The sequence below is a fragment of the Abramis brama genome, assembly GCF_963993115.1.
Source record: "Abramis brama genome assembly, chromosome: 6".
NCBI lineage: Eukaryota > Metazoa > Chordata > Actinopteri > Cypriniformes > Leuciscidae > Abramis > Abramis brama.
Genome location: NC_139968.1, coordinates 35,273,403 through 35,388,931, shown reverse-complemented (window position 1 = coordinate 35,388,931; position 115,529 = coordinate 35,273,403). Strand labels below are relative to the sequence as shown.

Sequence of the window (115,529 nt, the reverse complement as noted above, 5' to 3'; positions counted from 1 at the left end):
TATAACCTTATCCCTAAAACCAAGTCTTGACCCTCAAACAGGCCTTTAAAGGGGTCTCAGAAAGTGAGGACCAGACAAAATGTCCTCACTTTACTCTCTTTGTCTTCACTCCAATGGTCTAAAACTCAAACGGGTCCTCACAAAGATATTGTACAAGTATACACACACACAGGCTATAATATGACTGCTTTATAGTTGATCTGCCACGTGATGGCGCTGTTTTAGACACTTCTGATGCTTTGAAACTTTTCCTAAAACTTTCAGCGCTTTAAAAGGCTTTGTTTCTCTATTCCTAATCGGAAGTTAAGTAAACTTAAAGTCAGACTGTTAAGTAAAGTATTGATGATCATGGACTTGATTTTGATTAATGACGCTCTAAGACTTTACTATTGAGACATTGTTTTTCAGAGGTGACTCACTCTTCCCCTATCATGTGTTCTGGTATTTTATTGTATGCATCTCATAAAGGGGAGAGTTATTTTGTTTTCTTTTGAAGTACAGCGCCTGACGTTATCCTTCAGATTTGGCTTTAATTTATTTTCCTTATAAGCTCTCAATGTAATGCTGTGGGTAGAGAGCTAATTAAATAGGGAGCTAGTTTAGTTTATTATAGCAGTAGATTAACGTTATCTGTGTAAACATGTCTGTGTATGTATGTATGGGTTTTGTGTGTATATGTTATTTTTATTTTTATATGATCCCAGCAAACTTCTTGCCTAATCAACTTATCAAACTAATCAAATCAAATACGATACTATTATTTTATGGCCTTTGATGAATTGAATTATGATGGAGAGGATGTAAAACATTGTACTGATATAGATAATAATTTAAATTGCAGATATTACACTCCCGAACAATTAAAAAGCTTAAATAATACAAACAGTTGTTCATTTCTGCACCTTAACATTAGAAGCTTGGGTAAACACCATGAAGAATTAGTTACTTTACTTTCTAACTCTGACTGTAGCTTTGATGTTATTGGTTGCAGTGAAACCTGGCTTAATGATAGGACCTTTACTGATATTCTCAACCTAGATGGATATAAGCTCATTACCAAGAATAGGCTTGGCCGTACTGGTGGTGGTGTTTGTTTATATGTTCACTCTAGATATCATATTAATGTTTGTGATGATGTTGTCTTAGATGACAATCATTCTGATTCACTTTTTATTGAGATAAACCTCCCTAATGCAAAAAAAATTATAGTAGGAGTGATTTATCGCCCTCCTGACTCTGACCTTGATGTTTTCGAGGGTAAACTGGAGGACATTTTATTTTCCATAAACAAGAAAAACAAAGATTGTGTCATACTTGGGGACTTCAATATTGATGTCTCCAAAGATGACGTTGTAAAAAGAAACTTTGTTAATACTTTGCACTCATTTTCTTTTTTTTTGTACTATAAATCAATTTACCAGAGTAACGCGTTCTACTAGGACAGTTATTGACAATATCATCACAAACATTCGAAATACTAGACTAGAATCTGGAGTTGTGTTATCTGACATTACTGACCATTTTCCGATTGTATTGTTTCTAGATCTTGCAAATAAGAACGAATTACCACGGAAAAAAACAAAAATTAAAGTAATAAATGAGAGAACCCTGAAACTACTGAGTGAAAACTTACAGGCTAAAACATGGAAAGCAGTCTATGACAGCAACAATGCTGATATTGCGTATGATAACTTAATAAAGGAGATTACAAGCTCTATTGGTTGTACTATTCCTGAAAAGAACGCCAGACACCGCGCAACTGGTCTCAACCCTTGGCTTACAAAGGGTATCTTAAAATCTATTACCCATAAAAATAAGCTTTATAAACGGTTCTTAAAATGTCCAAGTGCTACGAACAAGGACACATATACTACTTACAGGAATAAACTTACTAACATAATAAGGAAAAGTAAAAGTAACCACTATACATACCTCCTAAAAGCGGCACATGGTGACTCTAAGAAGTCTTGGAAAGTACTAAATGAAGTTCTTAACAAGAGCAAAAACAACGCTGTGTTTCCAGATTCTGTGGGCATACACTTAAATTTGGGTAATAAATATACGCATGACATTGATTTAGCAAATAATTTTAATAACTATTTTAACTCTATTGGGGAAAAACTTTCTAACAAAATAGTTCAACCTCTGGGTATCACTTTTGACCACTACTTGCGGGGCTCCTATGTAAATTCTTTTTTTATGAAACCAACTAATTGCGATGAAGTCTATAAAATAATTACAAATTTACGTAGCACGTACACTGCTGGTGAGGATGAAATTTGTAGTAAAGTTCTGAAAGCTATAGCATATAATATCATGGAGCCATTGACTTATTGTATTAATCTCTCTCTGTTCTCTGGAATTGTACCAAAAAGGACAAAAATTGCCAGAATTATACCAGTGTTTAAATCTGGAGATAAAAATGATATGTGCAATTATCGTCCGATATCAATCTTGCCCACAATCTCAAAAGTTTTAGAGAGAGTAGTGTACAATAGGCTATATGGCTACCTTGATAAATTTAATATTATTTCTTCTTCTCAATATGGTTTTAGAAAAAAAAGAAGCACATGTATGGCGGTACTCGATTTGATTGAAAAGATCAATGATGCCATCGATAAAGGTGATACCGCTACTGGTATTTTTTTAGATTTATCTAAGGCGTTTGATACTATTGATTTTAATATCCTCTTGAATAAATTAAACCATTATGGAGTTCGAGGAATAGGCCTTAGCTGGTTTACAAGTTACCTACTTGATAGAAAGCACTATGTAAGTATCAATGACCAAATTTCAATAAGTAAACCCATTAAATGTGGAGTCCCTCAGGGATCCATTTTGGGCCCTCTTCTTTTTTTAATATATATAAATGATTTTGAAAATTCAACAATGGCTTTACACAGGGTCTTATTTGCTGACGATACAAACCTATTTATGGCTCATAAGAGTCCAGATGTGATGGAAGAAACAATAAATAGAGAGCTAAGAAATGTTGCTATCTGGTTTCGGTGTAATAAATTATCTCTTAACATAAACAAGACAAACTACATTGTGTTTCATTCCAAAAAGAATCAATTGGCTAATAAGCATGTTTGTCTTAAAATGAATGAACAAATTATTGAAAGAGTAAACACCACTAAATTTCTTGGAGTCTTTATTGATGAATGTCTACAATTTAAATATCATATTGATCAGTTAGTAAACAAATTATCAAAATATGTTGGACTATTTTTCAAAGTAAGACATTTTCTCCCACAGTCAGCACTTGTCATCTTATATAAAACTTTGTTTGAGTCACATTTAAATTATTGTAACGTTATATGGTGTAACACTTTTACTAGTTACTTGATAAAAATACAGTCTTTACAGAAAAAAATTATTAGGGTATTAACGTGGTCTGAGCAAAATACCCCTTCGCGTCCTTTGTTTTATCGCCTTGGTTTATTAAGACTTACAGAATATAATGCTTTTCATAATGCCTGTACGATATTTCAGGTTGTCCATAAGCTAAATTACCGATTGTGTGAACTCGTCCCAATCAGTCGACCCCAGCATACACATCATACAAGGGAAAAACATTTAATTACTGGAAAAATAAGACGATTGAAATGTACGAGCCTGAGTGTAGTCTGTAGAGGTCCGCAGATTTGGAACGAGCTTGAGGAAAATCTTAAACTTTTGCATTCTATCTCTGCTTTTAAGAAACATCTTAAGGTAAAAATGCTATTAACATACACCATTTGAATACTTTAGTATTATACTTGTGCTGGGATTGTCTGTTTGTTGTGTCTTGTTGTATTTATTATATTATTTATTTGTGTCTATGGATTTAGTCTATTTATTTTATCTATTTTTTTTTGTATGTTATTTATTTGTTGTATGTTGGTATTGGGCCCCCTATTAAAAGCTTTTAATAGCTTGTTTGGGGTTCCCCCTTTTCACACAATAATCATCCTATAACTATAACTACTGCAATTTTGTATTTGTCTTTAATATGACGTGTGTGAAATAAAAAAATGAAAAAAAAAAAAAAAAAAAAAAGTGTGTGGTTGTTAGTTTGTGTCTGTCAATAAAATGTGTGAAGGGCATATTTTTCCCATTACTGTTTAGATGAAACTAGTTTGACTTACGCTTTACACAAAACAGTTTTAGCCTACTACATAAATTAGGCCTATACTGAAAATCAATGCTGTTTGACTGAATGACTGAACATAACATTCATTCCAAGGCAAAAAACAAAACAGTTTACAGATCTTGTAACAGCACATTTTGTCAAAATGTTGTTGTTGCTGTAAGACTGTTCTCAGACATTTGGGTTTGGTGATGTTAGCATTGTTACAGTTTTGTCTTTGTGTGCAAGTTTCTGCCATTATGTGACTGATTAAACTGGCTCAATATTAAAAGGTTAATTCACCTAAAAATGAAAATTATGTCATAATTTACCCTCATGTAATTCCAAACCAGTAAGACTTCATTATTAGAGAGCAAGAATATCCTTTGACTGATATTTACACTTTTTTTTTTTCTTTTAGTTTATATCATTTGCTTCAATATCTCCGTCTGGTTGGTTTTCTTAGGAAATGCATCAGAGCACTGTCAACTCAACAGAAAACAATGATCACAGGAAAACAGACTAATGTGTTAATAACATAAGACTTGTCAAAAGTACCATTTGTTATGAAATTCAGTGGTTCGGAACGACTATCAAACTGCCAACATCACGTGATTTCAGTAAACGAGGCTTCGTCACGTCAGAACTGTTTCGACATTTCAATGGTTCGTCGCTAGGGGGCGATGATCTCTGTGCAACCCATGAGTGTCTCGATGTAATTCGTATGTTTGTTGATATTTGATGACACATTTTTATAATAAAAATTGAGAGTTGTAATCATTGGTCTCTTGTTCTGCAAGCTCTCAATACAACGAACAAAACAAGCCCTTCATTTTAATAAAATATTACATATATTAAGCCTACAGACATTTAAAATGTTTAATGGTATTAGATGATTAGTTAATTGCCTTTAATATAGCACTATAATGAACTAAATAAGACATCTAAGTGATCACTGCGCTGCCCCATGATGCCTGTTTATAATAATAATAACTAACTCAATTAAAAAGACAGACTTCTTTGGTTTATTAGAACATGCTATTTGAATACATATATTCACAGAGAGTTACTGCAGTGATAGTAATTCACACCAGCAGAACACAACAAGAAAGTACGATGCAAATGTTTGTTCTACAGATCATAAAGATTGTAGGTAGAAAAATATGTCTGATTCATAATGTAACATGAAAACAAATAGCAGAAGAACATCATTGATTTACACATTCACTCATCAGACAAACAGCTACACACGTCTCGTGGGTAATTTTGAACAATAGTGTACATCATTCCACCCTCATCCAGATTCATATCATAAATTAACTATGCATTGCTAAACCATACTGAAACCATGCAATCATATTTCCCCTCATATTTAGCCTACAACTGATATGGTTCCTACTATAAAATCACGATTTAATGAGATCTTCTTTAAAGAGTTTAAGAGTTTTATTTGAGTGGTGTCTCGTATAATAGTTACAGTTGCTGGTGAAAGTTTAGTGCATCAGTGAAAAAAATGTCCATATTTATGGAAATCATTTATAACTCAATGTTATAGTTGAGTCCACAGTTATTTCTGAAAACACACCAAAATATTTTAGAGACACGCAGAATCCATCCGCTATGAGTGAATCACATTGTTTGTTCATGTTATTTATCACATACAGTAAACACAGAAAGACTCATTCATAAAAAAATAATGCTATTGTTCCATTAAAGAAGAGTTTTATGTCTTTCTCAACTTCGATCTGATTTATGGTAAAAAATTACGTTTCTTAAAACATTTACCTGACAATATAAAAATATCACGAGACAACTCTACTGATATGCTATTTACATTACAATGAGCAGATGAAAGATAAATACAAAAAATAAAAAGTAATAAAGTAAGGGCAATCATCTCCATCAAACAGTGATAATATTCTACAAGACAAACACAAAATACAATATTTTAACAAACAATCCCAGCTGAACTGACAAAGACACAAGATGTAAACATTCCTGCTGATAAACATCACATCTAGTATTTCAAGTCAAGTATATTTGTATAGCGCTTTTCACAATACATATTGTATCAAAGCAGCTGCACAGTATTAAATTAAAATAATACAACAAGGTTTGTTTCTAGTGGAATTTATTGATTGATAAAATAAAATTAAATATCCCCAAAATATCCCCAACTGAGCAAGCCAAAGGCAACAGTGGCAAGGAACCGAAAAAACTCCATCAAGTGACCTAATGGAGAAAAAAAAAAACCTTGGGAGAACCCAGGCTCAGTCGGGGGCCAGTTCTCCTCTGGCATTTATGAACTAGAGGCCGGACTGTAGTTTGAACTGTAAGATTAAAAATATTATATGAATGCCTGGCCGAAAAGATGCGTCTTTAATCTAGTTTTAAACTGGGAGAGCGAGTCTGAGCAACGAACAGTATCAGGAAGGCTATTCCAGAGTTTTGGAGCTAAATGTGAAAATGCTCTCCCTCCTTTGGTTGATCTGGATATCCTAGGTATGACCAAAAGCCTCGAATTTATTGATCTTAAAGAGCGCGATGGATTATAGGGCGATAGAAGATCCGTTAAATAGACTATTTCACAGGTTTAACGCCATAGTAAAAAAATGAATGCAGCCTGTATCATGTATGGGTCCAGTTACAGGTATTGAAAACATTAAATGCTCCCAGTAAAGTGTTTCAACATAAGATAAGTCGATGAATTTCTAAGCTTATTAAGGCAGGTTTTGGTTCCAGAGCCGCTACATGCTCTATTAATGCTATTCAGAGTTGGTCAACCATTGTTTTCTGATCAAGGTGCATAACCCAGGGTTAGAGTTAGTGGTTAAAATAGAAACATTAACAATATAAGGATACAAGACATTTCCAGTTACAGCAACAATTCCAGTAAAAACACTTACAGTATCAAAAATGCAGACTGTTAAGAGCACTTGTGGTTATACAATTTATTTTCTTACTTTGAATTTTTGTCTTGTTTTCCACAACTAATATTTAAAAGTTGTATAAGGGTCATGGTCTATTCGAGCAGGTTTCATTTGTTCTAGTTTTCCCGCTTGTTTGATTACAGTGTTTGTTGCCTTGGTTACTGGTTTGAGTCACACCTGTTTCTCTGATTATCTCCCTGTGTCCTTATATGGAGTGTTTATTTACACTAAGTGCAAACAGCCCGTCTTACTGGCGGAGAGTATTTACACTAACTCCGCCCACCACTGTCTGGTTGGGCCAGAGAAAAGCCCAAAAAACGGCTGTAACCTGTCAGAAGCAGTGGCGTAGCTAAGGCATGTTGTAAATACTTTTTGAAGCGATCGACCCGAGTTCGAATCCGCCTTTAGCTGCCTTTTTGCCTCTACTTGCTTTTCCGATCACATATCAGATTGGAAAGGTGTTTGTTTTCAATAAATATTAAGAAAATATGTGTAAAAAAGTTATTTTATAATAAAGTGTTTATCAGGTAGGTGTACGGAGGGCTTCATTGTCCCAATAAGGCAACATTTATTTAATAAATATAATAACTTACACTCAATGTGTTATTATTGCAGACTGTTTTATAATGTACTAAACAACAGAGGAGCAAACAGTATCTAACTTCTAAAAAATCTAAATTAAGTGTGTTAATCCTTAAAATAAGGGGAAATATCTGTCAGATCTGTTCTTCTTGAATTAAGTTTCAGACCCTACTGGGAGACTCACTTAATTTAACATTTTTTTTTTCTTTCAGAAAACAAGTTCAATAAAGACTTTTATCCAAAGTAATTTTGCTTCTTAAAGGTGCATTAAAGCTCCAGTATGTAACTTTTGTATGTGACCACAAGAGGGCGCAGTTTCCAACAATAACAAAGGCGAAGCTTGATGACGCTATGAAGGAGGTGACGATGGGAGATGTCGTTTTTAATGCGTTTTCACCATAGCAATGTATCTAAATGGAATTAATGAATCATGATCACGGATGAGGTAATTTATTCGTTTTTGTATTACCTGTATGTCTGATCGTATTATTTTATGTCATCATAATTAATGAACTGCAAGGAACGTGAAATGTTATGCTATATTATCCCGTTACAACATACAGCTATTTGTCAAATGATTTGTTTGGTTTATGTTGTGCAGTTTTACGTTTTTATGGTTAATGCTGTGTTGTTTAACGTGTTCAAACCAATATCTAAAAGTAAATTTGAACGAACATTTGCAAATGACTAAATATATTTTTTAACAACATATCCGATTGTATTTAATTGTACTGCCATAATCTCGGTCACCACACGTGATAAAAAGCCTTACCAAAGTACAAAGAGCAATATAACTTTGTTTATAAGTGCTATTATTGACAGTTGCATGTCTTACCTGTCTATCAATACACTCGCGAGAGCAGAGTCTCTGTCAAGTCCAAGATAGTCGCGCAGCTCTCTCCATCTCGAAAACGCCTGCCGATATTTATCCGGGTTTTATCCCTCCGTTTGTCACACAGTCCGTGACTCCGCATGTATCCGAATATGGACGCTTTCGTTTTGTTGGCACTTCAATACTCACCAAAGAGTAATCGTGATCCATAACAGCTATAACCATACAGTCTATGGCAATAACGCTATAACCACCACTTCCGCATTTGACCGTGATATTCCGGTGTGGTGGGTCATATTTTTTATTTTATTCTTTTTTCTTCTTTGTCAGACGTCTTTATTGTTTATTGTGATAAGAAAAAAAAACTCAATAAAGTTGTTGTAAAAAAATAAAATAAAAATCCGGTGTGGTGGAATATCCTATCACATGGTCCACCGGAAAAAAAGGATAGAGCGGACATTGCGTCACTGAGGCGCGACATTTCTTTTCCGGGACGGCCAGTTATTTAAAATCGGAATTTCTCTGAAATAAAAAATCTTTGGAGACTTTTGAGATATTGTAAGTACACAACTGGAGGAAATATATCACACTGTCCAAGTTATTTTCGGAAATTTTATTACAAAATTCCTACATATTGGAGCTTTAAGCAAGTCTCTGAGTTTTTGCAGAACTATGCCCCCTCTGGCGGCAAGCGAAACTGCAACCAGAGGTGTGCACGCTCACGGACAAAAGTTTTCTTTTTTTTATCTTACGTGGAGTTTGCGTTGGTGTTAGAAATGAACAATAAGCAGGTCTCTTACAATCCATCTTCTACGGAGAATGCCGGCGAATACACAAACCTGTCAGGCATAGCTATGTGAGCGTGCCGTGAACACGCATGACGTCACGCCCAGTCTAAAATTCCGGCCCGAATCCCTCTTATTCATTTTACTTTACAGGATTATAGAGACAATCTCAGTGATCAGAGAAGGGCTCATTCAGCCCATCAGGCAATTGTTTAAGCATGTATGGGTTAGAAAACGGGTATTTTTAACATGAAAAGTTGCTTAATGCACCTTTAAAGGATAACTCTCGCCAAAATACAACCTAGGGTCTTTTTGTTAATCTACCCGAGGCGAACATTCGTTTAAAAGCGAATGGAAACGACTGACCGTATTTTCTTTTTCAGTCAAATTGCTTTTTGAATGGGAGTGATTGGGGCATTTCTATGATAGCATCAAAAATCACTATTTTTCAAACACTAAGGCAGCTCAACACAACATGAAACTGTGCTTGAAGTATCACCAGAGGTTCTTCACATGAACTCCAGCATTGAGAACATTGTTTGTGTACATACACAGAGTTTACTAAAAAGAAAGGTTTTGATCAACTCACTGAAGCTGTGACCGCCGGCATTTTGACAGTCAAAAATAGTCGATCTCCGAATGTGAATGAATTGACTCTGAATTTTAGTATCGTTTCTTATATGAGGATCCTTTTTCAAATATAAGGTCAATATTGATTTTCACTAACGAGAAAACAACAAATTATCCATGAATTTATATGGAACTAAGTTTTACTCTCCTCCCTGTTACGTTGCATTCGGAGATCGACTATTTTTGACTATGTGTGTTAAAATTAGTAAATCCTGACAGAAGTTTTTTACAGCCAAAAGAGGGTTTGCGCTGACACAAACTGTTAGTTAATCTGGCCCTAAATGTGTTAGTTTATCATTTAAATCATTAAAATTTTCACTGGTAACAACTAGTGAAATCTAGGAATCGTAACAATTACGCTGTGAGCGATGAGAGTTTCACCTGATCCTCTTCTCTCCATCATTTCCTGATTCTCTTCAGTGTGCGCCTCTCAATGAAAGTATCTGATTGAGTCTGACTCTGATTTAAGGACGTGTCCTCCTCCTCAAGGGAATGTCATGCGGATCACATGGTGAGTTATCACACGTCATCATCCTGTAAGAAAACACAGATTCACAGAAGGTTAAAGTGATGAGAAGGATTGATGTTTCACTTACACAAACAATACAGACTTAGAATTGTGTTATTTTCTGTTGTTCAAAAAGAGGATTACAGTTCCTAAATATGTATCACCGTCTTAAACTGCATTACATCTTTTGCACCACAGTAATATAAACTTGAATGATAGTGATTTCAGTAATCACATCTAAATTGCTTAAACTGTTGTATTGGTGTTTTCTAATAATACGCTTGCTATCTCGCTTTGACTGCCTCACCGGTGAATATCTGCTTCTGTAGTGTTAAATAGAAAGGATAATAACTAAGTAAATCTCATATATATTGCTAAATCAGCTGTATGGAATACTTACATTCTGTGCTGCTGGTGTATAGGTCCTGCGGTGACGATAGTAAATCACAGCAGCAGCAGTTACTCCTGCAAACACCAGCAGAACAGCAACAACTATTCCTGCTACAGCTCCTGAAGACAGACCTGAACCTGGAACAGCTACAGAGAAACAGACATTATTACGAGAGAGTGAGAGTGAATCTAGTATGATTGATGGATATTTACACCTTTCTACTTGGGTCATGAGTTATTTAACTGATTAATGTCTTCATCTGTTGTCTTTAGCAACAGCAGTTAAAACAGCATCAGCACTGAGAGATCAACAGGAAACACTGTTCACAGGAAAACTGCATTTTTCATGTTAATAACATTAGCTAAAGTGCCACTGAGTCAAAGCTCACTTTTTTAAACAGTCCAGTGCCCATTTATTGGGTTGATTTAAAATGCATTTAATGGCTGAATTATACACTCACCAATGACAGTAAGATTGAATCTCTTCACTCTAGTGATGCTGAAGCTGCTGTTGATGATGTTGATCTGTAGTTTATATTCTCCAGAGTCTGTGTTTCTGGTGTTTGTGATGGTCAGAGATCCAGTCTGATGATCCAGCTTCAGTCTGTCTCTGAATCTCTCTTTACACTGAACATCTGTACAGATCTTACTCTGATCTCCAGTGATTTCAGCGATGAGAGTGTTGTTAAAATACCACTTCATCACATCACTTGTGTTTTTTACTACACCAGGATCAAAAGTAAAAGAGTCTCCCTCCTTCACTGTCTTTCTCTTCACTTCATCTCGTTCGGCAGCAGAAACACCTGAAACACAAACCAACAGAAGCTGGAGGATCTTTTGCTGAAAACAAAAACTACACAACATGAGAGAACTGTGAACATGACCTCTCTTGACTTTCGAGTTAAAAAAAAAAAAAAAAATTAAACGCTGTCGATTCACTAGTTCACACTTACAAATAAGTCAGATAGAATAAATGCGTATTTGGCGTGCTGTCCGAGGAGAGGGCTCCGGGCTCGGTATTCGGCCCGAACCCAGAGTACTCCCCCCGTATTCCTGGCTGTAAAAGATTGAGCCAAGAGTGAGGAGTCGGGGTGGTGGAGGGATGCTGGAAAACTGTCAAGGAATATTAGGTGAGTTGACAGAGTGGATATATATATATACTTCTTGTCATGCTGATTAGGGTAGACATAATTGTTTGATGACGAGTAGATTGGATTGATTATTTGAACGTGCTCCTCCCGAACTTTGTTTATAAAACATCATTTAATTAACTGTTGAAGCAGCTTTCCAATATAGATGATTTAGTTTTAAATTGAAAGGAACTGGTTAATGACGACAAGTGAGATAATTATATAAACTGCACAGTAAAGAGATGTGAATTAATGTGATTTAATTAATTAATGTGAATTAATATACAAGTAAAAAACTGAATATTATTGTAAAAAAAAATAAAAAATACAAAAAACATTGACAATGTGCTTTAAACATTTATAAACTGCATTCAAACATTCACTAATGACTCACCAGTGACAGTAACATTGAAGATATTTCCACTGCTGCTGCTGCTGCTGATGATCTTCAGTTCATAAAGTCCAGAGTGTTTTGTGTTGATATTTCTGATGGTCAGAGATCCAGTCTGATGATCCAGCTTCAGTCTGTCTCTGAATCTCTCAGTGCCTTCATTACACTGAACATCTGTACAGTTATAACTGAGATCTCCACTGATTTGAGCGATGCAAATGTCATAATACCATTTAATATATTCTTGTTGGTTTGTTTGAACACCAGTGTTTAGAGTGACTGAATCTACCTCCATCGCTGACACTGACACTTCATCATCAACACCAGACACACCTGGAGAAGAAACATAAACCAAACAAAAAATACATAATAGTGCTGTGAAAATGTTTTTCAACGTTAATAGAAATATGTCTGAATATGAAACACATGATTAGCCTGGGTTTCCCCATACTGCCTTGCTCGCAGCGCGATTTTATTCACGCTGCTAGGCAATCTGGACACCATGGACCAGATTTTCCCCTGAAAAAGGGAACCAATCACAGAACGGGGAGGGAGCAGCAAGACGATGACGACACCGAAGCAGTTTGTTTATATCTATGGATCCAACATGGCATCAGACTCGACGTTACCTTCTACCCTCATGTTTATCTTGCACAAACGGTAATATTCGCTAAACGCCATCGTGTACAAATGAATCTTTGACCCATCGTCTTTTTCCTCGTCGAATTTCTGTCACTCTACATAGCCTACGTCATCTGGTATAATTGAAGCGATTGGCTATGAGCTACATACAGGCGCATTTGATAGACATTCATAGCGCCCAATAAACGGCTCTGGGCATTCGTAAACCACACCTTAAATACGAGAAAATGAACACGTGGTTCCCAGACCAAGTCTCAAATGAGACTGGTGCTGCGTTCCAGTCCAAAATTGTTATGCCCTTCACTCGCTAACTTCCCTCTAAAAACAAAACAAAGACAAAACATCCCATGTTACGGTAGTGACTGCACATTTTTGGTAGTGACAGTAATGTTTTGGTAGTGACCACAATACTTAGTTTGCCATGGCTGAATCAGACTGTCCACATTTTATGTTAATATAAATAAATAACTATGATGCACATATGCAGTCAGTACATATAGCAGACACACATCTGACAGTAAATATCTTATAAGAACACCTAGAGCTATTCTATACTTTGGGTCTTGAGGTGCAAGTGAGAAGAGGTATGCTCATAGATTTTTCTTCCCAAAAAAACAACAACTTACAATGTAGACTCAGAACCACTTTGTTTTATTTTCACATTTTCAACATTTTGTTTATGAGTCATTCAGATAAATCTCCAGAACCACTGAACTCTGTGTGTGTGTGTGTGTGTGTGTGTTTACATAAAACATTAATTTCAGAATAATTTTCCTCATTCAGATAAATCTCCAGAACCACTGAACTGTGTGTGTGTGTGTGTGTGTGTGTGTGTGTGTGTGTGTGTGTACTGGTGTCTGATCACCCTCACTGGAAGTGCTAGGTGGTGTGGAAGCCCTGCAAAATGTCTCCATCTCTTTTTGTCTTTTCACCATCATCCTGTGTCTTTTCTGTCTTTTCCTCCATGCTTTTCTGACATGTCTTTGCTCCCTGTCAGATAATTCACTGATACTCTTCAACTTTCCTTCTTCCCTTCATTTCTTATTTCTTTCGTTTTCTTTCCTAAGTATTCCTCGTACTTCACTGGGTCTTCCCTCAACCTTTGTTTGTATTTCCTCTGTCTCTCTGTTGTAGTTTTTCTATTTTTTTTAGGCATGTTGGTGTTTTATGTCATTCTCCCTGTCAAGTTAATCATAGAAATTAACATTACTGACAACAACCTTATACCTAAGCTAGTATCATGGACTGCAACCTTAAGTAATTGTAACCTCATCACATTACAGAATTTTAACAGAATATTGCATACTAAAACACTACTAAAACATACTACAGTAGTAATTATTTGCATAACTGTACTAAAATGTAGTTTATTCCTCCAAATAAAGGATTATGTGTTCCCTTTTGTCACTACCAAAACAATGTCACAACCGAAACTTCAAGAAAATGTTTCGGTTGTGACTGTTTTGGTAGTGACAATTTTAGATACTTTTGAGCCTAGCTCGAAGATGCTAATCAGCAAATGGTTAGCAATCACTGGTCAGAACAGTTGAAGACATATAACAACTAAATTTTATGGAATAACATCCAAAAAAGTTTCTCAATAGCAGAAAAAATGAGTTTGGTAGTGACATTCCTTAAAGTTACACACAGATTTTTAGACTTTAGAACACATTTACCTCAAAATGATGGGATCAATCTACTCACCATATAGCACATGAGAGAGAGGGACACAGGAATATTTCCTGATCAAAAATGTAGGGGTGTGGTTAAAATCAGTCTCAGCCAATGGACTACAACATTCACTGTTTTGGTAGTGACATGAAAATGCAGGACATCTTTTTTTTAGATAAAGTTTCATGATTTAAAAATAAAATATAAAATAAATATTTTTTTTTAACTTCATTTTTTTTTTAAAAACAAAAAAAATTTCGATATCATTTTCACAAGTTGAAATTTAGGGGTTAGGGTTTGGGACAGCCACCTCCTAATTGAAAGTAGCCCATAAATTATGATTTTATATATATAAAGCTTACTTATATCTTAAATATTATTGTGGGTTTCAATGGATAATTAAAGGATCTTAGTAAACATCTAAGATTTTAATAATGAAATGCTTTTCAAATGTGTTTTTTGGATGAGGGACAGCAGTTTGCACCAATTCTGTAGAATGGCCCATATACATTGTTGGTGATTTGAAGTGCAACCAAATTAGTTGCGTTATATCTGTTATTTACCTTTATTTCTATTTTGAGTTTGACTTCTCGAGTTACCGGTGATGTTTGGCGATGATCTACACTGTCAGTCCGCTGCAGCCGCATCCTGGCGTGACGAAAATTAGAGTCCGGCAGGAACAGAGAATTTAAGAGTTATTGGTTACGCCCGGACATACCATTCGCTGGGGGTTGCCCATGGGTGGAATAAAAGTTGATTAATTGATTTATTTAGTTGTACATTTATGGTATTTAATTACATTTTACTTTCCTCTATCTGTATTGAATATATCTCTCTGTTTGATTCGATTTTGATTTTCTTAAGGTTATATGTTGAATGTACAGCTGAATTGTTTTCCCTCTTAATTTGGGCCCATCTTTCCTTTATTGGATGTTGCTTTGTTCATTTGAGCAGGTCGAAATATATCAAACAATATTCAGATTACTAATCTGTATATTGTTTGAGATTACATAATAAAGGTTTGAGTGTATGGTTTGTTTGGGTTCCTGAAGATGTTGGTGTGAAAGGAAATGAAGAAGTGGATATGTTGGCTAAACAATCTCTTAAATCACCAACAATAGATTTTCAGATTGCATTAAGTAAAACGTCTCCGGTTACTATCGTAACCTCGGTTCCCTGAGAGGCGGGAACGAGACATTATGTCACTGACATATATGGGAACTCCTTCCTTCTCCATTTCACTGAAATCTTATAGGCTAACGCCAGCTGGAGACAGCTGGCCAATTGACGCGAACATGCAAATGCTGACCGACCGCGGGCAGTATAAATAGCGTGGGGCGCGACAATTACGTCAGAATCAAGACTGAACACTAGCACAGCTGATCAAACGGCGAGCACAGCGGCTGATGTAATGTCTCGTTCCCGCCTCTCAGGGAACCGAGGTTACGATAGTAACCGGAGACGTTCCCTTTCAAGGCGGTCACTTCGACATTACGTCACTGACGTATATGGGAACTGTATAGAATCCCGCCGTGAGCGCAGTGAAGATAAGCCCTGAACGGGGTAAAGCCACACTCCCACGAGAGACAACAGTTCTAAGCCAGCAGCACCGCCAGGAGCACTCGAACTGATAGGCAAAACTAGACCAAGAAACATCTGATCCGACCTTACCAAGTTGTATATCCAATGCAATGAAGCGAAGGCTGCACTGGACAGGGCAGCACAACACCATAAGCACTCAAACACAAGAGTTAACACAGTGTCGACGGCAATAGCGGTGACAGCTGCATAACCTATAGCCATACACAGAGTAACAGTATATAGAAAACTACTGTCACGGTTGATAATTCATCGTTTCCTCTGTGTCTCGTGTAACTGTTTGTTTACATGTCTGTGAGTTTGCGTGAGTGGGCGTTGTCCCGCTCGCGTGTTTGTTCAGTGCTCCAGCTGTCTGCAATCATCTCATTCCCCACCTCAGCTGTTTCCCATTACCATTCTCTACATATACTCACTCATCTCTCCATTCCAGTGTCCATCCGTTGTTTGCAGTCCTTCATGTGTGTTCGTGTCGTATTCCGGGTTGTCGTCGTCTTCAGCGGATGTTCCTGTTGTTTCACCGCACCCGAGCACCGATCACCGAGGACCGAGCACCGAGCACCAGACCATCGAAGTCCCTGTGTGACCGAGCCTGAGCGTCTTCCCCTGAGAGTACCCGTCAGTAGAGTGGAAAGAGAAGCGATTTCGCGAGCGCACCCGGAGAAGGAACTTCCTCATTGACTTTGAGTGATATTCATGTTTTGAGTGTTGAGTCCTAATAAACACTTGTTCACCTGCTATTGCTTCCAGTGATTTATCATGACAACTACTGCGTAATGCGGAAACAGCCGTGAAACCTTAAGTATAAGGTTATACAAACAGTTATACAAACAGTTTCTTATAAGCATAACACAGAGTTAGCAGCAATGGTAACTCTGCATAATGCAGACCACTGCACAGCTGGTGGTAACAGTTCATGAGTACACTTAATAAAACTCACCGAACCCACGACGCTATAGGCAGTGCACCAAACTTGAAACCCTGGCGAATGTGTTCTGAGAAGACAGCCAGCATACCTAAATCCCGTAGGCATTAAGCCAACATTGAAAGCGTCGAATTTAGGAGAAAGTCTCAGTATAAAACAGCACGTCCCTAGTACCATCCACCAAGCACACAAACAGCTAGTCAGACTGCTGCCTAGTGATCCACGTACATCCGCAAAGCCCTTACAGGGCCAACAGCACTCTGAGCATCGGCATCATGCGAGGCTGACGGCTCAGCAGATAAGGCGGGCAGGGATCAAACTGTGCTCTGAACGGTGTAAGCGACTTCGGAACGCAGAGTGACGCTGCAGTCACCAGGTCCGAGACAATGCAACATCATTCACTTAGAATGAGCGTAGGTCTCCAAAGTGCTTCGCTGGGGCGAGAGCAGGTGGAAGGCCATATTCAAGGAAGCTCTCAGCACTTATTAGTGTGAAGTGTCTCGCTCAACTATGGACCCAGCAGCGGACACACAAGAAGGTTCCACAGCTTGGGGCTGGGGTGCCAATCGTGCCGATCACCTGTAGAAGCAGGACCTTCCTGAGGGGGATTGTCATGGGGGAGCCCCATAACTCTCAGGTCCATGAACCGGGGATGAAAGGCCAGTAAGGGGGTCACAAGGAAACTGACACTCCCTAGTAGAACATAGCCGATGTTCTATAGCCGATGTACGGAAGTTCAAATTAACACATAACTGAATGTACATAAACACAGTGCTAGTGGCCGTAGCGACAACAACTGTGAATATACGCAGTTAGATAATAGCCCCATAATAGCATAGAACCTCAGAAGTACACAAACACAGTCGTAGCCGTAGCTAGAACTGTGAGTATACGAGTTAGTACAGAATAGTCAGTTGCACTGAAGGCAACGGGGCAACATAACAGCGTAGCACATGTACGTAACAGCATCGGTCGCTGTAGCGCCAACTTAACGCAGTAGCTCAGTATAGGCACTGAAGGATACGGGGCAACACCGCAGCATGAACACATCCATGTGCAATTAAATGCAGCGCAGGTCGCCGTATATCGACAGAGACTGTGAATATGCACAGTTCGACTGGGATAGCTAGTTGCACTAAGATACAGGGCAACATGACAGCATAACACAAGTGCGCAAGAATAGCGCATCCATGTATGTACATAAATCCAGCGTAGTCGCCGTAGCGACAGAAACTGTGTAGAGACAGAACTGAGATGCACAGTTAGATCAGGATGGCTAGCTGCACTGAAGGAAACAGGGCAGCATTACAGCATAACGCATCCATGTATGTACATACATCCAGAAATTGTGAATATGTACGGTTAGATAAGACAGCTAGTTTTGCACTGAAGGAAACAGGGCAACAAAATAGCAAAAACACATCCTTGTACGTACATAAGTGCAGTGTAGTCGCCGTAGCGACAGAACTGTGAATATGCACAGTTAGATAGGACAGCTGGTTGTTGCACTGAAGGATAGAGGGCAACATAACAGCATAACACATCAGTGTGCACTTTTAAAACATCTGTGTGTATAATGCAGCGCAAGTCGTCGAAGCGACTGAAACTGCATGAATATGCGCAGTTCAAACGCAATGGTCGGTTACGTTGAAGGGCAACATAACAGCATAACGCTTCAGTGTGTACACAGATGCAGCGCAAGTCGCCGTAGCGACAAACTGTGACTATGCACAGCGACAACGACTGTGAATACATAGTAACCAGAATAGCCGGTTGCACTGAGGATACAGGGCAATATATAACGGCATAAGTCATAGACACATATCAATGTACATAACACAGCGTCAGTGGCATTGCACAGCAACTGTGAATACACAGCAATCAGAATAGCCATTTGCACTGAAGGATACAGGGCAATATACAATGGCATAGATCATAGCACATAACAGAGTGCGGTGTGTACGTAACGCAGCACCAGTTGCATAGCGCAACAACTGTGAATACGTAGTAGTCAGAATAGCCATTTGCACTGAAGGATACAGGGCAATATACAACGGCAAAATTCATAACACATGTCAGTGTGTAGTGTGTACGTAAACACAGCGTCAGTTGCATCACGCAACAACTGTGAATACGCACTGCGTAGTAATCAGAATAGCCATTGCACTGAAGGATACAGGGCAATATACAACGGCAACATTATATAGTGGCATAAATCCTAACACATAACAGTGTGTAGTGTGTACGTAACACAGTGTCAGTTGCATCACACAACAACTGTGATTACGTAGTAATCAGAATAGCCAGTTGCACTGAAGGATACAGGGCAATATCGTGGCATAAGTATAACACACACATAGTGTACATAGACACAGCGTCTGTGGCATCGCACAGCAACTGTGAATACATAGTTGAATCAGAATGGCCAGTTGCACTGAAGGATACAGGGCAATATATAACGGCACAAATATAGCACATATTAGTGTGCAGTGTGTACATAAACACAGCGTCAGTGGCGTAGCGACAACAACTGTGAATACGCACTGCGTAGTAATCAGAATAGCCATTGCACTGAAGGATACAGGGCAATATACAACGGCACAAATCATAGCACATATCAGTGTGTAGTGTGTCCATAAACACAGCGTGATTTGCATCGCGCAACAACTGTGAATACGCACTGCGTAGTAATCAGAATAGCCATTGCACTGAAGGATACAGGGCAATATACAACGGCAAAATTATAACACATCAGTGTGTAGTGTGTACATAAACACAGCGTCAGTTGCATCACGCAACAACTGTGAATACGCACTGCGTAGTAATCAGAATAGCCATTGCACTGAAGGATACAGGGCAATATACAACGGCAACATTATATAGTGGCATAAATCCTAACACATAACAGTGTGTAGTGTGTACGTAACACAGTGTCAGTTGCATCACACAACAACTGTGATTACGTAGTAATCAGAATAGCCAGTTGCACTGAAGGATACAGGGCAATATCGTGGCATAAGTATAACACACACATAGTGTACATAGACACAGCGTCTGTGGCATCGCACAGCAACTGTGAATACATAGTTGAATCAGAATGGCCAGTTGCACTGAAGGATACAGGGCAATATATAACGGCACAAATATAGCACATATTAGTGTGCAGTGTGTACATAAACACAGCGTCAGTGGCGTAGCGACAACAACTGTGAATACGCACTGCGTAGTAATCAGAATAGCCATTGCACTGAAGGATACAGGGCAATATACAACGGCACAAATCATAGCACATATCAGTGTGTAGTGTGTCCATAAACACAGCGTGAGTTGCATCGCGCAACAACTGTGAATACGCACTGCGTAGTAATCAGAATAGCCATTGCACTGAAGGATACAGGGCAATATACAACGGCAAAATTATAACACATCAGTGTGTAGTGTGTACATAAACACAGAGTCATTTGCGTTGCACAACAACTGTGAACATGCGGTAATCAGAATAGCCATTTGCACTGAAGGATACAGGGCAATATATAACGGCACAAATCATAACACATTAGTGTGCAGTGTGTACATAAACACAGCGTCAGTGGCGTAGCGACAACAACTGTGAATACGTAGTTGAATGGCCAGTTGCACTTAAGGATACAGTGCAATATATAACGGCACAAATCATAACACATATCAGTGTGCAGTGTGTACATAAACACAGCGTCAGTTGCATCGCGCAACAACAGTGAATACGCACTGCGTAGTAATCAGAATAGCCATTGCACTGAAGGATACAGGGCAATATACAACGGCAAAATTATAACACATATCAGTGTGCAGTGTGTACATAAACACAGCGTCAGTGGCGTAGCGACAACAACTGTGAATACGTAGTTGAATGGCCAGTTGCACTGAAGGATACAGTGCAATATATAACGGCACAAATCATAACACATATATCAGTGTGCGGTGTGTCCATAAACACAGCGTCAGTTGCATCGCGCAACAACAGTGAATACGCACTGCGTAGTAATCAGAATAGCCATTGCACTGAAGGATACAGGGCAATATACAACGGCAAAATTATAACACATATCAGTGTGCAGTGTGTACATAAACACAGCGTCAGTGGCGTAGCGACGACAACTGTGAATACGTAGTTGCATGGCCAGTTGCACTGAAAGATACAGGGCAGCCTGACAACATAAGCTGTAAGGGACCGTTCGGTATTTATGGAAGGGGCCACCGGAGGAAAATAGGGGAGGGTCATGTCTTTTTATTCTTTGTTGAGGGGAGGGTCATCCAACTTTTTTTAGTCTAGGGGGGAGGGTCACCCAACTTTTATATTCATTAAAACAGCAACATTTCAAAGTGGCTTGTTTGATGCTATTTTTTTCCATTTATTCCATGTTGATCTCGCGTTATCAGCCCCCCTTCGATATCAGATGGGTCTGACCCAACAAAAATCCAGTTTGGCGCTGTTTGACAGTGCGCGTGCACTTCAGTTCGCGCTTAGAAAAAGTGCATCATGTCAGAACAGAATGCCAAAGAAATGTTTACCCGGCAAAGCTTTAAAGCACGAGCAAATAATGAACTTTTGTTAAGTGCACAGTGTCCTGTGAGTGTAACTCTACCGCTGCATTAACATGTGATGTGAACGTACGTCGAGTTTTACAGTATTGAGACTGAGGCGCCAGAACTAATACAATGTGCACTGTAGCGCGATACTACCATATTTTAGTCTCCATTCTTATTTTGTTTCCACGATGTGTAAGATGTAGGGCTACCACATCTTTAAATTACTATTAGTATTATTTAAGTTAACATAAAATACATAGACCTACACCACAAAAACTAGTTGAGGATAAATTCGTTAAAATTGGGCGATTCCAGTGTTATGGACGTGATATTTGCAGTCAAAACTTAAAATAAAAATTCTCAGAAAATGCATTTAATACCAATATTTTGAAACGTCTGAAAGGAGTCAAGACATTAGAAAAATATCAGTCTACTACACATGCGTTTTATATTTAATATGAGTGAAATACACATGTGGCAAAATATTTTTTAGTAATTCTATAAATTACACTATGCAAACCAAAGATGAACCCACCGGATGAATAAAGATCGGCCTCCACAGAACATAAAATATTATATTATTTTTATTTTATTTTTCGCGTTCGCATTTATGTGAAAAAAATAAAAATAATGTTACGGACGTGACAGTTCTCCATTACGGGCATGACTGCTCTGAAGCGACTTTAAAAATTTCTCAGAGACCTCAAAAAGAAAGCACAAAGCCTTTCTTTAAAGTGAATTTCGTTTTTTTATTAATTTTATCTTAATTTTAATCAATGTTTCATCTGGATTTAATAAATAAGAAGTAGTCTAAATATAGTAGAAAATAGATAATCATGACGAGGCGCGGGCGAGTGAACTGGACTCTTGTCTCATAAATGAACCGAAACTCAGCGTAAGGTAGGCTATGCTACTTGCCTCACAGACCTGAGAAATATATAGAAAGCTTGAAATGTCTACTTTTACACAGAACAATTCAAAATGAAGGAAAACAGACATGCTTTCTGCTTATGAAATGTGCATTTCTCTCTGGCGCATTCTGAGAAGATCGCGACGCATCGTCAACTTCATCTTTGCAGTCGACACAGAAAACACTTGTTTATTAATAAACAATTAAAATGTCTCCTAGCTATATTTGACATATTAATAATCATTACTTTTGCCGGTTCTTTGTGACAGCTTTTATGCTTTGTTGGCAGCGCCACCCACATGTTGATCAAGTCACACCGCATCAGCACCGAAAACATGATTTTTTTCAAATCTAAAATCAAAAATCGTGATACGAACCGAATCGTAGGTTTGGTCTATCGTTACAGCCCTAGTAAGATGAGAAAGCAAGAGTTTATGGTTTAAAAAACAAACAAACAATGGCTATCTGAACATCTTTGCCAAGCGCAAACCAGTACAGAAGTAGGCTAATCAATAAATTATCGGGGAGGGTCATGCCTTTTTTCACAATCATTTTGGAGGGTCATAGAAAAAATTATTGCTGGCGAAGGGAGGGTCATGTCTTTTTTGACAACAAATCTCAAAACTCCTCCGGTGGCCCCTTAAATAAATAACGAACAGTCCCTAAGCACATCAATATGTAATGTTACGTAGGCCCAGCGTCAACAGCATAAGCGGTAACGACTGCGCAACCCCGTAGTCAAGACTGACTAGAAGGGGGGGTAAACACTCACCGGATTGCGGCTGTGCACTTCCCATTGTCAGAGCGGGGCGTCTAGAGACTCATAACATCCACACTTCCCTTTTAGACTCGGCCATGCCTTTGCCTCGTCTCTCTAGACGTGCGTCTTGCGCACGACTACCACTTTTAGGACGTTGTGGAAGACGGAGTCTTTCGTGAAGTAGCCTGTTCTTTAGAAGTTTTGGTGGAAGTCCGGCCGCAGCGGGACTTGAACACCGTCGTTTCCCTAGACTGGCTAGGAAGACTTGAGTTGCTATAGAAACAGTGTTTGGGTGCAGGCGAGCGGGTTGTACAACGCGCTCGTTGGCTGCTGCTGAGGTACCGGGCTAAAGTATCGTCTTTGGGCGGGAGAGGGCCCACCAGCGGCCTGCTGGCGGCAGTGGGCCTCATCCCCGCTGATGCCCGGGTTTATTCCCCTGAGGGCGCGCACTGTCCGGCACGTGCCTGTCGTCCTTGAGTGCGGCCTCGGTTGATCCTTGTTAGGGTAGAGCGAGTCAAAGGACCCGCACATATCTGGCATGTAGTAGCAGCCATCGGATGCGGGGAGGGTACATGGTGAGTAACCTCTATTGCAACTTCCACGATGACTTCAGATAAGACTTCTAGCGTGAAGAAAAAGAGTCTGACGTAATTGTCGCGGCCACGCTATTTATACTGCCCGCGGTCGGTCAGCATTTGCATGTTCGCGTCAATTGGCCAGCTGTCTCCAGCTGGCGTTAGCCTACAGATTTCAGTGAAATGGAGAAGGAAGGAGTTCCCATATACGTCAGTGACGTAATGTCGAAGTGACCGCCTTGAAAGGGAACCCGTGTATAGCCTACGTTTGGTTATTTAAGAAATGCATAAATAATAAAGATAAAGCAAGATGCGCTGTTGATATGTGTGTGATATATGATTTATTTAAACTGCAAAGGTAAAGCCTAATTAAAATGATTGTGACAGATCAGATGTGATTATGAAGGGGGAGGAGAATGTATAACTTTACGTGCGGCTTCTCGACAAGAAATACTTCTGCATAAGAGACACCTGTGTGTCCTCGCTCATGACTCCTCTGGAAAGCTTCCTCACTCCTCACGGTGCAGTTAGATAATGGAGAGGTCCTTCAAGATGTCTGTGCTGATGTGCTCGATCGGTTTCCGGCTCACAGACTGGAGGACAGAGAAGCGAGGAAACGAGAAAGCATACATTTATAGCCTACTCATAAAATTAATAGTATTGAGATTGAGAAGCACCCGTTATCCAGTTTCATCGATCGGGACCGTGGTAGGCTCTGTTCTCACACTAACACTTTCCGATGCACATGGTTAGGTGCACGGCTCGGTGCAACAATAACACGGAAGAAATATTGTAATGCAAGTTCTTACCATTCTCGGGTACAAGCAAGATTAACGACAGCAAATTAACGAAAAGCTTCATTTTGAATGCAGATTCAAAAAAAAAAAAAAAAAAAAAAAATTGTATGCAGTTTCTGATACATAAGTCTCAGAATAGTATAATCTGTCCTTCTGCTTTAATGGCGACACAGTTCTTTCAGTAGCCCTTCTTTTCCTTCTTTGGGGTTTACGGCAGCCGGCAACATAAGTCACATTGCTGCCATCTAGAGCACTATCCTGCTCTACAGTGCAGTGTCTATTAAAAAATTAAAATAAAAACACAGCGTTTTCCCCTCTTGCTCAAACCTTCTTCTAAAACACTTTTCAGAGATACTTTTTTCCAAGACAATTTCTCGCAATTCTCTGAGTAGATCTTGTCTTTGGTGGTCATAAATTCTACAAGAAATCAAAACATGGTGCACTGTCTCAGGTTCCAGGTATGAACACAAGCCACTCTGGTGTTTTACTAAAATAAATAAAGTGCTATTCAGAAGCGTGTGACCAATCCTCATTCTAGAAATAATAATCTGATTCCTTACATTTAATCCCCCCTCTTTTACAATTATTAACTGAGTCATAATAACTGTCAGTTTTACATAACAAAGCAGTAAATGAACCAAGAACACTCGAACTACCTTAAACATAAACACACATAACTTTACTAACACAAAAACACAACCATCTTGCTTTAATAACGGATAAATCAACTCCCAACAAACAATTACCCATAATGCACCTTGCTGCTAGCGCAGACTATACCAGGTCATTACAATTTAAATGAGAACAGGTTTCAGTCTTATGGTTTCAGTAGCCTAGTTGAAGTGTCTTCCTAAACGCAATGCGAATACTAAGTAATTTTTATAATAAAAGAATAATAAACTATTTTGAAATGCAAAATACACTGATATATAGGCCTACCAGCGCAAATGGACTGTAATATAAAGACACATAAAATATAATTAAGCTACAGTATTTTTTTAATTATTCAATGTCATCAGCTAAATTTAGAGACCATGTGGTTTTTCACACTTTTTAGGGACTCTGTTGTTTCTATTTTCAGAAAAGATTAATTAACTATTTTGAAAGGTAAATAACAGAAATATCAGACATCAGAAAATAACTGTACAAATATAAAAACTATAATTACATTATTCTGTAATTATTGCATCAATTTGCATGTCATCCTTTGAATGCATTATTAAATCAATTGAATATTTTCTTTATTATTATTATTATTATTATTACAAATTTCAACATCACAAGGTAATTAGAGAGTATGTCAGCTCCAGCTTGGATCCAGCCTCTTATGAAGACTTCAGATGAGCCCACACCTGGATAGATGAAACCTACCCCTGCAAGGACTCCACAACATCAAACATGTATGATTATACAAAATAATCATGTTATCATTGCTTTAAAATACACACTAATTTAGCTTAAATGCATATATGACATTACTATAATTTGTGCTATCTTACAACTGTACTTTATGATATCTTATAAAATGCTATTATGGTTTTGTAACATAGAAACATGCATTTTCTGTAAAGCTGCTTAGAAATTATGTGTATTTGAGAAAAGTATTATACAGATGTGTGGTCACAAATACCAATATATACAAATGGTTACTGTAACATTTTGAAGTTATGGACCCAATCTGACAATACCGCAAGAAGAGCCATCACATTGTTGGCCCATTTGGGGGCGTTTCATTGGTGCTTTACACCCAGTGTGCTTGACTATCATCACACACAATTTCAGATATTTTTACTGTAGCATATTGAAGTTAAGGCCCATGAAGTTGACAAACATAACAGTGCTGTTAGAATAGCCATTTCATTGTTGGCCCAGTTGGAGGCGCTATATCTCAGCTGACTTTGAGGGAGCGTGCCCAGTGTGCTTGACTGTCACTATGCTCCATTTCAGACATTTTTACAGTAGCATTTTTAATTTTTTTATAATTTTTTTTTATTTTGTTGCTGTGTATTAGTTTAATTTAGTGCTTCACAAATAGCATAACATCCAGAAACTCAACTAAACGTTCTATTTTTATCTTACATGAAATAGGGCAGGTTTTTTTTTTTTTTTTTTTTTTTTTTTTTTGCATATTTCATTAGTTAAATATATTTTGAAGTACAGTATATAAAACTTAAACGAGACAATTACAAAATACAAAATTAAAAAATCAGAGAACTCTTTCAAGTCAGTGGTGATAATGTGGCACTTTGGTGCTAATTTCCTTAATTATCTGGCAAACCCTATTTAACAGGCAGCAAACTTTCCAATTTTAACTGACTTTGCAAGATGGCAAGCCACTCTAAGGTGAATGAACCCTGCGACACCAGGTTGTCCTGATGAAGGCCAAAGGGATGACCATTTCAGCTATTGCAACAGAAATTGGTCGTTCCAAATCAGTGATTTCTAGAATATTGAAACTTTACAAAAGACACTCATTCATTCAAGTCCCCCAAAAAGGCTGGTCGTCCACATAAGACAAATGCACGAGAGGACAGGACAATGCAGAGACTTTCAATGGGGAATCGGTTCAACACTGCAGCTGGAATTGCTCGCCAGTTCAGAGCTGAACACTGTAAGGATCCGTCTCGGCATACATGGACACCTTTTGCTTCAATCGGAATGAAATCAATACGATTGATGAATCCGAACACGGTGTTTATGTGATGCCCCAATTGTTGGTTCTTCACAATTGATGAATATAATATTATCGCTGTATGTGAAAATACATTGAGTGGATGGTGGTTCTGCCAGACCAGTGGAGGGCGCTATGTGAGTGCAGTATGTTGCGACGGGTCTGCTGCGTTGCTCGTTATAATCATAGACAGTAAAAGAAATGGACACAGCGACCCCATTGGAACTCAATTGAGACAAGTGAAGCCCATTTTTAGCGATTTTTTAGCACTTCCTTTCCTGACGCGCAGACTCAAACCGAGCAAAGCGTTACACGGACCACGTGAGCAACCCGTCTGTCTTCTAGTAGCTGTGCCAAGAGAAATCTGAATCATTCCCTTCCGAATCTTGCAGAGACGGAGAGTGTGAGTAGGAGCTGTCCATGAGCTTGGAGCAGGAGCAACTTTTGCTAGGTATTCTGATTAATTATATTGTCATTTTGCCTCCACGTCCCCCCGATTGCCCGCGAGCGTCTCCTCCCGTCCATACGGTAATCTCTCTACTGTGCGACAGAGAGTCGCGTGGTTATGACGCAATCGTTAGCCTACTTTGACAAAAACTGCTTCTACGGGGCCATAACTTAAGCTACAAGGTAATGGAGCCTTTTATACATTGTCGTGTTTCTTTAGAAATAAATAATGGACAAATGGAGTCTTTAAACGCCTCAGATGTAAAGTTATTCGCTGTCAAAGTGACGCCAAAATGAATGGGAGCCAATGGGATGCTAACTGCAGGTGAAGTTCTGCTACAAGATGGCGGCACGCGGCCGACTTCAACTTCCGGTCGACTTCCTTCCCCCCTGGTTATAATCCAGCAAGACAGGTGTCGTGCCGAATTTTGACCCCCGCCGAATTATTAGTCTACCCCCCTAGTATTGGTAGGTTAAGGATTAGTTGTGGGGGAGGGGATAGGATTAGGGGTGGGGTTAGGATTAGGCAATCAGTTACTGACTTCTACGAGGGGGGTAATAATTTGGCAGGGGGTCGAAATTTGGCACAACACCGGAGCTCATCACACGCACATTGTTGTCCTGTGTTTCTTCCACCATTCCACAGATTGCTGGGAACGCATAACTGTCAGCTGATACTGAGATCCTGTACCCGCTACATTTACATGAACGATAAATAAAGTAATCGGGTTGATGTGCGCATTTACATTTAGTCACAAGTCTCAAATCAGAATAGATTTTTTGACATGCGCACACTGCACAAATATAAAGAGTGTCCCGCTGTTTGCGCATAACTATTCTCCTCTATTGGTTCTTTATTTGTTTTAAACAGCAGACGTAATATTAATCTGTCTCTAGTCATGATTTGGAGATAATGAGCATTAACCGTTTTGCCGTGCTGCTTATCACGCAGGTAAAATGCCCAAAACCAGTCATCTGTGGATGAGGACAAGGACTGAAGCAAGGACTGGTGAGACGTTGTCCTGCATCACTTCACAGACGCTGAGTGAAATGAGGAATTTAGAATGACTGAAGACATATTAATATGACACTTTATGCAACAGGAAGAACCATAGATATCATATATAAAGGCTAGATGTCTCGTGCGCACTGCTGGCCAATGGAGGTCGACGTCCGCACGTGGCGGCCATCTTGCCACAGTGTACTCGCTCACTACTTCAATGGTGCATGTACTTTTAAATAACCATAACTTGCTCATTTTTCTACCGATTTTCAAACGGTTTGGTTTGTTATAAACGTCAGAGATGTAGTTATGACACTGCATACATACACTGCATACATATGAAAAATTATAACATACATGTTCAAGCATTCGGAATTATAGCCACGTTAATAACGTTTGTAAGAAACCAAACCGTTTGTAAATCCGTCAAGATTTCAGCGAGATAAGAGGATTTGTGTGCATGTTGATCATTCACCTTAATGCACAGAGTATGGAGCTATTCTTGTGCCAATAAAAATGAACGTAGTATTTCAAGAAACTAATGAAAATATAAATTGAAACTAAATAAATTATCTCTAAAACTGAAAAAGAATAAATCGCAGGCAAATTTTTTGACTTCGTTTTTAGTACACTGCATGTTTGGCTAACTATTTCTCATATTTCAATCGCTGATCTGAATTTACAAATGCGCTTCCAGAGTTTTCATTTACGCTTCTGAAGTTTTCGTTCGCCGTTCTGACACATTTCTCTCGTGGGGGCGGGGCTAGTAGCAGTGTGTTCTCATTGGTTACTGAGCTTTTGATTGATCGCTTCGTGACCTGGAAGTGAAGACGTCATTGGTGTGTTTATGTGTGGATGTGAGCGTCTGTAATCGCAGCTTTCTATTTCATTTTAGTGATATTAAGTTATGTTTGTTTTTTAATTTTATCTGTATTTACCTGCTGCTACTACTTAGTCGACAGAAGCTTTTAGGAGCACAAGAGATCTATTCAGTCTATTCAGGTGTAATTGCACATTAAAGTACTGTCTGTATATAATACTTAAAATATTGTAGTGTCCAATGTTTTCGGAAAATATTTGTTTATTCCTGATGATTATTTTGCATTTTAGGCTCTGATTAGGTTAAGCTGTTACAATTTAAAGAGAATACTAACAAACGTGTGTGATATATTCAGCCGTCAAGAAAGTCAAACTTCAACCAGGTAATCAAGGTTGGCAGCCATGGCCATCACACTACTCATCGTTAGCATGATATACGTTAACACAATCAAAATTAATGATCACTTAAATAAGAGGAATTTAAACAATATGAAAATTACAGTCGTGGCCTGCTGATGATACAGACCTCAAAGGGCATTGCATTACATATGTCACACAAAGAATGTTCTTGTTGCCAGTTTTTTTAAATTGATAATTGTATTTAGTTATTTCATTTAATTAACACTATCTGCTAACATTTAAAATTGTAAATATATTTTAACAATCATCAACCGTTTCAATCGTGACTTATACAACCAGTTAATGTAATTGAAAATATGAATTCAAATAAATTTACATTCTTTATTGTCACTAAAGCATATACACAAGTATCAGAGTGAAGGTCTTGGATGCAATTATCTTGTGACAGGAAAGACCAGAATCCACAAAACATTAACTGCATAATATACATGTAATGCACAGTATTCTCATGATATACATTACTATACAAAATGCACAATTACAAATACAGAATACATTTTAAAAAATTCATATACATTTTAAATGTTGCAATGATTCTTTGAGCAGTTCCTGTTGCAGAACAAGTAACAAAGCAGTGACTGGACACAAGCAGTACGAGGATAGTCCACCCAAAACATGAGCATTCTCCCATCCCAGATGTATATGACTTTCTTCTTGACATAAACATAGACAAAGATATTTAAGGAAATAATCCATCTCTGTGAGTCCATAATACAAGTGGATTGTAACCCATGTACGTAAGATTTTTAATAGTTAAAACAGTTTATTAGTATTTCTTTTATCTAGCCTATTGTTTGACTTCAGAAGGCATTGACTCATCCACTGAGGTCGCATGGATTACCGTCACGCTCACTGTGTGTGGTTTAAAGCGTCTTTAGGACTCGCAGAGATGGATTACTTTCCTTACAATCTTAATTCGTGTTTATCAGTAGAAAGAAAGTAAAATGCATCTGGGACAGCATGAGGGTGAGTAAAATAAGAGAGAATTGAATTTTTGGGTGAACTATCCCCTCAACATTCATATGCTATTGGTATGCTAATCCAAGATCAGCATAGATTAATAAGAATAAAGTGAAACCTCTTGTGTACTTGTGAACTGTGTTTTAATCTAGAGGAAATTGAAATATTTGCTAGTTTATATTAAAATAAATCAGGTGTCTGAAGATCAAGATCCCAAAGGTGATGTGTCTGAACAGAGTAAGATTATTGTCTGATAGGGACAGTGGATCTCTGGTACTATCACTCCATCCTCTGTCAGCATCAGAATTTTGTTTATGGAAAAGTTGCTCCACTCCCTGGAAAATGAGAGAGGAAATGTATTATAATCTAACAATACAAACTGCTTTGAACTCCCCATACAGTAACATGTTGCAGACTTAAAATATTTATTATATTTATATTTAAGGGATTTTACAGTACTAAATATTTACCTCGGAGTCAAGCAGCATTTATCATCTGTAATACTGTTGTGTAACCAGTAGATGGCTGTATTGCCCTATATATAAACATATGGATGTGTATTCCCTTGTTGCTGGATGTTTTCAGTCATAATTACTTGCATGTATTAAGTTTTTAATTTGGACATATATTTATTATTAAAGACTATTAAAGATTTAACATTTGTCAAAGAAATGTTCATTTGAAGTGCACTTTTTTCATTATTATTAGTCAAATATGGACACAGAAAAAGCAATTTGTTACTCATACTAGATACATATAATAGCTTTATCAGTCATCTTTATCACACAAAAGTAATCAGAATAAATATTGCAAACAGGGCGATACTTCAAAATAATTGAGTGTTTACATATTACGAACAGAGACGTGGTCTGTGGTCAAGTCGTGTCTCTCCTCTTTCAAAAACTTTGCATCGCAAATTAATCAGCAATTGAGAAATTCAGGTTTAAATAGCTCTATTGGCATGGTAAAAAAGGCTTTACATTGCCAAAGTTGAATCAGGCAGTGATTGACAGCGCTATCGTCCTATGGCATCGGTCATTGACTGACACAGTACAGATACTGTACAGTACTCTAGCTCAATGTTGTTTGGGGTGGCTGTGGGGAAATATGATCTAATCGAAGACTGTAACCGAATGTAGACAAGTCATGTAATGATTGGGCTAACAGTTAAATCAAGACAACACAGCTGTATAATGTTATGGGCTCTCACTGAGCTCTAAAATGCCTCTCCACCTGAAAAAAGCCAGTACTGGATTATAAATAGTATTAGTATAGTATAAAAAAAAATAAAAAAAATCAGACTTACCACGAGTAGGCTAACGTTATCCAGTATCCTCCTGATATAGCGACGATGACTAATGATAAATATCATTCGTCTGTACTATTCCTTCTATAAGAGATCATCTCAACAATATAGTGTAGTAGCAAATAAATACAGATATAAACATATCACTAAAATGAAATAGAAAGCTGCGATTACAGACGCTCACATCCACACATAAACACTGACGTCTTCACTTCCAGGTCACGAAGCTGTCAATCAAAAGCTCAGTAACCAATGAGAACACACTGCTACTAGCCCCGCCCCCACGAGAGAAATGTGTCAGAACGGCGAACGAAAACTCTGGGAGCGTAAACGAAAACTTCAGAAGCGTAAATGAAAACTCTGGAAGCGCATTTGTAAGTTCAGATCAGCGATTGAAATATGAGAAATAGTTAGCAAAACATGCAGTGTATTAAAAACGAAGTCAAAAAAATTGCCTGCGATTTATTCTTTTTCAGTTTTAGAGATAATTTATTTAGTTTCAATTTATATTTTCATTAAAAGCTACGTTAATTTTTATTGGCACAAGAATAGCTCCATAACAGAGCACTGTCACAAGTTGGCCGAACGATGATGCCGGAAGTGACTGCGCCATAAGACATCTAGCGTTTATATATGATATCTATGGGAAGAACAGCTCGTTCCGCGCATCATACGTCATTACGCTATTTAACATCATTGCTCATGCGCAGTCCTTTCAGTTTTGGTTTTCAATCCGATCAAGTGTTTACATGTTCTCTCGATTGGATTACAAAAGGAATAAACCACCCCTTTCAATCCGATCGAAATTTCATTTGGATCGCGCTTAATCGGATCGATTAAGGTGTTTACATTAAGGTTTTTTTAGTCCGATTGAGCCGTCAATCCGATTATGAGTGTCCATGTAAACGCAGCTGGTGTCTCGTCGTTTAAGAGCATTCGGACTGAAAGCTCACTCTGCAGTGACCAAGCTTCTCATCAGCAGAAAGAATCAAAAGCCTAGACTAACCTTTGCGGAGGAGCATGTCGTGTGGACAGAGGAGAACTGGTCAAAAGTTCACTTTAGTGATGAAAGTAAGTTTAATTTATTTGGGTCCGATGAGAAACATTATGTTCGGCGTCAAACTGGGGAAAGATTGAACCCAAAGTGAGTAACAAAGTCAGTCAGAGGTGGAGGAGGAAGTGTCATGGTTTGGGGGATGTTTACTGCAGCAGGAGCTGGGCCTATTATACAGCTATAGCAGGGTGAATGGAAATGTTTATCAGAACCTCCTTCGGCAACATGTGGTTCCTTCCCTGCAAGTATATCCCAATCAGCCCGCAATTTTCATGCAAGACAATGCCCCCTGTCACACTGCGAAACGGGTAAAGCAGTTACTTGAAGCTGAGAACACACAAGCACTAAATTCCCAGTGTCACCTAAATGTCTGTCCACCAGCAGGTCAAACCTCATTTCTGTAAAAAACAACCACAGTCTCTTTCAGTTTGACTCAGATGATGAACTTCAGTCAAACTGTGAGATGCCAGATGGTTTTATCTTTTACTCTAGTTTTTCAATTCACTCAAATTTAGAGTAGCCTAAATATACAAATCTGGAGCTAAGCTGCATTTTACCATGAAACGTAGGTTATCCACAATATTTTACTTTAATCCATTTAAAACAGTCGGGTAACTGCGCTCTCAGGAGGAAAGTGTTCACTGGGGCGGTGCCCTTTTGAAGGAGCTAATATGTGCCGTTTAGACACTAAATGAAAAACCACAACAAATTCCTTGTGTGTGTTTGCGCACACTTGGTGAATGAAGCTCATTCTGATTCTGATTCTAATATGAACCTTTATGGGGTAAAAAGATACAGATTTTTATTGACTTGATTAAAATATAAAATATTAATACATTAAGAACAATAGAAGTCTTAACAAGGGCCAGATGTCCTATAACTTTGTGCAAATGCAGCGAGTGAGGAGTGTTAAACAGTGGGAGGATTCACACACCAGTTCTGCTGTCACATCACATGTTGAACAACTGAAGAAAATGTCTCGCATGTTTGTTTTCTGTTTGTGCAGCTGGAGTCTGATTGGTAAGTTATAAAGAAAATGTGTAAGGTTTTTTTTTTTTTTTTTTCGTTTTTTTTTTAGGAAAAGCATGTCTGCTGATACACAACCTTATAGTGCAGACTAGATAGTGATCTAAATCTCATCTATTATAAAAAAATCATTAAAATATCCAGCACAATTAACACTGTACTTTCAATCATGTATTTATTTTCAATATGTTATGTAACTTTAAACACTAGATAACTGTAAAATAAATTAAAGATTGGTGATGCACCATAATGCTTCAATCCATAGATTATATCAAGATGTATCTAATAATTCTGATGCAGCAAACTTTAAACTTTGAAGTAACCAGACTTACATGTAAACCATCATTTTGATCCTGATCTTACTGTACATTTAAGATAAATTAAATTAAAATAAATTAAACTCAACTATAAGACTGTAACGGTTGTAGCTGTTTTTTGGAAGTCTGTTTGCTTTGAGTTCATATTTTAGGGTTTATGCATTTATGTTTTAATGTATTAAATAGCCTGGAATATTTAGTATGAAAATCCAAAGAATTACCGCTTGTTGGGTTGTGTTCAAAATCTTTCTTTTTAGTAAACTCTGGGTACACAAACAATGTTTTCAATGCTCAAGTTCATGTGTAGAGCTCCTGGTGATACTTTGTAAGTTTCATGTTGTGTTGAGTCTTCTTGGTGTTTTAAAAATAGCGATTTTTGATGCTATCATAGAAATGCCCCATTCATTCGCATTCAAAAAGCAATTTGACCGAAAACGAAAATACGTCAGTCTTAAAAGTGGCGTTTCCATTCGCTTTTAAACGAATGTTCGCCTCGGGTAGATTCACAAAAAGACCCTAGGTTGCATTTTGGCGAGAGTTATCCTTTAAAATTGACATTTGTGTTTTCTCTGCTTTATTCTGAACGTTTCTCTGTACAGTAGCGGTTTAAAGACATTTTACATTGTGTTTCTGCTGATGCTCTGGATGTTCTCAACTTCAGCTGACTTTGTAAAACCATCATGAGCCTTAATCTCTAAAATCTGTTTGTTCTCCAGGTGTGTTTGGTGATTCAGTGTCAGTGATGGAGGGAGATTCTGTTACTCTAAACTCTGATGCTACTGAAATACATGAAGGGGACGACATACTGTGGAAATTTGGAGCTGACAACTCTCTCATAGCTAAAATTAAAAAGAAGAAGCAAATCTTCTCCACATGGGATGATGTTCCTGATGGGAGATTTAGAGACAGACTGAAGCTGGACGATCAAACTGGATCTCTGACCATCACAAATACCTCAACTGAACATGCTGGAGTTTATCAACTACTAATAAGTGGAGGGGAACTGACATCAAAAACATTCAGTGTTTCTGTCTATGGTGAGTAGAGACGTCATTTGCCCAAATGTTCATATTCTTGTTGTTACTGCAACTATTTACATTATAAAATTATTTCAGTGTGTGGGATGACAAACACACTCATAAACTTTATTAGATTGATTTATCCATATTCCTTATTATTCTCTCATGTTTTCCAGCTCGTCTGCCTGTTCCTGTCATCAGTAACTCTTCACAATGTTCTTCATCATCATCATCATCATCATGTTCACTGGTGTGTTCATCAGTGGTGAATGTGAGTGATGCGACTCTCTCCTGGTACAAAGGAATCAGTGTATTGTCCAGCATCAGTGTGTGTGATCTCAGCATCAGTCTCTCTCTACCTCTGGAGGTGGAATATCAGGATAAAAACACCTACAGCTGTGTGCTGAACAATCCCATCAGCAACCAGACCACACATCTGGACATCAACACACTCTGTCACACATGTGCAGGTACCACAGCACTGATGATATATGTGTGTATTTACTGACCTGATCTCTGTCTTCTGTTGTAGATCAGACACATTCACTCACATTAATGTCTCTCTTTTCCTCACCTCCTCCTCCTCCAGTCTCAGTGTCTCTGATAGTGTTGATCTCTGCTGGATCTCTGATGATTGTTGCAGGATTTTGGATCTTCTGGATCTGCAGGAAATGTAGAAAAATTGACAAAGAAGGCAAGTGTTACATACAGCTTTTAAACAAACAAATAATAAATAGAAAATATGCTCTAAAATTGTAGCCAAATAATAGTCCTATTTTATCATTTAATTAAAATTATTCTCATAATGTTGTCGTTAACATCCTTTGAAACCAAACTAGCGTGTAGTTATTGTGTTTGACAATTTCTGTCAAACACAATAGCACTCATATCAGAATTCATGTCTATTTCTAAATAATGACACAGAATGTCGCTCTTTACTCGTCTCTCTTGCACAAAAAACAGACTCTGTATTTCTCAAACAGCATCAACACTGGAAATGCAAAAACAGAAATGTTTATTTTTCAATAAAAAAAGCTGTCTCCATTTTATGAACAGTCTTACATGTGCAAAGATGCAGCTGGTGCTCAAATTAAAATCTATATTAATGATGACTTTTTTTGTGCTTGTTGAGCCTAAAAGCTGAATAAATGTATGTGTGATTTATGTTTCTCTCTAAATTTAATGATAAATACTCTTTTAGGAACTTTTTGTCTGTGAAAAAGTTATAGGTCTAATGCAAATTAAATTTGTTAATGACATTTTTAAAAACTGCTGTTAATTTAGAAAGCCCTAATAATGACATATATGTTGTGAAGAACCAGATCTAGTTTTAATCTTGCTGTTTTAATGCATTTATTATTGTTCATACAGTTGAGACTTGTTCAGATGAGATCACTTACGCTGAGACGACATTCTACAAAAGAAACGCACAGAAAACGGTGAGACAATTTATTGTTAATTTGTTGAGTATTTTTATAATTTCAGATCCTGATCAGTGTGTGCTTGTGTTTTTGTCTGTATAATATGGAATCCCATTTCCACCACATAAAGAAAAATTATGAGATTTAAAAGTCAAAATTATCACTTAAAAAGTACAAAAATATCACAAAGATGAAATTACGAGATTTCAATGTCGAAATTCTGACTTAAAATGGAATGGAATGACATAATTTAGAATTTTTAATCTCATAATTTGACTTTTATCAGAGCATGATTTTTTTTCTTATGTGGAGGAAATGGGCTTTCATAGTATAATGATCTTTCACATAAACCTCACACTGTTGCAATGCTGCACATATCTTGTCTTTGGTCTGGGCTTCTGTTATGTATGGTCGTTTTATCCATTACAAGTCTTTAATGGATAATCCACAACATGAAACTCAATGAAAGCAGGCAAGGTAACAACTGTTCACTGACGAGATGGGAAACAACTTAAATGAAACACGAGGACTTAAATACAAGAAGCAAACAAAGGGAACTACTTTGGACACAGTTGGACAGAATGACTGATCAAATGAGAAAACATGGTAACAAATGATGAACTCAGACAAGTGGAAAAAGGGCAATGACTGAAAACTCTAAACTGAAAATAACTGTGACAGATCTATATGGAGTGGTTGCTGGTGAACAACGTATCGTAGTTCATCATCGGTCCTGAGGAGGACATAACCAGCTCCACTTCTGAGTCAGTGTCCATCCTGACACACTCTCATGGGATGAACACGACGTCTGAGCCCACCGCAGATGAAGAGCCGGCGCAAGATGAAATGACTGAGCCTGATTATGAGTCTGACCAGGTGTGTGATCACCAGTAAGAGTGGAGTCCGGGGGGATTGGAGCCTCGCTGACATTCCCTTCACAGAGGGTGAGTCAGGGACCTCAGAGAAATGGATTTAGGAAGAGAATTATTCCATGCCCGCACTGATCCCACCCAACTCTGAATGCCTACCTTTATCTTTGCTGGTCCCACCCAGCCTCCATCTCCTGCTTCCTCTTCTGGAATCGCCTCATTACTCTGCCCAATCTCCGCTGCCCCCCATCAGCCTCTCTGCTCCAGGATATAAGAGATCCACTCCGCCTATAAGAGATCCACTCCGCTCCGCCTCCAGCCACTGATCCCGTTGCTCCGCCTCGGGTCATTGCCCTGACTTCTCTGCCTTTGCTCCTCCCTCGGCCCCTCGGCTCCACCAGGTACAAGTCTGTGCGGGACTGTTTTTCCCGTCCTGCTCCCTGATAGGTTCTCTTCCGCTGTTCACCCGCTATCCACTTAGAATAAATTTCCCCTAAAGAAAGAGTGATTTGGTATAACAAATATATAATGTTGGCTATGCAAGAATTGTATTTGTTATTTGTCTTATCATGATACTGTCAACAACAATCATGTCACCAAGAAAAATAGGCTACATTAAATACGACATCTGTCACTCAAAATTATAAGCCAAAAAATATGAATAAACGAAAACTGTTGGCTAACTAGCTATACAGCAAAATATCCATGCAAGAACAGAATATTGCTGACTGACGACCGTCGGTCAGATTTGAGATTATATTTGTCTCAAATCGTTGTTAATGTATATACTGACTTTACCCTGTGATGCAAGATACATTTAGTTTTATATTCATTTATAGAAATCAGCTGCGTGGATGAAAACTGCTGATGTTATCGAATTTTCAGGTGAAATTCTCAATTCATTCAGTTAACGGACGCCACGAGGTAAAGTGTTCCCCGACTGCAGACTCAGTAACTATTGTATTTAATTGTACAGTACAATCATAACATAGTACAGACATGATCTTAATTTCATAATGCCCTTAAACATATCAACATTGCTGGCCATAAACTGAGAAAGTGCGCGTCCGGTGTGCGATACCTTGAGTTGTCCTAGGCTTCTCGTCCGGTGTGCGACTGCCTTCAGTGGTCGCCATGGTCCTCCCTCCATCGCCGACGCTGTGGGTTTTCATCCCGGCGAGACTCTCGGGCTCCTCCTCCTCTGGGCTTCTCCCTGGCTCCTCCCACCATCTGCACCTCACTAGTTCCTGTCCTCCAGCTCAGCCTCATCCCTCATTGGAACTGTTGGCTCGAGGTCACTCCTTTCCGGGAAGGGGCGTACTGTCACAGTTATGTTCAGTTTGAGTATGTTTGCTGTCTTTGTTTCCATGGTTACTCATTTGATAACTCATTCTGTTCATCTGTTCCCTCATTAGTTTCCTTTGTTACTTTCCTTTATTTAAGTCTCTCTTTTGCATTTGAGTTCATCCGGTCTCGTCTATGGGGCGTAAGAAATATGTTTATGTGTGGTGGTGATTTACCAGCCTTTATCCTTGTTTGCCTTTTGGAATAGCTATTAAAGTAGTGGTTCTCAACGGGGACGGTACCGCCCCCCAGGGGGCGTTCAGAGAACAACGGGGGGGCGTTGGAAGCAAGATTTTTGAAGTGTTAATGGGGGGGCGTTCACGAGTTTAAATATTGAAACGCAAATTTTTGTTAATTTACTTTCATTAATTTTAAGCATTTAGTAATTTATTTGTAATAAACACTTTAAGTGGGCTATTTAAAAAGTGTTATGACTATGTATATGTTAAATTATGTTGTAAAACATATGCGCAGAGTGTGATGTCATATGACGCGTGTGTGCGTGAAAGAATACATGAATACGCCAACAGCGCAAAAAAATATATATATATATTACAAAAAAAGTCCACTGTCAGTGTTGTAGGTAGGCACTAGGCAGGTTTTTTTGTGTTCATTTCTATTGCATTACAATTGAAAGCAGTATCAATAATGTCAAAAATATGATGTGCAGTCAAGTTCGGGTGTGTGTATATGCTGTTTAAATGAGTGTTCTCACCGATAAGCTTGTTGTGATTCTTCTTCCAGTTTAATGCGACATGTAGCCTAAGCTATGTATCGGTACTGCAACGACTCTATTATTTTTCCAGTCATAGACCAGCGCTCAAGCACTGACTAGAATCCAGCGCTGACAGCAATCAGCATTCACATGCTCAAAAATGTGTTTTGCGCTGACAATGACCGTCCTTTATTTTTCAGTTCATTTGTTTTACAATATATGGCTATTACTGTCATGGGATTAATATAACTATTATAATGTAGTAGTGTAATGTAGACAGACACAACTAAAAGAGGTTTGAATTTTTCTTTGTTTAATTTACACACTGAATATGGGTTGGAGCTTTTCATTTTGAACTCTCAAAGTGCACCAGACTGATTGATTTTAACTTTAAAATGCACCCCCCGTGGAAGGCCTGAGGTCCACCCACCACAGATTTACCAAAAATCCTGTGAGAAACACTGGTATTGCTATGCCAATGCAGTTTATAGCTTTTTTTTTTTTTTTTTTGGATTAATCACTGTGGAGAATAGTTTGATGATTGTATTACTAAATGACAATTTTGTACTTATTTAATCTGTTAACTCTCACTTGTTCCTGCTCGCTCATTAGTTTGGGGTCAGGGACCTGGATATTGGATAGGGGGCACTGGCCCAAAAAGGTTGAGAACCACTGTATTAAAGACTTGATTTGTTTTTATTCACCTTTGTCATCATGTGCCTGTGCTAGCAGGAACGTGACACACACACACACAACAGAACCTTCAGATGTTTATGAAAGCCTTCACATTTATTATTATTATTATCATCATCATTATGATTATATCTTGTGTTATGCAGTTTTTTACAGAAAGTTGAAGAGGAGGATCGTGTGGTTTATGCACCAATCGCTATGAGAAGATGATCACAAGATGAGTACAAGACCCAGATTGTGATCATTTCACTAAGAACATCCTGCAACGACTCTCAATGGTTGAGTTTGGGGTTTTTGAGAATCACCACATGTTTCATTAGGAAATCACAGCAGGATCATCCTGAAGGGGTTTAAAGTGTGATATTAACAATGGACTAATTAAATGCTCTCCTAAAATCTTAAAAAGTATTTATCTTAATTATAATACAGGGACTTTAAACTAATCATGTAAATCCTGTGACCCATGGGAGTATTTGTATGTGTTACTCTTCAGGTCAAATGTGTAAAACGTAGATGCAAACTACTCGTCAAAAGGAGTCAAAGTGAACCCTGGATGTGGTCTCATTTATTCATTATTACACTTCTGCACAGATGTATGTGGTTTGATCTGTTGGGTAGACAAACAGCTTCTGCATGGGCATGTGTCTCCTGCTGGAGGTCTGTGTTTGATGGCAGTTTGTGAGAGCATCTCTGAGGTGTGAATAGCGCGTTTGTGTGTCTGAGGTGTCAGTCTTCTGTGAAAAGCATGTCGTTGCAGGTGTTTCTTCCATTCCTGCTCACATGACGCCATTGACTTTTGCTCAACAGAGAAACTATGAACTATCAATGATGATGTCTGACAAACAATGATACTACTGTGAGAAATGAAAATATCACATACTTTGAGTCGGAAATAACTACTGAAACTACACAGAAAAAAAGGTACAAAAGCTGTTAATTGGGGGGTGCTTTCAAAAGGTACCTTATTTACTCCTTAAAGGAACAGTTCACTTAAAAATGAAAATTCTGTCATCATTTACTCACCCTCAAGTTGTTTAGGACCTTTATGAACAGTCTTCTGCTGAACGCAAAAGATATTTTGAAGAATGTTGGTAATCAAACAGTTGATGAGCCCCATTGACTTCCATAGTATTTTTTACCCTACTATGGAAGTCAATGGAGCTCATAAACTGTCTTACTGACAGTCTTCAAAATATCTTCTTTTGTGTTCAGCAGAAGACAGAAACTCATACAGGTCTGAAACAACTTGAGGGTGAGTAAATGATGACAGAATTCATTTTTAAGTGAACTGTTCCTTTAAGGGTACATATTAGTATCTAATTGGTTGAAAAGGTACCACCACATCGACCACTTGTACCTTTATTTCTGAGAGTGCAGTTTCAGAAGTTATTTCTAGATCTAGCATCAGTTCTATGCAGAACTATTCTTGATAACCTTTTTACCTTATAGTTGTGGCAGTTTGCTCTCTTAAGCGCAACACAATACCAATTATGGCACAAAATAGACTACGCCACCCCGGAAAATGGGCCGGGGACCCGTTTGTACATCAAGTGCAAAGCACACAGATACGCGGTGACTGGGTCAGATAACAGACAACAAGGAAACGTTTCAAATTGTTTATTAAATACAGATAAGAAAAGTACCAAAATACACAATACAAACACACATTAGAATAAATACGCCAACTATAACACTTATCCGTTTCAGAATTGGGGATTCAGTTCGTCCACCCAGTAAACACTGCAACTAGTGCTCTCACCACACAGCACCCAATCACCCCCTGTGAACACAGCAAGCGATAAGCACACCACCACACCAGAGGACGTGGGCGTTGAACTGGCACCCCAACTCTGGGTAAAAGAAAAAAAGAGTACAAATTGAGACATAAGCAACCATACACACACACACACACACACAACGCACTTTCCACGTAATAGTCTTTTGGTTGAACCCTTATCACATGTGGACGGATGGAATCAGTTGTTTACAAAGAAGATAAAAGCAACCACTCACTGGCCAACGCTCATTAATAGCTTTCCAACACTGCGTCGCCTGATGATTACAGCATTTTAAAAATATACCATTCTCAGGATTTAGAAATACATGTAAGACATTCAAAAACAGACAATAACAATTTGACAAACGTAAATACTTTAAATGACAATGTTTCTGCTAAAAGAGCAAGTAGAAATGACAACCCAGTTATTCGCCGCTGTACTCCAGCCCAGAGATCAGCACTGAATTTGCTAGGTTTGGAAAGCGTCACTACGGCCGAAAATGCGCTATTGTTCCGGCCGTCTCAAGACAGATGAGGGATAAGAGAAAATGTTAGTCAGATGATCACAGCAAATGCGCTGTTCCAGTAATAGTCACTGAGAAATGGTCGAGGAGTTTCCAGCAAGGGGAGACACAATCCAATCGGTCGTCACTAAGCCCAGCTACCCCCACCAAGCCTGCTGCAACACCTTCCTCGTATCACTATCAAAAATACAACGCACAACGTTTGTAAATTTGAGTTTATGATCTCATTAACCGGACATTCAAATAGGTATGACTTACCGCTTGTTGGTGACTCGCACCACCCAGTGTACTCCGTAGAGTGCAAATTACCGGCTCGCCATGACGGGCGTTAAGCGACGCGTCTGATACTCCGCAGTCGCACTGTAAATTAAATGGGTCTTAACTTATCCTTCCCAACGCACATTAAAAATTAAGCAGCTACCAGTAATTCTTACCTCCCAATCCTAAACACTGCGCGCCCAAATGACGTCACGTCCAGAACCCAGAATGACGCGCTCCCTTAGACGCCATTCTCATCCCTTTTATATCCGCCAAATATACTGAACCCGCCCCTAATCCCTATCATGGTGGATCGCATCACCACATAGTGGTCATATCCTGGTTTTTTTGCCGTAAAAAAAAGCTAATTTTTTCTTCTCCCAGTGTCTGGGTCATGTTAAGAATAAATGCAATGTATGATTTTGTTAATTATTTGTTGTTTTTTCATAAATTTTGATAAGAAACTAACTTAATGCTTCTAACAATCTTGATATTTTTTATTTATTATAGCATAACATAATGAGATCAAGATCATAATCAGATAGAAAATCTCACCTTAAGTTTCCTTGATAGTGGTAAAGTCCAGATGCAGTGATGAGGACAGCTCAAGATATCCACTCCTGCTCCAGTTCTGTAGGATGATGACGAGTCAGGGAACAAAACACAGGTGTGGGTGAAGGAGTGTTGATCCTATTAACAATAGGCTTTATACATTATATATATAATGTATGTTTTGTTTAACATATTTGATAATATGCCTTATTAGCTAATATGTAGTTCTGGTGGATGTGAGTAGGCTACCTGTTTAGTGGCCTACCTAGGGTGCTCTGAGTGGTTGTTTACTAGTCAAAGTGCCCACATCTCTGTGCTTTTCTCAGTGTCTGTGATCTTCTGGTTTGATGTCTCGGTTCCCTCCTTCAATGTGCGTCTGAGGGACTTTTCACCTGATTCATCATCTTCATTCAGGTGAACATCTTAAGTCTGGTCACTTAAAATAATTGCACATCTCAACAACAACACACATTATTTTAGGAATCATTCATGTCCAGAGCACAGGACTGAAATTGTTTCACTGATGAGGTAAGAAAATGGATCCCGCTCAAATAACTACGCAGCTAATATTAACCACGATGTCACTAAGATAACGTCACGTGATCATCGCAGCATCCAGGGAGATGTAGCATACACAAAAACATTCATTTTTGATCAAATAAAAGCGCAGTTCTTACTTTGGATTGTTGACAATGAATAACTTCTTAGCTGCCATGTTCTTCCAAATGTAAATAATATCCTGCATCAAACGTGTTCCCATCTTATGCTACATCCTCTCTGCATTTATATCCCAAAGATCCTCAGAAATACAAATATAACAATACTTACTTGACCACTAGAGGGATTGATCACATTCCCACCCAGAATAAATGTGGTATCATACTAGCCTACTGTTTTTATAAACTGTATTAATAATGTTCACTTCTTGAAAGATCTTCAAAGAGTGTAAAATAAATTCTAAAATAATTTTTTGTTATTTCTTTTTTAAGTAATGTCACTATAATAACTGTTGCTGTTTCCCATGCTATTTATTATTACTAGCCTATTTGTAAGAACCACATCTCACACTTATCACCTTATTTTTAGATAAGAGTGGGCACGGCCATTTGTAATTTTAATGTGTCTGACTTCCAAGTTATTTTTAACTGTATAAAACAGCTTGTTATGCTGCTCGATATTGAAAACTGATACATATATGTTAATGTATTGTCTTAATTATAAACAAGCTGGTTTACTTTGATATTCTTCAGGGTAGCTGCTAATAAATAGTGGCTAATAAAGTCTCGCACATTCACAGAAAACACCTTACTTCCATGCTGAACAATGAGATGGATACATTGTCTGATATTTTATTAATACATAAAGTGTGTGTATACAACAAGCAGAATGCATACTGTATTAGACCACCGTCTAGTGTCCAAACTAGGAATTCACCATTAAAAGGATGTTCATAAGATGTTTTAATGCCATTTATCACATGAACATACATATATCTTTCAAGCTATATATTCAATAGGCAAACAATGAAACCAAAAAGTGTTAATAAAACAACAAAACAGAACTTTTTATATTTAAAAAAAGGATTGTAATTATTTAATAATACAATAATGTATTCCTATAACTGTTATTTTAAAGGATTTTAACATAAATCAAACAAATCATAAATCAGATTTAACAAGATATATGAGATCTTGTAAAATGTATGTAATACTTACATTCTGTTTTGCTTTACTATATCCATTGCGATTTCTCCTGTGTTCCACCACACCAGCAGAATCTGAATCTCCCATCAGGAACATCATCATATGTGGAGAAGATTTGCTTCTTTTTGATTTTAGCTATGAGAGACGTTTCAGCTTCAAATGTCCACTGTATATCATGATATTTATGTATTTCAGTAAGATCAATTTTATGCCACCTGATGTTTTTAAATCCTTAAAGTATCTATTTTCAGAATCTGCCAGGTACCAAGCTGAAATAATGTCCCAAAGGCTTCATTTTTAACTCTTTGCTGCACCCGACCGGAACCCGAAAAATCTAAAAATGATGTAGAAAGTGGCATAACATTTGAAGTAGACAACACACAGACAAAAGAACACATTTTCCCATACAATTCTGACCCCAGGAATTTAATGGAATGGTTATTTTTGACATTTGACAACATATCAACCCTATATCTGGACAAAAAATAGCAAAAAATGGCCAAAGATGTGTAGAGGATCAACTATATTTTCGTTTCCTCAAGTGCATAGGGTGATTTTTTTTCACAATCTGTTATTTCTTTATCATTCAAGTGTCTATTTTAAGATTAAATTGGGTACCAAGCTGAAATAATGTTCAAAATGCTTTATTTTTAACCATTTGCACCTGACCAGCAGCCATATCACCCTGTAGCCCAAGACTGGTTGCCCACTGAAGCTAAGCAGGGCTGAGCCTGGTTAGTACCTGGATGGGAGACCTCCTGAGAAAACCAGGTTGCTGCTGGAAGAGGTGTTAGTGAGGCCAGCAGGGGGTGCTCACCCTGTGGTCTGTGTGGGTCCTAACGCCCCAGTGTAGTGACAGGGACACTATACTGTCAAAAGAGCACCGTCCTTCGGATGAGACGTTAAACCGAGGTCCTGACTCTCTGTGGTCATTAAAAATCCCATGGCATTTCTCGTAAAGAGTAGGGGTGTAATTCCACCATTGGCCCTTACCAATCATGGCCTCCTAATAATCCCCTTCCATTGAAGTGGCTCTATCACTCTCTCTCCTCTCCACCTATATCCGTTGTGTGGTGAGCGCACTGGCGCCGTTGTACTGTGGCTGCTGTCGCATCATCCAAGTGGATGCTGCACACTGGTGGTGGTTGAGGAGAGATCCCCTGATATGATTGTAAAGCGCTTTGGGTGTACAGTAGTACATATGAAAGCGCTATATAAATGCCCAATTCTATTCTATTCTATTCAAACCCGAAAAATCTAAATATGATATAAACTGGCATGACTTTTGATGTAAACAACTCACAGAGACAAATGGACACATTTTTCTTTACAATTCTGACCCAGGGAAATTGTTATTTGTTATATTTTACAACATCTTGACCATCTATGGTCAAAAACAGCAAAAAAAGCTCATTTGACAATGTTTTTACTAATAGCAGCCTGAAATGGGGTTTATTTTAACCTTTTACTGCACCTATCCTGAACCTGAAGAAATTGAAAATACCTTTACTTTTGAAGTAAACAAAACAAAGTAAATTAACTTTAAAAATAAATAAATAAATAAAGTACAGAAAAAAATCCAAAAAGGTCCAAAAAGTTGACTAACTGCTAACTGAAATTTTGGAACAATTTCAGTAAGTATTTGAAACTATAATTAAGATATACCTTTGTAGTCATAAGTAATTTTTCAACAGTTTTTACTATAATCACAGGCTTTCGGAAAGCGAGAAGCTATCATATCTACACAGTATCCGAGATATCCGAGCAGCCAGTTCACCGCATGATGGATATTTGTGAACAGATTCCATTAACATTAGAGGACTTGCCTTTGGATACAATTGGCTATCACCAATACTGCTATAAAAACTTTACAGGGAAAATAAATAGTTTACAAATGTCAAAGGCTTCTACATCTGGAGAATCATCATCATTGAAAATCATCATCATCCAATTGGAGCATCTATCACTGATACATTACTTGCACAAACAATAGATCTTCTGTGAACTCCTTTGTGCGAAATCAGGAAGTCACATGCGTCAAGACCAAATAAATGGTTCACAGGTCTGTTCTGAGAGGGTTACAGACAGCAGATATTCAGAGATGTATTCATGAAGGGCTAAATAATTATTCTCCTAACTTTACCGATCATCAAATATGTATGAATGAGTTCAGCATTTCTGTTTCGACATTTTAATGGTTCGTCGCTATGGGGCGATGATCTCTGTGCAACCCATGAGTGTCTCGATATAATTTGTATGTTTGTTGATATTTGATGACACATTTTTATAATAAAAATTAAGAGTTGTAATCATTGGTCTCTTGTTCTGCAAGCTCTCAATACAACAAACAAAAACAAGCCCTTCAATTTAATAAAATATTACATATATTAGGCCTACAGACATTTTAAATGTTTAATGGTATTAGAGGATTGCCTTTAATACATTACACCTTCAATAAAACGTTTATAATGGGTTTGTAGAAGGTGTTTTTATGCATGTTTGGTCTGAGTTTTCGCTGCATTTACAGTTCTGACCAGCAGGGGTCGCCAGCGTGTGGAGATTCGAACACAGTGAATCATTTTTCGAAGCAATTGTTCAGTTGATTCAGTTTCAAAAAGCTTCGTTTCTCCCAGCACTTAAATAAGACATCTAACTGATCACTGCGCTGCCTCATGATGCCTGTTTATAATAATAATAACTAACTCAATTAAAGACAGACTTCTTTGGTTTATTAGAACATACATATTTTAATACATATTTTCACAGAGAGTTACTGCAGTGATAGTAATTCACACCAGCAGAACACAACAAGAAAGTACGATGCAAATGTTTTTCTACAGATCATAAAGATTGTAGGTAGAAAAATATGTCTGATTCATAATGTAACATGAAAACAAATAGCAGAAGAACATCATTGATTTACACATTCACTCATCAGACAAACAGCTACACACGTCTCGTGGGTAATTTTGAACAATAGTGTACATCATTCCACCCTCATCCAGATTCATATATCATAAATTAATTATGCATTGCTAAACCATACAGAAACTGGTATCCTACTATAAAATCACGATTTAATGAGATCTTCTTTAAACAGTTTAAGAATCTTTTTTGAGTGGTGTCTCGTATAATAGTTTCAATTGCTGGTGAAAGTTTAGTGCATCAGTGAAAAAAATTCCATATTTATGGAAATCATTTATAACTCAGTGATTCAATGTTATAGTTGAGTCCATGGTTATTTCTGAAAACACACACAAAAATATTTTAGAGACACAGAATTCATCCGCTATGAGGAATCAGGTTGTTTGTTCATGTTATTTATCACATACAGTAAACACACAAAGACTCATTCATAAAAAATTAATGCTATTGTTCTATTAAAGAAAAGTTTTATGTCTTTGTCTCAACTTCGATCTGATTTATAGTAAAAAATTACGTTTCTTAAAACGTACATTTTTATATTGTCTTACCTGACAATATAAAAATATCCAGAGACAACTCTACTGATATGCTATTTACATATTTACAATGAGCAGATGAAATACAAATACAAAAAAAAGTAACAAGAGTGGTGCCAAAAGAAAGAACTAAGAAAACCATAAGATGACAAGCTGAAGTTACTAATAAAGTCAATAAAGTAATAAAGTAAGGGCAATCATCTCCATCAAACAGTGATAATATTCTACAAGACAAACACAAAATACAATATTTTAACAAACAATCCCAGCTGAACTGAAAAAGACACAAGATGGAAAAAACAGACAAATAACACACAGGTCACAGATAAAAACACAGGTCTTCATCTCCCCACATACATAAAAAAAAAAAAAATCATTTTCTTAGCGCATTGTGCTGTAACATTCCTTCTGACAAACATAACATCTAGTATTTATCAGGTTTAATGCCATAGTAAAAACTTTTAATGCAGCCTGTATCATATACGGGTCAAGTTACAGGCACTGAACAGAATGAAAGTGCTTCACCACAAGTCGATGAATTTCTAAGCTTATTAAGGCAGGTTTTGTCTCCAGAACCGCTGCTGGACATGCTCTATTAATGCTTTTCAGACTCAGAGTTGGTCAACCATTGTTTTCTGATCAAAGTGGATAACCCAGGGTTAGTGTAAGTGGTTAAAATAGAAACAATAACAATATAAGGGCGCAAGACATTTCCAGTTACAGCAACAATTCCAGTAAAAACACCTACAGTGTCAAAAATGCAGACTGTTAAGAGCACTTGTGGTTATACAATGTATTTTCTTACTTTGAATTTTTGTCTTGTTTTCCACAATATCTAAAAGTTGTGAAAGGGTCATGTTCTGTTCGAGCAGTTGCCTCAAGTGTTTGTTGCCTTGGTTACTGATTTGAGTCACACCTGTTTCTCTGATTATCTCCCTGTGTCCTTATATGGAGTGTTTATTTACACTAAGTGCAAATAGATCGCCTTACTGGCGGAGAGTATTTACACTAACTCCGCCCACCAGTGTCTGGTTGGGCCAGAGAAAAGCCCAAAAATGGCTGTGTAACCTGTCAGCAGCAGTGGCGTAGTAAGGCACGTTGTAAATACTTTTTGATGCGATCGACCAGAGTTCGAATCCGCCTTTAGCCGAACTTGTTCTACTTCCTTTTCCGATCACATATCAGATTGAAAAACTATTTGTTTTCAATAAATATTAAGAAAATATGTGTAAAAAAGTTTAATTCCTACCGGTTACTTTATAATAAAGTGTTTATCGGGTAGGTGTACGGAGGGCTTCATTTTCCCAATAAGGCGGCATTTATTTAATAAATATAATAATTTACACTCAGTATGTAATTATTGCATACTGTTTTAAAATGTACAAAAATACAGAGGAGCAAACAGTATCTAACTCCTAAAAATTCTAAATTAAGTGTGTTTATGCTTAAAATAAGGGAAAATATATGTGTAATCTGTTAGAAAAATAAACTTTTCTTCCTGAATTAAGTTTATTTTCTGACCCTACTTGGAAACTCACTTAATTTGTATGATTTTTTCTTTCTTTCACAAAACAAGACCTTTATCTAAAGTAATTTTGCTTAATTAAATGTATCTTGATTTAATGGAAAACAAGACAAACATAATATATATATATATATATATATATATATATATATATATATATATATATATATATATATATAGTTTTTTTTTAATTTATTTTTTATCTTGTGAGTTATTTGTGGAAATGCAGTTTCAGTCTGGATCACTAGCTGCTTTAAACCTCTATAGGGTATATTAAAAAATATCAAGTACTTGCTGGTCTTGATAGTAAATGCTGGTTTTGATAGTAACATGTTAGTTATTTTATTGCTCATATAGTACATAATGCTAAGGGACAGATTTACTAAACAGGGCAAATTAGCGTTTGAGTGCAATTCCAAAGATGCGCCGACGGGAGTGAAAAGCTCTGCGTGTCATACTGACGACACACAGATTAAACAACACAGACCCAGTCAGATAATTTCCATAAAGATCAACACAATCTACCAGCTAGCGTCTGGTTTAAGACGTGCTTTTTTGGGAGGTTAATAATAGCCGCGTTTCCACTGAAATTACCCGGAACAATTTGTCCCAGGAACTTTTTTCCCAGGAACTTTTGTTGCCCCAGACCGGTGGCTTTCTGCGTTTACACCGCGGTCTAAAGTACCGGGAAGGTAAACTGCGCGCAACTGCTACTCCCTGACTGCGACGGACAGTAATCAGTTTTGAGCACTATATAATAAGTATGGAGGAGATTCAAACTGTGCTGCAGTTATGTATTGGTTTACTAACGAGGTAATTAACAAAACAAAATAGACGAGCACTGATACTAAAGCTCGTATGCGTATAAAATTAGACAACATATGTTATCAGTTATTGTGAGATGCCTGGGACGAATGTGCAAATATGCTTGAACCCCGTCTATCAATCATAAATAGTGACAGTCTTGTAAATAGTTGTTTGTTACTAACCTCAAAGCGCTATTTCAATCCTGTTATAGTACATTTGTAACATGGTTTGGAGTGCCTTGCAATAGATGACAATGTGTAAACATAAAAGCTGTGGCAGAAAAGAGACGAGCACTGATAAAGCGTGTTCAGTAAGCTCGTAATGCTAACGTTAGATATACAATTTGTATGTTATCAGCTATTGCGGACATTGACTGTGAGATGGCTGGGACGAATGCGCAGAAAGTTTCCTCTTCCACAAATACCCTTAATAAAGCCTGAAACTCGTCGCCACTCCACCAGTTTTTTTTATTAAATTTCATATTTGCAGACAGACAACTCTTACTGCATGAAGCCACGACAGGAACCGCAATAGATTTTTTAAAAAGGGAGTTTAAAAATAAATAAAATGCTGCGTGTGGTCATCCAACCAAAATGCGACGTGAACACAACCAATCAGCTTGTGCAGCGCACAAGTCCCACCCCTGAAAGTTCCTGGACTTTGAAAAAGTACTACCTCATGAGCAGGGACTATCGGAGGGGGAAATATTTACCCGGAACTTCATTTAGACCCTGATTCCTGTGGTGTAAACACATCGAGTACCAGCCCAAAGTTCCTAGTTCCTGGGGAAAGTTCTTGCGGTGGAAACGCGGCTAATGGTGCACATACCAGTACACTGACGAGCGCAAACCTTAGTAAATCACCTTAAGTGATTCATTTAAATATTGGCCCTAAATGTGCTAATTTAACATTTAAATCATTCAAAGTTTGACTGGTGTTGGTACCGAGTAGTGAAAGCTTGGAATCATGACAATTACTCGTGAGCGATGAGAGTTTCACCTGATCCTCTTCTCTCCATCATTTCCTAATTCTCTTCAGTGTGCCTTTCCATGAAAGGATCAAATTGAGTCTGATTTAAGGACGTGTCCTCCTCCTCAAAGGACTGTCATTCGGATCACATGGTGAGTTATCACAAGTCATCATTCTCCTGTAAGAAAACACAGATTCACAGAAGGTTAAAGTGATGAGAAGTATTGATGTTTCAGTTACACAAACAATACAGACTTGGAATTGTGTTTTTTCTTTTGTTCATAAAGAGGATTTCAGTTCCTAAATATTTATCACCGTCTTAAACTGCATTACATCTTTTTTACCACAGTAATAGAAACTTGAAGTATAATGAGTTCAATATCACATCTAAATACCTGTGAATATCTGCTTCTGTAGTGTTAAATAGAAAGGATAATAACTAAGTAAATCTCATATATCTTGTTAAATCAGCTGTATGTAATACTTACTCTCTTTGCTGCTGGTGTATAGGTCCTGCGGTGACGGTAGTAAATCACACCAGCAGCAGTTACAGCTGCAAACACCAGTAGAACACCAACAACTATTCCTGCTACAGCTCCTGAAGACAGACCTGAACCTGGAACATCTACAGAGAAACAGACATTAATATAGCTGCAAGCAGCAATACGGGGCCAAGCCCTTCAAGGCACAGCAAGCAAAAGCCGCTGTAGCGCAATGCGGAGCCAGAAGAGCAAAAACATCAGAAATGAAATGTACATGTAAATGTACATCAAGCACAGCAAGTACGGTAAGCACAGCAGCACAGCAAGCATTTAAGCACCAACAGCAGTGCGGAGCCAGAAGAACAAAAAGAGCAGAAATTGAATATCCATGTAAATGTAGGCTATATCAAGCACAGCGAGCATTTAAGCACCAACAGCAGTGCAGAGCCAGAATGAATTGAAATGACAACTTTATACCCAATTTTAAAGTTGCCCCACACAGGATTCATGACACGTGGTTTAGCAACTTGCGCCACTCAGACGACAAAAGCTGCAGAGGAGAGGCTTCGGAGTAAGATTAAGCACAAAAAATCATGTTAACCAGATTAGCATGCTAAAATAGCTTAATGCTAATGTAGATTATGGTTAACCTGATAGTTGAAGAGCCACATTAGAAAGAATGGCATTTGGTTAGCATGTTAACTAGCAAGCTAACTAGCATAATGCAACAAACACAGGCTAGGTCAACTTTGGAGACAAATATCTCGAGAACGGTAGTGAATATCAAAAATCTGTTCACTCACTTCTGTGCGGCTCAGTCCAATGATCATTTGAGCAAATTTTGGAGAAAATTGGACAAATTTTGAAGGAGTAGCGAAAAAACTGAATACTGTACTTTTCAAAATGGCCACTACTGTAATGGGCGGAGTCTTAATGTAAGGCATTGGTTGTGATCACGATGATGAGAGGAATCAGATGTACTAAGTTTCATGTCTCTAGATCAAAGGGTTCAAAAGTTATAACCATTTATATGTTGACATTTTGAACTGGTGGTGGCGCTATAGAGTTGGTCCTAGAGGCTCAAAAATTGGTCCAATTACTATTCATTAGCATCAATAGAAGTGTACATAATTTCATCATTTTCCTATGTACGGTTCATAGGGCTGCCATAGACTTCCATTGGCGGAAGAAGAAGAATCATAATAAGAAAACTAACAGATACAATAGGGGCTATCCCCTTCGGGGCTTGGCCCCTAATAATAAGAAAACTAACAGATACAATAGGTGCCTCAGCTCCTTCGGGGCTTGGCCCCTAATTACGAGAGAGTGAATGATTATCCATCTAGTATTTACCAATATCTTTGACGGATATTTACACCTTTCTACTTTATTCATCAGTTATTTAACTGATTAATGGCTTCATCTGTTGTCTTTAGAAACAGCAGCTAAAACAGCATCAGCACTGAGAGATCAACAGGAAACTGTTCACAGGAAAACTGCATTTTTTCATGTTAATAACATTAGTTAAAGTGCCATTGAGTCAAAGCTTACTTATTTTAAACAGTCCAGTGCCCATTTATTGGGTTGATTTAAAATATTGAACTGTTCATTTAATTCCTCAAAGGAAAATGCATTGAATGGCTGAATTATACACTCACCAATGACAGAAACACTGAATCTCTTCACACTAGTGATGCTGAAGCTGCTGTTGTTGATGATGATCAGTAGTTTATAAAGTCCAGAGTCTGTGTTTCTGGTGTTTGTGATGGTCAGAGATCCAGTCTGATGATCCAGCTTCAGTCTGTCTCTGAATCTCTCTTTACACTGAACATCTGTACAGATCTTACTCTGATCTCCAGTGATTTCAGCGATGAGAGTGTCATTAAAATACCACGTCATCACATCATTTGGTTGTCTTCTTGCTACACCAGGATAAAAAGTAACAGATTCTCCCTCCTTCACTGACTTTCTCTTCACTTCATCTCGTTCAGCAGCAGAAACACCTGAAACACAAACCAACAGATGCTGGAGGATCTTTTGCTGAAAACAAACAAACTACACAACATGAGAGAACTGTGAACATGACCTCTCTGACTTTCGATCTGAAAGTATACATGTATGCATGGTTTGTGCTCATAAACACATTTGACATTCTTATTTTACATTAATCCTCACTTAAACAGATAACAGTTGATTAGAGATGACAAGATTAAGCTCAACTGCAGCTTCTTATGAAAAAAAAAAATGTTAAAGCAGCTTTCCAATATAAATGATTTAGTTTTAAATCAAAAGGAACTGTTTAATAATGTAAAGTGAGATAATTGCACAGTAAAGAGATTATCTAGGCCTATTGTACTGTAAGTGAATTAATATACAGGCAACAAAAATAAAATAATAATTATCATTGTAAAAACATTACATAAACACATTAACAATGTGCTTTAAACACATTTAAACTGCATTTAAACATTCCCTAATGACTCACCATGAACAGTAACACTGAAGATATTTCCACTAATCCTGCTGCTGATGATCTTCAGTTCATATTCTCCAGAGTCTGTGTTTATGGTGTTTGTGATGGTCAGAGATCCAGTCGGATGATCCAGCTTCAGTCTGTCTCTGAATCTCTCAGTATCTTTATTACACTGAACATCTGTACAGTTAAAACTGAGATCTCCACTGATTTGAGCGACAAGTGTGCCACTGAAATACCATTTTATATCATCTTGTTGGTTTGTTTGAACACCAGTGTTTAGAGTGACTGAATCTCCCTCCAGCACTGACACTCTGTATGTATCAACACCAGACAAACCTGGAGAAGAAACATAAACCAAACAAAAAATATAAAATAGTGCTGTGAAAACGTTTTTTTTTACATATCATGAAGATTTTGAGTGGAGAAATATGTCTGGATATGAAACGCATGGAAACAAACAGAAGAACGTCATTGATTTACACATTCACTGATCAGGATGACTTGAGGGCGAGTAATTGATGACAATATTTTTATTTTGGGTGAACTATCCCTTTAATTAATGTAGTTAACTAAAGTTAACAAATGAAACCTTATTGTAAAGTGTCTTTTAAAGTGAGAAGTACATGTTGCACTTTTTTTAATTATTTAATGTTTATTCTGAATATATTTAGCATCAAATATCCAAACTCTGTCTTTTTAAGTATTTCTTACAAAATGAACATTAAGTGAATATTATCTCATAATCCTACAGTAAAAAAACAAACAAAAAACACTATAATGTTACATTTGTTAACTACATTGTTTAAAATTTATATCAATAAATAATCAGATTATGTATATTTAGTAATTAAGGTATATTGTTATAAATAAATCCATGATATATCCATCAAATAGCTGGTATTATACATTGCTAAAACACTGTACGTATCGCGACGCTAATAAGAGCTGCTGTAACCCATATGGTTTGTCTTCACCGCCTACCTTATGATCTAACTCTAAAACGTGAGTGTCTGTGTGCTGTGGCCGGATATTATATCGATCCATAGATATCGATCAACGAATGTTGTTCAACACTTCCGGAGCGGATGTTGTTGTGATCACAGAAATAGGTCGGTGCAGCACTGGAAGAAAGACTCTTACCATAGTCGGGTAAAAACAAAACCACCAACAACAAATTAACGAAGAGCTTCATTTTCACCACTTTCCCCCAGAAAATTAATGCAAATTCCGATTAATACGTCCTGCTCTTCTGCTTTCTTCTTTTGATATTTGCGGCAGACTAGACGCTACAATGGCGCATTGCTGCCCTCCTCAGTTCATTTGAAGAATTAGTCTAGCTTAATAGATTTAACAGATTATATCCTTATATATAGTCTAGTCCAGTGCAAAAAGATGATATTTTTTGTTGTCTCATTATCTTAGTACAAAGTCGTACAAAAATTTTCATAAATACCTTGAAATTCCAGCTTCCGACAGCTCTGAGTACATGCGATTTATTTCTGTACGATGGCATAAACAGTCCATTAGAATATGGCACACAGTTTCTACCTCTCCACACATGCATATCTGCCATCTGGATGTTTTCCAACCATTGCCAGCCCATAATTCAATGTACAGTGCCCCGATCTGAGTCTAGTTATAACCACACTATTCCTCCTTCCTAAACCTATTTTTATTGAATGTTTCACTGTTGACTCAATAGAAAAATAATGTATGCCTTTATTTCCCTTTTCCCATTCTGTTTGCCATCATTTCATTAGATCTTGCTGAATAATATATTTACACTCATTACTTTCAATTCTTCATTTCTATGTACCGCTTCATCAGCCATCTCGTCAGTCCTCCGGATTCCTATGTGCTGGTGGTTCTTCTGCTTTAATGACAACGGACTGCTTTCAGTAGGCCAGTTGAAGCGTCTCCCAAAATGCAATGCGACACGATGATGACATACATATTTAAAGGGATAGTGCATCCAAAAATGAAAATGTTGTCATAATTTATTCACCCTCATGTTGCTCCAAACCTTAAACAGCTGTGATGTCTACTTTTACCCGTAGAGACAAGCACCAGTGCGTGTGAGTTGGGGGGATGCAACGCACAAAAGGGGCTCTTGCAAGATTGTTTTAAAATATGCTAGGTGTCACTAATGTTGCAGAAACTACATAGTCATCATGACAGACTGTCCAGACAATTATGCATTTTGGTAATCTTCTAGAAACCTGCTACAACTCCGTCGCCAGTATCTGAGATGCCAACTGAAGCAGAAAAGAGGAAGACCAGAAAGATAGGACCTAAAACAGAGAGAGGTACTTCAGTGAACAGTGACAAAAATGAAGACAGAAGAATAAACCTCTTTTTGTGTGAGAGAAACAACTGTGAGTTTCATAAAAAGCAGGACAAGAAACACTGACCTACAACCTTTTTGTCCAAATCAAACCACATTTCTGAAGAAAGCCGGAGCAGGTTTTAGTTTGACTCAGATGAGCTGCTGGAGTCACACCTGTGAGATGGAAGACAGTATTAAGCTTTTTGTTGTTTTTACCATACACAATAGATGACAATAGAAGTGGATTATAAAACCATTTTAAAATCAATAAGCTCTGCTGTGGAGAGAAATTTAGGAATATCACAATACTCCACTTTACATATTTAACACAGTGAAGCACCTACTTTAGAAAAATGCTCAGTGTTAAATAATAGAATGAAGAATGTTTTGTAAGTCTTAATAAGAACATTTATATGCCACGATATATCTTATTTATTTTTCGTAAAAGAGCCTGTGCATTTCAACCACTAGAAGTGTCAAACACTGTCGTGGGAGCGTTCACACACCAGATGATTTTCTTCAGTCTTTTTAAATCCCTTTTCACTGAACAACTGAAGAAAATGTTTCAAGTGTTTGCTTTGTTCTGTTTGTGCTGGTAGTGTACTGTATGACCGGTAAGTTATAAATAAAATGTTTGGCTAATTATCAGTAACATTCTTTGCAGATGTTAAAAGTCATGGGAAATCATGGAAATTGCCATAGTGAATTTAACTTCAAGACAGAGAGTGACTCTACCATTAAGACACTTTCAAACCTCCTGCAATTTATTTGTGGTTTTAATTAAATTAATACAAATATAAATCCTCTCTAAAAATATTTAAAAACTACTTTGGTACGAACCATGAACATAAATAAAAGTAATATAAATTCAATACATAGTCAAAAAAAAAAAGTGTAGGAACCCTGTTTTATCTACTGATCTAAATGTCCCATACACTAAATATCGAGGCACTGAAAGGAAGGAGAGTTTAACTTTGTTGTAATTGTAATTGACTTTGCACTAGATGGCAGATAAAACCATCAGAAACCTTAATCTGTGTAAATCTGTTTGGTGATTCAGTGTCAGTGATGGAGGGAGATTCTGTCACTCTAAACACTGATGTTACTGAAATACATGAAGACGAAGATATACGGTGGACATTTGGAGCTGAAAATTCACTCATAGCTAAAATAAAAAAAAAGAAGAAAATCTCCTCCACATGTGATGATGTTCCTGATGAGAGATTCAGAGACAGACTGAAGCTGGACGATCAAACTGGATCTCTGACCATCACAAACACCACAACTGAACATGCTGGAGTTTATCAACTAGAGATAAAGAGATGAACCTGACATCAAACACATTCAGTGTTTCTGCCTATGATGAGTAAATATCATTTGTCCTGTCCTTCAAATATTATTGTTTTATTAAATTACTATATTTAGAACAACTTAATCTCAATCAAAAGCATTTGATTTTTTATGGTGAGGCTCTTGTGTCAATGGAATTTTTATAGGAATTAAGCAGAAATGTAAAGGTTATAATTTTATAAAGGCAATTACATTAATTATTCTGTTAAACCTTGTGTTTTAGTTTACAGCTCTATTTATTTTTAATTTATTTTTATTAACACTCATATTGTTCCTGTGATGTGTCTTTACTATAGTAAAAGTATTTTGACATTTTTGGACTGCCTCATTTACTTTCTTTTGAAATCAACATTATGCTAATGCTAACACAAATGCTGTTGAGCATAACTAGAATATCCTAAATGATAAGTTATTAATATTCCTATAATATTCCTTACATATTCAAATGTTTAATCATTTTGTATTTTGAGGTGACGGAAACACTCACTGACCGTCAACACACTAAACACTCACTCAACACATTGAGCCGAAAATAAGATTATTGACTAGATATATCAATATTAATGTTTATTCTCTGATGTTTTCCAGCTCGTCTGCCTGTTCCTGTCATCAGCAGAAAATGTTCTTCATCATCAGAATTGTTCATTCAGTGTTGAATGTGTGTGATGTGACTCTCTCCTGGTACGCAGGAATCAGTGTATTGTCCAGCATCAGTGTGTGTGATCTCAGCATCAGTCTCTCTCTACCTCTGGAGGTGGAATATCAGGATAAAAACACCTACAGCTGTGTGCTGAACAATCCCATCAGCAACCAGACCACACATCTGGACATCAACACACTCTGTCACACATGTGCAGGTACCACAGCACTGATGATATATGTGTGTATTTACTGACCTGATCTCTGTCTTCTGTTGGAGATCAGACTGATGCTTTCACTTACACTAATGACTGTCTCTTGTTTACTCTCCTTCAGTTCCTCCAGTCTCAGTGTCTCTGATAGTTGATCTCTGCTGTTGCTGCTGCTGGGTCTCTGCTGATTTTTGCTTTAATCATAATGTTCTGCTCCTGCAGGAAACGTAAAGGAACAGGTAAGGAGGTCAAAGTATTAATGCATATGTCGAAATAATTATATTTTATAAGGCACATATTTCGATATAAGATTGAAAACTTTGTTGTTTGGACAAGTCTGTGTCTGTGATTATTAATACAGTTCAGACACAGAAGGAAAACAGAACTGATTCAACATTGTGTAAACAAAAACAAAAACAGTAAGATAAGGGATGCAAGAGGTTGTTGCTGAAAATGAAAGCCTGTACAATCACCCGGAAATCGAGCGAGCGACGGAGAAGCTTGTTGTTTCCATCTGGTATTAAGATTTGTTTTCGGTGAACCGATCACAAATGTTAGCCGAGACATTTCCGTTTTCATTATCACGCATTTCAAATGCGGCTCCTCTGACCAGATATCTCCTTATTTTGTCACATTACAACCTATTCTCGAATACTAGGCTATTTAATGAACGAACTCATGTGAATGCGAATGACATAAAACATAAAAAAGTATTATTATTATTGATTTATATATATATATATATATATATATATATATATATATATATATATATATATATATAAACCTTTCTTACTAGGCCTAAACCTTTCTTACTAGGCCTAAACCTTTCTTACTAGGCCTACATGATGTTGTTATCGTCAAAATTCGCTCGCGCCGCCCTGCCGACATCGCCGTTCATCTCTTCACCACATCGGCTAAAATAAGCATTGCTTCCGAGTCCGACCACTTTGTAGTGATATTACATTTGACACTGAAGCTTCAAAGCGCGTATCCAGTACGCAACGCGTGCCGGTGTGGTGAACAAAATGAGATGAGTCTTCTTCTTTTAGAGTTTAACTGGCGGTTGGCAAACCAACTTAAGGTGCATTTACCGCCACCTACCGGACAGGAGTGTGTTCGTCGAGAATAGTCAGAGGGAATAGGCTCTATGCACGATTGCTTCCGCGTTTTGTCTCAGCCCGCCCAGTTACATCCGGTGCTGAGTCAGAAGCAGTTTTTGCATTAGGTGGAGATAATGGCAAATTACACTCGCTGTTTACAAAAACTTCCAGCGGTTAACGTGAATGAAGATAACAATATTGTGAGGCAGTTAAACTGTCACACATATGAGTAAAAAATAGAAGTTCTTTAAATTATAAATTACGAGCTACATCAACAACTTTGATGGTGAGTATTCACTCATATCGCGCGAAATCCGACTAGCGAATCAGTTTCTAAAATCGTTGTCTCCGTTTCTGAGAAAATGAATTTTATTGAAGTGAATTGTCCTATAGAACGCGCTATGCGGAAATAAAGACGCCGGCTGAGATCCTACCGGAAATACGTCAGCAGCGTTCGTGCATAGAGCCTATTATTCACCTATGCGCATCTATACCTATGATATAAATATGTACATATTAAATACGGTAAAACAGCCCCGTATTTTTGAGAAACCTCATAACTTGATTTTTAATATTTTTAGATACATCTCCTAAGATATTAACTAAAGTAAGCGCTTTCCCTTCTTTATATAGGACTGATGTTAAGCAACTACGCTCTACGACTCCTGTCTGATGTTTCCCTATATGGAACAAAGATCTATTGAGACCTGAATGGCCAATCCTTAAACGTGTCAGCACTGCCTCTTCTCTCCGACTTCCATCCCTAGACCTACCCCCTCCCACATTTCTTTGCACACAGTAAAGATGTCTGCCAGTGTCATTACTATCCCACTGCTCTTGCCACATCCCAATCACTTTATTTTGAATAATAGATTTCCCTTCAGCTTTGCACAGAGGGACATTGATGTTAACCACATCCAATTTCAAGGCCTGTTTAGCTAGAATATCCACCTCTTCATTTCCATCAACACCTACATGGGCAGGGACCCAGACAAACTGAACACAAACATCTTTACTATGCAACTGAAACAACATATGGTAAATTTTCTATAATAGATCTAGTCTGCATGACTTTCCTGTTTTTATGCTCATTAATGCAGCTTGACTGTCTGAGGCAACTACAGCTCTGTTTATGCCCCCAATGCAATTCATAAGCAGCCAATTAAAGGAGAACTCCGGTCAATTTTAACATTGAGCTCATTTTTTTTTGTGTACATTTGGAGTGCTGTCAGTACAGAGAACAACGACAAAAATCGGTGTTGCCTACACCGAGTTATCCTCTTTTTAAAATTTGCACCCTGTTGACTTGAATGGGGCAAGTTTTAAACCTGCTTTTAACCTCTTAACATCCTTGATGTGTCATTACAAGTGCCCAGCCATGTGAGTGATTCCTTCAGAGTGAACACGGGTGAATCTGACTGCAGTAGATGTGAAAGATATTAATAAAAGTGATGTTATTTCAGCCAGCGCACATACCTGTATTTACATCCTGTTTTCGGTCAAAGTCCACAGTAATCGATTGTCGAGTTCACGCGCATTGGTTTAGTACTTATGATCATGCGCGTGAACTCGACAATCGATTACTATGGACTTTGACCGAAAACAGGATGTAAATACAGGTATGAGCGCTGGCTAAATAAATATAATTTTTATCCATATCTTTCACATCTACTGCAGTCAGATCCACTCGTGTTCACTCTGAAGGAATCACTCATATCACCTGTGCACTTGTAATGACACATCAAGGATGTTAAGAGGCTAAAAGCAGGTTTAAATATTGCCCCATTGAAGTCAACAGGGTGCAAATTTTAAAAAGAGGATAACACGGTGTAGGCAACACCGATTTTTGTCGTTGTTCTCTGTACTGACAGCACTCTAAATGTACAAAAAAATGAGCTCAATGTTAAAATTGACCGGAGTTCTCCTTTAAGAGCTAAAGCAATGGCAGTGAGTTCAACAGTATACACTGCAAGATAATCAGAAGTTCTTCTTTTAATTTTGATGCTATATTGTGGAATACTCACTGCCGCTCCTGTTCTGCCATTGTTGGGATCTTTAGACCCATCAGTATTCAGTACAAGGTGCTCTTTAAACTGCTCAAAATAATTTTGAACAACAAGCCATTCTGAATGAGATGAGTCCGAGCTTAGGACCCCATTAGTATGCCAGTAGTATGCCTGATCTGATCTAAAATTCTTGCGATAACTTGTAGCCTATGCTTGTAGCTAACGTGAGCTGTCTAAACTGTTAATAAGAAAAATAGTAGACCTAATATACACAAATAAACATTATTTTATGGTTCTTTTAATTAAAAAAAAAAAGTGTACTTGTAACATACTGTGCTGATTATTACGATAAAAAAAAAATGACATAATTATAATGGGGTCCTAAGCTCAGACTCATCTCTTCAATAGGACTCATTTGTTCTATAGGCTATATAAGCCTATAGCCTATGTTATGATCATACACTCACCTAAAGGATTATTAGGAACACCATACTAATACTGTGTTTGACCCCCTTTCGCCTTCAGAACTGCCTTAATTGTACGTGGCATTGATTCAACAAGGTGCTGAAAGCATTCTTTAGAAATGTTGGCCCATATTGATAGGATAGCATCTTGCAGTTGATGGAGATTTGTGGGATGCACATCCAGGGCACGAAGCTCCCGTTCCACCACATCCCAAAGATGCTCTATTGGGTTGAGATCTGGTGACTGTGGGGGCCATTTTAGTACAGTGAACTCATTGTCATGTTCAAGAAACCAATTTGAAATGATTCGAGCTTTGTGACATGGTGCATTATCCTGCTGGAAGTAGCCATCAGAGGATGGGTACATGGTGGTCATAAAGGGATGGACATGGTCAGAAACAATGCTCAGGTAGGCCGTGGCATTTAAACGATGCCCAATTGGCACTAAGGGGCCTAAAGTGTGCCAAGAAAACATCCCCCACACCATTACACCACCACCACCAGCCTGCACAGTAGTAACAAGGCATGATGGATCCATGTTCTCATTCGGTTTACGCCAAATTCTGACTCTACCATCTGAATGTCTCAACAGAAATCGAGACTCATCAGACCAGGCAACATTTTTCCAGTCTTCAACTGTCCAATTTTGGTGAGCTCGTGCAAATTGTAGCCTCTTTTTCCTATTTGTAGTGGAGATGAGTGGTACCCGGTGGGGTCTTCTGCTGTTGTAGCCCATCCGCCTCAAGGTTGTGCATGTTGTGGCTTCACAAATGCTTTGCTGCATATCTCGGTTGTAACGAGTGGTTATTTCAGTCAAAGTTGCTCTTCTATCAGCTTGAATCAGTCGGCCCATTCTCCTCTGACCTCTAGCATCAACAAGGCATTTTGGCACAGGACTGCCACATACTGGATGTTTTTCCCTTTTCACACCATTCTTTGTAAACCCTAGAAATGGTTGTGCGTGAAAATCCCAGTAACTGAACAGATTGTGAAATACTCAGACTGGCCCGTCTGGCACCAACAACCATGCCACGCTCAAAATTGCTTAAATCACCTTTCTTTCCCATTCTGACATTCAGTTTGGAGGTCAGGAGATTGTCTTGACCAGGACCACACCCCTAAATGCATTGAAGCAACTGCCATGTGATTGGTTGATTAGATAATTGCATTAATGAGAAACTGAACAGGTGTTCCTAATAATCCTTTAGGTGAGTGTATATTCTGACACATAAACTGCATAGAAACCATAACATAATTAGACCTATTTTTTACAGTCTATGAATTAGACCAACATATACTTGCATCAAGCAACTCATTTAATTTATTGTCACACTTTAATATGTAAATTATATTATCAGAAAACTGAATATTTAGCGTTATCAGGCTTTTATTTGTGCTTAAATGGATAAAACAACGGCGCTGCACACTCAGCTGCTCATAAACATGGCTGCTATAAATTTTACCTGCCACAAGATGGCGCTGTTTTCGACACTATTGATGCTTCAAATCTTTTCCCGAAACATTCAGGGAAAAGCACAGTGCTTCATGAGGCTTCATTTGCCCATCTCTACCACTTTGATGCTCTCACATGTGTGTGGTGACCATAAACAGTATAAACTGGACACAGCGACCCCATAGGTTTCAGGTGGTGACTGGTGAAGTCAGAGTGCTGAGTCCAAGCTTAGGACCCCAGTAGTATGCCTGAACTAAAGCTGTTCTCGCGATTAATGTAATCAATAAAACTTGAATTCATGTAATAATCTTTTATTTTTATCCTGATTATATAGTTTGCATTTTTAGGTATTTTTTGCGACATTATTATTAATTGTCATTAATAAGGCATAATATATATTTTTTAATTACAAGCACGTCATGTCATAATTAATTCTTAAACAGAATTATGCTTAAGTATCATATTTGTTATCGAAGTTTTTATCGAAAAATATCGTAGATGGTAAAAAACGTTATCTCTAATCATTTCGGGTAGCTGTATGATCTAACCCTGTCGAATGGAACGCACCTCCAAGATGGGACTCATCTCTTCACCACACCGGCGGCGGTGTGAACGCACAGTTACCATGACAGGAACGCCTACACTATGCAAGCTATCATTCTGATAAAAATACATATCAAAGTAGTAGAGGACAGCTATCATTAAACAACACAGGCTACAATTAATTTTTATTTAAAAATCTTAAAAATCACCAGTCAAAAAAAACATTTTTTACAGACACTTTAACAAGGTCTTGTAAATGTTGGTCTGCAGTTACTCTAGTGAACTTGAAGACAATTCAATTATATTTTTTAAATATTTTTAAACGTTTGCATCAGCAAGGTTCCTGAATTGACTGTATTGTTTTTTTTTTTTTTTTTTTTTTTTACAGAAATCCAATATGGAGGTTGTGCATGAAAATGTCCCTAAAAAACAATGATCAAATACTGTATCTACAGCATGTTAGAGCTCATACGGGCCCTGACTCACACCTCTTAGTTAATGTTTATTCTCTGCCAGGATCTTTTACTTCTATGTCTGTTTTGTTTTCACTATTGTATCATTTTTTTTTTTTTTTGCACACTCTCATAAGTTATAAAGCCTTTTGTTATGTCTGAAATGTGTTGCTGTGTATTAGTTTAATTTAGTGGTGCACACATAGAACAGCATCCAGAAACTAAATGTTCTATTTTTGTCTTAACACACATGGAAATGAAGTCTAACTGTATTAAATATTGATCCCACACTTCACTGTTCTCGATCACATTATCTGCTCCTGTTTAATTAAATAGAAAATGGAATATGGAATACATAGTGCTTTACAGTGTCATCATCGCTCTCTAGTGTCTGAAGCAGAAAATCACATCTCTCTAATAATAGTGCTACTTTACCCGAATAAGGTAAATACTTTTACTAAATAAGACAGACCAGCCTGATCATTGCACTGCCTCTTGATGCCTGTTATATTAATAACAACCTCAATTAAACACAGATTGCTTTGGTTTATTAGAATAAAATGTCTTTCTGCTGTCATTGCTTTTTGAGTGGCGCCATCTGGTGTGTTTTCAATAACATCAGCATTTAAATCACTGAATGCATCGATTCCATCATCACGGCCCCCCTTATATATCATGGCAGATTATAGAGTCTGAAAAGCTATCAGGACAGGAAGAAACTCTTCTACAAACTAAACACACAAGCACTAAATGCCCTGTGTCCCACAAATGTCTGTCCACCAGCAGATCAAACCTCATTTCTGTAGAAACCTGCAGTCTCTTTCAGTTTGACTCAGATGATGAACTTCAGTCAAACTGTGAGAAGCCGGACAGTTTTATCTTTGAACTCTGGTTTTTCAATTCACTAAAATTTAGAATAGCCTAAATATACAAATCTAGAGTTGAGCTCCATTTTACCATGAAATGTAGTTCATCTACAATTCGCACAATAGTTTACTTTTATCCATATAAAACAGTCGGGTAACTGCTCTCTCAGGAGGAAAGTGTTCACTGGGGCGGTGCCCTTTAGAAAGTAGCTAAAATGTGCCGTCTAGATACTAAATGAAAAGCCACAAAAAACACCTTGTGTGTGTTTGCGCACACTTGGCGAATGAAGCTCATTCTGATTCTAATATGTAATATTATATATATAATAATATATATCTAATATTTTACCTTTAAAAATACAGATTTGTATTGACTTTTGATTTATATATATATATATATATATATATATATATATATATATATATATATATATATATATATATATACATATTAATATATTAAGAGCAATTAAAGTCTCAACAAGGGCCAGATGAACTATAACTGTATGCAAATGCAGCGAGTGAGGAGTGTTAAACGGTGGGAGGATCACACACACCAGTTCTGCTGTCACATCACATGTTGAACAACTGAAGAAAATGTCTCGCATGTTTGTTTTCTGTTTGTGCAGCTGGAGTCTGATTGGTAAGTTATAAAGAACATTTGTATGGTTTTTATGGTTTCTTTTTTGGTTATTTTCATCCAAGTTGATCTAATACACAACCTTATAGTGCAGACTATCTAGTGATCTAAATCTCATTTATTTAAAAAATGTATTTAAAATATCTAGCACAATTAAAACGGTACTTTCAATCATGTATTTATTTTCAATACGTTATGTAACTTTAAACACAGATAACTTTAAATTAAATTAAAGATTAAGGATGTATTGCACCATAAAGATTAAGCTTCAAACTAAATCAAGATTTATCTACAATACGGTAATGCTGTTCCACCAAACTTGAAATTTTGAAATAACCAGTTACATTTAAACCATCATTTTGATTCTGGTTTTACTTTACATTTAAGAGAGATACTTTAAATTAAACTCCTTAAGAAGCTGTATGACTACAAAGGTTGTTGCTGTTTTTGGAAATCTGTTCATATCTTGGCGTTTATACATTTATGTTTTTAGTGTAGCCTATTAAATAGCCAGGCATATTTATGAAAATCCAATATATTACCGTGTGTTTGTTTGTGTTTTCTCTGCTTGATTCTGACAGTTTCTCTGTAACGGTGGTGGTTTATTAGAGACAGTTGACATTTTATATTTTGGGTTTCTGCTGATTCTCTAGATGTTCTCAACTTTACATCAAAACTTTTGTTGATTTCAGGCTTTGTAAACCATCAGAAACCTTAATCTGTGTAAATCTATTTGTTCATCAGGTGTGTTTGGTGATTCAGTGTCAGTGATGGAGGGAGATTCTGTCACTCTAAACACTGATCTTACTGAAATACATGAAAGGGATGACATACTGTGGGCATTTGGAGCTGAAAAGTCTGTGATAGCTAAAATTAAAAAGAAGAAGCAAATCTTCTACACAAATAATGGCACTGAGAGATTCAGAGACAGACTGAAGCTGGACGATCAAACTGGATCTCTGACCATCACAAACACCAGAACTGAACATACTGGAGATTATCACCTAGATATAAGTGGACTGAACCTGACATCAAAAACATTCAGTGTTTCTGTCTATGGTGAGTAGAAACGTCATTTGTCCAAAGGTTCATATATTCTATTTACATATTCAAATGTTTAATCATTATAGTTTGAGATGACAGACACATTCAGTGACGACGAACACACTAAACACTCACTCAACACAAAATGTATTACACGATTCACTAAAATTCACAACTAAAATAGGTAAATTGTTGTTTCTATTTTTTTATTCTCTTATCTTTCTCAGCTCGTCTGCCTGTTCCTGTCATCATCAGTAACTCTTCACATTGTTCATCATCATCATCAAATTGTTCACTGGTGTGTTCATCAGTGTTGAATGTGTGTGATGCGACTCTCTCCTGGTACGCAGGAGTCAGTGTATTGTCCAGCATCAGTGTGTGTGATCTCAGCATCAGTCTCTCTCTACCTCTGGAGGTGGAATATCAGGATAAAAACACCTACAGCTGTGTGCTGAACAATCCCATCAGCAACCAGACCACACATCTGGACATCAACACACTCTGTCACACATGTGCAGGTACCACAGCTCTGATGATATATGTGTGTGTTTACTGACCTGATCTCTGGCTTCTGTTGGAGATCACACTGCGTTCACTTTATCTTTATCATTACAGCACCAGTTGGACCGTCTCCTCCTCCTTCTCATCCTTCTTCTCCTCCTCCAGTCTCAGTGTCTCTGATAGTGTTGATCTCTGCTGGATCTCTGATGATTGTTGCTGGATTTTGGATCTTCTGGATCTGCAGGAAACGTATTAAAATTGACAGAGAAGGCAAGTATTCTCTTCTCCTTTTAAACAAGTATTATAACAAATAATAATTAATTATTTGTAATAATTAATAATTTTAATTAAATAAAAAAACTGAAATGTTTATTTTAATTAAAAAATCAAAAAAAGGCAGTCTCCATTTTATAAACACAATCTTAAATGTGCAAAGACACAGCTGTTGCTCAAATTAAAATCTATATGAATTATGACTATCGTTGTGCTTGTTGAGCCTAAAAGCTGATTAAGCACAAAGAATATAAAATACTTTACTTTTGTCAAACATCCCATTTATGTGTAAATGTATGTGTCTCTCTAAATGTAATGATAAACACTATTTTAGGAACTTTGTGTGTGGAATGCCTTTTGTAGGTCTAATGCAAATTACATTTTTTAAATCTATTTTTAAAAACTGCTGTTAACTTACTTAAAAACTTAAAATGACATATATGTTGTGAAGAACCAGATCTAGTTTGAATCTTACTGTTTTATTGCATCCATTATTATTCATACAGTTGAGACTCGTGAAGAAGAGATCATTTATGCAGAGACGACATTCAACAAAAGAAACACACAGAAATCAGTAAGACAATGTATTGTTAATTTGTTGAGTATTTGTATAATTTCAGCAGATAATCAGATGTAGATCAGTGTGTGCTCGTGTTTTTGTCTGCATAATATGGTATCCCATTTCCACCACATTAGACAGAAAAAAAATCATGCTCTGGTAAATCATAATAATGACAAACAAATTATGACATACTAAATCCAAATTATGAGATTAAAAAGTAAAAATAATCACTTAAAAATTATGAATGAAATTATGAATTCAAATGTTTAAATTATGAAATTTTGACTTAGAATGTCATAACTTTGAATTTTTAATCTCATAATTTTGACTTTTTATCAGATTTTTTTTTTTTTATCTTGATTTTTTTTCTTATGAATGGGCTTTCATAGTATAATGATCAATCACATAAACCTCACACTGTTGCGACGCCGCAAATATCTTGTCTTTGGTCTGGGCTTCTGTCACATACGGCCGGTGATAACAAACAATGAAGATGATATCATTCAAAAAGTCTTTAATGGATAATCCACAACATGAAACTCAATGAAAGCAAGCAAGGTAACAACTGTTCACTGACGAGATGGGAAAAAACTCAAATGAAACACAAGGACCTAAATACAAGGACCTAAATACAAGGAACTACTTTGGACACAGTTGGACAGAATGACAGATCAAATGAGAAACCATGGTAACAAATGATGAACTCAGACAAGTGGAAAAAGTGCAATGACTGAAAACAAACTCTAAACTGAAAATAACTGTGACATATCTATGTGGAGTGGGTGCTGGTGAATAACGTATTGTAGTTCATCATCGGTCCCGAGGAGGACATCACCAGCCCCATTTCTGAGTCAGAGTCCATCCTGACACCACCCTCGTGAGATGGACACGACGTCTGAGCCCACCGCAGATGAGGAGCCGGCGCAAGATGAAGCGACTGAGCCTGAACATGAGTCTGACCAGGTGTGTGATCCGGCCATCGTGAGCCACCGTGGGAGTAAGAGTGGAGTCCCGGGGGATGAACTGGAGCTTCGCCCACACTCCCGTCACCGAGGGTGAGTCAAGGACCTCCGAGCGGTGGATGTAGGAAGAGGATGATTCCATGCCCGCGCTGATCCCGCCCAACTCTGAATGCATACCTTAATCTTTGCTGGTCCCACCCGACCTCCCTCTCCTGCCTCCTCTTCTGGAATCGCCTCATTACTCTGCCCAATCTCCGCTGCCCCCCATCTGCCTCTCTGCTCCAGGATATAAGAGTGGATCCCCTGGCTCCGCCTCCAGCCACTGATCCCGTTACTCCGCCACGGCTCATTGCCCTGACTTCTCTGCCTTTGCTCCTCCCTCACTCCCTCGGCTCCACCAGGTACAGGTCTGCGCGGGACTGTTTTTCCCGTCCCGAATTTTACAAAATTTTAAAATAGGCCTATTTGTGGAAAAAAATATGTAATATTTAAGATACATAAAAGCTTTTTATTTGTTTTCTTCCTAATTGTCCTTGAAATGGTGGTCAAGAACCCCCCACCCCCCACCCCCAACACAAAAATGGTTTGGCAACTGATCAAAATTGAGTGCGCGCGCACTCTCACATCTTCAAACAACACGTAGAGCACTGTCTTGCTCTCTCTCCCTCGCGCATATTAATCAAAATCAATTGACATGATAGTAAAAGGTCGGAAGGCCGCAGTTTTAAGTGGAGCATTTGGAGATTTTTTTCTGCTGAATTATTCTCCCGATGATTCTCCTGAATCTCGTCCCGGGCCCAGGCAAGACTGTCAGCTGTCCTGGTGGTGGTGATTTACCTGCCTTTATCCTTGTTTGCCTTTTTTTATTCACCTTTGTCATCATTAGCTTGTGCTAGCAGGAACGTGACACACACACACACACACACACACACACAACAACACCTTCAGATGATTATGAAAGCCTTATTATTTTGAAAAACTATATCACTTCAATTATTATTATTATTATTATTATATCTTGTGTTATGCATTTTTTTACAGAAAGTTGAAGAGGAGGATCGTGTGATTTATGCACCAATCGCTATGAGAAGATGATCACAAGATGAATACAAGACCCAGATTGAGATCATTTCACTAAGAACATCCTGCAACGACTCTCAATGGTTGAGTTTGGGGTTTTTGAGAATCACCACGTTTCATTAGGAAATCACAGTAGACATACAGCAGGATCATCCTGAAGGGGTTTAAAGTGTGATATTAACAATGGACTAATTAAATGCTCTCCTAAAATCTTTAAAAGTTTTTATCTTAATTATAATACAGGGACTTTAAACTAATCATCTAAATCCTGTGACCCATTTTCATGTGTTACTCTTCAGGTCAAATGTGTAAAACGTAGATGCAAAATACTCGTCAAAAGGAGTCAAAGTGAACCCTGGATGTGGTCTCATTTATTCATTATTACACTTCTGCACAGATATGTGGTTTGATCTGTTGGGTAAACAAACAGCTTCTGCATGGGCATGTGTCTCCTGCTGGAGGTCTGTGTTTGATGGCAGTTTGTGAGAGCATCTCTGAGGTGTGAATAGCATGTTTGTGTGAATGCATGTCAAAGGTGTCAGTCTGAGTGAATAGCATTTCTGTGAAAAGCATGTCGTTGCAGGTGTTTTTTCCATTCCTGCTCACATGAAGCCATTGACTTTTGCTCTACAGAGAAACTATGAACTATCAATGATGATGTCTGACAAAAAAGCTCTCAAATCAAACAATGATACTACTTTGAGAAATGAAAACATCACATACTTTGAGTTGGAAATAACTACAGAAACTACACTCTCAGAAAAAAGGTACAAAAGCTATTTACATTATTTACTCCATAAAAATGAAAATTCTGTCATAATTTACTCACCCTCAAGTTTTTTCAAACCTGTATGAAGTTCTGCTGAACACAAAGGAAGGTATGTTGAAGAATGTTGGTAATCAAACAGTTGATGAGCCCCATTGACTTCCAAAGTATTTTTTACCCTACTATGGAAGTCAATGGAGCTCATAAACTGTCTTACTGTCATTCTTCAACATATCTTCCTTTGTGTTCAGCAGAAGACAGAAACTCATACAGGTCTGAAACAATTTGAGTGTGAGTAAATGATGACAGAATTTTCATTTTTAAGTGATCTGTTCCTTTATGGGTACATATTAGTATCTAATTGGTTGAAAAGGTACCGCCGCATTGACCACTTGTACCTTTATTTCTGAGAGTGCAGTTTCAGAAGTTATTTCTAGATCTAGCATCAGTTCTCTCCAAGCAGAACTATTCTTGATAACCTTTTTACCTTATAGTGGTCATATCCTGTTTTTTTGTTGTTGTTTTTTTTCTGCCAGTGTCTGGGTCATGTTAAGAATAAATGCAATGTATGACTTACAATGTATGATTTTGTTAATTATTTATTGTGTTTTCATCAATTTTGATGAGAAACTAACTTAATGCTTCTAACAATCTTGATTTTTTTTTCATTATAGCATAACAGAATGAGATCAAGATCATAATCAGATAGAAAAATATCACCTCAAGTTTCCATTGATAGTGGTAAAGTCCAGATGCAGTGATGAGGACAGCTCAAGATATCCACTCCTGCTCCAGTTCCAGTTCTGTAACCGCCCCCTGCAGATGAAGAATCAGGGAACAAAACACTAGTGTGGGTGAAGGAGAGTTAATCCTATTAACAATACAAACCACTTTTTTTTTAATCTATTATATATATATATATAAAGCACAGAGATGTATATATAATGTATATATAATATATATATAATGTATGTTTTGTTTAACATATTTGATAATATTAGCTAATATGTAGTGACAGTGTTCTGGTGGATGTGAGTAGGCTACCTGTTTAGCGGCCTACCTAGGGTGCTCTGAGTGGTTGTTTGCAGGTCAAAAGTGCCCACATCTGTGTGCTTTTCTCAGTCTCTGTGATCTTCTGGTTTGATGTCTCGGTTCCCTCCTTCAATGTGTGTCTGAGGGACTTTTCACCTGATTCATCATCTTCATTCAGGTGAAAATCTTAAGTCTGGTCACTTAAAATAATTGAACATCTCAACAACAACACACATTATTTTAGGAATCATTCATGTCCGGAGCACAGGACTGAAATTGTTTCACTGATGAAGTAAGAAAATGGATCCCGCTCAAAGACGCAGCTAATATTAACTACGATGTCACTAAGATAACGTCACGTGACCATCGCAGCACCCAGGGAGATGTAGCATACACAAAAACATTCATTTTGATCAAATAAAAGAGCATAAAACGGTCTTACTTTGGATTGTTGACAATGAATAACTTCTTAGCTGCCATGTTCTTCCAAACGTAAATAATATCCTGCATCAAATGTGCATGTTCCCATCTCATGTTACATCCTCTCTGCATTTCTATCCCAAAGATCCTCAGAAATACAAATATAACAATACTTGACCACTAGAGGGATTGATCACATTCCCACCCAGAATAAATGTGGTATCATACTAGCCTACTGTTTCTAAAAGGTTATTGATAATGGTCACTTCTTGAAAGATCTTCACAGAGTTTAAAATAAATTATAAATTAATTTTATTTCTTTTTTAAGTAATGTCACTATAATAACTGATGATGTTTCCCATTCTATTTATTATTACTATTTGTAAGAACCACATCTCACATTTATCACCTTATTTTTAAGATAAAAATAAGGGCACGGCCATTTGTAATTTTAATGTGTCTGACTTCCAAGTTATTTTTAGCTGTATAAAACAGCTTGTTATGCTGCTCGATATTGAAAACTGATGTTTCTAAACATATTATGTTAATGTATTGTCTTAATTATAAACAAGCTGGTTTACTTTGATATTCTTCAGGGTAGCTGCTAATAAATCGAGAATAATAAAGTCTCGCACATTCACAGAAAGCACCTTACTTCCATGTTGAACAATGAGATGGATAAATTGTCTGATATTTTATTAATACATAAAGTGTGTGTATACTACAAGCAGTATGCATACTGTATTAGACCACCATCTAGTGTCCAAACTAGGAATTCACCATTAAAAGGATGTTCATAAGATGTTTAATGTATCTTTCAAGCTGTGGAGGAGTTGGCAAATGACAGTGAAATATGAAATATTAACACACACACACAAAAAAAGTGTGTTCGTCAAGGAACAAAGGGAGGACAAAAAATATCGGCACAAAATGTCATGTAACTTTATGGGATCTTTACAGCATATGTGTGAACACACGTGCAGATTCAGGAAAAACACTGGCAGTGTGAATGAACCAAAATCAAATGATCCCAGGACACATAATCAGTGTATTTTCCAGGATCTCTGTGTGAAAGAGGCTCATGTAAAATATTAACGACACGAGACAATGAAAAAATAATACAGTAAATACAGAGAGAGAGAGAGTATTAACATAAAACAGAACAGGCAAGCAGAGGCAAACAGTGAAACCAAAACACGTGCTAATAAAACAAAAAAACAGAACTTAACTTTTACAACCATATTTTAAAAAAAGATTGTAATTTTTAATAATACAAGAATGTATTCCTATAACTGTTATTTTAAAGGATTTTAACATAGTAAAGCAAAACAGAATACAAGTATTACATACAGCTGATTTAACAAGATATACAGTATAAGATCTTGTAAAATAAGCTGTATGTAATACTTGCATTCTGTTTTGCTTTACTATATCCATTGCACTTTGTCCTGTGTTCCCCCACACCAGCAGTTACAGCTGCAGAACACCAGGATTACAGCAGCAGCACATATTCCTGCTAGAGATAAACCTGAATCTGTAACAGATGAAGACAAACAGTCATCATTACAAGAAAGTGATTAATAATCCATCCTGTACGTAATATCTTTGACGGTTTCACTTTATTCCGATAGTCCACTTTAGACATTCTACTAAGTATAAGTAAATTTGCAGCTACATGTAAACTAACTGCCATTAGAGTATTAGTAGACCGTCTGCTTAATATCTGCTAACACTTTATTTTGATGCTCCCAAAAGATATTCTACTGACTATAAGTAACTTGGCAACTACAAGTCAACTTATTCTCCAAACCAAACCCTAACACCTAACCACAACCTAACAGTCTACTACAGTCTACTAATACTCTGACAATACATCCTCTATCCTGATGCCTGTTATATTAATAACAAACTCAATTAAACACAGATTACTTTGGTTTATTATTAAATGTATTTCTGCTGTCATTGCTTTTTGAGTGGCGCCATCTGGTGTGTTTTCAATAACATCAGCATTTAAATCACTGAATGCATGGAATCCATCATCACGACCCCTCACTTTAAAAAAATGCATTCTAAACTTTTGAAAAGATAAATATGATAATTTTTGTTATTGTTTTTCTACCTCATACAGTATCAAACAGTTTCTCATCTGGGAGAAAAGCTGCAGGACAGGAAGAAACTCTTCTACAAACTAAACACACAAGCACTAAATGCCCTGTGTCCCACAAATGTCTGTCCACCAGCAGATCAAACCTCATTTCTGTAGAAACCTGCAGTCTCTTTCAGTTTGACTCAGATGATGAACTTCAGTCAGACTGTGAGAAGCCAGACGGTTTTATCTTTGAACTCTGGTTTTCAATTCACTAAAATTTAGAATAGCCTAAATATACAAATCTAGAGTTGAGCTCCATTTTACCATGAAACGTAGGTTATCCACAATTCACACAATAGTTTACTTTTATCCATATAAAACAGTCAGGTAACTGCGCTCTCAGAAGGAAAGTGTTCACAGGGGCAGTGCTCTTTTGAAAGGAGCTAATATTTGCCGTCTAGATACTAAATGAAAAACCACAACAAACACCTTGTGTGTGTGTGTGTGCACACTTGTTGAATAAAGCTCAATCTGATTCTAATATGAACCCTTAAGGGGTAAAGGAGGTACACAGGTGTAAAGATACTGATTTTTATTGACTGTTGATAAAAATCTAAAATATTAATACATTAAGAACAATAAAAGTTTGAACAAGGGCCAGATGACCTATAACATTATGCAAATGCAGCGAGTGAGGAGTGTTAAACGGTGGGAGGATTCACACACCAGTTCTGCTGTCACATCACATGTTGAACAACTGAAGAAAATGTCTCGCATGTTTGTTTTCTGTTTGTGCAGCTGGAGTCTGATTGGTAAGTTATAAAGTACATTTTAAAAAATAATCTGATTTTTTGGAAAAAAGTGCCTACTATTGTTCAAATTATTATTTTCATCGAAATTGATCTACACAACCTTATAGTGCAGACTATCTAGTGATGTACATCTTGTTTATTTAAATAATATATATTAAAAATCCAATTAAAACGGTACTTTCAATCATGTATTTATTTTCAATAAGTTATGTAAATTTAAACTCTGATAACTTTAAAAAAAATTTAAGATTAAGGATGTGATTCACCATAAAGATTAAGCTTCAAACTAGATTAAATCAAGTTTTATCTATAATAATGCTGTTCCACCAAACTTTAAATTTTGAAATAACCAGACATATATTTGAACCATCATTTTGATCCTGGTTTTACTTTACATTTAAGATAGATACTTTAAATTAAACTCATTAAGAAGCTGTATGGCTGTTGCTGTTTTTGGAAATCTGTTTGCTTTGAGTTCATATCTTGGGGTTTATGCATTTATGTTTTTAATGTATTAAATAGCCTGGAATATTTAGTATGAAAATCCAAAGTATTGCCGTGTGTTGGGTTGTGTTTGTTTAAAATTGACATTTGTGTTTTCTCTGCGTGAATCTGTCAGTTTCTCTGTACAGTAGCGGTTTATAAAGACAGTTGACGTTTTACATTGTGTTTCTGCTGATGCTCTGGATGTTCTCAACTTCAGCTGACTTTGTAAAACCATCATGAGCCTTAATCTCTAAAATCTGTTTGTTCTCCAGGTGTGTTTGGTGATTCAGTGTCAGTGATGGAGGGAGATTCTGTTACTCTAAACTCTGATCTTACTGAAATACATGAAAGGGACGACATACTGTGGAAATTTGGAGCTAACAACTCTCTCATAGCTAAAATCAAAAAGAAGAACCAAATCTTCTCCACATATGATGATGTTCCTGATGGGAGATTCAGAGACAGACTGAAGCTGGACGATCAAACTGGATCTCTGACCATCACAAACACCACAACTGAACATACTGGAGATTATAAACTAAAGATAACTGGAGCCAAAAAATCATCAAAAACATTTAATGTTTCTGTCTATGGTGAGTAGAGATCATTTGTCCAAACGTTCATATATTCTATTTACATATTCAAATATTTAATCATTTTATAGTTTGAGATGGCAGACACATTAACTGACCATAAACACACTAAACACTCACTCAACACAAAATGTATTACACCTAAATAGGACAATTGTTGTGTTCATATTTCTGTTTATTCTCTCATGTTTCTCAGCTCGTCTGCCTGTTCCTGTCATCATCAGTAACTCTTCACACTGTTATTCATCATCATCAAACTGTTCACTGGTGTGTTCAGTGTTGAATGTGTGTGATGTGACTCTCTCCTGGTACACAGGAATCAGTGTATTGTCCAGCATCAGTGTGTGTGATCTCAGCATCAGTCTCTCTCTACCTCTGGAGGTGGAATATCAGGATAAAAACACCTACAGCTGTGTGCTGAACAATCCCATCAGCAACCAGACCACACATCTGGACATCAACACACTCTGTCACACATGTGCAGGTACCACAGCACTGATGATATATGTGTGTGTTTACTGACCTGATCTCTGTCTTCTGTTGGAGATCAGACTGATGCGTTCACTTCTTTCTTTATCATTACAGCACCAGACACACACTCTCCTTCAGTTCCTCCAGTCTTAGTGTCTCTGATAGTGTTGATCTCTGCTGGATCTCTGATGATTGTTGCAGGATTTGGGATCTTCTGGATCTGCAGGAAATGTAGAAAAACTGACAGGGAAGGCAAGTGTTACCTTTTCCTTTTAAACAAGTATTATAACAATTAATAATTTGAATTATGCTTTAAATATTTTAGCTAACTGATAGCCCTATTTTATCATTTAATTAAAATGATTCTCATAATTTTGTAGATAATGTCATTTGAAACCAAACTAATATATGTAGTTATTGTTTGTCAATTTCTGTAGATCATTACTCTTTACTCGTCTCACTTGCAAAAAAAAACAAAAAACAAAAAAAAACAGACTCTGTATTTCGCAAACAGCATCAACACTGGAAATACAAAGACTGAAATGTTTATTTTTAATTAATTTTTTTCAAAAAAGCTGTCTCCATTTTATGAACATACTGTAATCTTACATGTGCAAATATCCAGCTGGTGCTCCAATTAAAATCTTTATGAATGATGATTTTTGTTGTGCTTGTTGAGCCTAAAAGCTGATTAAATACAAATAATGTAAAAGACTTTAGTTTTGCCAAACATCCCATTTATGTGTAAATTTATGTGTGATTTATGTTTCTCTCTAAATTTAATGATAAACACTCTTTTGGGAACTTTTTGTGTGTGGAAAAAGTTATAGGTCTAAAGCAAATTAAATTTGTTAATGCCATTTTAAAAAACTGCTGTTAACTTAGAAAGCCCCAATAATGACATATATGTTGTGAAGAACCAGATCTAGTTTTAATCTTGCTGTTTTAATGCATTTATTATTGTTCAAACAGTTGAGACTTGTGAATTAGAGATCATGTGCGCTGAGGCAACATTCTACAAAAGAAACGCACAGAAATCGGTAAGACAATTTATTGTTATTGTTGTTTATTGATGAGAATTTGTATAATTTCAGCAGATAATCAGATGTAGATCAGTGTGTGCTCGTGTTTTGGTCTGCATAATATGGTATCCCATTTCCACCACATTAGACAGAAAAAAATCATGCTCTGGTAAATCATAATAATGATAAACAAATTATGACATACTAAATCCAAATTATGAGATTAAAAAGTCAAAATTATCACTTAAAAATTCAAAAATATCACAAAGTTGAAATTACGAGATTTCAAAGTCGAAATTCTGACTTAAAATGTTTAATTATGAAATACTAATTTTGACTTAATGACATATAACTTTGAATTTTTAAACTCATAATTTTGACTTTTTATCAGATCTTGATTTTTTTCTCATGTAGAGGAAATGGGCTTTCATAGTATAATGATCTATCACATAAACCTCACACTGTTGCGATGCCGCAAATATCTTCTTTTTGGTCTGGGCTTCTGTCACGTACGGCCATTGATAAAAAAACAACAGAGATGATATGATGATATGATTATCCATTAAAAGTCTTTAATGGATAATCCACGACATGAAACTCAGTAGAATGCAGGCAAGGTAACAACTGTTCACTGACGAGACTGGAAAAAACTCAAATGAAACACGAGGACTTAAATACAAGGAGCAAACAAAGGCAACTACTTTAGACACAGTTGGACGGAATGACTGATCAAATGAGAAAACATGGTAACAAATGACGAGCTCAGACAAGTGGAAAAAGGGCAATGACTGAAAACAAACTCTAAACCGAAAATAACTGTGACAGATCTATGTGGAGTGGGTGCTGGTGAACAAAGTATCTGAGTTCATCCTCGGTCCTGAGAGGGACATCACCAGCCCCACTTCTGAGTCAGAGTCCATCCTGACACCACCCTCGTGGGATGGACACGACGTCTGAGCCCACCACAGATGAAGAGCCGGCGCAAGATGAAACGACTGAGTCTGAATATGAGTCTGACCAGGTGTGTGATCCGGCCATCGTGAGCCACCGTGAGAGCAAGAGTGGAGTCCGGGGGGTTGAATTGGAGCTTCGCCCACACTCCCGTCACAGAGGGTGATTAAGAGACCTCTGAGAAATGGATTTGGGAAGAGGATGATTCCATGCCCGCACAGATCCCGCCCAACTCTGAATGCATACCTTCACTCTCTGTTCACCCGCTATCCGCTTAGAATGATTTTTTTCCTGACCCGACCGATCCCGCTAAATTAAGACCTAGTTTCCAGAATCACACATTTAAATTTCCCCTAAAGAAAGAGAGAGTGATTGGGGATAACAAATATGCAATGTTGGCTATACAATAATTGTGTTTGTTATTTGTCTTCTCATGATCCTGTCAATACCGTAAAAATGTCACAGAAAAACATTTTAACATCCATGCAAGAACAAAATGTTGCTGACCGATGACGGTTTCAGTGGGCAATCAAACGTCTCTCCTCCAAAATCCGAACACAAAGGCTGAATGGTCTCTCTGAAAGTGAACTTGTGGTCGGGATGCAAAGAACATATCTGGCCAGGTTGATCAGGGCAGGGAACTGTGTGAATGCCACCACTGGGGAAAGCCACGGGAATGCAGACCTCTACCACCCGGGACCATTGAGCTTACGTCTCCAGCGTGCTCCCTCGGACCAGTGGGTCCACCTCAGTCGATCCTCACCCATCCTGTGCCACAGACCTATGAGCCCTCACGGCTTCATCTGGCTCCGCCTCGGCCCTCAGTAGCTCCAGTTTCACCTCAGCCCTCCGGTTGCAGTTGCAGCCGAAGCCTTCAGGGTTGCTTGGGTCCATCTGCTCTCCATCTGCGCCTAGGTCTCTACGACCATCGGCTCTGTCACCCTCTGTCGTTGCCATGGTTCTCCCTGCACCGCCGTGGGTTTTCATCCCGGCTGGACTCTCGGGCTCATCCTCCTTCGGGCTTCTACCACCATCTGCACCACACTGGTTCTTGTCCTGCAACTTAGCCTCCTCCCTCCTTGGAACTGTCAGCACGAGGTCGCTCCTTTCCGGGAAGGGGTGTACTGTCACAGTTATGTTCAGGTTGAGTGTGTTTGTTGTCTTTGTTTCCATGGTTACTCATTTGATAACTCATTCTGTTCAGCTGTTCCCTCATTAGTTCCCTTTGTTACTTTTCTGTATGTAAGTCTCCCTCTTGGAATGAGTTTGTCTGGTCTCATCCATGGGACGTATGAAATACGTTTATGTGTACGTGGTAGCAATTTACCTGCCTTTATTCTTGGCCGCGTTTCCACCGAAATTACCAATTTGTCCCAGGAATTTTTTTCCGAGGAACTTTTTCTCCCCCAGACCTGTTGCTGTCTGCGTTTCCACCGCGGTCTAAAGTACCATGAAGATTAGGCAAATTAGTTTTCAGTTCCCGCTGGATTTCATCCTCTGAATTTAAGCTTAATAACCTGAACCTCGTCGTCCATCGGTCATATTTTTTAAACTCCACACTGTAAAAAGTGAAAAGTTGGATCAACTTAAAAAAATTACTTCAATTGGTAACACCTAAAGAAATTACGTTTTCTCAACTTAAATTATCACGTTTTTCACGATAAAACGTGATCATTTAAGTTGAGAAAACTTAATTTCTTTAGGTGTTACCAATTGAAGTAATTTTTTTAAGTTGATCCAACTGTTCACTTTTTACAGTGTTTGTTGATTTGAATAGAAACAACTGTTACTGCATGCACCGCAACAGAATTAAAAAAAATGGTGGTTGAAATAAAATGCTGCGTGGAGTTAACAAATCAAAATGCGGCATGAACGTCAATTTACAAAATTACATTTATTCTTATTAAATCTTGTGTTTTGCATTTTTTACAGGAAGTTGAAGATGATACTACTTGCGTGGTTTATGTACGAATATGAGTACAAGACCCAGATTGTGTGATAATTTCTCTGGAACCTCCTGAACAACCTCAGACTCTCAATGGATGAGTTTTGGGATTGTGAGAATCACCACATTTCATCAGGAAATCACATCAGACATACAGCAGAATCATCCTGAAGGGATTTAAAGTGTGATATTAACAATGGATTAATTAAATGCTCTCCTAAAAACTTTAAAAGTATTTATCTTAATCATAATACAGGGACTTTAAACTAATTATGTAAATCCTGTGACCCATTGGAGCATTTGTATGTGTTACTCTTAAAGTCAAAAGTGTAAAACGTAGATACAAAATACTCGTCAAAAGGAGTCAAAGTGAACCCTGGATGTGGTCTCGTTTATTCATTTACACACTTCTGCACAGATATATGTGGTTTGATCTGTTGGGTAGACAAACAGCTTCTGCATGGGCATGTGTCTCCTGCTGGAGGTCTGTGTTTGATGGCAGTTTGTGAGAGCATCTCTGAGGTGTGAATAGCGTGTTTGTGTGAATGCATGTCTGAGGTGTCAGTCTGAGTGAATAGCATTTCTGTGAAAAGCATGTCGTTGCAGGTGTTTTTTCCATTCCTGCTCACATGAAGCCATTGACTTCTGCTCAAAAAAGAATAGTACAAAATACTGAACTATCAATGATGATGTCTGACAAAAAGGTCTCAAATCAAACAATGATAGTCATGCAGTGATCCTGCAGTTAAGAAGTGCTACATTCTTGCTAGAGCTTGAAATAACTACTGAAACTAAACTCCCAGAAAATGCTTTCAAAATGTACCTTATTAACCCCAAAAATTAATTGTTAAGTGAACTGTTCCTTTATGGGTACATATTAGTATCTAATTGGTTGAAAAGGTACCGCCGCATTGACCACTTGTACCTTTATTTCTGAGAGTGCAGTTTCAGAAGTTATTTCTAGATCTAGCATCAGTTCTCTCTAAGCAGAACTATTCTTGATAATCTTTTTCCCTTATAGTGGTCATATCCTGTTTTTTTCTGCCAGTGTCTGGGTCATTTTAAGAATAACTGCAATGCATGATTTATGTTTGATGATTGTTAATTATGATTGTGTTTTCATCAGTTGTGACGAGAAACTAACTTAAAGCTGCTATCTTGCAACAATCTTGATTTTTTTTTCAGTAAGCCTATAACATAAAAATGGTCCAGTCCATAGGTAAGACATAAAGGTTGAAATTCATAGAAAGAGATCAAGATCATAATTAGAAAATCTCACCTTGAGTTTCCTTGATAGTGGTAAAGTCCAGATGCAGTGATGAGGACAGCTCAAGATATCCACTCCTGCTCCAGTTCTGTAACCGCCCCTGCAGACGACGAATCAAGGAACAAAACACTAGTGTGTGTGAAGGAGAGTTAATCCCATTAACAATACAAACCACTTATTCTATTAGAAATCTATTAGAAAGATAGGTCTGTTGTATAGGATTAGATGTTGCTATCCCTCAATAAATGCGTACTTGAGGCACCGATGAGACTCCGTGGGATGGTCAAATGAGTGATGGCACCCTTTGGGTTATCAAGTGGGCGCCCTCCTTCTTCTGTGTTTTACTGATAGGCCCACGACACCTTCAGATGGTTCAGCAGTGAATCCCAGTGTCCCAGGTTCACTCCCTCGGTGCCATCAACTCACTTGAAGGCCTTTCTTTTTATCCACAGCCACTGGCTCCGCTTTTCAGCAGCCCTGGAGAGGTCTTTGACTGTCTGCCGATGGGCTTTCCCTCGCACTCCCATCTCCCTGAGTAGCCTGGATGTTGAGGTGGCTACGAACCCTCTGCAGCCGACTTCCACTGGGCATACTTTCCCATTCCAGCCTTGTTGTTGTGCATCGGCTGCAAGTTCAGCATACCTCAGCCTTTTCCGTTCGTAAGCCTCCTCCACTGCACCCTCCTAGGGCATGGTGAGCTCGATGATGTATACAAGCTTGAGTGAGGCTTACCACATAACAAGGTCTGGTCGCTGGTTGGTAGTGATCTCAACTGGGAAGCAGAGCTTCTTGTCCAAGTCTGCCAGCAGCTTTCAGTCCCGTGCTCTGCCAAGCTGCCCAGTGTCTGGTCTTGTGGTGGTGAGGCTGGCTTGACCCTCACCCTTCTGAACAATATATTATTATATTATATTATATTATATTATATTATATTATATTATATATGATAATATGCCTTATTAGCAGATATGTAGTGACAGTACTCTGGTCTGGTGAATTCGAGTAGGCTACCTGTTTAGTGGGCTACCTAGGGTGCTCTAAATGGTTGTTTACTAGTCAAAAGTGCCCACATCTCTGTGCTTTTCTCAGTCTCTGTGATCTTCTGGTTTGATGTCTCGGTTCCCTCCTTCAATGTGCATCTGAGAGACTTTTCACCTGATTCATCATCTTCATTCAGGTGAAAATCGTAAGTCTATCCACTTAAAATAATTGCACATCTCAACAACAACACACATTATTTTAGGAATCATTCATGTCCGGAGCACAGGACTAAAACTGTTTACGCATTGATAAGTAAGAAAATGGATCCCGCTCAAAGACGCTAATATTAACCATGATATTAACTTTGATGTCGCCAAGATAGCGTCACGTGACCATCACAGCATCCAGGAAGATGTAGCATACACAAAAACATTCATTTTAATAAAATAAAAGAGCATGAAACGGTCTAAGTTCTTACTTTGTGCTGTTGACAATGAATAACTTCTTAGCTGCCATGTTCTTCCAAACATAAATAATATCCTGCATCAAACATGTGCTCCCATCTAATGCTTCTGTTCTGTATCCTCCCTAAATGCATTTCTATCCCAAAGATCTCAGAAATAAAAATATAGCAACACTTGACCACTAGAGGGATTAATCACATTCCCACCCAGAATAAATGTGGTATTTGGTTTGCCAAGCAAGTTCTCTTACGAGAGGTCTCTCGTACTGCGTTGAAAACGCTAGGGGAAAAACTCTTTTTCACGAAATACTGAAGCAAAAAATTATCCTTTAATTTTGAAATAATGTAAAGCGCATTGCAGCAGCACGCAGCCATGGGCGAGACGGCTCGCTCGCTCATTGGCTGCTCTGCGGCAACTGCATAAGCCTATCGAGCGAGGCCTGTGGTGACGTCAGGCCAATGAGGGCGCTTCGCGCCCTCCTCGCCACTTCCCGCCGAAACGGGCGTGGCTTAGTCCTATAAAAGGAGCTCGAAAAGGCTGATTCACTGATTTTTCATCTCTTCAGCGAAGCTCACGCATCGTTGGATCACGAGAGGAAGCAACGCGTCGTCTGAGAAGCACTTCAGCGGGACGAGTCACTCACGGAAGCTGCTGGCCTACGCCGCCTTCGACTGCCGTTCCTGCTGCGCTTTCCGGCGCCCATATCCTTTTTCTGTTTACTCTCTGTGTGTGTGTGTGTTCGCCCTGCGACATACACTCGTAAAAGAGCTCGCGTCTTTTTCAAGATGCCTTCAAAATGCGGCTCGTGCCGAGCCCCACTCAGCGAGGGAGACCGTCACGTCATCTGTGTCTCCTGCCTGGGTGAAGACCATGCAGCGCTCGCGCTCGCTGACGGCGGCTGCCCTCACTGCGAGCTTATGCCTATGGTGACTCTGAGGACTCGCCTGGCAGTATTCTCCGAGCCTGCATCTCCCGCTGTACTGCCGCGCCGTAAGAAGCGCCGCTCTCAGCGGGTCCCGGAGCCTTCTCCAACCCGACTAAGCTCGCCGGTTCGCCCGCCTGCTTCACCGGTTTCGCCTGGATCACTTCCTGGTGCTCAGCGACCGCTGTCTGCCGCCGCTTCAGCAGAGGAAGCTGATTCTAAAGCCGCGTCGGGGGATGATGACTCGTGCTCTCTGTTAGCCTCGGGCAGTGAAGACTGGGCGAGCTCTGCGGATCTCGCGCTTCCTGCCCATACACCTAACAGAAGAGCTAACATCGAGAGGGAGCTGATGCGTGTACTCTCGCTGGCCGCGGCGAGCCTCGGCCTTGAGTGGTCCGCTCCGGAGCCCCCTTCTCGGACTCGACTGGATGGTAGCTTTCTCCCTGGTGAGCGCACTTCTCCGGAATCCAAGCCTGCCCCCTTTCTTCCTGAGCTTCATGAAGAAGTTGCGAAGGCTTGGAGCGCTCCCTTCTCAGCTCGAACACGTTCGTCTGTCTCACCAGCATTCGCTACGCTAGACGATGCTAAAAACAGAGGCTACCATTCGCTTCCGCCGGTGGAACAGGCGATAGCGACCCATCTTTGCCCGCCCTCTGCTGGACGGCGGACGAAACCGGTGTTGCCATCCAAAGCCTGCCGCATGACGTCGACGCTGCTCGCGCGAATCTTCTCCGCCGCTGGGCAAGCCGCGTCTGCACTACACACCATGGCTACACTGCAGATCTTTCAGGGAGATCTTCTCCGTCGACTGGATGAGATGGGACCTGACGCGATCTGCCTCTCGGACTTAAGGAGCGCTTCGGATCTTTCTCTCCGCGCTACTAAGTCCGCTGCACAGGCCATGGGACGGTGTATGGCTTCCGCCACTGTAGCTGAGAGACATCTGTGGCTAACGCTCTCAGATATGGCTGATTCTGAGCGCACCGCGTTCCTCGACGCCCCACTATCTTCTGCCGGCCTCTTCGGATCCTCTGTCAACGAGTTCGTAGAGAGATTCGCCGAGGTCCAGAAAGCGTCTCAAGCCTTTAAGCACTTCCTCCCGAAGCGCTCTAGCTCTTCAGCGAGCCGTGCTAAACCGGCCCCACGGAGCTCTCAGCCACAGCCTCCCCCTCCTGCTGCTTCGTCGCAACACCGACAGCAACGCAGCTCGAGGCCCCGCTCTCGCTCTGCCAACCGTCGCCCCGCTCCCCGTGGGCCGCGGCCGAGGATTGTGGTGAAACCGGAAGCCCCGAAGACATCCTAGCGTGCCTAGGAAAGCGCCGGTGTGTGAGTCCCGCTGCGGCCGGACTCTCACCCAAGCGCGCCGCTGTTTCAGTCCCAGGAATTGCAACTGTCTCAGCGTCTTCTGCAACGCGCAAGCCCGTACAGTTGCCCGCTTGCCTGCACACAAAAGCCGTTTTTACGGCTACCCAGATAAATCCTGTAAAGAGTGTATTTTCTGGTATTCCGGCCACGGCCGATGGTGCAATAAATGTAGCGCTGATGTCCACTCCTATGTGCCCATCCCTACACACAAGCACAGCCCTTCACACAGGGCGCGCACCCATAAAATCGACTCAGGTCGATCGCGCAAACAACATAGTAAACGTGCCCACTTCCCAGTGCCCACAAACGCTATGTCACACATGTCACAGGGTTTCTGTAAAAACGAAACCTGTGCGCGCTCGCTCTGCCCAGGCAGACAGTGCATCCAAAGCAGTAAATGTGCCCGCTTCCCCGTGCCCACACTTACTCACAGACACCATGAGTCCTCCAGGACCCGCTCAGCCCTCCCTCACTCGGTTAAGCACCGTAGTCGGGTTGAGGACGAGCGCTCTGCCCGCTGTGATCAGCGCGCCCCCCGCCCCGAGTCTCGCGGGCATCCCGCCTATGCTGCAGCACACCGAAGCACCTCTGTCGCCCAGCGAACAGAGCGCGCTTCGCATCCAGCCCTTAGCCATCCATGCGGACGCATGGGCAGCGCTTCCAGGGGTTTCGGAATGGGTGCTAGGCATTATAAAGAAAGGCTACTCGCTACAGTTTTATCGACGTCTTCGCCGCTTCACAGCGCGCGTCGAGACTACGGTGAATTCAGAAGTAGCACACCTACTTCGCGCCGAAATATCAAAACTGTTGAGCAAAGGGGCTATAGAGCCTGTGTCTCAGGCTCAAAGCGAAGAGGGGCTGTACAGCAGATATTTTCTGGTTCCCAAAAAAGACGGGGGTTTCAGACCCATACTGGATCTAAGACGGCTGAACAAAGCATTAATGAAACGCAGTTTCAGAATGCTCACGACCAGGAAAATCCTCGCGCAAATTCGCAGAGGAGACTGGTTCATGTCGATAGATCTGAAGGACGCGTATTTTCAAATACAGATAGCGTCGCGTCACAGGCGATACTTGAGGTTCGCTTTCGAGGGCCAGGCATACCAGTATACAGTCCTGCCGTTCGGCTTATCCCTGGCACCCCGTACATTTACGAAGTGCATGGACGCAGCGCTCGCGCCTCTCAGACTCAGAGGCATGCGAGTGCTGAACTATTTGGACGACTGGCTGATTCTAGCTCAATCGCGATCAGAGCTCGTGGAGCACAGGACCATTTTACTCGATCACCTCGAGAATCTTGGTCTCAGAGTCAACTGGACGAAGAGTTCGCTGAACCCCAGTCAAACGACTTCGTTTCTGGGCACAGTTCTGGACTCACAGTCTATGATAGCGCGGCTGTCACCACAGCGCGTGCTAGACATTCAGCGCACGGCGAAACTTTTTCGCTGCGGCGCGACCGTCACGCTCAGGAAATTTCAGAGGATGCTAGGTCTTATGGCCTCAGCATCATCAGTTCTCCAGCTGGGCTTGCTCCGCATGCGCCCTCTGCAGTTCTGGTTGAAAGAGCGGGTACCGCGCAGAGCGTGGGCATCCGGTTGGCTGCGTCTCAGGGTCAATCAGAGCTGTGTGAAAGCTCTAAAGCCCTGGAAGTCGAGCGACTGGTACCAATCAGGTGTAAGCCTGGGGACTTCCTCGAGAGTGTTAGTGGTGTCGACAGACGCCTCCACATCGGGATGGGGAGCGCTGCTCGAGGGCAGAGCGTTTTTCGGCCTGTGGTCAGAACGCGAAAAGCTCCAACATATCAACTGCCTGGAAATGATGGCAGTGGACAACGCGCTGACGCGTTTTCGTCCCCAAATCAAGGACCAACACGTCTTAGTCCGTTCGGACAACATGTCTGTGGTGTCCTATATAAATCGCCAGGGCGGTCTCACATCCTTAAACCTGTACAGGCTGGCGGAACGCCTCCTTTTATGGGCTCAGCGCAACTTGCGCTCGCTGAGAGCAGTGCATGTGCCAGGGATCCAGAATCTGGGTCCAGACAGACTGTCCAGGAACAACATTCCTACGAGCGAATGGTCTCTACACCCGCAAACAGTCCGGCTGTTGTGGGAGAGATTCGGCAGAGCGGAGGTGGACCTGTTCGCGTCCCACGAAAACGCTCACTGCCCCGCGTTCTTTTCCAAGAGGGAGAGCGCGCTGTCCCGAACGTGGCCGCGCTGTCCGCTCTATGCTTTTCCCCCCGTCTCCCTCCTGCCTCAGGTGTTAGAACGGATCAGGGAAACGAAATGCTCAGTGCTGCTCGTAGCGCCGCTCTGGATGAACCAGCCGTGGTTTCCAGTCCTGATGCAGCTAGCAGACACTGCCCCGTGGCCAGTGCCATTGAGGAGGGACCTCCTCTCGCAGGCCAGGGGTTCGATTTGGCATCCGCACCCGGAGTTGTGGTCCCTCCACGTGTGGGCGCTCAACGGGTACCCGCTGATCTCTCAGTAAGGGTGCTAGACACTATCACTCAGGCTAGAGCACCGTCAACCAGACGGCTTTACGCCTCAAAGTGGTCAGTATTCTCCAGCTGGTGCACAGCTCGGGGTTTTTCACCCCTCGATTGTGAGGTGACGGAGGTTCTCTCCTTCCTACAGGAGCTGTTGGATAAGGGCAGAGCCCCTTCCACGCTCAAAGTCTATGTGGCGGCTATTACAGCGTTCTCTGAAACAACGCTTGGTCAGTCATTAGGGAGGAACGATCTAGTCATCCGCTTCCTCAGAGGAGCGAGGAGGCTGAATCCTCCCAGACCTCCTTCAGTCCCTATGTGGGACCTCTCTACAGTTTTGGAGGCCATGAAAGGTGCCCCTTTCGAGCCCATCCAAACGGCTAGCCTCAAACATCTGTCATTCAAGACAGTGTTTCTGTTGGCTCTCGCTTCAGTTAAGCGCGTAGGTGACCTGCACGCGCTCTCGGTGAGCGCGCCGTGCTTAGAGTTTGGGCCAGGTGACTCGAGAGTCATACTCAAACCTAGGCACGGTTATGTGCCAAAATCCCTCAACACACCGTTTCGGGCTCAGGTTATCTCCCTGTCTGCCCTGCCGGTGTCAGACGAGGAAGGGGACTCAAGTTTTCTCTGCCCTGTAAGGACCCTGAGAGCTTATGTGTCTCGCTCTTCTGTCTTTAGACAGACTGAGCAGCTATTTGTCTCGTTCAGTGGACGTTCCAAGGGAATGGCTGTTTCGAAACAAAGCCTGTCCAGATGGATAGTCGATGCTATAGCGCTAGCTTACACTGCCAAGGGTCTTCAATGCCCGTTGGGTGTCAGAGCGCATTCCACGAGAGGCGTTGCCTCATCGTGGGCTTGGTCTAGTGGGATTTCCTTACAAGACATATGTATGGCGGCAGGCTGGGCCTCGCCGTCTACATTTATTAGGTTTTATAACCTAGAGGTCCCCGCTCTACAGGCTAAGCTATTGTCAGTTTAATCAAATCAGTGGTCTGATTAGGTCGCTGAGGCCGCGAGCGCAGTGCGCTACCGGCTATCATTTGGGCAGTATTGCGTAAGACCCACATATTCCCACATTAGTTCAGGCTCCCCGCCTTGTCTATGTGATGTCATGTTACTGCGTCAGTGGACGTCACCATATAAGGGCAGAAGGGTTCCCTTTTCTGTTCCAGGACTCTCTGTGAGTCCCTCTAGTGATTTATGCTTGATAAATCCTGGGTTCCAGGTTTATGGGTGATTAATCACAGTACGCACGGCGTTTTGCACTGGTTCCCCTAGCGTTTTCAACGCAGTACGAGAGACCTCTCGTAAGAGAACGTACTCGGTTACTAACGTAACCTCGGTTCTCTCTAGAAGAGGGAACGAGTACTGCGTTTTCTGGCCGTGCGTACGGTTCACTCTGGTTCGCTTCGGCGATGAATAAAATCAGTGAATCAGCCTTTTCGAGCTCCTTTTATAGGACTAAGCCACGCCCGTTTCGGCGGGAAGTGGCGAGGAGGGCGCGAAGCGCCCTCATTGGCCTGACGTCACCACAGGCCTCGCTCGATAGGCTTATGCAGTTGCCGCAGAGCAGCCAATGAGCGAGCGAGCCGTCTCGCCCATGGCTGCGTGCTGCTGCAATGCGCTTTACATTATTTCAAAATTAAAGGATAATTTTTTGCTTCAGTATTTCGTGAAAAAGAGTTTTTCCCCTAGCGTTTTCAACGCAGTACTCGTTCCCTCTTCTAGAGAGAACCGAGGTTACGTTAGTAACCGAGTACGATTTCTAGTCTACTGTTTCTAAAAGGTTCTAATGTTCACTTCTTTTAAAAACAAAATGATCCATTGCCATAAAATTATAATTTGAGATCTCTAAAGAGTGTAAAATAAATGATAAATAAATGTTGTCATTTATTTTTAAGTCACTCTTAATCTAGTAAATGTCACTATAACTGATGCTGTTTCCCAAGCTATTTATTATTATTACTATTTGTAAGAACCACATCTCACACTTATGATCACCTTAGTTTTCAGGTAAGAGCAGGCAAGGCCTTTAGTAATTTTAATGTGTCTGGCTTCCAGTGTCATATTTCCAGTACAAAACAGCTTGATTTATTTTAATGTATTGTCTTAAGTAATAACATGCTGGTTTACTTTGATATTTTCACTGTATTTCCTTATAGTAGCTAATAAATAGTGGCTAAAAAAGTCTCGCATTCACAGAAAACACCTTACTTCCATGTTGAACAATGAGATGGATAAATTGTCTGATATTTTATTAATAAAGTGTGTGTATACTACAAGCAGTATGCATACTGCATTAGACCACCATCTAGTGTCCAAACTAGAAATTCACCATTAAAAGTTCATTAGATGTTTTAAATGCCATTTATCACATGAACATATCTTTCAAGCTGTGGAGGAGTTTGGCAAATGACAGTATTTTGGCTCTGACATGATGAAACATTAACATGACAGAAACAGGCATCACAATACACTTCTAAATGAGCACTAAACAAATGACAAATGCAAAGGGGAATAAGGTCATGAGTCAAAAGAAAACATAGAAAATTGTAAGTCAACTTACTGAATGTCACGATCCACACTCAAGGAAACACCGGAAGATCCAATAGTGCAGTATGTAATTTAATAGGGAAATCCATAATTCATAAACAGTCCAGGCAGGGGTCAAAATCCATAAAGCAATCCAAACAAGAGACACAACAAGAACAGGCAAGACAGAGCGGAAACAGACCTCAAAGTGGTGTGACGAATAACAAGGACTCCGTAACAAACACTAAAACAGACAGGGTATAAATACACACAGAACTAGCAATCATGATGGGGAACAGCTGGGTACAATGAACAGTGAAGAGTGCAGACAAGGATTGTAGGAATTCAGTTCCTAATGCGAATGACACCGTGGGGGAAGGGGACCTCTAGTGGACACCAGGGAACATAACACAACACTGTGACACTGAAGGCAGACAATCTTACCTAATAAAACATCAAAATACACCTGCCGGCTCGGAGTAAAATAAGAACTTGCACTTGGTGGAAAATATCACTATTTCAGACAGGAAGACATGACATCTACATTGTGATTCACATTCAAAAAAGTACAATAATAATTATACAGTAATAATTATATTAAAAAGGTTTGATTTGTGTGGAAAATGTGCTCTAAGATTAAGTTTAAAAGATTGGATTAAAAGGTGTATGTAAGCATTAGCATCTGGAGAATACAATTTAAAATACAATATGTGATAAAAGCAAGATGACAATATTAAAATGTTAACATAAATATACAAGTCTTTATCAATGTCGGCATACATGTGATTCTCACAGTCCCAAAACTCAACAGGCTCAGACTGAGGGTGCTGCAGGAGTTTCCTAGTTAAATGATCGCACAGCTGGATCTGCTTCTTTTTAAGATTTAAGTTTATTCATTCATCTCATGCAGACAGGGACATAATCTACGTGATCATCCTCTTCAACTTTCTGTAAAGAAAAAAAAAAGAGAAAAAAAATTCCACATCATGGAAGATAAAAAGAAAATTCTTGTGTAAAATTATTCCTGAAGATTGAGAGACAGAGTGTTTGATAAAATCTTCCTCATACTGATGAGATAACATGAGATTGGGTTCTCAGTGGTTTCATTTCTGGTCCTAAATTTTCCAAGTAATGACAAATGTGCAAAAAAACAACGAGTCTTCAGGTACTGAATCGACTGCACTACCGATACCAGGTGTTGTTCCTAAACAGGTTCTGCATGAGTATGATATTACAGCAAGTGTGTGAGTGTATCTGACCTTTTTCTTTTCATTCCTGTTCACATGGAATTCAGTTTTACTTCTGCTTTAAACAAAAAAGCTAAATACAGAAATACTGAAATTCATCAGTGACTACTTTTGACAAAGGCATTACAGTGCTGCTGCTCAAAGGAAAAACAGTAATTGCAGATTTTCTAACTACATATTTTTCTATACACGAATATGATCTGTCCTGAGACTAAGAGCTTAGCTTAAATCTGGTAATATTTCTGATTTCCAGCGTTGCATTGTTATAACAGGTTATAACGTTTTGCGTGACAACATGACACATATGCTGTAAATATAGAGAAGAAAGAAACCCATACAGGTTTGAAACAACTTGTGGGTATAGTGAGTAAATTAAGGCAACACTGTGTTACACTACATTATAATAAAACCATGTCATCTCTGTCAAACACCCGCAACATTAATGATGAATGAAGCTATAACATCAGAAATGAAACATCATTTGACCACTAGAATGATTGAGTTATATATTCACACAGAATAAATCATGCCTGTAATGTGATATTTGCTTAGTCAAGCATCACTATTAGGTTTTTAATTGTGTTCATTACTTGTTATAGAAAATTATGCATTAGTTGTGAAAAACCATAAAGCAAATGACAATGCTAATAATTTTTTTTCAGATCAGTGCAATTATTATTGTTCTTTTTTCATAAATATTGTAATTTATTTTTTAGTTTTGTCTGATACCACATGATCAGTTTTTCTGTAGTAACAAACACTATAATAACTGTTGGTGAAAGTTTAGGCTATCAGTGTTAAAATAATTTTTACTTAATGATTCAATGTTATTTTTTTCTGATAACACACAAAAATATTTTAAAGACACACAGATTCCAGCCTTTATGAATGAATCATATGCTTTTAATATTTATCATTACATTAAAAGATTTTCCAAGTTGAATTTGTTGTTTCAGTAAAGAAAACAGAGTTTATGTGGGTTTTACTTCAAGGCACTTTTTCCCTTGGCTGATGTAAAGAGAAGGAAAACATTAAAAAAATGTCAGGAAATATTCTGTCCTGAGTGAAACAATATTTGTCTTATTAAAAAACCTTTAGTGTTCAGAAAACAAGATTTCTGCCAAAAAGAAAAGAAAAAAAAAGAAAAACTGGAGCTGAAGCTAAAGCTGAAAGCTAAACTGGACAAACAAGAGTATGTGAAGTGAGTAAGTGAAGGCAATCCTCTCCATAAAACAGTGACAATATTCTAATAACGGCATGAGTTTGAAACAATCAGACATAAAACTGTAAAAGACTCGTGATGGCAAATAACACGACAGGTCTTCATCTCCTCACATGCCAACAGATAAAACGAAAGAACGAATCAGAATCTCATAAAATGTCACAGATATTTGTTCACAATTTCACGTAAGAAAGATTGACTCATTTTGCACATTTCAACAAAGAAGATAAAAATATATCTACTAAATGTATGAAGACTTACAAAAATGTAATAGCATTGCTTTATCAAGTATGTACACACATTTGTGTGTTAGTTTTGCTGTAACATTCCTCTATCAAGTATGTTTCAGGTTTAAGAGTAACAACGTTTAACACAGTCAGTGTCAAATGTGTCGAGTTACAGGCATTGAACAGAATAAATAAACTCAGCAAAGTGTTTCACCATCTTTAAAATAAAATAATGATAATCCAAGCTTATTAAGGCAGGGTTTGGTTCCAGAGCCGCTGCAGGACAAACATCCATCCATAAAAATCCATGGCTATTCATTATTGTTCAACCACTTTTATCTGACGAAAGAGAATGACTAGGGTTAGTGTTCATGTTTAAAATAATCTTTTGCAAAACAAGGATACCAGACTTTTCCAGTTACAGCAACAATACCGATAAAACACTTACAGTCTCAGTGAAGACTTCTGTTGTGTTGAGGTGGAAAATCTCTGTTTTCTCTGTCTTCTCAACGCGTGTTTCGCTGTAGCAACTGTAAAAAAAAAAAAAAAAAAAAAATTAGAGGATGTAAACAGATGGGACAAAATAACTGAGATGTCAAACCAGATCAGCATTATAGTGCAAATGTTAAGAAACAGAGATAATGTCTCACTGTTTCTGTATGGATCACTGTAACAGCTTTAATAAACCTCTATATACTGAGAAACATCAAGCACTCGCTGATCTACTGCTGCTCAATATTATATTGCTCAATATTATATTATATTATACAATATTATATTATTACATGTACTGTTTAATGCTAAATGCCTTAAATTATCATTTAAATCACTAAAAATTAATGATATGTAATCAGTTATTGAACTCATATTTAAATTGGTAAGCAATAGGTGTAATTTGACTGGTATTGGCGCCGACCACTGAAATCCCGACACAATTACTCTGTGAGTGAGGAGATTTTCAGCTGATCTTCTCTCCATCATTTCCTAATTCTCTTCAGTGTCTCTTTCAATGAAAGCATCAAAATTATAAATGTTACAATTTCTCCAATTACAATGTCTCTTCTTTGGAGCTCAACAGGGCTTCCTCAGGGTCCTTTTTCCCATCTAGGTTATTAGCCTTTTCCTCCTGTTAGAAAGCACAGATTCACAAAAGGTTAAAAGTAATGAGGAGGATTGAAAGAGAATTGGAATTGTTTTTTCCCCTGTTGTTTGTACAGAGATTTCCTTTTATTAAATATTTAACACTGTCTTAAACTGCACTGTCATCTTCTATAGTAGGCTACAGTAATAAAAAAGTGAAGTATTATGATTTCAATATCGCATCTGAAATTCTTGAACCGTTGTATTGCTGTTTTCTAATAAGACACGTACTCTCTGAAAGAAGTTGCATTGTTTCTCTATTAATTGTTATTTAGTTTATTAGGGAGTTATTAGTGTTTTTGATAGTTTTGACACTGCCTCAACCGTGAACATCTGTTTCTGTAGTGTTAATACTGTTAATATATATGGACAAAAAAGATTACTAGGTAACATGTTATTTTACAGTGTCCTTGTTACATATGTTACATGTACTTACCAAATGAAACCTACCCTCAGCCAAATCCTAATCTTACCCTAACCCTATAGTAAGTACATGTAGTTGCTCAATATTACAGTACTTGAATATATAATTACACTGTAACAATGACACCTTCAAATAAAGTGTAACCAATAACTATTAACAGTGTACATTTATGTTAAACCCTTGGTTGCACATTGCAGGAGAATTACTAGAATACGTCTTTAATTGCTATATTCAAGGAACTGTGTAATTAAAGACTTGTTCAACAAGCCAAAGCCTCTTTCACACAAAGTGTTGATCAGAAAATCGCCATATTGCCAGAGAGCCTTTCTGTGTGAATGCAAACATGTCCTGGGAATGATCACAGGATGGGGACAGCGACTTTGTTTTATGTGCCGTGAGAAAGTCAAATAAAACACGCAAAATCCGATCAGATTTCCAGAAATTCAATCTGAATAGGATTTCAAACCACATATTTTTCATGTCATTTTTTTGTTGTTCACTTTAGCTAATTCTAACTTAGCTAATCGTATTTCAATCGGATTTGGACTGACAGTCTAAAACGTAGCCTCATAAGCACAGGGAACAGAGCAGATAGGCAAACAAGAAACCAAAACCATGATAATAAAACAACAAAACAGAACATAACTTTTACAACCCCACGTTAAAAAAGTATTTTAATAATTTAATAATATAAAAATTAATAGAACTGTTCTTTAAAGGAATTTTTACAACAGTAAATCTCATATATCTTGTTAAATCAGCTGTTTAATACTTACATTCTCTTCTGCTTTCTTATTTTTGCAGCAATTTGTATTTTTCCTGCGCCACACCACACCAGCAGTTACAGCCACAGCCACCAGGATAACAGCAGCAGCAGCAGCAGCAGCACATATTCCTGCTATAGCAGTTTTAGACATACCTGAATCTGGAACAGATGAAGACAGACAGTCATCATTACGAGAGAGCAAGTGATAATGCATCCAGTACTTAACAATATCTTTGACTGATACACCTTTTTACATAGATTTTCAGTTGTATGATACTGATTTAACGAATAAATGGCACCAACTGTTGTTTTCAGCAACAGTGCTCAGTTAAAACAGCATTAGCACTGAGAAATCAAGAAAACTGTGATGTGCAAATGTATATTATGAGAAAGTACCATACTACCATAATAAACATTAACAGAATAATAATAATAACATTCCTAAATAATAATAATAAAAATAATAATAACATTAACAGAATTAATAATAAACAGAACTACCATAATAAACATTAATGACTCACCACAGACAGTAACATTGAAGATCTTTCCACTGCTTCTGCTGATGATCATCTGTAGTTTATAGAGTCCAGAGTCTTCAGGGGCCTGTACCATGAAGCCGGATTAGGTGGCTAGCCAGCTATGTTTCAGCTTAGTTTCCGCCAACCCTGGGTTTTAGGTACTATGAAAGTAGCTCGGCTTTAATCGGTGTTCGTTGCCATGGTATCTTACGCTGCACAGCTAACCTGCTCCGGGGCAGGTTATGTTCTGGATTCAAGATCTCAGACCGAAGTTTGACCAATCAGCTGAGAGCAAAGAAACATAGGTGACGTAACTTATTCCAAGTGTCTGTTACAATGACTTCACCTTTTCTTCCAAATCCGGTGGACATCTCAGCGCAAATTGTTTTACGAGCACTTCGTAGAGAAAGAGTTTTTAGCCAGACAAAATCCCCTTAGTTATGAAAGATACAGATTTTCCGCGGAAGGAATGTCTTATCTTTGCGAACTTCTTGAGCCGCACATAAAGAATTTAACACGTCGAATTCATGCACTTACTGTACCGCAAATATTGCGTTGCATTTTTTTTTTTTTTTTTGCAAGTGGTACATTCTTGCACGGTGGCTGACGCACAGAAGCTAGGGGAAAACATATGTTTGTCGAACCATTCGCAAGGTGGTCCTCGCTCTGCAGGAGTACATGAAAAGTTTAACTAATAATGTTCCCCGGATATTTATCGACCATGTCCATAAAAGAGGGCTTTTATAAAATTGCCGGTAAGATATATTGATAGGGTGACATCACATAACACAAATTTCACAAATGTACTATACAATATAATACATGTTAAGAATTATTTTGAATCTTTTTTTATTATTCTTCTGATAATCTTATGATAGGATTCCCAAGTCATTGCAACATGTATGCAGTCTATTGCTCCAGTCTCCACTGCTCTAGGGGAACATGAGGCAGATTATGTTAATAGGAAGTCCTATCACAGCCTTAATGTTCAGGTAGAGATGATGTGAATATGTGAGATGATTATTTTCTGTGAGATGAATCTTTAAATTAATAGTAACTTTAACAGATATAACAATGATCTACTAAACATTTCATCTGCAGACGACTTGTGGTGGTCATGAACATATGATCAAGTTTGGATGCCAAATGGCCTGGCTCTCAGTAAAACCAGAGTGAAGATAGAGATGACCTTTGGCATCCTAAAGGCACATTTCAACTGTGTTCGGCGCTTCAGTGTCACCAGAGCGGGCATCACAGATAGTGGCTGTATGTGCCATTCTGCACAATATAGCCACCAGTAGAAAGGAGCGAGAAACAACACAAAACCAGCTTCTCCCCGATGAAACTGACCCGATCACACTTGACCACCCAGCTGGTGCAGATGTAGATGCAATCACCATACAATATTACACTTAATAAAAGCACACTGAAACTGCAGATATGTCTCAAACTGTTTTATTGGTTTTGTGGGATGGGAGGGAGAAAGAGAGCAAGAGAAAGTTGCATTAATAAATATTCATACTAAAGTGTTACTTGGTTAAATAAGTTATACTAATATATATATATATATATATATATATATATATATATATATATATATACTGAGATCAGTTTTATCCAGCGGTTTGATTTTGTTTGGAGCCTCCTCAGCTCACAGTCAGCTCCTTTAGTGTGCAGTCTAGTTCAAGTCTCCTTTAGTGTGCAGTCTAGTTCAAGACTCCTTTTGTACAGGGCCCTGACTGAGTCTGTTTCCACCTGAAACATAATTCCACCACAAACATGATCATTACAAGTTTTCTGGAGGCTCATCAAATCACAAAAAGTTCCTTGACTTCCTACAAACACAGGACTGACTGTAATTTATGTCAAGGGTTTTAAATCCTTACACATTTCTTCTGAAGCCCATTGAGGTAGAGGCCTCAGTTTCTGGGTCAGGTTGTGAAAAATCCTACAAAAGAGATGTGTAAGGGCCAGTCTCTTTTTTATGCCACACATTCAAATGTTTGCCATAATAAAAAGCCCAGTGCATTCACATCAGCAACTGTCTGAGAACACACAGACAGAGTGTCTTCATCATTTGCTTCACCCTAATAGTGTGTGTGTGTGTGTGTGTGTAAATGTGTGCTAGCTTCAACAGGGACACTATATTTCCCTGCAGAACATACAGTCAGCCATATTTAAAACTTAAAAAAAGTAGTAATGTATTGCACACGTACCCAGTGTTACTTGCTTAGAGGAGCCAGCACCAGGGTCAGATTGTACAGCACCTGTAATCCCATCCATAATCGGCCGTCCCTTATTGCCTACTCAGAGCCAACTCCTCCGCCACAGTGTATTCTGGTTTTCTGAATTTAACTCTTTATTTCTGTTTGCTGCAAACAAGTGTGATAAAATGTTCACAAAAGTAATAAAAGGTTGTGGTAAATACTCTTTGAATTAACTCCTTGAAATAACCTTTGAATTATATTTTTATATTTTGTCTTTATCTGCTGCCAAGAACATTTGGAGTTGGGGTTGCATCTAAAAATCTAAAAATCAATGAATATTAATCTTTCTTAGTACATACATGCACATTTTTTATATATTATAAAAATAAGCTATAGGCTATATTACACATATAGGCATACATATATACATACATAATTTTACATAAATATAGAACGTATTTGTTTAACTTACACATTAACAATCAGCAATCTTTCTCCAACAGTCTTCTCTTGCTTTGGCAGCAGAGAACGTATTGTTTCGAGCTTGAAATACATATTTAAATTCATCGCAATTATGAATGATTATCTCTTGCTCCTCTGCAGAAAAATATATCGCTCTCGCTCTACCCGCGATTGGTTGTTCAGTGTCGACGTCACTGTTTTATGTGCACGCGCGCGTGGAGTAATCATAGCTTGAGGATCAAAGCCTGAGTTGACAAAGAAAGTTGATGAGCTGCATCATGGTACCAATAAAGCCTGATTGCATCGGTTTGGTTTTGTCAACTCAAAACTAATCCTGTAACCCCGAGTTTGTTCAGCTACCTTCATGGTACAGGCCCCAGGTCTGGTGTTTGTGATGGTCAGAGATCCAGTCTGATGATCCAGCTTCAGTCTGTCTCTGAATCTCTCAGTACCTTCATTACACTGAACATCTGTACAGATCTTACTGAGATCTCCACTGATTTAAGCGACAAGAATGTCATTAAAATACCATTTAATATCATCTTGTTGGTTTGTTTGAACACCAGTGTTTAGAGTGACTGAATCTCCCTCCATCACTGACACTTCATCTGTATCAACACCAGACACACCTGAGAAACAGTTATAAGCCAAACAAAAACATACAAAAGTGTTGTGATTCAACTTTTCCATACATTGGTACATTTGTTCACTCATACAACCAAGTATTTATATGGACTCATAACGAATATAGATTGTAACAAAGTCTTACCATGGTCGAGAAATAAAAAGATCATTGAGAACAAACAAATGAAAAGGTTCATTTTCACCACTTTTCACACACACACACACACACACACACACACACACACACACACACACACACACACACACACACAAAAAAAAATGACCGCAAATTCTGATCAATAAAAGTGTTCTGTTCTGCTTTATTGGCGACGGAGTTGTTTAAAGTGAAAGTAGAAAACTTCGAACTCCTTTAAGGAGCGCGCGATGACGAAGACAAGGGGCGGGGGACTGTGACGTTTTCTACGTGTACTCGTGCAGGCAGGCTTTTCGTCTTGTTCTGTTTGTAAAATATCGTTTAGTTTGATTGAATTAGTACAGTTTGCTTATTCGCAGTGTCGATTTTTATTATTTTAAAGAATCTACAGCCTACTATTGGATAAAGAGTTTTGAACATTGCATTATTATTTTATTTTAAGAAAAAACTAAGATTTTTTTTTTTTTTTTTTTGAATAAAATGCAATCCATTGAACTAGTAAATGTGTCATCATAAGTTTAAGGGTTAGGTTATGGCATTTTTAACTAACTGTATAAAAAAATAGAAATATGCAATGTCCCAGTAAACAATGTGCATATGCAATGATAGCTACAGTAGCCTATACATGCACATAGTGTGTATATGACGTGTATTTAAAAAAACTATTGTAGCAGCATGTTCATCTGTCATTGATGATAAATGAATACAAGGGTAAACATACGAATAAAAGTGTATCTTTAGATGTATCATGTCATGTTTGATACAGGTACAATAATAAGGTAGTACAATATGTCAGAATTTTGTATCAAAATATCCAAAAACTACTTGCACAGTGTTATATATTTCTTTCAATTGTGTACTCACATTGAGAAATTCAGAGAAATTCACACTTTTAAATAGTGCCCGTCCCTTGTAACTTGTTGCCTCTCAATGACGTAATTTCCGCGTTATCCCTGGTTACCGCTTGTACCATAAATCCTGATGTACTCATTACATCATAAGAAGAATGGCATCTACGCTAATTTTAGTGTCTTTGTTTATCCCAAGGTTTTCCCACAGCCTGCCAGATCCAGGCCATATCCAGATCTGACGAAGGACCTTCGCCTGGACCCGATGACAACGCAGTGCTGAAGTGCCAACTAGTCTCTCCCTATGGAGGATCCCTTTACTACTCTACAGATAAAGCGTTGTCGGGAAACTCAATTCGCGTATCTATCCCGAATTGATAAAATAAAATAAAATTCTGTATCAAAAATTATAAGGAAACACCAGTACTTTGTTTAGGCTTGGTTTGTAGGGAATTACAAACCTGCGCACATACAGTATATTCAAACGCACATAACTATAGAACCAGTTCTTAATGCGCATGTGAACGCCATCAGCGTTTCTCACAGGTTCGCGTTCAAAGTCTGTGTAGAGAGAATTGTGTCGTCTTAGTGGCCCCTAATTTAATAACAAATGATTGTTGCGACGGAAGCGAATCAATCATAACTAACCTTAGCTGGAAAATAACTTTACTAAAGAACCGCTATAAAGCCAAAACAATCTCTGTTACCATAAATTATACGTTTATCTCTGTAAAGCTGCTTTGAAACAATCTACATTGTTAAAAGCGCTATATAAATTAAGATGACTTGACTTGACTTGACCTAATGGCCTTTAACCAGGTAGGTAGAGCTCAGAATACTCTTTAATTATTTTTATCCCATTAGCACCTGCTGGTAGATGTCGTAAGTACATTTACTGCAATGAGCATCTCTAATCATGATGTCTGGGCTATAGAAATATGACTCCTCAAAAAAGTTGCATAACAAGGACCGCAGTCGCTAGCGTTAGTCGCTAGAGTGCCTCTTGAGATAAGGGGAGTGAGGTTTACGCACTTTTATTGGCCTACATCCATTCCACTCACCCCCACCCGGGTCACGGGACCAAATGTACCAATCCTACTGACCCAGTCTGGGGTGCGTTTCCCAAAAGCATCGTTAGCCAACTATGTTCGCAAGTTCCGTCATTATCAACATAGTTCAACGAGTCAGTGTGTCCCGAAACCATCGTTCTAACGAACATTCGCAAACAGCATCGCAAAGTTATGTAGCTGGATCGACAGCTCTTGACCTGTGGTTAGAAGCAGAGTTTCTAGTTTGCATGACACGTGGACTTAATAAATCCGTATCTTGAGCAAAATAAGCAAGCTGACATTCATTACAACCTGTGTCTTTTATTTAGAATACATACAAATGTCATTTACGTCTTTTAGTTTGTCAAGAGATTTAAAGCACCGTTTTTTGAAGAGTGCGCATGTGTGAACGTGCTACTATGTAAGAATGAGTCTATGATTGTATCTTAAAATAAAGCAAAATAACTGAGAAAAATGAAAAATAGTCCTCAGATGCCATGTCTGTAATTTATAGCAAAACATCTTGCGTTAATTCGATCTCAAACAGATTCATTAAAATAAGAGATCAGGGGAGTGAGGTTTTTCTTAATGGCCACACAACTCTTAATGGTCTACGACAGTTACACTCACCCCCCCCAAACCTCACTCCCATCCGGATTCAAGGCACCAAATGTAACCAGTCCTACTTGACACGCTCCGAGTGGGACGCAGCCACGCTAACATGAACCCTGAAGACCACAGGCACTGTCAGTCACTAGTGATCACTGTCAGTCACTTGAGATCAGGCGAGTGAGGTTTACATGCACAGCTCTTACTAGCCTATATTCGTTACATATATTTATTTCAACGTTGTATTGTATACTTTCATATTTTGTATTGGATTGTTAAAAGACAACACAGAGGACCAACTTACAAACCACAAATTTACTGATTTATTATTTTGTCATTTGCTGCTTTCAGCTATAAATACCAGCCAGGAAAATGTTTATGTGTATTATTTAGTGTTTTGTTTAGCTGTCGATATGTGTACGTTATCAAAGATGCATGATGGGTAAGAGTGCAGTTTGACCTGTAAGTCTGATCTGACTGTTTTTGAAACATTATTCAACTTTCCTGTAGCTCAAACAGTGGAGCGCTGGTGCTTTCAATGCCAAGGTCATGGGTTCAATTCCCAGGAACTGTGTACCTTGAAATGCAATGTAAGTCGCTTTGGATAAAAGCGTCTGCCAAATGCATAACTGTAAATGACTGTAAAGCTGTTCTTTGAGGGTATTAACTGTGAGGTTCATTAACAGCAGGACAGGAAGAAACCCTTGGCCTACAAACTAAACACACATAATAGCCAAGATATTTGTCTACTCAAAAGATAAAACCATGTTTCTATAGAAATCAGATTGCAGCAGGTTTCAGTTTGACTCAGTTGAGCTGCTAGTGTCTCACATCGATAAGACCAGCAATGTGAGAGGGCAGATTGTTTTATCTATTTTGTTTGTCATTTCATTATTGAAGTAAATAAATAAAAAAATAAAAAAAACATCTTAAAATCAGCTTCACAACATAAGCATGAAATTTAGGAAGATTCATATAATATTCCACTCTAATTTTACATATTCAACACAACAGGGAAACTACGTTTGAAAAATGGTCAGTGTTAAATGATCAAATGAAGAATGTTTTCCACTGTTAAGAAGAGTTTAAGTCTAAAGAGACAGAAGAGCATGTATATGTTATAGATAAAATCATAAAACACTTTCGGTGAGTGTATGTAATGTGTGTGAACTAGAAGGGTCAAGCGCTGTCGTGGGAGGATTCATATGCATGCAAGATTAATAAATTGATGGTTATCAGCGGACTGTGTAACTAGATCTGACTGTTCACTGAGCAGCTGAAGAAAATGTTTCACGTGTTTGTTTTGTTCTGTTTGTGCTTCTGCCGTCTGATTGGTAAGTTTTAAATATATATTTTTGACTTAATAACAGTAGCATTCTTCACAGATGTTAAATTATTGGAAATAATGGACATTACCATAGTAATTTCAACCAGTGGAAGCTCAGAAAGAGAATCCTCCAGTGAGCTACTTTCAAATCTTCATTATATAAATCACCATTTTTTGTGTCATCTCAATCATCTCTAAAAATGATAACCATGACAAACAACAAAACTAATATAAAATGAATCAATCAAAATGTGCAAGAAACATGTTTTATGTACTGATCTATATGTTCATATGTACACAAGGTGTTAAAAATATCTGGAAGAATTGAACTTTTCATGTTGTAACTGACTTTGTATCATACATTTGTTTTGCTCTATACCAGATGACTTTAAAAACAACTGTCTGTTCATGTATCTCACCCTTTCATTTTCTTTTGTGTCTTTGCTACTGGTGTGATTGTTTTTTAATTCACATTTAAAAACTTCAGCTGATTTCAGGCTTTGTAAACCATCAGAGGCCGTAATCTTTGTAAAATCTGTTTGTTCATCAGGTGTGTTTGGTGCTGATGAAGTGAAGTCAGTGTCAGTGATGGAGGGAGATTATGTCACTCTACACACTGATCTTACTGAAATACATGAAGATGATGATATACTGTGGACATTTGGAGCTGAAAATTTACTCATAGCTAAAATTAAAAAAAAGAAGAATATCTTCTCCACATCTGATGTTCCTGATGGGAGATTCAGAGACAGACTGAAGCTGGACGATCAAACTGGATCTCTGACCATCACAAACACCAGAACTGAACATGCTGGAGTTTATCAACTAGAGATAAATGGAGCGAAACTGACATCAAAAACATTCAATATTTCTGTCTATGGTGAGTAAAAAGCTAACTTGTCCTGTCCACATATTCTTGTTTTATTAGTTCACCCAAAAATAAATATTCTGTCATAAATTACTCATCCTCATGTCGTTCCAAACCCTGCTTTCTTTTTTTAAGAAAAGTAGTGTTGAATATATATATCTTTTTTTTTTATTCTTTTTTTTTTATTAACATTATGCCAAAAATACTGCAGATTGAACTTCGGGGCTTTCATTTAATTGTTTTACATATCAAATTGTTGAATCATTTTATAGTTTTAAATGACAGAAACACAACCTTCAACACACTACACCAACAATAAGATTGTTGTTTAGATGCTCTTTATTCTCTTACATTTTCCAGCTCGTCTGCCTGTTCCTGTCATCAGTAGAGAATATTCATCATCTTCATCATGTTCATTGGTGTGTTCATCAGTGTTGAATGTGTGTGATGCGACTCTCTCCTGGTACAAAGGAATCAGTGTATTGTCCAGCATCAGTGTGTGTGATCTCAGCATCAGTCTCTCTCTACCTCTGGAGGTGGAATATCAGGATAAAAACACCTACAGCTGTGTGCTGAACAATCCCATCAGCAACCAGACCACACATCTGGACATCAACACACTCTGTCACACATGTGCAGGTAGGCCTACTTTTGTGGTGATGTTATTTGCCGAGCTCAGCTCTGTCTTCTGTTGTACTGACATATTCACTCACAATAATAAATGTCTCTCTTTTCCTCTCCTTCAGTTCCTCCAGTGTCAGTGTCTCTGATAGTGTTGGTCTCTGCTGCTGCTGGATCTCTGATGATTGTAACTGCCGTCGTGATCTTCTGTATCTGCAAGAAAGGTAGAAAAACAGGTTAGAAGAGCAAGAAATTAATACATGTCAAAATATTTATCTTTTTCAAAGCACAATTTTTGATGTAAGATTGAAAACATTGTAGTTTTAACACATCTGTGATATTTACAGTCCAGACCCAGGAGGAAGACAGAACTGATTCAGCAGTGTGTAAACCAACAACACGAAAAATGGTAAGATCATTTATGACTGTGTTGCAGTCAGTCTGATTGAAACTTGCTGATTGAAGGGAGGCTCATGTGTACCGAATTGTTTGCAACTCAAAGTAAACACTAACATACAATATTTCCATTTTGCAGGCCTATACAGTCATTAACACAAATAAAAATGTATAAGCAGTCACAAAAGTACTGTATTTTTACCCAATAATAATACAATATTATAATTATTAGTAAATCATTTCTGAAAACACAATGTCCATAACAAACTTTCTGACTAGTTGATGTTGTGTCATCGATTTCATCATCTGAAAGTGCACTTAACAAAAATGTTTTAAAAAAACCCTGCTTATAAAGTTTCGAATTCGTACAATTTGAAGATAATCGATGTGATGTTGAAGTGTTGAGCTATATTTCACAACAAGAATCAAACACAAGGTTTTTGTTATTTAAATAGACCTAAATGTCTCATTTCATTATGTGCCATTGTGCCTAACGTTCACACTCTTATTCTAATCAGATTAGATCAGCGTGTGAATGTGACATTATATTGGTTAAATTCGAAACGTATGAGATCGTGTGTGATTTTCATTAAGTTATCTATTTGTTATCTAAGAGTATACTCTGACACTTCAATGATATTTCTCATTAAAATGCTAAAGCACTCAGTGTTTGAAAAATAAAGATTTTCACAAGCGGTAGCGTATACATTTTAAAACTCTTAACAAAATTTTCACAACAGATGAGATGTACATAAAAAAAAATAAAAAAAACAGCATATTATCTATAAGGTTGAAAAAAAAAAAAAAAAGAAAAAACAGATTGTTGCTGCAAACATTTATCTGCCTGATGCAGTTACAGCGTCAGGTATAGAACGTCTGCTAGAAAATACAAGCTGACTTCATATCAGGAGTGCAAAACTCAGTTTCTGTAGGGCCACAGCGTAATTAAACACACCTGTGCAAAAAAAAAAAAAAAAAAAAAAACTCTCCAAATGTTACTGCCACTCATCAACATAGACAGTATTAGAAATGGACACAGCGACCTCAACGGAAAGTTGAGCGAAAAATGAAGTCAATTAGAACAACCTGTCTGACAGTTTTAAGTCTCCTAGTAGCTGTGCCAAAAGAAATCTGAATCATTCCCTCCGAATCTTGCAGAGACAGAGAGCGTGAGTAGGAGCTGTCCATGAGCTAGGAGCAGGAGTAAAGTTATTCGCTGTCAAAGTGACGCCAAAATAAACGGGAGTCAATGGAAGGTCAGTGGTGATGGCTTGCTAACCAATGGCGGCCCCCAGGGAAGGTACGCTTTCCGGGTGCTGGATTACCCCCTTGCTCATCAACAGAAGATGTTACAGTTGCTAGGCGACAACAACAAAAACAATCCTCCGTAGACTAGAGCGTCTCATTTTATAACACTCAGTCTGACCTTCGCGTCCTTCAAAGGATGCAGCCTCTGAATTGAGACCAAGCCCAGCCCAGACTTCTTCCCTGCATTACCCACCTGTGGATCTACTTACCCGTAGTCCAGTTGTTTCCCATCGTCTCTGTCCTTCGTCGACTCGCCCTGTGTTTCATCGTCATCGTCATCACCTGCAAAGACATTATTCAAGTTCAGCTAAGTGTTCACCTTATCAGCATTGCTTTCATCGTTCATCTCAAGTTTGTTTGTTTGTAACACTCTACCTTGTCTGCCTTCTTATGGATGTGACACAGACGTGCACCTCTCAAAAAATGTAACAGCGCGTCAATTCTACGCGGACACAAGCGCTGTGATTGGTCTGCTAGAACCGCTCCCTCGGTTTCACATGCTCCCTTTGCAGGTGTAATTGCACGTCAACACGGACAACGACGCAGAAGTAAAAATGAAAACCAATGCGTAGTCTATAGCGTAGAGGCTTCGGCGTAGGTCCATCACAATAGTATAAATCAGCCTTAAGGAGTTTATGGTTAGGCCTACTTGCCCTGCCAAAATTTTCACCAGCCCCACTAACAGAACAAAGATACAAATTAAATAAACAAATTTCAGGTAGGTCTAACTGTATTCAGGTACAAAATACTATAATGTATGAATTGAATATTTATTGATCCTTATTAAATCTAAAGAAGTGATTTAGTCAGGGGCAGGTGTATTAAGCTACTGTCACTTTAAGAACAAATGCATGGATCTGACACATTCAGATATTCTCTTTTAAAGACTTTTAATTTTACATCAGTTAAGCCAACTGCCATTTTGTCTTAATTGTGTGTGTACACATCCGTTTAAGCGGATGAGATAAGACACAAAGAACTCAGTTCAGTAGTGCTGACTCGATGTAGCACCAATGCTATATTTTTTTCTATATATCCTAAGAATTTTTTAACAAACAAGTATTCATTACTTCAGTGAGCTCATTTATTCTGCCTTAAATGAATACATTGTTTAAATTAATACATTATTAGCCAACTGTGTGATTTGTATATGTACATTTCTGAGATATATAACTTGGACAGTCACCTCTGATGTTGCCAGATCAATCTAAATGTGGACTCATGCATTTTCTGTAAAGCTGCTTTGAAACAATATGTATTGTGAAAAGCGCTCTACAAATAATTGTGAATTGAATTGAATTGAATTGAACTTGTCTGTGCACAGAAAACATGGTGTGGTTACCCAATTGAGTTTTTTCGAGTCTTCTTGTGCGTGAACGGTTTAAAATCATTTGAACGTTTATGAAGACACGTTCTAATATTGCTTTCCTAAATAACAAGTGGAATTTTGATATCAAGCAGCGAAAACCCAGTCTCACTCAAAATCTGGAACTGAATTGAACATCACACCAATTTTACAATCAGTCCTTGTTTGGCGTGGGGCCAGGGTGGGCCAAACTCCTCCTGATTGGGTGGGCCATGCCAACTCTTGCCCCCTGTGGAGCCGGGCCTGATTGGACACAGCCTATATGTGTGTTGGAGCAGGGCTGGAACTAAACTCTGCAAGGCTGTGGCCCACCAGGAATTGGGTTTTGCACCCTTGCACTATATGCTTGCTATTAGCAAAGAAATTATTTTACAGACACTTTAATAAGGTCTTCTTTTCAAGGTTGGTCTGCAATTAATGTTCACTTTGCATCAGCAGTTCCTGATTGTGTTTTTGTTTGCTTGCAGAAATCAAAGAAAGAGGATGTGTACGAAAATGTCCCTTAAAATTGATGATCAAATACTGGATCTACTGGATCTGATGTTAGAGCTCATACGGGCCCTGACTCACAAACTTTGGTTTCTCACAGAATCTCTCTGTTTTGCTTTTGATCTTTCTATGACATTGTTCGATCACATCTGAGTTTTTTCACAGTGGTTCACAAATAGTAGGCAGCATTCAGAAACTCAAATAAATGTTTTTTAGCTTAACAAAATTTACTAACTTGATTAAATATTGAACTCAGCCTTCACTGTGCTCTTACATTTGCCACTTCTTTTTAAATTGATAATTGAATGAGTTGCATATAGGCACTGTTGTGCCTGAACGCGTTCATTGAACGATAGTTCATAAACTCGTTCATATTTTGGGCGAACGTGAACTGAACGTACCGTAATACTGCCTGATGAACGTTACTGTGAACTCGTTCATTCTGGTGTCTGTGAACAGCCGAAAACCCGCCTAAAACACACCGTAAACAGGCCGTAATATGTAGCGGAAAAACACCCAATCTGGCAACACGATCCAGTGTCGCACGTACCGCCACATGCGTAATCAAAACAAAAAGCAGCATGTAGGCGACAAAGCAGCAAGGAGGCGTCGTATGATCATTTAAACGAGTTTTACGACAAGGTCGGCGAGGATTGGGAAAATCTTACATTCCTGTGCAAACTTTGAAAGGAAAAGAAAATTCTTGTTGAACCTGCCTGGTATATTTTTTCCAGGATTTCAGTATTCCTTTTTAGTATGTACTGAAATGGAAAATTATTAAACATTTGCACCTTAAGGACTACTGTCCTGTTTTTCTTTTAGTAATTCCTCATTAAAAAAGACTGATTGTACTGATTGTAGGCTACCAAAAATTGTACTGAGACACTGGCACTGTTTTACATGTTTAATACAGTAAAGCTGCTTATTTTAAGCAATCTATTGTATAAAGTGCTATATATAAATAAACGTGACACACTCTCCTGGAGTGCATAATTGCAGAGCTTGTGCAAACATATCCATGTTTCTATGATGATGAGATGGTTTTCTTATGCTTGATTAAAATGCTTGCTGTTTTCTCAATTTTGTTGTGTGTTTATTTTGTTATTGAGAGAAAGCTTGCAGCACATATTTACATATTAATCTAACGCAGTGTCAGATGTTCGATTACAGTAGCCTATATCACTGCTCACGTATTTCGAACTTCATTTACCCCTAAACGAAGAACGAAAATAAATTATCTTTATTCTTTAAAGGTAAAAGTATTTCTAATAGGAAAACATTTAACCTGAACACTTAGATAATGAAAGTTATAATCACTTTAGCTTTCAACATACCAATCAGTGTATTAGCAAATGCCATTGCACACCTTCAGGTGATAGGTGCGTAAGAAGTAAATACCAATTATATAGGTCAAAAAAAAAAAACTCCCGCACACTTATCAGTAGGCTACTTACAAAAACGTATCAAAAAATATTTATTAGCAACGTTTCGGTCTCACGACCTTCATCAAGCATATATAAATATTCAAACTCAATCCCATCTAAAATAATCACATGACCAATCAACGTACAGATACGCTGGGTTCAAGATAGGGCCCAATATGTGATAACAGCGAGATGTCATTCTTAAAATGATAATAAATATACCCGTCTCAATCAATGTCGGCAATGGTACCAGCAACAATACCTGGTATCGGTAGTGCAGTTGATTCAGTACCTGCAGACTGATATGGAATATTGTTGAATAAACTCGTTTTTTTTTTTTTTTTTTTTTTTTGCTTGGAAATTACTTGGAAAATTTGGGACCAGAAGTGAAACCACTGAGAACCCAATCTAATGTCATCAAGGAAGATTTTATCAAATACTCTGTCTCTCAATCAGTCAGGAAGAATTTGACATATTTTCTTTTTATCTGTCTTTTTTTTCTCCTTTTTTTTACAGAAAGATGAAGAGGTTGATCATGTAGATTATGTGCCTGTCAGCATGAGAGGAATGAATAAACTTAAATCTTAAAAAGTAGCAGATCCAGCTGTGTGATCATTTCACTAGGAAACTCCTGCGATAACTTCAGTCTGAGCTAAAGAATGGGCTAAATACAAACTTTTACCAATTATTGGTATTGTATGGATCAGTTTAGCATTTGACTCTTAAAGCCTCAAAACTAATTCACAGTGCATTTACATCTGTACCAAAAATGTGGTTTGTTCTGTTTGGTGAACAGGTTCTGCATGAGTTTGTGGTAGTACTGGGTGTGTGACTGCGGTCAAGCCAGCCGTGGTTTGAAAATACACGGTCAAGCCAGCCGCCAAAAAAAAAAGCGTGTGCGCCTATTACTGTGAATACGGTAATTTCAGTAACAGCAGAGAGAACGCGCTTTCAGAGCGCTTAAGTTGCCCAAATCTCTCTCTCTCTCTCTCTCTCTCTCTCTCTCTCTCTCTCTCTCTCTCTCTATCTCTCTCTCTCTCTCTCTCTCTCTCTCTCTATCTTTTTTCTTTTTCTCTCTCTTTCTTTTTTCTTCTTTTTCTATCTATCTATCTATCTATCTATCTATCTATCTATCTATCTATCTATCTATCTATCTTTTTTCTTTCTTTTCTCTCTCTCTTTCTTTCTTTCTTTCTTTCTTTCTTTTTTCTATCTTTTTCTTATCTATCTATCTATCTATCTATCTATCTATCTATCTTTTTTCTTTCTTTTTTTCTCTTTCTTTTTTTCTCTTTCTCTTTTCTATCTTTTTCTTCTCTCTCTCTTTCTTTTTTCTTTTTCTATCTATCTATCTTTTTTCTTTCTTTTCTCTCTCTCTCTTTCTTTCTTTTTTCTTTTTTCTATCTTTTTCTTCATCTATCTATCTATCTATCTATCTATCTATCTATCTATCTATCTATCTATCTATATATCTATCTATCTATCTGTGAGAGACGATATAATAAGATGCCGTATTTCGAGAGTTTTTGTACTTTACTCTGTTATCCTTTTAATTTACACTCATGTTGTCTTTGCAAGTTGTGTATTTCTTTGACTAATGTTTTTTTTTTTTCTTTATAGGTCACATCTAGAGAATTTTTATTTAGAGGTTTACAACATAATTATTTGCAAAAAAAGCAGTAAAATAAAGTATACATTCTTTCTAAATACATCTTTTTTGTTTTCATATATATTTTTTACTACATTAAAAGTTTCTGAAATTCAATGTCCCATTTTACTGTAGCATTTTGGAGATACGTCAATTTATTCGACTTCAGAGGCCTATAAAGACCTCATTTCTAATAAGTAGAAAAAACTAATGGTCAGTTCTTATAGGGTACGTCCCATACAGTATACACACCTCATAACAAAACATTTTACTGTAGCGTTTTGGAGATATGTCACATTTTACTACTCCAGAGGCATATAAAGACCTTATTTCTAATAAGTAGAAAAAAACGAATGGTAAGTTCTTATAGGGGACGTCCCATACAGTATGCACGCCTCATATCAAAACATTTTACTGCAGCATTTTGGAGTTATTTCACATTTGACTACTTCAGAGGCCTATAAAGACCTTATTTCAAATAAGTAGAAAAAACTAATGGTCAGTTCTTACAGGTGTAAGGCCCGTGAAATTGGTCCAATATGCCGGTCCGCCAATACACAGGGAAGGTTATCACGTGTTCTGTCCTTACTCGTGCAAAGTATTGGTTGGTTAAATTTACAATACATTTAGTTATGTATTCTCTCGTTAATTCATCTGACTCCATAAATGAAAGGTTTTAATAATATCTGGGCCTCACTAAAAGTGAGCGAATGTTTGACTATTCCTTTTAACCATTAAAGGAACAATGTCAAGATCAGGTAGAATAATCAAATGTAACATTTTAATGTTTCAGATATCAGAGATTAATTCCACAATCAATTCAAATATCTAGAACATGGTTATACATTGGTTACACCAAATAATCTTACCCAGCTTGTACCTGATAGAGAGAGAGAAAGGGAAAGAGAGAGAGAAAGAGAGGGAGAAAGAGAGAGAGAGAGAAAGAGAGAGAAAGAGACCACCTATTCCAATTCGTGTCCAGCCAAGAAGAAGAGCCCCGAGAGTCAGAGCACACCTTCCTTTATACTGTTTGGCCAGGTGACATGGGGGATGGGGAAAACCACTCTCAAATGGCTTAACCAGTTTTCTCTAAACTTCTATAAACCTTATTACCTTTTATGTTATCTATCTGGATATGAGATATCTGTACCACTCACTTTGAGACATTTCAAATGACACCAAAAACATATCAGTCATTGATAAACATTCACATTAAACCAAGTTCTTGTGTGAGTTCTTTGTTTCTGAGGGGAAGAAAGGCTGTATGGGGGAGGTCGAATGTTAATTAGCCAGCAGGGCCATTTTGTCCCTTAGACCAGGCCCCAATCAGTATTTTCAGTCTTACACAGGGGACGTCCCATACAGTATGCACACCTCATATCAAAACATTTTACTGCAGCATTTTGGAGTTATTTCACATTTGACTACTTCAGAGGCCTATAAAGACCTTATTTCAAATAAGTAGAAAAAACTAATGGTCAGTTCTTACAGGGGACGTCTCATACAGTATGCACACCTCATATCAAAACATTTTACTGCAGCATTTTGGAGTTTTGTAACATTTTACTACTTTAGAGGCCTATAAAGACCTCATTTCTAATAAGTAGAAAAAACGAATGGCCATTTCTTATAGGGGACGTCCCATACAGTATGCACGCCTCATATCAAAACATTTTACTGCAGCATTTTGGAGTTATTTCACATTTTACTACTTCAGAGGCCTATAAAGACCCCATTTCTAATAAGTAGAAAAAAGTAATGGCCATTTCTTATAGGGGACGTCCCATACAGTATGCACACCTCATATCAATACATTTTACTGCAGCATTTTGGAGTTATTTCACATTTTACTACTCCAGAGGCATATAAAGACCTTATTTCTAATAAGTAGAAAAAAACTAATGGTAAGTTCTTATAGGGGACGTCCCATACAGTATGCACGCCTCATATCAAAACATTTTACTGCAGCATTTTGGAGTTTTGTCAAATTTTACAACTTCAGAGGCCCATAAACACCTCAATTCTAATAAGTAGAAAAAACTAATGGTCAGTTCTTATAGGGGACGTCCCATACAGTATGCACACCTCATATCAAAGCATTTTACTAGCGTTTTGGAGTTTTGTCACATTTTACTACTTTAGAGGCCT

General features: G+C 38.2%; 4 protein-coding genes and 4 long non-coding RNA genes across 19 annotated transcripts; 4 read left to right on the top strand and 4 right to left on the bottom strand.

Moving 5' to 3' along the window:
• Nucleotides 1-5,113: 5,113 nt before the first annotated feature.
• LOC311084799 (uncharacterized protein) lies at nucleotides 5,114-24,923 on the bottom strand. Of its 4 annotated transcripts, none has more exons than XM_084117092.1 (6): nucleotides 24,747-24,923; nucleotides 16,615-24,530; nucleotides 12,293-12,622; nucleotides 11,230-11,571; nucleotides 10,779-10,915; nucleotides 5,114-10,404 (listed from the first exon to the last, which is right to left on the bottom strand). In XM_084117092.1, exons 2-6 carry the CDS (start codon nucleotides 16,616-16,618, stop codon nucleotides 10,390-10,392), a joined length of 828 nt encoding a protein of 275 aa, XP_083973218.1. In that variant the 5' UTR covers nucleotides 16,619-24,530; nucleotides 24,747-24,923; the 3' UTR covers nucleotides 5,114-10,389. The 4 variants fall into 4 exon arrangements, with proteins under 4 accessions (XP_083973218.1, XP_083973219.1, XP_083973220.1 ...); XM_084117093.1 differs by having other exon boundaries at nucleotides 24,368-24,530; XM_084117094.1 differs by having other exon boundaries at nucleotides 24,409-24,530.
• Nucleotides 24,924-33,014: 8,091 nt separating this feature from the next.
• On the top strand, nucleotides 33,015-36,284 carry LOC311085183 (SLAM family member 5-like; the record flags this gene model as incomplete). Its single annotated transcript, XM_084117617.1, has 3 exons — nucleotides 33,015-33,431; nucleotides 35,474-35,794; nucleotides 35,953-36,284. The coding sequence occupies exons 2-3, from the start codon at nucleotides 35,500-35,502 to the stop codon at nucleotides 36,282-36,284; spliced, it is 627 nt and encodes a 208-aa protein (XP_083973743.1). The 5' UTR covers nucleotides 33,015-33,431; nucleotides 35,474-35,499.
• A 70-nt stretch (nucleotides 36,285-36,354) lies between these two features.
• Nucleotides 36,355-41,754, top strand: LOC311084942. Its single transcript, XR_014606677.1, has 3 exons — nucleotides 36,355-36,470; nucleotides 37,148-37,215; nucleotides 40,965-41,754. It is a non-coding gene; the product is annotated as an uncharacterized lncRNA (long non-coding RNA).
• A 666-nt stretch (nucleotides 41,755-42,420) lies between these two features.
• Nucleotides 42,421-43,636, bottom strand: LOC311084941. The gene is made up of 2 exons (XR_014606676.1): nucleotides 43,378-43,636; nucleotides 42,421-43,296 (listed from the first exon to the last, which is right to left on the bottom strand). It is a non-coding gene; the product is annotated as an uncharacterized lncRNA (long non-coding RNA).
• A 7,183-nt stretch (nucleotides 43,637-50,819) lies between these two features.
• LOC311084796 (uncharacterized protein) lies at nucleotides 50,820-61,050 on the bottom strand. Of its 9 annotated transcripts, none has more exons than XM_084117089.1 (8): nucleotides 60,984-61,050; nucleotides 59,971-60,095; nucleotides 57,764-57,852; nucleotides 56,493-57,643; nucleotides 55,362-55,688; nucleotides 54,535-54,879; nucleotides 52,883-53,019; nucleotides 50,820-52,572 (listed from the first exon to the last, which is right to left on the bottom strand). In XM_084117089.1, exons 4-8 carry the CDS (start codon nucleotides 56,542-56,544, stop codon nucleotides 52,555-52,557), a joined length of 879 nt encoding a protein of 292 aa, XP_083973215.1. In that variant the 5' UTR covers nucleotides 56,545-57,643; nucleotides 57,764-57,852; nucleotides 59,971-60,095; nucleotides 60,984-61,050; the 3' UTR covers nucleotides 50,820-52,554. The 9 variants fall into 9 exon arrangements, with proteins under 9 accessions (XP_083973215.1, XP_083973212.1, XP_083973211.1 ...); XM_084117086.1 differs by having other exon boundaries at nucleotides 59,925-60,095; nucleotides 60,984-61,023; XM_084117085.1 differs by lacking the exon at nucleotides 60,984-61,050 and adding an exon at nucleotides 60,845-60,943 and having other exon boundaries at nucleotides 59,925-60,095.
• Nucleotides 61,051-69,019: 7,969 nt separating this feature from the next.
• On the top strand, nucleotides 69,020-73,451 carry LOC311084831. The gene is made up of 4 exons (XR_014606629.1): nucleotides 69,020-69,221; nucleotides 69,731-69,798; nucleotides 71,790-72,595; nucleotides 73,269-73,451. It is a non-coding gene; the product is annotated as an uncharacterized lncRNA (long non-coding RNA).
• Nucleotides 73,452-77,374: 3,923 nt separating this feature from the next.
• Nucleotides 77,375-82,787, top strand: LOC311085392 (SLAM family member 9-like). Its single transcript, XM_084117902.1, has 5 exons — nucleotides 77,375-78,026; nucleotides 78,223-78,510; nucleotides 78,612-78,749; nucleotides 79,470-79,537; nucleotides 82,403-82,787. Exons 1-5 carry the CDS (start codon nucleotides 77,732-77,734, stop codon nucleotides 82,445-82,447), a joined length of 834 nt encoding a protein of 277 aa, XP_083974028.1. The 5' UTR covers nucleotides 77,375-77,731; the 3' UTR covers nucleotides 82,448-82,787.
• Nucleotides 82,788-99,588: 16,801 nt separating this feature from the next.
• Nucleotides 99,589-101,025, bottom strand: LOC311085111. Its single transcript, XR_014606747.1, has 3 exons — nucleotides 100,661-101,025; nucleotides 100,198-100,353; nucleotides 99,589-99,929 (listed from the first exon to the last, which is right to left on the bottom strand). It is a non-coding gene; the product is annotated as an uncharacterized lncRNA (long non-coding RNA).
• Nucleotides 101,026-115,529: the final 14,504 nt, after the last annotated feature.

Bases quoted from the DNA above. Each gene is read 5' to 3' on its own strand.
- LOC311084796 (XM_084117089.1), bottom strand. From the start codon at position 56,544: ATGAAGCTCTTCGTTAATTTGTTGTTGGTGGTTTTGTTTTTACCCGAC. The intron at 55,689-56,492 runs GTAAGAGTCTTT...TTTCTTCTCCAG, and splicing joins TTTGTTTTTACCCGACTATG to GTTTGTCTGGTGTTGATACA. The intron at 53,020-54,534 runs GTGAGTGTATAA...GTTTCTCTGTAG, and splicing joins ATTCAGTGTTTCTGTCATTG to ATGTTCCAGGTTCAGGTCTG.
- LOC311085392 (XM_084117902.1), top strand. From the start codon at position 77,732: ATGGAGGGAGATTCTGTTACTCTAAACTCTGATCTTACTGAAATACAT. The intron at 78,750-79,469 runs GCAAGTGTTACC...TTGTTCAAACAG, and splicing joins TAGAAAAACTGACAGGGAAG to TTGAGACTTGTGAATTAGAG. The intron at 79,538-82,402 runs GTAAGACAATTT...CATTTTTTACAG, and splicing joins AAAGAAACGCACAGAAATCG to GAAGTTGAAGATGATACTAC.
- LOC311084799 (XM_084117091.1), bottom strand. From the start codon at position 24,798: ATGAAGCTTTTCGTTAATTTGCTGTCGTTAATCTTGCTTGTACCCGAG. The intron at 11,572-12,292 runs GTGAGTCATTAG...TTTGTGTTTCAG, and splicing joins CTTCAATGTTACTGTCACTG to GTGTTTCTGCTGCCGAACGA. The intron at 10,916-11,229 runs GTGAGTGTATAA...GTTTCTCTGTAG, and splicing joins ATTCAATCTTACTGTCATTG to CTGTTCCAGGTTCAGGTCTG.